At 40.4% G+C, this 101,669-nt stretch overlaps 9 protein-coding genes across 32 annotated transcripts; 5 read left to right on the forward strand and 4 right to left on the reverse strand.

Annotated features, from left to right (window-relative positions):
• Positions 1-1,003: 1,003 nt before the first annotated feature.
• Positions 1,004-27,034, forward strand: c6h22orf23 (chromosome 6 C22orf23 homolog). Of its 14 annotated transcripts, XM_080302343.1 has the most exons (12): positions 1,006-1,130; positions 1,582-1,642; positions 8,703-8,760; positions 8,828-8,938; positions 9,392-9,431; positions 9,538-9,657; positions 9,879-9,979; positions 10,545-10,607; positions 11,331-11,486; positions 11,655-11,792; positions 12,137-12,237; positions 12,305-13,066. In XM_080302343.1, the coding sequence occupies exons 7-12, from the start codon at positions 9,886-9,888 to the stop codon at positions 12,305-12,307; spliced, it is 555 nt and encodes a 184-aa protein (XP_080158469.1). In that variant the 5' UTR covers positions 1,006-1,130; positions 1,582-1,642; positions 8,703-8,760; positions 8,828-8,938; positions 9,392-9,431; positions 9,538-9,657; positions 9,879-9,885; the 3' UTR covers positions 12,308-13,066. The 14 variants fall into 14 exon arrangements, with proteins under 14 accessions (XP_080158465.1, XP_080158466.1, XP_080158467.1 ...); XM_026170019.2 differs by lacking the exon at positions 8,828-8,938 and having other exon boundaries at positions 12,386-13,066; XM_080302335.1 differs by lacking the exon at positions 1,582-1,642 and having other exon boundaries at positions 1,008-1,130; positions 12,386-13,066.
• Positions 3,274-8,490, reverse strand: klf1 (Kruppel like factor 1 (erythroid)). The gene is made up of 3 exons (XM_026170015.2): positions 7,013-8,490; positions 5,007-5,865; positions 3,274-4,916 (listed from the first exon to the last, which is right to left on the reverse strand). Exons 1-3 carry the CDS (start codon positions 7,085-7,087, stop codon positions 4,741-4,743), a joined length of 1,110 nt encoding a protein of 369 aa, XP_026025800.1. The 5' UTR covers positions 7,088-8,490; the 3' UTR covers positions 3,274-4,740.
• Positions 12,590-29,923, reverse strand: micall1a (MICAL-like 1a). 4 transcript variants are annotated; one of them, XM_080302326.1, is made up of 17 exons: positions 29,416-29,922; positions 29,047-29,322; positions 24,704-24,752; positions 22,042-22,183; positions 20,764-20,855; positions 19,479-19,618; positions 18,109-18,698; positions 17,963-18,023; positions 17,359-17,783; positions 15,703-16,091; positions 15,478-15,612; positions 15,227-15,353; positions 14,980-15,070; positions 14,766-14,839; positions 14,186-14,300; positions 14,062-14,108; positions 12,590-13,969 (listed from the first exon to the last, which is right to left on the reverse strand). In XM_080302326.1, the coding sequence occupies exons 2-17, from the start codon at positions 29,190-29,192 to the stop codon at positions 13,836-13,838; spliced, it is 2,757 nt and encodes a 918-aa protein (XP_080158452.1). In that variant the 5' UTR covers positions 29,193-29,322; positions 29,416-29,922; the 3' UTR covers positions 12,590-13,835. The 4 variants fall into 4 exon arrangements, with proteins under 4 accessions (XP_080158452.1, XP_080158453.1, XP_080158454.1 ...); XM_080302327.1 differs by having other exon boundaries at positions 29,047-29,193; positions 29,308-29,922; XM_080302328.1 differs by having other exon boundaries at positions 15,703-16,049; positions 29,047-29,923.
• Positions 29,924-33,224: 3,301 nt separating this feature from the next.
• Positions 33,225-45,952, forward strand: LOC113023714 (ADP-ribosylation factor-binding protein GGA1-like). 3 transcript variants are annotated; one of them, XM_080302329.1, is made up of 17 exons: positions 33,225-33,291; positions 36,051-36,135; positions 37,566-37,641; positions 37,748-37,846; positions 38,143-38,266; positions 39,337-39,437; positions 39,728-39,808; positions 40,291-40,428; positions 40,539-40,620; positions 40,706-40,816; positions 40,938-41,081; positions 42,049-42,092; positions 42,309-42,499; positions 42,603-42,874; positions 42,984-43,153; positions 43,337-43,447; positions 44,203-45,952. In XM_080302329.1, the coding sequence occupies exons 1-17, from the start codon at positions 33,240-33,242 to the stop codon at positions 44,311-44,313; spliced, it is 1,992 nt and encodes a 663-aa protein (XP_080158455.1). In that variant the 5' UTR covers positions 33,225-33,239; the 3' UTR covers positions 44,314-45,952. The 3 variants fall into 3 exon arrangements, with proteins under 3 accessions (XP_080158455.1, XP_080158457.1, XP_026025810.1); XM_080302331.1 differs by lacking the exon at positions 33,225-33,291 and adding an exon at positions 34,339-34,534; XM_026170025.2 differs by lacking the exon at positions 33,225-33,291 and adding an exon at positions 35,297-35,376.
• A 1,042-nt stretch (positions 45,953-46,994) lies between these two features.
• On the reverse strand, positions 46,995-56,469 carry LOC113023715 (putative ATP-dependent RNA helicase DDX17). Its single transcript, XM_026170027.2, has 13 exons — positions 56,163-56,469; positions 55,022-55,181; positions 54,670-54,766; positions 54,261-54,394; positions 53,998-54,063; positions 53,729-53,870; positions 53,402-53,562; positions 53,133-53,305; positions 52,936-53,046; positions 52,760-52,821; positions 52,552-52,611; positions 49,437-49,670; positions 46,995-48,284 (listed from the first exon to the last, which is right to left on the reverse strand). Exons 1-13 carry the CDS (start codon positions 56,213-56,215, stop codon positions 47,779-47,781), a joined length of 1,959 nt encoding a protein of 652 aa, XP_026025812.2. The 5' UTR covers positions 56,216-56,469; the 3' UTR covers positions 46,995-47,778.
• A 153-nt stretch (positions 56,470-56,622) lies between these two features.
• On the forward strand, positions 56,623-61,746 carry ntan1 (N-terminal asparagine amidase). Its single transcript, XM_026170028.2, has 10 exons — positions 56,623-57,009; positions 58,000-58,102; positions 58,917-58,982; positions 59,422-59,530; positions 59,625-59,698; positions 59,781-59,834; positions 59,932-59,985; positions 60,068-60,165; positions 60,484-60,597; positions 60,706-61,746. The coding sequence occupies exons 1-10, from the start codon at positions 56,929-56,931 to the stop codon at positions 60,874-60,876; spliced, it is 924 nt and encodes a 307-aa protein (XP_026025813.1). The 5' UTR covers positions 56,623-56,928; the 3' UTR covers positions 60,877-61,746.
• A 360-nt stretch (positions 61,747-62,106) lies between these two features.
• On the forward strand, positions 62,107-68,496 carry LOC113023717 (mpv17-like protein). Its single transcript, XM_026170030.2, has 4 exons — positions 62,107-62,718; positions 64,811-64,881; positions 65,080-65,109; positions 66,448-68,496. The coding sequence occupies exons 1-4, from the start codon at positions 62,415-62,417 to the stop codon at positions 66,655-66,657; spliced, it is 615 nt and encodes a 204-aa protein (XP_026025815.1). The 5' UTR covers positions 62,107-62,414; the 3' UTR covers positions 66,658-68,496.
• Positions 68,497-69,345: 849 nt separating this feature from the next.
• bmerb1 (bMERB domain containing 1) lies at positions 69,346-82,995 on the forward strand. Its single transcript, XM_026170037.2, has 6 exons — positions 69,346-69,879; positions 73,440-73,560; positions 75,264-75,337; positions 77,317-77,431; positions 80,806-80,888; positions 80,988-82,995. The coding sequence occupies exons 1-6, from the start codon at positions 69,792-69,794 to the stop codon at positions 81,104-81,106; spliced, it is 600 nt and encodes a 199-aa protein (XP_026025822.1). The 5' UTR covers positions 69,346-69,791; the 3' UTR covers positions 81,107-82,995.
• A 40-nt stretch (positions 82,996-83,035) lies between these two features.
• Positions 83,036-100,790, reverse strand: marf1 (meiosis regulator and mRNA stability factor 1). Of its 6 annotated transcripts, none has more exons than XM_026170034.2 (27): positions 100,627-100,790; positions 99,856-100,062; positions 97,500-98,384; positions 97,170-97,332; positions 96,843-97,057; positions 96,435-96,552; positions 96,173-96,345; positions 95,316-95,450; positions 93,806-93,960; positions 93,536-93,697; positions 93,257-93,440; positions 92,944-93,122; positions 92,746-92,826; positions 92,372-92,611; positions 92,158-92,277; positions 91,880-92,058; positions 91,420-91,640; positions 91,172-91,314; positions 90,934-91,067; positions 90,560-90,762; positions 89,989-90,216; positions 89,381-89,620; positions 89,043-89,285; positions 86,652-86,712; positions 86,369-86,470; positions 85,946-86,116; positions 83,036-85,814 (listed from the first exon to the last, which is right to left on the reverse strand). In XM_026170034.2, exons 2-27 carry the CDS (start codon positions 100,006-100,008, stop codon positions 85,636-85,638), a joined length of 5,067 nt encoding a protein of 1,688 aa, XP_026025819.2. In that variant the 5' UTR covers positions 100,009-100,062; positions 100,627-100,790; the 3' UTR covers positions 83,036-85,635. The 6 variants fall into 6 exon arrangements, with proteins under 6 accessions (XP_026025819.2, XP_026025818.2, XP_026025816.2 ...); XM_026170033.2 differs by having other exon boundaries at positions 93,536-93,694; positions 95,316-95,834; XM_026170031.2 differs by having other exon boundaries at positions 95,316-95,834.
• Between the last annotated feature and the right edge of the window lie 879 nt (positions 100,791-101,669).

The following is a 101,669-nucleotide window of genomic DNA, read 5'->3' on the forward strand; positions in this document are numbered from 1 at the left end:
GCGAAATTTCTAGAGTTCACTTAAATTGGTTTGTTTCTTGGTGCACATCTGGATGGAGGCAAGGCCATTCCACAAGCTTCATGTTAGCTTGCATTTTGAGTCCAGCCTGCCTCATTGGTTATGACAGTTTTGATGTGTGTTTGGGATTATTGTCCTGTTAGAAAATCCAACTGTATCCAAGTTTGACTTTCTAGCTGTTGATTTAAGGTAAAGTTGAAGAATTTGGAGGTAGATCTCCTCTTTTATTATTTCATCAACTTTGTGCAATGAACCAGCACAACTGGCAGTAAAATAGCTACAGAGCATGATGATGCCACCACCCAAGCTTGTTAGTTGGTGCATCATTTTTAGGTTTGAAAGCTTGACCTTGATCTTTCTGAAACATACCTAATGTCTTTGTGGACAAATGGTTCAACCTTTGTCTTATTTGTTGTCCATGTGGGCAGCTGCAAATTTCAGTTGAGCTTGAAGGTGTTCATTTTTAACAGGGGCTCCTACTTGGTTGAGACCCTTTCAGTCTCAATCCAGTAAGTGTATATATCTCATTGTATTTCTTCAGGCATAGGAATCTAGAATCGGCTTCCAGTAGTCCAGTTCCTTGGAACTGTTAGTATGCTTGACTATGATCCTGCTTTCCAGTTCCAGTTGCACTTGTGGTTCTTTGAGCTGATTTCAGTTTGTGTGTCTGAGGAGGTAAATAGTGTTTATGGACATTACTTGTATTTTTACTGCACAAAATGATGAGTAAAGTGCAAACTGCATCCAGTACATCAAGCACAACAGTCGCATTATGCTGCTAACATAACTTCACCTCGCTGCGAGCATCTACACCAGTGATGTCCAAACCTCTAAGCTTCGAGGACCGGTGTCCTGCAGGTTTTAGATGTGTCCTTGACTTAAATGGCTAAATTACCTCCTCAACATGTCTTGAAGTTCTCCAGAGGCCTGGTAATGAGCTAATCATTTGATTCAGGTGTATAGACCCAGGGTGAGATCTAAAACTTGCAGGACACTGGCCCTCGAGGCCTGGAGTTGGCCAAGCCTGATCTACACAGACAGCATGCTAACACAAAGCTAGCCAAGAACCCAGCGCAGCCCCGGCACAGGAGTCAGACTCTGAACTTCAACAGGTAACAAACAGATGAGCAGTCAGGCTGCAGCCTCTATTTCTACCTGAAAAATGTTCTGTACAATATATTACCTTTTTTGAGTAATGACCCCAATGGTGATCACAATAAAGAGGGGAAATACCTCCAACATGAACAAACATTTGACCCACAACATGTCATTAATTTGCATGAATGTCTTTGATATGCTGCTTAGCGATGGTGTTTACTATCAAAGTAAAGAGAATAAGAGAATCGATAATGAATCGGAATCACTAAATTCTTATCATTTCGCTTCTGTAGTTCTCATTGGCTCTGCTCATTTCATTTCTGACCTCATTCTGACCAAAATTTCAAATAATGCATTAAGTGTATCTGCAAGTAGTCTCCAAAATGCTCATCTCAAGAACACAGCTCTGGCTGTGTGCACAGAAGCCCCGCCGACCTGCTGTTCAAGCCTTCTGTTTTTTGGAAGGCAAAACAGGTTATGGTAGACCATGATAAACTGGGAGGCCTGCACCAAGACCAAGCACAAGGTAAATAAGGTTTATTTTGAACTGTTGGTCATGCAAAGCTACCCTAATAGAGTCCAAGAACATAGTTATGGAACTGGAAATGAGCATATTAGGTCCCTTTTAAGGACTTTCTAGCTCTTAGATTAAAAGGCATCATTTACTATTAACTTCATGTAGATATTTCAGGCTCTGATTAAGGCATTTATGTGTTGATGCATGTACTAGCTAGTTAACGTCTCTGCTCAACATTCATTATGTTGTCCCCGATTAGCAGGATTAAGAACCCAGTTTTAGCCATGGTAGCACATCAAAGTGGACCTAGCTGCAGCAGCTCAGTCTTAATCGCTAGTACAGATCAAACTCTAATACTAACCCTTGACTTGGTTGGGCTCCTGCAAAACATTTGTATGATTGCATAACTGGTCTCATGAGAGGTAAAGATATAACTGTTCCTGTTCACATACCAGAAAATCCAGAACATGAGGGTTAAATTAACTGTACGTCAGACTTCCATATAATTAAAGAGGAATTTCGTGGATTTTATTGAATCTGTCGAAGAACTTAGTATTTCCATGTAAGTTTATAAAAAGTTACAAACAGGCTTTTGTACAAAATTACATCACTTCAGTATCATGCTCTGGAAATTAAATCCATTTACAGAGTGGAAACTTGCAATTACAATAAATGATTTTAAAATGAATATCTCTCATTTTAAAATATGTTCATGCACCAAACCCTCTCTCTTTTTTGGTTTGTTTTTGTTTTTTGAGGTTTTACCAAAGCCTCAGAATCTCTGTGATCTTTTATGCAACTAAAAATACTGTCAATATTAATGCTTTGTTGTGGATCACATTAGGTCAGCAGTGGTTTTTTATAACTTTGTTTACAAAGCAGTGCAGATTCATTGCTGAATGTGTATGCTTAAGCATGTGTTGTAGATGCTGGTAAGTGTGTGAGGTTGTGAGTCTGTTTGTCTTCCCTGAGGGTATGCAGTACACAACATTCTATATATTTGTTAGATGGAGGGAGAGGAAGCTTCTTAATGTGATGATGAACTCCATCATCTGACATAATCAGGATGAATCAGTGCACCGTGTTACATAAGCAGATCCCCATCCTTACCTCACCCTTACCCAGATTAGAAACACAGCAGACACAGCCGCCTACAGCCTGCTGATACCTGCCTGCAGCCTGGAGGACTGACGTGATAACAGAACACTGACATCTAGAGGTCAAATGCTGATATCAAACATAGTGCTTTCTCTCTCTTGGAAAATGAAAAATGTGTTTTCACTTTCTTTGAAAACCCCAAATGACTTGAAACGGACAATTCTTCCTAATCTTGCTGTAAAGCAAACAATATTTAAGGGCAGGGGTATAAAACATTCAGCCCACTGGAGGGTCCAGTTTGATGTGCTAATGACTGAAAAATGCAGTTTTGCAGTACTGACAAGGACATAAATCGTGGCCTGTTGTGCAAAAAGAGTAGTAAAGTAACTAATAAACCATTAAACAAAAAAATATATATATCATTGCTGACAAATATCATAGTATTTCTCAATAATTTTGAAGTCCCAGCTTTATGGTTTTGTGATTTATTTGTATTTATTTTTTATTTATTTATTTTTAAATCAGGCTCGACTGACCAACAGTTTTACATAATTAAAAGTCTTTATTGTTGGAATTAAAACATCTTAAAAATTCTTAACACAACAATGCTAACAACGCTCTTTTGAAACAAAAATATTTTACAAATAATATAGTATCTTCTGCTGTTGTAAAAGATCGTGACAATAAATATGTTGCTTATTTTTTAATGACAATAGAGAGCTCAGAAAAATACAGATTATTTACAGCTTTAGCAAATGCTTATTTTTAAATAAAAATATGTTTTAAAAAAATAAACCAATATTAGTTTGCTTCACATATAATTTAAGTCATATTTCTATTACCATTTTGGACACACCAGCTCATGGGTATGGGTCAGTGTTTCTCTTTCTGACTGCATGATGTTTAACTGTTGTGTCACATCAGTTTTGTGGTCCTTTTAAACTGTATAGAACCCAGTGTAATAGATTTATAGTTATCAGATACTTTGTAAGGACATAAAATCATACTGCAGTGCAGTATTCTTTCTTTCCCTTGCACAAAAAGGGGGAATTAAAAAAATAAAATAAAATTAAACATTGATATTTGCACTTGGCCAAAATCTGCCAAATATCAGTACTTCATCTTGCTTTGCCTGTAAGGGGAACAGAATTTGAGATGACTATATCATCTCAGTGCTGACATAATTAAGCATGGCTAATAAGCACTCGTGGCTTTCTTCGTAAGCTGTGAGTTCTTGTCATCTTGTAACCAATGCTACAAACACTTTTAGGTCTTTTGTTAGTGTTTAAGTCCACTGTCTGTAAACCCACAGTGTGTACAGTGTTTGTAAAAGCGGCTCTTATAGCTTTAGACATGCTTATTTTACAAAGGTTGTCTTCTTCTGGTTGACATGCTGCCAGGTTAAGTTAGGACTTTGATTTAAGGTATATGGTAACTGTTGTGCTCAGATATGTAGATGTGATGGTTAAAGGGTACCCAATATTATCTGTCTATCTAATATTGTCTGTCAACAATGGTGGATGCTCATGTTAAATAAGGCTAAGGTTTCACGTATTGAGGTCAGTGTACGTGTGAGTAATCCTATCAGCTAAATGTTCAGGTGTCAGACTTTCAGTTTCTACAAGTTCTTTTGTACGATGTCACAGAGGTAGATATCTCTAAAACGGTCATCTTAGCACAAAAGCCCCACACGAGCAGCCAGTCATGGTAAAGCTGGCTTCTTTGAGATAAAATATGTGTAATAGAGAGAGACAAAGGAGATAAACTTGCTACAGTGCCTGCAGCAAGTCCCCTGCTCCATCTTTTTTCTGTGGAGTACTTCTCTAATTACCAGTTCTTCAGTTTTCAATTAGATTTTGAGTTAGACCTATCTCATTTGTTTTGTAAGTATACCAAAAACATCTACACCAGATGACTTTTGAGGTCCTACATTCAGACAAAATTTGTCTACTTTTTAATTAAAATGTCCTATAATGGCAGAGGTGTAGATTGGTGTATATGCGAGAGCGTTAGTTGTGTCTCTTCATGTGCAGAGCCAGGTGGTCTGAGCGAGAGAAGGCTCTCTGACAGAGCATACACTGGTACGGTTTCTGACCCGTGTGCTTGCGGTAGTGACGTGTCAGCTCATCCGAGCGGGCAAATTTCCAGCTGCAGCCCTCCCATGAACAGTGGTAAGGCTTTTCACCTGATAAAAGATAATAAAGCAGATAGCAGTTTTTAAAAAAAGCATCATTTAAACCATGAGTTAAGATCAGTTGTTTCTGTTGTTGGTTACCTGTGTGGGTGCGGAGGTGAGCCTTGAGGTGCGAGCTCTTGGTGTAGGTCTTGCTGCAGCCGGGGTATTCACAGCTGTGGATGGCTGGTCTCTTTTTCCCCGTAGCTCTTCTGCCACGCTTCCCTTCCAACCCACTAGGGGGCACCTGTTGGCCAACCAGCAGAGGCTGCTGGTGCAGGGGCAAATGCCCCTGGCTGTGGTTGTAGTCACAGTAAAGGCTGGCAGTGTGGTTAAAGTGGGGCAAGTAGCGGTAGTGTCGAGGGTCAGGAGTCACAGGCTGAGGTCGGATGAACCTGTTTTCAGGGATGGCCACCACGGGAGGCTGTTGCTGTTGGTGGTGGTGGTGATAGTAGGGGTTGAAGTCCCATGATGCAACCTTACTGAGGCTTCCTCTGCTGTGTCTTTCAACACTTCCTCCTTGGGAGAAGTCAAACTGATTTACATTATGCACATTAGAAAATAAAGTTCGACCTGTTTGATCGTCATTAAAACTACGCTGGTACAGCTCTGGCTGGACTGTGGTGGTTTCAGCAGGGGACATGAGCTCAGCCATGAGGCTGCCGCTGTTCATCTGTAGACTCTCCTGTCCTGATGGGTCCTTAAGCACACTCGTCTCTTGGTATGCAGTGTTTGGGTCAAACTGCGGAAGCAGTTGGTTGCTGTTGTTGAGAGAGGGGCTAGGGTCGGGGGAAGGGCTGCGCCACTCTGACAGCAGAAACTCAATGTCCCATGATGCTTGGCTGTCATCATCCAGGAGCTCCTCTGCCATTTGTTCAGAGACCTGCAGTTGCTCAGAGCTCTTTGGTGACAGTTTAGTGCTTGGGGAGTCCAAAGGGAGAGACCCATCTGACTTACACACCTGTTGGAGAGAATTTTAAGATCATGAAAACCAAGAACATCCTTAAATGTTCACAGAGGGTATTTTCCAAATATACAAACAAACTAGATTACTTATTTTGTTTACCTCAGAATAACCAAATAATAATATAAGCCCATAATAAATTCAGCTGAATTTCATCGAATGAGTAGATTTTCTTAGCATTTGCACCAGTGAGTCAAGCTTCTTGCTTAGGGCCACAAAGCGCCTAATCTGATTTAAAACGGACCACTGCTGCGTAATAACCACTGTGAGATGGTTTGAGAAAACTATGTGCAATTTCAATAATATGTCTCAGTTTTTCTATGTGCAGACAGACTTCTGTTATCACATGTACATTACAATTTGTAGATCACAATGGATCTGCAAAGCCACAAATCCTCAAGTGTAGAGTATTTTTGAACTTCAACAATATTATTTTTAGTTCTGTATAAAAAGAACAGCTTCCGTCTCAACATACTTCTATCTTTATGGACATTTCCACTCTGTTCTGTTACAAATTTGAATTATTAATGACTGTTATTCAATTGTAAAACTTTCAGACTTTGCAAAGTCACTGTTCTTTATTACTGATTTAATTTAGTTTAGTTTCTTTCACATAATAGTAAAAAAAAAATTTCAGATTGCCAGAAATAACAAAAAAAATGCATTAATTTCTGCCCACTGTGGTAATAGATGCTGGTGGCTCTCACACACGTGTATTATTCTAATACAAATCCAAAGCTATCATTAAAGATATTCAATAAATTATTTATTAAGCCAACAGTTTTGCTCCCTGCAGACTTTCTTTACATTGTGATTTCATTGCTTTTTCATATAAAGCAGCACAATCCACAATACAATAAGTGAACTCAATTGGAACAACAGCAAAATTTTACAAAAAGCTACCAAGTGTAAATAAGATTTCATTTAACTTCATCTTGAAACTGTATGCAGTATATTTTTAGAGCCCTTTAGAACAAACAAAAAAACTTACAAGTCATTTTGGTAGCAGTTTAATTTTGAGCATTATTCCGTCACTTTTGTAGTAAAAGCAGACACATAAATATTAAATGGTCACACTACATGAAAGGTGAGTCACTATATTTCGCTAAAAGAATCAAATATTTGAAGTGAACATGCTACTTACTTTCATATTGTCAGTGGAGTGAGAGAGGTTGGAGAAGGAGCTGAAGGAAGGGAGCACAGCCTGGGTAACAGCCATCAAGCAGTCTGATATGGCAACAGGTGTAACAAGAACAGGAAAGTTTCTCTTTTCTTTTGGATACTTCTGTATTTTATTTTTTTTTTACATGCCCACCTCACCCTCAGCTAACAGGAAGTCAGACTCCAGCTCACCAGGCCTCTCATCCCAGTTACAGTCCACTCAGTGCAAACAGGCCACAGAGAACTGCCTCCTTTTCGTCATTGCTTGCCTGCTATCTCTCCCTCCTCTCTCTTGTCTATCTCTGTCAGCTGCAAGTCTAACTTCAAATCTCTCGTTTTCATGTAGGTTTTGACCGTTAGGAGGTGGAGCATACGTGTAAATTACTTCTCTGGTTCCTTTAAGACCGGTCATTTATAAACCCTAAGAAACTCTACTATCTGACCTCAGCACACTGTCTTCCTGTTGTGTGGGATTCAGAGCAATAAAACCTGAAAAAACATTGAGCGTCAGGCTGTCCTCTCACCTTTTACATGTGAGGAAAGACCAAACAACCTTCGCTTTTGCTGCAATTAAAAGCTAAAATTTGATGAATCATTATCAGTGAAATGGTCACTGACGTGAATATGCTCAACAATCATTTTACACTCATGTTTTTAAAATTCTTAAAGTACGTTTTTACAGATGTTTATTTCACAGAGGAAAAAGTTGGGATCAAATAGCAACACACACATTTTTTTAAGGCTTCACAGGGAGTCAAATGATGATGAGGATTAAAGCAATAGTTGTTAACTGTTTACGCATTAAACACGAAAGAAACATTTTTGGTTTGTCACTGGAAACGTTTATTTTGTAAGTAGAATATGTCAAAAAGGGAAAGGGGGAAACTGTTTTACAAAATTAAACAATAAATTAATATAAATTTGCGTATGTGAGTTTTAATTTGTATCATTTGGCATTTGTGTAGCACTGCACGTTTCTGACAGTGTACATCAGGTATTTCAGGGAAACAAAATCATGCTAATGATGTAGAGCTAAAATGTATCAAATATGATACACTAGCCTTAACAGGATTAAACAGCTGCTCCATCAAAACTGAACGAGTAGTTTTAAAATGATACACAAAATAATAAAATCATGATAATTAGATGGTAACAGTCACTGCAAATAGTTGCAAATAAATTAAAAAAAGGGGATAAATAATGCTGAAAACATCTTCTAAGTTTACTGAACTACCATCCATACTTTTGAATGTCTACACAAATGCCTTTAAAGTGCAGTAAAATTAAGCCTGTAGACAAATGGCGCACACTCAGTTATTTTTCATTCACAAGTAAACAGATCATTGGCTGTTATCAGATGAAAGGCCGCTATCTATTTAAGCACGCTTTGGCACAAAGTCCAAACTGTGTGGGCACACATACAGAGACGTTTTATGCACGTTTAATGTTGATAGACATGTTAATTGAAAAAAGAAAGCATACATGATTTGAAAAAGCAGCTTGCATACTTTTAATATGATTGTGTAAATACCTAAAAACAGGTGACTGGCATATAAACATATACTAAAACAAATAATGGCTATGTAGTAATTTTAATTGTTTGACTCTACAGCAGAAAGTGAACCTCTTCTTCTGTTTTTGCTGCTTACAGTTTAACACACTTGTGCACACAGGTTGTGTCTGTATTCCCAGCGAGGACGTGTGACTTCTGAGAAGACCTATGTGTGAAAGGTGATTATATTCGGGCTGCTGTTTATCTGCAGACATTCAGCAAATGCAGGCTGCTGTATTTCCACAGATAATGATGCCCTGACTGCTGCTGACCCCCGATGACTTGCCCGCCACTGATAAAGACTCTCTCTTGAGAGTCTTCCGAGTGACGACTACACATAAGACATTCACTATGCAGGTTGAAAAAATATGCAATGATCGACTGCTTTATAGACACATTGAATCGTACATGTACAATGACAATAAAGGGCCATTCTATTCTATTAAACAAGTTCAATTTAGGCTGTTTATTTGTCACTTTCAAAGGCATTGACTGAAAATGCATTTGTTTGAGTCTCACGATTGGTAATTAGTTTGCGTTACTCTTAATTATTTTTTTGAAATCCCTTGTAGTTTTGATGATATAATGTCAATATCTTAGGGATCCATATGAGTGTTTTGTTCTATAAAAATGGTATTTAGCTATTAATTAGCTAGTAATTCCTGACTTCCTCTCTGTATATATATTTTAACAGAATAAAAAATGTTTAATAGACTCTTGGTGACAAAACTAAAATAAATGAAAATAAAATCAATAACTGATGGAAGCCATTAAAACGGTAATAAAAAATAATAATCTGTCTCCCTCTAGTGGCCATAGTTGACACTGCACCACTGTCTTGAAACCATTGGTAAGCGTAAAATATCTTTTAAAAAAGATTTTAAAAACGTGGAGTCTTATAGTAATAATTTTCTGTCTTTCCCTCTTTTTTTCCTTTTTTTAAAAACATATTTCAGTGAGTTAAAACAGGGCTTTTGTTATTTAGTTGCTATAGCAACATAGTGTTACTGCCGTCTTCCTGAGTTTGAAGTTGGTCTCCTTTTTTAAAGACTGGCCTTTCCTTAAAAAACAACGAGGTAAGCTTTAATAATGTTATTAGTGTTTAATATTAGATTATTAATATAATATTTAGTTACAATATTTGTCTCGTAGATTAACGGGTTTTTTTCCGAAGCTTTAGGTCGTGTTGAAGTCATTCATAGATCACAGCGATGAAGTTCACGTTAAATTCAGGAATAACAGCATCATAAATTGAACTAAAACAATGGTTTTCTGGGTTGTAATTTGTGTGTTTTAGTTTGCAGATGGAAACTTCCTCACAGGCTTCAGCTAGCAGGGGATTGTGGAACAGCCCCAGAGCCACACAGTTCAGCAAGGAGACCCAGGACATGCTGAGATGTAAGCTGTGCTCCAAAAAATCTGAGCTCACTAAAGAAACATTAATAAAAACCTTAAATTTTGCTCTAGCATATTCTAGCATGCATACATGATGATATCAGTGCAGCAGTTTGAACTAGAAATACAGTGTTGACAGGCTGGAATCAGCCCGCCACAGACTGCCCAGCTTTGTTCAACCTTGATGTGTTGATAGTTTTGAATTACTTACTACGTCTTCAAGCAGTTCCTCCAAAGGTTTCAGGCATGTTGGAGTTAAAACCTCAGATAAATTGTCCTGGGTCAGAGGGAAGTTGGGGTTTCCAGATTTGAATATACCCACCAGTGCCTTTCACTCTGAGTGTGAGGCACTTCAGTGTCGTTGTCAGTCCTGTAAACACACCATGTGAGCTTTTCGTGGTCAGAACATTTGTTCTTCATTTTGCATGTCCTCAAATTTTATGAAGATATGAGAGATTTTCAGCATGGTCTCAGAATTTATGATCCCGCTATAGAGCTGTGTCTGTGTTTCATTTACCGTTGCTGAGGCCTGTGCTGTGTACTCTTATTGTTCTGTTTCTGTGCTCAGTGTTGAAGCAGGAATCAAGGGTCACCAGCCTCAAGAGAAAACAGATCAACAATCAGCCAAAGAGTAAGTTTGTTAAAGGTCTGATACTGTCTCATGGAGTATTTTCTTATATTTATACTTAAGATATAGTTGTAAGTTAATAACAATATTCCACTCTGTACATATGACCTGTTGCTAAATACCATCATGATTTTGGCCCTTATGGTGCCATATACTGTTACTATTGGACTTCAGATTGATTTAACACTCGGGCATGATGTGCTGAGAGCAGGTGTACCTGATATGGTTGCCTAAATTATGTGGTTCACGTTGTAACTCCCACCTGCTGTTCAAATCTGTTTGTAAGGAGCAGACACCCAGGGTCTGGATTGGGGGACAGAGATCTAGGCAGAGATGCCCAGATCTGCCTCCTCCCAGCCACCACCTCTTATTCCAAGGCATTCCCTGGCAAGCCAAGTGACACAATGTCCATAGCTTGTCTGTTCCGGGTCTCTTCCCAGACACTACCAAAACACCTCTCCGTCCTATTCAGATGCCCAATCTTCCTCAGCTGACTCCTTCTAGTGTGGAGAAGCTATGTTTATACTCTGTACCCCTGTCAAATGATCGAGAACCTCGGCCTAGCCCAGTTCACTGTTCAGTTTCTTTAAACTGTGAATCATGCAAAGCTTGTCGGGAAGAGTCCCACACTTCAAATATGGGGTTTGAAAAAAAGCATCCACAATTAGCAACGCTTCATTTTTTGTAAACAAAAAACTTTTGCTGCTGTAAAATTTTCTCCTTCAGATGAAACAGCTTTGCCTTTCACCTCTGATCCGGCACAGTCTTCTCCTGGTAAATCTGTCCAGAAACACTGGCCAGTCCACACTCAGAAACGCACCGCCAAGGCATGTCGGTCTGGGAACAGCTACGAGAGAGAAAAGTTTCGTCCTGGTCCAACACGTACGTTCTTGAAACTGACATAAATTTCAGTTTATGTGTATATTGCATGTCATCGATCCCTTCAATTTTCCCCATTTCTTTCCTTTTCTTCTTCATTTATTCCATTTTCTGCACTCTGAGAAAAAGTCAGGCTCTGTTTTTCGGAACTTTTTCTTCATGTCACCCAAGGAGACCTAGAGAAAGAGAAGAGGAAGCTTCAGAACATCTTTGCACATGGGACCGAGCAGCCCGAAGCGGGATCTTCTCAGAAGCCTCCTCAACATCAGAGCTCAGAAATACCAAAGAAGATTGATCGCTATCAGGAAGGTGAGGCTGACTGCAGAGCAAAACAATGAGGTGGAGCGGTTACACCAGCATCATATTTGAATCTTAAAGGGACAGTTTAACCCCCAATTTTTCCTCTTGCCTGTAGCGCTGTTTATCAATCTAAATTCTTTTATTGGGAGTTGTTTTGTAGATTTCAGCTCCAGAAATGTCTGCCTTCTAGATTGTAATAGAAGTGCATGGAACCTTGGGGTGTTTTTAGTGCAACAAAAGATACATTTGAAAAACGGAAATTTGTTTTTGTAGGGAATATTTTCTGAGCCTTATGACAAGATCAATGTGCTCACTGACCCTCAGAGTAAGAACACGTTCTGTTTTTCCTGCAGTTCTGAATGAAATACAGGAAAGACAACAGTTTCTGGAAGACATGGCCTCCCTGGGTCAGGAGAAAGATTATATCAACATCATCAACACTGAGATATCTCAGGTAAACGTGCTTTCAGCCACTATTATGTTCATTTAGTATTGTATTTTAATATATATATATATTTCAGTGACGAGACAGATCAGTAGCAGTTTAAATTGAACTAAGATATGATCAGATTCACTTAAATGTATCCTGGCTCTAATAACAGAAATTACGAGAATTGGAGATAATGGAAAAATCCCACGTTCCCACATCTGATACAAACGCAGAGAGGACAGAAAATGCAGCCAACAAAGAAGACTGACTGTTGTCTTTGACTGGGCGGTCTGCTTCTCTTCAAGCAAGCGACATACCTTCAGTCAGAGCAGAGACACACACGCACGCCAGTGAATACAACACACATCTACCCAACTGTGTGAATTTCTTTTATTCCTCTGCCTCCCAGTGTCAGTATTTCACACAGTCCTGCTGCCGTTTTAGGACAATGTACAAGATGACAAAAATGTGGTGGCACAGAAGCCCTTTGTTTCAGCTGGACAGGAAGTTAGGCACAGAGCAGAAACAGACAACAGACACAGCCACACAAGACAAATACATCATCTAAGAGACGAGAACACGAACAGAATGAGTAAACGCGTTTACATTAGCTCGAACTAACGATGTATGCAATAAAATAAATGGCACTCGATATAAACTAAGGCAAAACACACACGCACAAAAAGGCATAGTAAAATATAAATTAATGATTGCATACCTCAGGTCCATCCTTCGATAGTTAAAACCGTTATAAACTGGGCTTTTGCTACAGTTGATAAAATACTGTATATTTTCTTCTTCTGAAATTCAATATTGCATCTGTTACCTTCCATAATAAAAGGACACCTATCCTGCTTTTCCTTGGAAAATGAATAAGTCCCGTTTAAAACTAACCGGCAGTTTGTTTTTTGTCTGCAGTTCGTTACTCGTCTAATTTTCTCCTCCAGTCTAACCCACTTATAAATACTATATCTATGTTTGTGTAATGCTTTGATGACAAGCACCAACACAATTGTAAAACTACTACTGAAGAAACTAAAATACACACAAACACAAATAAAATATGTGTATATATAGCAGCTAGAAGTCTTTGATTGAGCTTTTCAAGAGTAGATGCTGCAGTTTCAAGCAAGTTTCATCGGGAAAAAAACAACAAAAAAGACAAACTTATTGCTACTAGTACCATGGGCTCAACCCAAACATGATATAAAACCTCAAATACGTGCACCTTTGAAGGAGCAAAGGAGACCACTACTCAAGAGGGTGTAAGTAAAACTAAAAACTCAAGGATATCAGGGATCAACGTAAGCTGATATATCACATCTTTGCTGAAGGCCTATAGAGCAGAGTCACTGTGCAATGCAGGGATGTTAAAGCAAAAAGTAATCAGTGCAGTAATACAGAAACCCACCCAACATGCCACTAGTTTGAATATTCAGAGCCTAAACTTTTTAAAGCACTTGCTGTCAGACACTAAAAGGCAACTGAAAATAGTCACTGAATGAGTCTTGGTGCTTAAAAACTGTTTGAGGAGATGTCATAATCTTCTATCAAAATTCTTTAGTCTTCTTAAAATAGTAGTCCTTCAAATATCCTCTTGAGCTAGACGTGTCCTCTGCTGTTCAGCTCTTCTCCTTACGCGGGCTGGGACTCTTTCCCGGTTCTCCTTTATGGCTCAGACGCTTGAGCACCTTGATGGGTTTAAACTTTGCCCCTTTTTTCTTCTGGTGATCGCTGTCTGGATCCTTCTGAAAGTCTGATGAGGATTAAAATAAGAAATAAAACTGCATTAAAAATTTAAAGGAAGGAAAAGAGTGCCTTCATGAATCTAATGAAACATCATCGCACCTTTTTTCTTCAGCATCTCTTCCATAAGTTTGTCCTCTTCTTCCTCCCTGTGACAGAACCACAGTTAGACTCCTGCCAGTCTCTACACAACACAGATGCACATGAACTGTCTGTACTCGATTACCTCTGCCTGTCCTCGTCCATGCTGTTGACTATTTGGTTGCGCTGTTCAATGATGGTAACCAGCTCAGCCATCAGCTCCTGCTCCCGACTCTTGTCATCCTCGGTCCAGTCTTTCTCTGATGAGAGGAAAGAAGAAATAGAAGAAGCAGAGCATGATTAATAATTTAATCTGTTTTATTTCAGTTACGTACACGTTGTAGGTGTTCACAAGGTTTATAAATTATTGATGCAAAAGCAGAGCAGCATTCACTATAAACTAAATGCACATCCACCATCCTGTCAGGTCAGCAGGGAGTCCTGATTAATAAGTCTTGGAGTGCTGGAGATGCTGACATTTCATTCATTGCACAAACTAACCAAGAGATTCTTAATAATTCAAACTGAAGATTGATTTTTTTTTTTAAGTTCTTTGAGTACTTCAATAATGTAAACAATAATTTTACAGAATATAGTTACTGGGAGCCACTGAAATGAAACTGGATTGGGCATTTAATGGTTTTTACCTTCCTTTACATGTGAGAAAGGCCAGTCTGGATAACGTTCTAACCCAGTTATTATACAGATGGAAATGTCTCAAATACCTGGTTTGTTGAGAAGACACCTCAACTCGTACTCCACATCAGCCTGCCTCTCCTCCAGGTTCTGCTGCTTCGCCCTGCAGAGAGCAACACATTAACCAACAATAAGTTCAAAAATATAACTTCACGCTTACTATTCTGAGCATCTGTCTACAGGGTTTATATGTAAAAATAAAACCAGCCATGACGTTCCAAAACTGTAAAATTTATATCTTACGTGTAGACCAGCTCAGCTTCCCGTCGGACAAGAAGGTGTTTATCATGAATTAGGGTGAACCAGTCCACCAACAAGTGCTCCTCATCTTCATCTAAATGAAGAAAGGGTGAATAACAAATATTAGTACTCCTGTCATTTCTGACAGAGAAGCAGATTTGCTTTTATTACTTAGAAATGACTATTTTAAAAAAACAAAACAGAACAGAAAGCTGGTCTTCACTGGACTTAAAGTGCTGTAATGTGATACCGTTTGGATTGTCTCTGAGCTTCTTCTCCAGCTCCACTCCCCTCTGCTCCAGCTCATCCAGCTGCTTCTCCAGCTGACTCATCTCCCCATGGATGTCCTCAACTGGGATGTATTGATCTGACTGCACCTGGAAGGATGTTTGAATCACATGACTACTACTTCATCTGTTTTACTCTTAAGTGATGATGTCATTTCTGTCGGGTTTATTTCTGTTTTTAATTAGTCCGTTTTTATTTTGGGGGGTTATTTACCTTGCGTTTAATAAGTGGGAAGCCATGACCAGGAGCCGGGGGTCTAGCAGGACGGGGGCCTTTTGGCGGTCTGGTTTTAGAATTGGCAGGAGAGGGCGAAGCTTTTCGGTTGAAGGGGTTCTCTTTACATATCCGCTAAAAAGAGAAAAGATGCAGTTGGATTTTTAGTATGTGCAAAGTGTATTGATATATAAATTGTCTTCTGTTTGGAGGTGGCGCCATTACCTTGTTTTGTGACTGGGTGGCCTCTGAGGCCAGTGGGCTGGGGTTGCTGGGTCGTGGTGGTGGAGGTCGAGGAGCCTTGGTCACTGGGTTGCGACTGGTCTGTGGAGTGGCTGGAGCTGAGCTGGCATTTGCTGGTACTGGAGAAGGGGCGGGGCTTGGAGAAGGCTGACGGAGATGCTCAGTCGAGGAGGAAGAAGGGGAAGGCTTGGAGTCGTTCGGTGAGCAGATGGAAGGCTCGGAGACGCTTTTGGTGAAGTTGTGTTCCTGGTCGCTGCTGCCACCGCCAGCTAAAGGGAGCTGAGAGGAGCTGTAGTCTGAGCCTGAAGACAAACTCTCTGTACTGAGAGCTGGAGAGGGGGAGCAAGAGGAGGACTGAGAATGAGAGAGAGCTGAAGAAGAGAAAAGTTTTTGAAATAATTAAAAAAAAAAAAACAGCAGGGACAGAAGAAATTCAAGAGGAATAAAGTAGTTTGAAATGTTGGAATAAAGCGAGGATAAGGGGAAAGAAAACACAACATTATTTTTAGCATCTATTAGCAACACATCTCTTTTCAACTATTTTTAGTCTGTGACTCTTTAGAATAATTTTTTTTATTATTACTATTTTTATCAGCTGTGTACATAGTTTCCGCTCACCTCTTTTGAAGTGACAACTTGTCTGTTAAATTAGAGGTTGTTTAATTTTACATCAGACAAACTAATCTAGGATTAAAGTGACTAACAACAGCACACACACTTCACACTTCTATACTGCACACATTTTTGAAGATTGGATGCTCAAAGTTGGACAAATGTGCTTTTTATCTATTAAATGGATAAAATGGAAAGTAAGGCACAATATTATAAATCACTGGGTTGTAAACTTCAGTCTTGATCAATGACGATCAGGCTTTGCAACTGAAAATCAAATATGAATTTACTTTTGTCCTGTTACATGTAACTCCATATACCTGGCAGTTTAACTAGAGACATAAATAGAGAGTGAACAAATAAACTGAGGAAATTCTGTTGCACAATAGTGCTTGCACCCCTTGCAGAGCCAATCAACAACAAACACTTTGTCAGTAGTTGCGCATATCTGCCCGAATACATTACCAGGATGGCTCTGAATGGTGACCCTTATGTTACTATGAAAAGTACCATGCACTGCGTGTTCAGTGTCTCTACTATTGTTCAGCATATTTAGACGCATCTGTCTTTTCCAGACACACTAGTTAGCTCATCATCAATCACTTCCTGAGAGCTGTGTTACAAGTTAGAAGCACATTTCCATGGCGAAATGACCTCATTCACGATGAGTCAAGTACTGATAAATTACAAAAATATGGATAAGTGATATAAAGAGTATGCCCCCTGAAAAAGTCAATCCTAGTGCATAATTTTGGGCACAGCCATGTTTCATAAGGGACTCTGCTTTCATTCAGTTTAACTGCACAGTCATATTGGTGTTTTCATCTATAAACTTCAAATTTCTCAGCTGTTTACACTGAGTTTAGAAACCCACTGAATCAGGTGACACTAAAGAAAATGACCTATGTTTCTTTCTGTAATTTCTTTACAAACATTTGATAAAACATCAAATAGTTAAGTTACTGTTTGATACTTGTAAAGCACAAAGGGGATGCTCTTGGTGTTTGTGGTTCTGATAAAACTGACCTTGGTTACCGGTGGGTGGCCGAGGAGCACGAGGTGCAGGCCGTTTCTTGCTCTTGGTGCTTGCAGGACTGACAGAGCGGGATGAACTTCGTTTATTAGTGGGAGTGTCTGCACCCACTGCGTCTGCTGCCTGAGTGATGCTGTACCATGGGTGACTAGACACCACCGTAGCTGGAGGTGCTCCTCCCTCACTCCCTTCTTCCCCATTTCCCTCGTTATTTTCGTCGTCGTCGTCCTCGAACGGGTTGGAGGACTGGGGGGGCGTGCTGGGTCTGGAGCCCTCCCCTTTGAGAGAGGACAAAGAGCCTGTGTTTGGAGGTGTTGCCAGTCCAGCAGGGGGAGGGGGAGGGGCTGGTGCTTTCTTCTTCTTGGGTTCTGACTGAACCAGTGCGAGCCAAGGTGGGTCTTTGGGTTTATGGGTGCCACTGAACAGTGAAACACAGATAGTGATGGAAGGGAGGGTCACACAGAGGAAGACAACAAAGTACATCCACATGGAAGCATGGAGGGTTAAACAATTACAGCACACACTGCAACAACATGACAAACCCTATGGAGGTGTGATTAACGAACGTGAAATGGCATTTAAGATAAATTCAGCTACCTTGCAGGAGACTGTGACCTTCCTCTGGGTTTGGGAGGAAGTGGAAGCTTCTGAGTTTCACCTGTGATATTAGGAAAAGCGTTGAGCATGACTATAAACAAATGATTCTGCTATTTTTAGAAACTTACTGTGCAAAAACTACTTACCGACTGCAGGACCGTCTGCTGTGCGGGAGAGTCGAGCCCGTGGCACAGGGCGAGGTGGAGGGATGGGATCAGAAACCCGGCGGGGTGCAGGCACTGGCCGACCGGTAACCTCAACGTGAGGTGTAGAAGGGAGGTCTCCATTTGCTGTGTGTTTGGCTGGTGTTTGAGTTTCTTCTTCTTCTTTCTCTCCCTCCTCCTCTTCATCGTCGCTCTCATCGAAAGGGTTGGGAGGTGTGGCAGATCGTGGTTTCTCCTCTGCTTCGCTGGTACTGTCTTCATTTGTTTTTTCTAAACCGTCTTTGCTTGTTGTAACGGGAGCGACCGTGACTGAGTCATCGGCTGGAACGTCAGAATCGTTCGTTTCCTGTACTGGAGTCTTTGCCTGGCAGCCATCAGAGGGCGCCGTGTGAGGAACTGTGCTGCGACCGGTCCTAGCAGACTGTCCCGACGCTGGTCTCTTACTAAGATCAGGCTGGCCATTCTGGTTGGATAAAGCATTCCTATTAAGGTGATGTGCACAGACAAGTGCCCCAGAGTTGCTTTCTAATTTGTAGGATCCATGAAGCAGTGTCCTGTGACACTCAGTGCACCTGAGAAAACAAAGAAACAAAAACAGGAAGTGTGACGAAAAATAAACAGTTGTTTTTTGTGACCTGTTTGCAAAAAGGATTCACGCATTATTAATGTATACCAAACACCACCTACAGTAGATATATGAATAGAAAATGTTCAACAGGTGAAACATAAACATTTCTTTCTCACGATGTCACAGGAAACCGGACACACTTGTTCTGACACGATAGCTAATTTTAGCTGTAGTGTGAAGCCTATGTGCAGCTGCTACAACTCAGGGTGAAATATTAACTGTTGTGTCCACCAAAAATATGTGACCAGCTCTTTGAAAAGCTGAACTTCTTGCATCTTCAATCAGAAAAATAGCACCCATATCATAGTAACTATTACTGAAAGTAATCAAAACAAAAAGATTTATAAACAAATAGCTAAGGGGAATTTACTGATATTAAAAGAAATAAAAAATAAAAAGTAATGCAATGGCAAATACAAATAGTAATAACTGTTATAATATGTTATAAATGTGTAATAAGTTGTAATAAATGTTTTCTAATTGACAATTTCTTTTAAAACAAAAAGATAAAGCATCCAGTTCAAGCGTCTTACTCACACACAAATCTGAATCCATCACCCGATAGTGCACAATATCCTCTGTCACAGCTTGACTCAATAATTCGGGTCTTGTCTTATCAAGTTTTTAAATTGTTTGGCGGCCATACCCAGAGGGAGGGAGTAAGCCTTGAGGAGAGGAGGTGAGGACGTACAACACGAGAAATGAGTAGAAAGGGAGCGCTCACTTGAAACAGTTGCGATGGTAGAGCTTGCCGTCCACCAAAAACCTCTGCACCAGGTGGACGTGTTTCTGGCAGGCGGCGCAGGTGCTGCTGAGAGTGCTCCGCTTGACTGCCGCAACCGCTTCGGTGCCTGTCTGCACGGACTGGATCGGCAAGTACATGCGACCGGGGATGTTGTTCGCAGGAAGGGGGACAGGGAGGAGACATCAGGGGAAGGGGGAAGATGGAGAGTAATGGGGGAGGGGGGAGATCATATACGGAGTCAGGATTTGAGGATGTGGATTGTTCATTCTGTTTAGCTAGCTACATCTACTTGGTTATCTTATTTTTGGAGTTCAAGTGAAAACATAATTTGATTGATTAAAAAAGTGTGTTAAAAAAAAAAATCAAAAGAATGAAATGATAAAAAGATGTTTATTAGTAAAAAACAATCCAAACAGCTTTGGTTAGTGGCTCTGGGAGTCACACATTTGGGATACAGTTACTCTTTAGGACTGAGATATTGCATTTTTTTTGTTTGTTTTTTTCTAGGTGTTAAGTAAATATAGGGGTTAGAAGCAGCATATTTCAAAACTTGGCACACAGTGTTAAGAAACTACAACTGTTAGTCTTTTATCCATAGGAGACTGTTAAGAAAGACTGACCTAACAGTTCTCTTTCACCTCCAAGCCCACCCTCCCACCCCCACCCTACTGCCTAGGCTCAGGACCAGAGAGCGGAGGGGGGGTGAGATGTGAGGACGGAGAACAGGAAGAGGAGGGAGTGGAATGAATTTCCATCTGAAGAAGGGAGGAAGGGCAAGTGGGGGAGTGATGAGGAGAAAAGCAGTACATGGGAGTACGGGATGGAGGAAAGGTGTTGAAGGGCATGCGAAAGAAAAGAGAGACAGGATACAGAGGCTATCTTTATAGACTTATTCTACCGCCATTGTTGAGCTTTTTCCCCTGCTGTGCAACACATAGCTCACATAAGGAAGTTGACATAAAAATCCATATTTGGATATTCTACACTTTTGTAGTAAAAATAGCAGATTTACACGATGTAATAACTCCACATAGTACATGCAAAATGATTGTTAAATCTTTCAAGGCTTCAAATGTCATTTCAGTGGGATTATCCACTCCATAACAGGCCATCATAATCAAAGTATTTTGAGTGATCTACAGCTTGCTACCATGCAAACTCTAGTAGACACCATGTCAAGCTCCTAGACGTTAATTAGGCCTAATATTCCCAAACAGATAAAAGAATAAAACGCTTCTCCTGGTGCCAAGTCTTATATACTTACCTCAGTCTTATCTTCCAGAGGAGTTACAGGCCTTTTCTGGGCTGGCTCATTGAGACCAGCAGTACTGAGCCTCTTCATACAAGGAGGGTTTGCTGTGGTAGAGAAACAAGGGGAAGCCAGTTAATGGCTAATTTCTTGTATACATTATTATCACACCCAAAATTTAAGCTGTTGTGCAGTCCAGTTTCTTCTGAGTTATGATGAAATGAGAAATGAAGTGAGACTTTTCATGAATGGCACCACTAAATTAAAGTGACAAATATACCCAGGTACTGGCCCCAACCCTCTAGGTTCATGTCTCCCTATTGGTAAAGTTGACCAAGTTGCATCTGTGGTTTCCCCCCTCTTTATTTTTCATTTATTCAAGTTATCAAACACTGAATGTGTTTGCTCTTTGTTCACTGGCATAGGCAGCAAAGAAAGTGGATGATGATGATGATGATGATATGACCCAATCACAGCACTTAAGAGTTGAAGGTGAAGACAAGAGAGACTAAACCGACATCCAATTAAAAAAAGATTTACTTTTTCCTTTGATGATTGCTACAGTAGTGCATAAAAACAAAACTCTGGAATATTTTTTTAAACCAACCCAACATACATTCTAGTTTGTTTTTTCCTTTACTGTCTTTTGTTTTTTAAACCCGTCAGAGTCCAGCATCTTTGAGTGCAGCTGGGAATAGTAATCTCTGATATGCTCTGACAAGCTGTTTCATGCTGGAGGGAAACCAAAACCTGCTGCAGATAAAGAACTGGTGTATGTGTCACAACACTGAGCTCACCGAGGCTGCAAATAATAATAATAATAATGGATTGGATTTATATAGCGCTTTTCAAGGCACCCAAAGCGCTTTACAATGCCACTATTCATTCACTCTCGCATTCACACACTGGTGGAGGCAAGCTACGGTTGCCACAGCTGCCCTGGGGCAGACTGACAGAAGCGAGGCTGCCATATCGTGCCATCGGCCCCTCTGGCCAACGCCAGTAGGCAGTAGGGTAAAGTGGAACAAGGAGAACAAGGACTACTTTGACAAACTGCAGTTCAAGATCATGGAAAAGGAGTCAATCCAGGGATAAGGAAGATACTGGAGAGACAGCTTTTATATAATCACATTTACCGCAGTTTGTCACAAATGCAAAACATCTCTGCAGGAAACACTCATACCTAAAATATATCACTGAAAAAAAAAGCTTACTGAGTCTGTAATAACATATACATTAACAAGTAAAAGATTATACATGTGTATGTGACAGAATTCACACAGTTGCACGCACCCTGAGACTTGTTGTTGAAGAAGTTGTAATACTGGGACACGTATGTGATGATGCTAAGCCGGTCAGGCACTTTCATAGACACCATGTCTTCTGGGTCCAACAGGGCTGGAATCCCCAGTTCAGTCTCAGCCACTTCAAACGCCTTTCAATGAGGAAAAGAGGATAAGGGGAAAGGAAGTAGAAAGAGCAGGAAACAAAAAGAGATGTTGGCAATGAGACAGGAACCAGTGAGCTTAGATACAAGGCAAAACTTGAGTAAGAGCGAGGTAAACTGACCTCTTTGTTATTAAAGATAAAAACCTTGATAAGCACAAATTTGGTAACAACTCAGCTTGTTCTGTTGTTGAAACCTAATGTGGTATCTTGGTATGACTTCTATCAGTATTTCATTTCTTTATTATTAGGAGTTGTAGTGGAAACTTGTGGGAGTGTGGTCTCTGTATTATTCAGGAGAATGGAAATGATTAGTGGTTAACCTTTCAATGCTTTAAGCACCTACAAAAAAATAAATCCCCTCACTGCACTGAGCCTGCAGGAGAAATCTTATCTCAAGCCGAAATAAATAAAACCAAAACAAGTGGAAAAGCTTGACTGGATGTGTGTGAGAAAGTATGCAGTGAAAAAAACAAAAAAAACAATCCGCCGTTTGCATGATGTTTACATTTATTCCTTTGAGAAAAACCAGCAGTGAGAAAAAAATTCCAGTGAAGAAATGATACTGCAAACAGCATTACATAACAACATACCAGCACGGTTCTGAAACAACAAGGCCTACAAATGCTGCACATCACAATTAAAGTGAAACTAAATCTAAAAATCCCCAAACATGTGGCTTCTAAAAACCAGTCTTAACCTCCCCACACCTACTATTAGATAGTTAAATTGAGAAACCTTATGAACACAAGCACACTCTCTCTCTCTCACTCACACACACACACACACACACACACACACACACACACACACACACACACACACACACACACACACACACACACACACACACACACACACACACACACACACACACACACACACCATCTTGGTCGGCAGCTGCCTCCAAACACGTCATGTATCATTAATACTGTGTGCTGCTCAGTAACATTTAATATCTATTTATTATTATCATCATTATTATTATGCTATTATAGGTATTGATTTTATTGCAGTTATCCACTTCACATGAGTACATGGTGATTCTTTGCAGTGATCCACAGCTAGCAGACTCAGAGTAGTGAGATTTAATGCTGCAGAGGCCTTGAGTCAGATACTATCCAAGTGATGGATCTTTTAACACTTTTCAGCCCAAATCAGGTCAGGAAGACTTTTCTCTTGCATTTTACACTTTGTAAGGCCTAGGATTTTTTATTTTTTGTTATTTTTTTGAGCATGGTGAGCGAGTGAAGTGAAACCAATATAGTTATTTCTGTAGTGGCAACCCAACAACCAAAACAGCTACTTGAGGGAAGCTAAAGTAGTTTCCACCTCGTGCTGAAAAATCTGTGGCTCACCATGACAAATACTCCTAACGTTTTATTTTTGGATTTGAATCTAAAAACAGAGACAAAAACTGGGTGCACTGGATGAATGACAAAAATGAGGTGACACAAAAAGTCTGCAGCTTCCTTCTGGCTCGAATTCTCGTCACCCTGTCATCTATGACTTTCCTAAACAGACCACTCTAAAGTCTGTGACCTAAAGTGTCACCCAAGTGACACATCAACCCTCACCAGGCATCATCAAAAACCTGAAAAAATTGTGTAACACAATAAAAAGAAAAAAAAAAAAAGAAAATGTCTGCAACATTGACATTTGCTACCAATGTAATGTAATCCACAGTGATTCTAAAGGTTAACAATAACTTGAAACCTGCACAGTAGGAGCTCCTAGCTTGAGTCTCCATGTGACAGCAGTAACATCTAAACAGTGATTCAGCATTTAGTGAGTCTATCAGCACCTCCTACATGAAAGGGGACTCAAAAGTCATTCCAGGAGACAATCAACCCCAAATACACTCATGAAACTTACAAATTGATCTTACATGGTCAATCAAACAGAATGCTTTCCACATAATATTCACTCCAGACTAGACGTGACAATTACTTTCTTCCTTTATAAGAATTCTTTATAAGCTTCTCACTTCTCCTAACGCTGCAGGAATTGAAAAACAAAACATTAAAACAACAACAAAGAACTGCCAAAGCTGAGCTCAGACTGAAAGGAGACTTCCATTTCAACCCTCAATGTTCTCCTGGCTTCAAAGCCATGTGGAAAAAAAACAGTCAAGGAAATCAGATTTTTAAAGTTTTAGGCTGTATTTGATGTACTGCTTTACAAAGCTGCAAACTCTGCACTTTTGCACTGAAAAGCTTCACTTCATGGTTTCTCCACAGGCTTATGTCAAGAATTTAGTTTTTTCTGACACAGAGTGCTCTGGCTTCCTCCCTCTGACTCTCTGCCCTTCAGCAGAATTGAGTAAGAGTCTGTCTTCACATCACGCACACACTCCACTTACACCCACAACATCTATGAGGAGTCAAACACATAATATGTTTCTGGCTACACATAAGCTAGGGATTTCCAAATGACTCAGGTTTCAAAATGACATCATTCACCACAGAACAACGTGTGTACAAAACATATAGTTGTAAACGTGACTCACCAGGCGGTTGTTCTCATAGACATTCTCCTTAGTCAGTGAGCCAAAATCTCTGCAATGACAGAAAAAGGTTACAACAACATTTAGGATAAGGCTGAAGATAAGGCAGCCAGCATAGTTCTATAGCAGCCCTGTTTCTACATACAACTTGCTCAACTATTTGCACTCATATTATAGACTATAAGCTATAATCTAAATAGATTATAAGCTATTATTTGCCTGACAGCATAACAAACTGCAGTGGTGAGCAGTTACAGCTCCCACCTACCACTGCTGACAATCTCAAAAACCGGCCTTAAATGATGCCTGATGCCAGAGCAAAAAGAAAGAAGCAGCAGGAGCGATGGGCCGATAATTACAAGGCTCTGCTCTAAAATGCCCAGAGCAGGGATCTAAAGCCAGTTTCTCACCAGTAAACATCCTGCAGTAAAACTGGAAAAAATGTCTGAGGAGCTGTGGGATGAATGTGCATAAGTAAATGTGTGCAGTGGTCTTAGACACAACAGTATGGCAGGGGGAAAAATAAGAAAAACCCACCATGAACCCAATGAGTGCTTGTGGAAACCATGTGGAACTTTCAAGAAGGCAAAATCCTGTGAATGAGCTCCGTGTTGGAGCCACACAAAGTGACCTCTGTTCTCTCTAATCTAATTCCCGTGGCCACAAACGCACCGAGCAGCAACTTTAATATCAGGGCTGTGTCAGCCCGAGTCCCCCGTGTCAGCATAACAGACATTGCCAAAATAAAAAGTGCAGTAACTCAAAAATAACAAAGATTTTACATTTTCATACCTCACAGAAAAAAGAAAAAAAAGAACTGACTGGGACGGTGAAATGCTGTGTGTGATCAGCATGCACATCTAATCCACAATGACTCAGAGTCTCACTCCAAGGTTTATTTTAGGTGAGAGAGCGAGAGAGAGCGAGAGAGAGAGAGCGAGAGAGAGGCGGTAATGACAATCCACATGATCAAAACCTGGCTTGAACCAGTACATCCGCTAAATCTGGTTTAGTCAGTTGGAAAAGCTTTGCAGAATAAGATTGTCTGATGTTATGACAGTGAATAATTAAGCACTAATCAAGGAGCAGGTGAGACATCAAATGAGTTAGAGATTTTAAAAATATAAAACAAAAGCAGCAATAAATTAACAGAATTTTATTTAAATACAAGTTTTAAAAAGACACTTTATGTGCACTTCCATTAACTTTGCCATGAATGACTTCTGGGGCTCCACATCTACTCCATCTCCACTGGTCTGACTGACAGGAGTCGTCATCCAAAGGACGATAAGGCCATCCAAGTCTCATCTGCATCAGTGTGCCATTTTTCAATGAAGCTTCAGTGGCTGCAGAGTAAAGGGCAGCACTTCTACTACAAATGACCTGCACATGCATTAGAGCTAAATCCAGTTCGACAGGCAGAGGTCTCAGCCGCAGATTAGTCTGACGGGCTGTCTGTCTGGATCAGAGGGAGTTCAGCAGGGCCGCTGCAGCTAGAAAGAAAGCTGAACAGCGAGGCATGCTGGGACACAAATTAAAGAGGCAAAGCTTGAAAGCTCCCAGTTTGCAGAGTTTAGGATTTGTCTAATTCCTGTACTTTCAGCATTACTGCTGTGCTGTTTATGCAGATAAAGTCCACTTCACTGTTTAAGTGAAAGTTTGCTCTGCTTCCATTCAGTCCAGTTTGCTCACCTGAGAGATGAACAGCACGAGCCACATGCTTACTGTCCAAAATCATTTATCAGACCACTGGGATGACATGTGGTTAACGGTACATTTTACTGCAGTCTGTGGGAAAATTCTAGCCCTTCATAACAATCTGTTCAGAGCAACAAAGCATCCATAGTTCATTTTTTCCCTGATGTTATAAATCAAGTTCCCTCTTTTCCTGTACATTGGTGTGCCTTTGCCCTACCTCAGGAATTCAAATTCAAGGGTTTCATAGGTGAATCTATGGAAGAACCTGCCTTTGTCTCTGGCTCACTCAGGAACTCTTATGGCGTATGACCATTTCCAGTAACCTGTGACAGTTAGCTCTCAGCTTTCTGATGCTCACAGGTCTCTTGAAGCATGAAAGTCCTTTTTATCACCCCTGTCTGCAGGTAGGGCACTGATGACCACTATGGACTGGCAGTTGCCCTTGAAAGACGGGCTTTATGGTCAGAAATGTCAAACTGGGTAAAGGGTTTATCATCTCTATGATTTGCTTCTTTTGTAAAAACGCTTGCTAATCGCTCATCTGTGGGGCTTCTGCTTTTTTTTGTAGCACCTTCAGTGGTTATACAGCATACCACCAGTGTTGGTAGGTTACCATCCTGACTGATTTTGTGTTTGTCAGACACCAGTGAAGACTTTTCTTATTTTTTAAGCCAATTTTCCCAAAGAATAAACTTTAATAAAATTTAATTGAAGACAGAGTGCTTCTGTGGTTTAATACAGTCATACTCGCATCACATGCCTAGCAAGTTTTCCTGGGTTTTGTTTTTAATAACTTATAGTTGCCACAAAATCTCCAAGAAATCTGGACTTTTCTCAAGGCACACCATTGTATTGTGTGAATTCTGATTGAAGAGAAAAAAATTAAATAAACACATTCACATTTAGTGTACAGCAGCATACGTTAAACAAAAACAGGATAGCTTGTGTGCACTGTAAAGTTTCAGGCTGTCATTTGTACAGGTGGCTAAAGGTGGCTCACTGTCACTCAAGTGAAAAACAAAATTACTGTTTTGAATCTCTACTAAAAAGATGGCGAGTCATCATGTCCTCCTCCCTATACCCAACCCTTGTAAATCACATATACACGCTGTGGTGTTTTGTGGTAACCTCTGTACTCAGTGTGTAGGTGTGAAACACAGAAGGGAAGTGTTGTTACAGGCAGAGCGTCGCTTGTCAGGATGACTTTGACACGCCACATTGGACACTCGCTCACATCGCAGAACTCACAACATTACAGGAGGCTTTTTTTCTTTAAGTGGCTGTGACAAAATATAATTAAAACATAGAGTTGAAAAATGAACCGTGTCTTCCAAGATAACACTGCCATACTTAGGTATGTTAGTATGGTGCTTTTAGATTTTTACTTAAATACAATGAAAACATCTAATTTCACTGCAGTTAAAGCATTAATAACTGGATTTTTGTCTTTAACCTACAACACTACTCCTACTGTAGCAATGCCATCATTACTACATGGGAGCAGTAAATGTGAAAATGTATGGAAAGTTAAAAAGTACAAGTTGTTTGAATCATAAAGGCAAAAAATATTATTCTAGTTTAGTCACAAAACCTTGCCATGTGGTTTTGCATATGACTTTCTGCTGTGAGTTGCACTGGAACATTTTCTGTTGGAGAAGTGGGATGCATGACCGTACTCTAGTGAACCACATTATGTATGCATATGATCTTGTGGTATTTAGTTCTAGCAGTGCTGGTCTACAGGGGCAGTTTACCACATGTCCTGTTTATGGTACAAAACAGGATACCACACAAAGTGTCTGTAAGAATGCTGTCATGATTTACAGAAGCAAAGAAGACAAATATCTAAGATTTCCTGATTTCAAACAGTCTCATAACAATCGTACAGATTCCATTAAAGTAAAAATATCCTGGGCATTCTATTACAGATGAAATGACAGATGATGGAGATAATTATAGAAAATGATGTATGGTGTATGCACAAGCACACGCCCTCTTTTGCAAGTATGGATAGAGTGAACATGTCTCATACTGTACCAGTCTCTGTAACAAAAAAAGTTACACAGACTTCAAGTAGCTTATAATGATACTGTGGGATTACACATGTTCCTTAAGCAATCACAGATCACTAATTACATGACAGAAAAAATGGTTGGTTGGCTTATTTTAAAATGAATGGGGTAAGGATTGTTTTTCCCACTTGGGTTCGTGGTTTCGTCTCCATTTTTAATAGTTTTGAATATGGTCCAGTGTAGTTATTAAGATTATAAAACTTAAGTTATATGTTATTACGTAATGGTTTTACTTGAGATCAAACTGGGCTGTACGTGTATATGGCCTTTGAGTTTAAGGAGTCTGACAGCTCTTCTTTAGAGCACAGATGAGTTCAGATGGCTCTGTCCTGACAGGTTTTGTTCTACATTGGTGTTTTGAATGGATGAGTTACCCTTAGTAATTCTGAACCTCAATTCAGTCACAAAAGAAAACAGTTAGCAGCCTGTCACGCCTCAAAAACCAGTATACCTTTCAACGGAGGCAGCTCCTACACAAAAAAGAACCAGTGTACCACAGATTAACCTTACCGTTAACTTAACCTGCTTCTAACTTCATTTTACAGTAGCGTTTATGTTACACTTGTGGTTACTTACATCAGATCTGGTCTGAAGCGATGAATAATGGCACAAAACGCCAGCCCGTCTCGAAAGGACGTAGACATGTCCTTAATTTGCACATCGTTGTAGTTCTCACACTGTATCCGACACCACTCCTGGAGAGCCTTCAGAGATCCCATCATACTACAGACAAATCCGATGGGGAAGGTGGTGAACTTGGATTGATCGACCTTTATTTGTTGACGGGACAGAGAAAGCGACGACGGCCAGGCAACACCCGAGCTGCCGATACGTTACCTTCATGAGCAGCCACTGAGTCACATTGGAAAAAAACGAGCATTTCTTAGGAGCTAGCTGGACGATGCCCAACTTTACCAACTGCAGCAAGCACCGTGTGAAGTTTACCTCCCGTGTGCGGTTATTCAGACTGCGGTTACTGCGGAATGAGTGAAAAAACACGGCTGATTTCCCGAGCTGATAACGGGAGCTCGCCCTCAAAAGTTCTTGACGTAGCCGAGTTAGCTAACTGGCTGCAGTGGCTTGCTGTTTGGCCCCACTTTGCAGGTTTGCTGTATATGTGTAAACTGTTGTTTCACGCAGTGATGCAGTTTCAGTCGAAGCAGGTGCAGAATTTCCTCTGTGAAGGACCGCAAGACCAGCACTAGGCTTTTGTTTGTAAGTGCAGTGACTACAACGGCTAAAAGACTGGTTTAAAAAAAAGTCTCTTTAGTCCGTTGCCCGCGACGCCATCATTTATGTACCAATACAATTAAAAGTAACCTATGAAAAAATAAAAATCCCGCACAGGAAGTGCAACTCCAGCCGAACAGCGCTGATTAAAACACTGACAGCCTGGCCAAGCTGCCAACCTACAATATCCCGTTTCTCTCCCTGCTCTTATCGCCCAACAGGGGGTGCTACACCCATTCAGGGGCTGCTGTCTTCTTCTTATATTGGAGTCGACGGAGACATGCATCATCCCCGCATTGCTGCCCTCCTCAGGTAACTTGTATAATACAGGGTTGCTGCCTCCTACAGTGGGGGAAATAGCTATTTGAGCCCCTAAATTTGTTGTAAGCGTTCTTATTTACAAAGAAATAAACAGTGTCTATATTCTATTGTAGTTTAATTTCAATGGAAAATTACAGAACATCAACCAAAAATCCAGAAAACACATTTAATCAATGTAATGAATTGAGTGAGTTAGGGATTTGAAACTCCACAGTCCTGCCAGAATTCTGGCTCAAACAGATCAGCTGTGTCCAGTCAACTGGAGATAAACATCTGTCCACGTGGGTCATAATAGAGCACCAAGGCAACAAAAGGATGGTTAAAGAAGAAGCATACTGAGGTGATGGAGTGGCCTAGCCAGTCTGCAGACTACAGTGTTATGGAAAATTTGTAGAAGGAGCTGAAGCTTCAAGTTGCCAATTGAAAGCCAAGAAACCTAAAGGATTTTAAGACAGTCTGTAAATAGGAGTGTGCCAAAATCACTCCTGAGATTTGTGCAAACCTGGTGACTAACTTTAAGAAACGTCTTACTGCTGTGCACCCCAACAAGGGTTTCTCCACCAAATATAAAATCATCTTTTGATCAAATACTTATTTCACTCAATGACATGCAAATCAATTTATAACGTTTTTGTAATGAGGGGTTTGTTGTTGTTGTTTTTTGTTTTTTTGGTTGATATTCCATTTCCCATATACAAGCTTATTTTGCCATTCAAAGCTTTTAAGGTTAAACCAAGAATTTGACTTCGAAATTTGAAAGCTAAAGCCTGGATTATATTCGGTTGCAGACACGGCCAGCTGGAGACCCAATGACCAAGTAGTGATCCCAAGTCAATACCAGACACTGACTTGCATAGATGGATCTTCTCTAAAATCACTGGGATATGTGTCAGTCTCCATCAGCCATTGAGCCCCAATGTACTCAGTCAGTCTAGTTACATCTGTTACTGCCGATGCACTAAATTTGAGCTTTATTGTTACTGAAATGTGGGTACGAATGTAGCATTTTTAAAATATTTCATTAATATTTCACTGATTTTGACTTAATTTTACTTATAGTTGTCAAAGCTTACTAGTATACAGTTCATTTGTGGGGCCGTGTTGACCTCTTTGTACAGGACTAATCCCCTCAGCCCTGTCATTAACACAGACTCTGGTAGAATTTCATCAGAAACGAAGAAAGTATTCATGCATATCAACACTTTATAATGCTACCAGTAATATACCGACGTGTGACCATTCTGATAGCCGTCTGTGTCTGCAGGTGAATGAGTGAAGCTACATAAACAGTTAAATTAGCATAGCTTACCAGCTGTAAACCCGACAACAACACAGTGGGTGAGGGTCGGAGGGGGGGTCGCTTGGCATTCTAACTTCCATTCTAACAAACTAAAGCCATTTCTCAAACACTTTTAGAAGAATTTAAAAGTAATATATTTCCAATAGTGGAGAAAAAATCATCATCTGGCATTACTGTCAGCGATTATGATGATGATGAAGAAGAATGTGTGAGCGCACTCATTGATGCTGTGCTCACACGGGCTGCGAAGAATTCGCACTACAAACCTTCTAAAAAAACTCCACAGGTACCTGTTAAAACACGTGTTGTCTGACAACAGGATCAAAGATCTGCATATACATAAAAAAAAACCTGAAAGATCTGGACAGGGCCATTTACCAAGAGCTACGTCAGAAAACATTCTGTAAAGAAAAACATTTACTGATGTTACTGAACGACGAGGACCCAGTGTTGAGAAAACTGACGGTCGATATCATTAAAAATCACCTGATCGACACTATGCAGAATCCAGCCCTGTGTGAAGCTGAAGAGGCTGAAAATTACAGGTTATCTGTGGAAACCTCTATCAAGAAGGTGGTGACACGTGTTATTAACAATGCCAGTTCACCTTGCTGTACTGAAAAAGTTGATGCCATCACCCAACGGCTATTCATAAAACTCTGGCCTAGACTTAAAAAAAAATCAAAATCGACAATGTGATGTTCCTCAGTGATATGGTTTACAGCTCTTTAATAGAGAAATGGAAAGAGCCAGATGTCATACTGACATTCATGGAATTAGGCCACAAACATACAGATGATGTAATTGTAAAGGTTTTCAAGGAGCATGCCATCACTGTATTGGAAAGTGAACATTTCATCACAAGCTTCTTTCTCTCTGCGGGTCATGCTGTATGGATCGCAGGCAGAAAATACTTGGTTAGTGTTTTGTAAATCCCTAAAAGTAGATTTTGTTCATCTGGACGTAGCATTTTCAGTTTCAATTTATTTAACATCTAATCGAGTCATTTTAAAAACCCTTGACCGGTCGAGGCAGATGGCCGTTCCTCACTGAGCCTGGTTCTGCTGGAGTTTTCTCCCTGTTAAAAGGAAGTTTTTACTCCCCACCGTCGCCTAGTGCTTGCTCAGAGGCAATTGTCAAATTATTGGGGTTTTGTTTTGTGCCATCTAATACACAACTTATCGTATTGGGCACTCTAAATGTATTTTTAATCAATAAAAAGATCCAAAAAAGATTATATTGTGAATTCTGCGTGTTTTCATTGTCACACAAATGTATACATTTTCAGCTTAGACTGAACGTGTTTGTTTGTCATTCTTTTCAAAAATCAAAGATTTTAGTAGCAACTATTGTATTAAAACATTGCACAGACGTTTTACTCTGATTACACAAACCTTATGTAGGAGTAGGTCACAGATAAGAGGTATTCATTTGTAAATTTGACCTCTGACCTCACAGAGATCAAATGTGACAGGATATTTGTACTGTAATTTTCAGACTATAAGGATATTTGTATGTAAACTATAATTTCATATTAAGAATCCACATCAACACGTTCTCACTCTCAAAGTGTAAAATGTTACACTAGGTGACAAATCGTCAGTATGTTACGCTTTTGGCCACCCAACATGTCCCTATGTTACTTGTTCGGAAAAATGAGGAAACATGAGAACCATTTCGAATCAATCTACACGTGTATGTTTATTTTACTGTAATTGCTTTGGAAAACACTATCTAACACGATTAGGTTATGATACGGGTTAGGATTAAGGTTAGGGTTATGGCTGGAATACACAGCTGGAATGTGTATTACACCGGGAGCGTCATTCTATTGGATATCATCCACAATCCGGCGCGTATCAAATGGATGCGGAAGGTTACCTTTCACGTGTCTGTGGGACACCTTGGAGCGCGACTAATGGTCGGTATGTTACACGTCGGGAATGAGAACGGGCTGTCCACATATATTGGTAAGATAAGATAAGATAAAACTTTATTAATCCCTCGGGTGGGTTCCTCTGGGAAATTCGGTTTCCAAAAAAGCACAGCACCGACAGAAGTTACAGAGTTACAGAATATTATATATATATATATATTTGGGAGAAGCAACCTGTCACTGAACAGACTCTTCTGGTTGTTAATGGCCGTGTGCAGAGGATGCCCAGCATTGTCCATAATATCCAGCAGTTTCTTTAGTGTCCTTTTCTCTGCCACTGTCACCAGAGTGTCCAGCTTCATGCCGACCACAGAGCCAGCCTTCCTGATCAGTTTCTCCAGCCTGGATGAGTCCTTCTTTGCTGTGCTGCTCCCCCAGCACACCACAGCATAGAAAAGTACTCCAGCAACCACCGACTGGTAAAACATCCTCAGGAGCTTCCTGCAGATGTTAAAAGACCTCAGCCTCCTGAGGAAGTACAGTCGGCTTTGGGCTTTTTTATACAGGTGCTCTGTGTTACATGACCAGTCTAGTTTGTTGTCCACCCACAGCCCGAGGTACTTGTACTTGTTGACCACCTCCACCTGTAATCTACTAAATTTTGCCAATACAAACAATGGCAGTAATGAATTCATTCATCAATATAATAATTAATATATATAAATATAAAAACACATTTACAAAAAAAATTTATTCACTGTCTACTTTAGCAGAAGGTTTTTAGCTGAAGATAGTTTAACCAGCTGTTTTGCCAACACCTTCATTTTTATCATTTAGCATCATTTTAGAATATAATACATTACTGTAGATCAGGGGTCCCCAATCCCAGTCCGCGAGGGCCGGTGTCCCTGCAGGTTTTAGATCTCACCCTGGGTCAACACACCTGAATCACATGATTAGTTCGTTACCAGGCCTCTGGAGAACTTCAAGACGTGTTGAGAAGGTAATTTATCCATTTAAATCAGCTGTGGTGCATCAAGGACACATCTAAAACCTGCAGGAAACCAGCCCTCTTGGACTGGGATTGGGGACCCCTGCTGTAGCTCAAACAGCATATGAAGCATTTAAATTCAGACCAACCTTATAAGCGTATAACACCGATGGGGAACAATGTGTTCTGCAGAATACTCTTGATACTTTAAGAGCAATTTGCCAATAATACAGATTCATGTGTAGTAAGGTGGTTTCATTGCTACTTTTATTAAAGGAGTGCTTCTAAAAATTGAGGTGGTCATCTCCGCTTGCATTTCTGTAAAAGCCACAGCATGCCACCTTGGGTAAGAATATGTATTCTTAACATTTTGCTGTCACAGTTTAGCTGTTTTCATTTCCACTGACACATCAGCTCCTAAGACCACAATACTACTACCAAAGTACTACAAGGATCCGGAGAAAAGGACAGAGGGGGAATATAAAATATACCAAATGTTTCTTGAATTGTTAGCACAAGTGTATATGTGTATGTATCTAGTCGGGTTTATATGCAGTAGTGCTCACTTGTTTTCTTTCATTTTATTACTTAACTGTATTTCATGTAAGTCATTGATATTAAATATTGATTTTACAGAGGGGTGGTAAGAGTTTGGTTTGAGATTTTCCTGTTAATATTTGGATATACTCCTTCCCTCTAATACAAATATTTCATTTCTAACTCTGAGTGTAAGTGCATAATTTAATAATAAGTGTTTCTGCTCACAAATGTCCACGAGCACAGACATGCACGCAAAAACTGCGTGACTCCTCGCTGGCTGTAACTCACCGCGCGTGTTCACCTGGAACGTCCTCGAACCTGTGTAGGGAAAAGAATGTGAAAATATGAAATTGTTATCACAGTCAATTAGATAAATGGATTTGTGTTTGGCACATGTTTTTTCACCACCAGAATCCGAAAACTTTATTAATCGCCAATAATAAAATTAGTTGTTAATGATCTGAGTTCAGCTGAGCTGTAGTATCTTTCCCACCGCTGTTTGATGAGATCTTCTCAAAGCCCTTGAAATGTTTCGCTATTCGCGCGATATGTTACAAAAGTCTCGCGATAGCTTGCTTCTTGTTTAGAATTCTTGAAAGATGGCGGCGGCGGCGCCTCCAGATGAGGCCAGTCTGCAGTCTCGCATCAGTAAGTTAGCAATTTATTACAATACTCGATTAGGTTTTGAACGTGGATAGATAACCGAAATGCCCCTGAGGTACATCGACATATTTAGTCATTGTGAATTTTTCGCTGACGCTTATAGCTTCCTCCCCCGGGAGCAGAGAGGAGTCAGCGAAAGCCATTAAATTAAAAAGTGCAGCTGGCGATGAGGAACAAACTCCAACAGTTATATACGGTTTCATAGTTGCTTCATTATGAGTTTAAAGGTAGTTTACTGTTGTCCGCTTTAGCTCAGTGATACTACAGAAAGGTGACATTTAAATTTAAAGGTGTCAGTAACGCTCAGCTGAAGGCTAAAAATCAAGCAACTAGTTAGCTTCTGGTTGTTTCCTTGAGGACCAAGTTTAGCAGGAAACCTGTCACACCTGGGCTATAATCTGACACACGTCTCCAAAAGCGAGCCACCCTCTTCATCTGCTCCAAGCAAGAGAGCTGATTTACATATTGCACACGCTCACAGGCCACAGCTGCTGCACAGAGTCAGGTGTAAAGCGACAGGTTTGACTGCCTTCACAGATCTACAAATAACAATCCGATTTAAAGTGGTTCTGTCCCAGTTTTCAGGTCTGAAATTCAAAAACACGCCAAGCATTTAAAGCAAGTTGAGGATATGTTTGTTTGTTTTCAATTTTACACAGATAAGGCCACCAATCCTCTGAATAAGGAAATTGACTGGGACTCAATAAAGGGATTCTGTGATCAGCTCGAAAATGAACCGGAAGGGTGAGTCGATGATGATTCATTTGTTTCACAATTTCACACTGAAATGGAGACTAACGTGGTGTACCAGCGGTTGACATTATCATCCTGACAACTTGTGTCCCTTTGCTTTCAGTTTTTTAGAGTAGTATTGATTTAAAGGATTGTAATGCATTTTTTAACAGTTTGCTTGTATGTGACATTTTTAATTAATTTTAGGGATGCAGGGATTTAATGGTGAAATGTCTATATTGGCTTTAAATAATTTTACTTGGAGCACTTCGGAAGTCTTGAGCCACCCCTAATTTCTTTATATTTGGCAGGAAAATGGGAAGCGGGTGTAGGGAGTTATTAAAATATGCAGAAATAAATGGAAATGCAATATACAAGAGAAAAAAAAAAACAAAGTTCGTAGAATTCCAACGTGGTTGAAAGTGACCACCTTTATTCTTCTATACACGCTTGATGACTAAAGAAGAGAGATACTGTTGCTCTTCTTTAGTTATCAGGAACAGCTCTCCATGCTTTTTGAAGAACATTCAATGCCTCTTCTTTGGATGTTCCCTGTAAAGATAATCCCACGTTGCATCAATAATGTTGAGGTCTGGCATCTGGGCAGACTATTCCATGATAGTTTTCCATAGTATGTGTGTTTTTTGGGTTTGTTTTTTCTCTTGTTATCCAGGAAGGCTTTTACTGCATTAGCAGTGTGTTGGGATTATTGGCATACTGTTGATCAGATGCTTTCTAAATTGTACTGTGTGTTGGATAAAAATCTGACAATAGTTTTCTGTGTTCATAATTACAAGATCTATAAATGCAGCCCCAAACCATGACAAAGCCTCCACTGCGTATTATAGATCCCTGTAAACACTCACTGTTGTACTGCTGTCCTGACCTTCTATGTATTGATTTGAACCAAAACTTTTACATTTGGATTCATTGCTCTCTGTTGTCACAGGCTTTTCAGTCCAGTTCTTGTGTGATTTGGCATACCTCAGCCTTTTCTACTTGTTTCCTTTCCTTAAGAATGGCTTATTCCCTGAGTCGGGTGCCTTTTTAATGCATGAATTCATAAATCAGTATAAAGTGACAAAAAACATCCCTGAAAATGTTCAGGTATGAGGACTGAACTGAAAATGAATGAAAAAGCAGCCGAATGTCCAAAGAAAGACCTTTAGAAAGCCTGAAGAAGAACTGCTCAAGATCACTTTTTTAAAAAATGACACTGAAATCTTCCTCCTTGGAAGGAAAGTGTAAAGACACGAGGTGGCTCAAGAGATTTCCACAGTACTGTAAATTTGCTGATGCCAGTGGCAGATGTTGGTTCAAAAAATTGGTAGTGTTTAAAACCAGAATTTTATACTTAGTATATCACTAAAAATTTAAATTAAGGTGTTGTACAACCTCCTAAGTCTGTCACTGTAGTGAAACCTTTTTGTTTGTTTTCTCAGGCCTCAGCTTGCAACCAGACTTCTGGCACATAAAATTCAGTCTCCTCAGGAGTGGGAGGCGATGCAAGCGCTAACGGTAAGATCGTCCTGCACACAGCATCAACAAGTGCAAAGGTCTGTAGGATGTCATGTTAAACTCTGCATGTCTGTGCAAATGTAAAACCAACAACCTTTGAACACAGGTTCTTGAGACGTGCATGAAGAACTGTGGAAAGCGATTTCATAGTGAAGTGGGGAAGTTTCGCTTTCTCAATGAGCTAATCAAAGTGGTTTCACCAAAGGTAACGACTGTTGTTCTATGTTTTGCCTCACCAGTTTGGCTGTAACCAAAGATCCATGTGAAGGTTTTTATAGTTTAGTATAACTACTGAAAATGACAGCTATTTGATGAATCTCACAAAAGATTGAGCTGTATTTAGTTTACAGTTTGTTTGAAAACACAGCCTGGATAAGGTTTTAATATTAAATCTTGTACCAAATAAGTACTTTCTTCTGACCCAATTTCATTTTCATTTGTGAAAGAATAAGTCTGTTTTTCTTTAGCAGTAGTTAATACCCATTCCCCCTCTCTTTGTAGTATTTAGGAGCCCGAGCTCCAGAGGCAGTGAAGAAGAAGGTCTTAGAGATGATTTACAGCTGGACGGTGAGACTCCCAGATGAGACCAAGATATTGGAAGCATATCAGATGCTGAAAAAACAGGGTGAGCTCTCCTGATGTTTTAGAGTTTTATGTGTAACCATCAAGACAAATGACTTCTACAAAGTTTAAAATAATGAACTTATGTGAAAGCTCAGATTCAACCGTATTTTTCTTGTCTTGATGCTGTATGATGTTGGTGACACAGATGTCTTTAATAATGGTTGTCACAGCAGCCCTTCCTGTCTGCTGTTCAGGCCTTTTGTTTGTGAGAGGCAGCCAGTCAGGAAAAAGGTGCAGTGTTTCTCAAACTGCAGATTGCAAAGAGTAAAATTAGGCTGAATTAAAGATCCTTTTCTTGAGAACAAATAAGTGTTTTCTTATGATTCTGACTGTTATTTGACTTTAATTCTAGTTTTAATCATGTTTAAAAAAAATGTGGCTTGTGGGTCGATGGATTCTTTTGGTTTCTGACGTGTGGAATACCAGAAAAAGTTTGAAGGGAAGGTGGGCCTAAAGGTAGAGGACATAGGGCTGTATTGAGGTCCAGCATAACATAAAATGTCATTATTTTGAACTGTTAATCATGCAAAGCTACTCCACCTGTTTGAAGAATGAAAAATAATAGGCCCCCTTTAACAGTCTATTGTTCTCCGTGGTTGCACATTAGTTCATCGTACATGTTTTATGGATGTTTTTAGTTCCCCCCTTTTTTAGTGTTAATGTATTTTTTGGTTCCCCATTCTTTTTGATTAGTAGGGAGAATGTGTCAGTTCTCCTTTCTAGCACAAGCATGAGACCGATGTCCTTAGTCATGGTCATCTGAACCCAGTCTGATTGCAGAAACAGACTTTCCCCTCCAACAGCTGTCATAAATTCCTGGATTATATTAGTATTAAACTTGTTTTTTGTAGGGTTTTTTTTTTTATATATTTGAAGACTCATTTAAAATTATTTAATGGGTGTAGAGTATTAAAGCAGTAGTATCACAGGCATCGTAGTTGAAACAGAGGTCAAGGTGACCGCGATTCTTTATCTGTGATTTATAAATAGAACCGATATTTAAAACGCAGGTGGCCCTCTCAATAGATGTTGTATTTTTCAAAGGTTAATGAGTGTTCTTGTTTTTTCCAGGCATTGTCAAGCAGGATCCTGTGCTTCCCGTTGACAAGCCCCTCCCACCCCCTCCACCCAGAGCCAAAAGTGCCATCTTTGAAGATGAGGAGAAATCCAAGGTGTATATATTACACAAGTAATCAGGACGCACCAATCACATTCGATAGACTTGTGAAATCATGGATGTGTATTCCTGCACCAACGAGTTGACATTTCAGGATTTAGAAACAAATCCGTCATTCATTTTCTGTCCTAGGATGGGCTTTGTTCCAACAGAATCATCACGAGTTTGTTTCCCATCAAATGATGTAAAGTTGAACTCCTGGGAAAAACTGGGGGAGCAGCAGTTTAAAGAATTCTCTTCCTCTTTCCTTTCCTCTCCTGCTTCTGTCTCATCCTGTTTTTATAGACGCTGTCCCGCTTGTTGAATAGCACTCACCCTGAAGATTTAAGAGCAGCAAACAAGCTCATTAAGGAAATGGTCCAAGAGGTGAGTCATCGGCTTTGTTTGCTGCGTGAGGTTTACAACATGTGCTCTCACATACATGTCCCTTTGTTTGACTCGGTCTTCTTCAGCTTTTATGGAGATGGTGTATTCATTTAATATTTATGGCTTTAGTGAAATGATCAAACATCAAGGCTTAAATGTTTTAATAAATTATTGAGAATGACTGTGCAGAGTAATAAAAAACTAATACTGATCAAGATTAATGACAGTCAATCAGATGCCATGCATGAATTTTGGTGAAATAAAACTTAAATTCATTATTAAATGACTTAATTATAGGGTTTTAAAATGTGCACTTGCTTTACTTTCATATTTTGTGGCATTAAATATTAGTCGTGAGGTATAAGATGTTATTTATTATCATTAAATCTGTCCTTCATGGCCTGATTGAGTGAAAAAATTAAGGTCCGCAAAAGTTTCTTTTGATCTTGGGCACTGTGTGATCTCACCGAACGTTTCGTTAGGACCAAAAACGAGTGGAGAAAGTGTCGAAGCGAGTGAATGCCATCCAGGAGGTGAAGGAGAGCGTCAGCCTGCTGAGCCAGCTGCTGGAGGGCTACAATAAGGAGAGCTGTTCCCAGAGCAACCAGGAGCTCATTAAGGTTTGTAGGACGCAGCACATTAAAAAGAGCTGCTGCAGGTCTCGTGCTCCCACTGGTACTGCTCAGCGGGTGTGTGATTTTAGGGTTTCATGATGTATTTTTTATTGCAGGATCTCTACAATCGCTGTGAGAAGATGAGGCCTACCCTATTCCGATTAGCGAGTGACACTGAGGATAATGATGAAGCTTTAGGTAAGATTGTTACCTATACAAACAGATAAAAATTAGGCCTCAAAGGGTAAAATTTTTGTCTTACTGATTAGTTTTCTGCTTACAGCGGATATCTTGCAGGCCAATGACAGTTTGACGCAGGTCATTAATCAGTACCGACAGCTCGTAAAGGGAGAGGATGTGTCTAAAGATGTCATAAACTCGTCTTTACAACCAGGTGGGTGCCTTCAAAGTCACAGCTGAAGATTGCAATAAAGTCTTATTTACCATCTATTTGAGTTTACCCTAATTCTCCCTCAGTTTCTGAGTCACAAATGAGTATTTTCTTTCCAAATCAGGCAACAGTAGCTCAGCACTTGTGGATCTGACAGGCCTTAACATATCAGCCAACACCGCACCGTCTAACACAGACTCCTCCAGCCTGCAACTTCTGACTCAGAATATGGGCTTGAGCCTCTTGGATGATGAGCTCATGTCACTTGGTAAGCAGGAAAAATCATGTGGTTTGTGAACAAAAAGTTAGAAAGCCAGGAAGCACATCCCAGTCTGCTCAGCACAATTCTGCCTTATTTTCCACTGATTCAAGCGCAGCATCCTGCAGAGACAGACCTCCTCTGTGATCCTGACCTCATTTTCCAGAGACACCTGTGTATAGACATAATTAAGGAAAATACGAAAGAGTGAAACATAAAGTTTTTAGATTTTTGTTAGCGCTCATTTAGTTTTTAGGCAGCACAATTGGAACTTTTTTCATTATTTGAGTCAAGTTTTTCTGCATTTAACGTGAATAATGGCTACAGCTAATGTTAGAAAGTCACGTCAGTTGACATGCCAAGTGCTGCAGAGCAGAGGTCATTGGGCTGTTTTCAAGTAGACTTTTTAAAAAAAATAAGAATCATGCATTTCTGCTCCTTTCTCCTTTATAAGGAGGACAATCCTACAGTTTCATTTAAGATTACAAAAACAGATGAGAAAAGTCACCTGTGATAAAATGCAATGTTCTGTAATAAATTTTGAACAAAATTATACACTTTAATGTGATCTAATACCTAGCGGAAAAGAAATGTGTTGCTGGCCAGATCACAAGTCTAGTCTCTTTCCCTTAGTGCAGTATAAGACTGTAGTGTATGTAAAAGATTGATTTCGCCATTTTCGATTCATAAAATTCATAAATGTTCAACAGGGCGTGACTCTAGTTAGAGCACATTATATGTAATCTGACTTCTTTCTGCACCAAGTCTCTTACTTAGTATATTATATTACACGTAACACAAAAAGGATGATAAAGCAGGGTAGTGTGGACATACCTTGTGTGTGTGTCTTCAGTTGCAGTGACTGTGTCTGTATACAGTGTGTGCTCTTTGTTTTTCCTTTAAAAAGGCTTCAGTGATTCCAAAAAAAATTACCTTAAATTGGATGTAATCTAACTTTTGTTGTCTGTTCTCTCAGGACTGAATGTAACTGAAAACGGTGACTCTCAGAACACTTTTCAGGTGCGAAGTAAGATGATACTTAATATGCTCACAGTAAAATTGTGTGACATGTTTATTAAAATCTTAAACTTACTTTACTGTTACCCAGCTGTGGTTCTAAATAAATCATAGCATGTAAAGATCTTACACAGTGGATTCCTGCCACTGGTTTAATTTTCTGTTTTATGCCATCTTCATCTCCTTTTACACTAAAATAACTCAGTTTTTCTCTCTCAGTCATCAGATATAACAGAGGTATCTACTCAATCTGCACCAGCTTCAGTGTTGCTACCAGCTGTAGTTCAGAAACCACGGGCTCCACCAGTAGAGGGGGCTACTGCTCCTCCTAAAGCCATGGAAGAGCTGGATCTGTTGGGAAAGGCACTGCTGCAGCAGTCTCTGCCTCCAGAGAGCCAGCAGGTCAAATGGTAAGTGCTTTTGTCATCACCTTTGTAGTGTAACGTGCTGTTGTTGGAATTTGACATGCGCAGAGCTGCCATATAACATGTGTCCTTGTTCTTTTTCATGTAGGGATAAGCTGCAGCCTCAATCAAGAGTCCCTTTACGAGATCTCCAGGCTAAATCCAGCTCAAAGCCCACACCTGCTGCGACTTCCACCTCCACCTCTAGTTCTGCTACTGCTCCTGGGGCCAGTTCCGTCATCCATTCAGAGCAGTCTGATGCTGTGCTGCTCTCCAATCTTACACTCACAGTTACTGACAAAGCCTCATTACCTACTGCTGACACTTACGACAGCATCTCTCTAGCTGATGTTACTGTGCCTCTGGAAATCATCAAACCTAGTAAGCACTGGAACAAAAAGTTAGCCTTAGTCATGAAAGGTTTTGTGAGCTAATATGGAGGTAACATAAATTGAAATCCTTTCTTTTGATTTCTTTCAATCTATTTCAGGCACCTTGTTACCAGTCACTGTATTTGATAAGCACAGTCTCCGGGTTTTGTTCACCTTTGCCCGCGACTGCCCTCCATCACGACCTGACGTGCTGGTGGTGATCATCTCCATGCTGTCTTCAGCTCCTATTCCTGTTACCAACATCCGCTTCCAGGCAGCTGTGCCCAGAGTAGGTTCCTGTTTCCTGAAATTCGTACTGATGGTAGCAATGGCCATGTCTCATGCTTTTGATCCAGAAATTCTTCTTTGTTGAGATTAAGTCAATCTCTGTTATTAATTTGAGAGCTTTTGTTGTTTTAGCCAGCTGGAAAGCATGTAGGTTTTAATGTGTCAATGGGTGTACATTATCTAGGTGATGAAAGTCAAGCTTCAGCCTCCCTCCAGTACTGAGCTGCCCGCCTTCAATCCCATCTTGTCTCCAGCTGCCATCACACAGATTTTACTGCTAGCGAACCCTCACAAGGTAATCTACGTCTTCAACCGCATTGTTTATACACTGCACTTTGCTTGAGATCGCCTCTGGTCAGAATATGCATTTTATTCATTTTATACATTTACCAGTTACTCGTCAGTGTTTTATCTACAGTAGATCAGTCAGCATGCCCCTCCACAGTTCGAGGTAGCAGGCAGGACTACTGTCACAGAAGCAAAGCTTGTGTTGTTTCTTTCTGTGTACTGAGAATATTTTTCACTGCTTTAATTTGCTATAATTTCATTTAATTTGATAGCTTTCATTTGCAACACGACACTAAAGCGGTTATTTGCTCTAAAGGCAGACTCTTTTGGCAAAAAATGTACATTTATCTCAGAGCACGGGTTACTGTTTAACGTTTTAAAACACAAGTCGCAAACAAACCGATGAATGCAGCAATTGCCACGTTCTCTCAGGTAAAATTACTGTTATTAAAGGAGGCTGGTGGCTTTAAAGAGAACTTCCCTGTGCTTAATTGGTGTTTGTCTGAAGCTGTGAAAATACTGTAAATAAAACTGGAACACTTTAATTGACATTGTGTTTAGGTGGCTAAAATATATTTCTTTTTTACCTTCCTTGCAGCAGTATATTGCTCACCTTCTGTATCTGATCAAAATAAACTATGCCTTTTTAAGGAGAAATGTTGATGATTGTATACTAAAAGTGCAAATGCAGCAAAGAACAGTGATAGGAGTGAAACTGCATATCACTGATGAGTTAACCTGTTTGCTTTTGTGTCGTCACAGGAGAAAGTCCGTTTGCGGTACAAACTAACTTTCAACCTGGGGGACAAATCTCACGATGAATCTGGTGACGTCGACCAGTTCCCACCTCCAAACACTTGGGGAAACCTTTAGTGTGAAGGACCAGTATCCTGTCATGTGATCTGCTGCTTCCTTTACATTTAGGTTGAAGCTTTCCCTCAATGCTGACTGAGGCCCGGAGACCTTTACGCTTCTGTGGTTTCAAACTCTGGAAGCAGTTGCGGGAACCAGCTTCCACCGCGTGCCTTGGTTCACAGCCTTTTTGTCCTTTTTTGATCATATCCATGTTCCCGAGCGTTGTTGCTGATCGCTTTTCTTTTCCTGTCCAACAATCAGTCCAGCGCAGCGACATAAAGCCGACATGATTCAGTGCAGCGGCTCTTGGTAAAACATGTTTTAAAAATTGAATGTGTGCATTTGTCCAGTATACATACTGCAAAGTGTTAACATGTAATAACAGCTCATATCTGACATTTATGTTAAAGGAGATGTTCGATCGGAGACTGCATTTCAGCAGATGTTTGAGCGTTCATGGCAGATCTGTCACTTCATACTCACTTAGGTCAGCTGAATGTTTCAAGTGAGGTTTTTAAACAATCTTACCAAAAGCCAGAAAACATTTTGGGATTTAGAATATTCTTTGTTTTCTTATTCATTTCTTATCAAATGATGGAATTTAGCACAGCTTTGGTGCAACGCGTTAGCAAACCGCCTCCAGTTTAAATGAAAACTTGAAGAGGAAAATAAGACAAACGTTCATCTCCCACTTATGACACCACCGAAGACGTTTTCCATTTGAGCCAAGGGGTAGAGCTGTTTAGCGTATGAAGGTAACGATCTGTAATGATGCAGTAACTAATTCAATGATGAATTGGAATGTGATTTATTTTTTTCCTTTTCAAGAATAGTCTGAGTTTTAATGTATTTGGAGGTATTACATATGGTTGGTGTGGGTGTCAAAGCTGTGAGAATGCGCCTGTTTTCACAGCAGCCGTGTTAGCGGGTCATAGTAGGAAAAGCACAGGTGTGACTGAAAACTCGAAGGAAAGCTTTGCTTTGTTCGGCTGGACCAATAAGTTTGGATTTGTGAGCCAGCATGGAGAATACCAGGACCCTGAAACTGAACTGACTATTGTTTACTTTTTTGCTTTTTAAGATTATTTACAGCGGTGCTTTTTCTCCTGTTGCGTCAAAAGGCCCACAAATGAAATCGCTGCCTCTAAAAATATCTGCACTTTTGTGTTATTAAAAGATTGGGACACTTTATCACCTTATGTTACACTCAGGATTTTGAGTTAATCTTACATGCACTTATTGTGTCTAAATTTGGCAAATGAAATCATTCCCGTGTACACTACATGGTCCTTTCGTTTTTTTTTTTTTTTATCCCTTTATACGGTTGATTGACCCAAAGATTGCCCCGGTCTTGAGGTGACGTCACTGGCATCTGGTTTGATTCTGCCATGTGCCTGAGATGAAACCTTTTCTTTTTCCTTTTGTACATATATGTATACAAATGGCTGATCTGATCTTTGTTTTCATTTGTTCATATACTTACCGGGAAAGACTTTGTGAAACAAATGACACACAAAAGTGAATTCATGGGATTATTCTGATAACCACGGCTGTTGAGTTGATTGGAGCACAGTCTGTTAAGAGGCAATTTAAGAAATCACTCACTGTGTAATATTGATTCCGCTGTACATGTATTAAATTTAATTTGATAAATTGACCCATGTTAAACTGTGCAATTTTCCCTTTTTAAGATGGTTCTATGTTATAAATCTGATGTTTTAATTTATCTACAGGCAGTTTTACTGCTAACATCTGGGATTAAACGGAAGAAAGCAATAATAAAGATAAACACTCCAGGTTTTGATGCTCTAGCAGTTTGTCAATAAGGTAGATTTCATCAATTATGGGTAGTTGGTGTGAAAAACGCTGAAACGGATTTGATTCCATTCAGATTTGCATTATAAAAATACAAAGGACAAGCAGGACTGCCATAACGGTATCAAACATAGTTTTTTTTTTTTGATAATTTTTTGTCTTTACCAGTGAAGGCAGATAGGAAAGTGGGGCCAAAGAGAAGAAGACTTGAACACAGGCTGCTGCACTCTGGTTATGCAGCATATGGCTGGCTGCTGACCCACTGAGCTAAACTGGCACCCTTCTGCTACTACTACTGACATGTAGGTGTGGAGGAGGCTTTCCACTCGAAACAAATTTAATAAATTAAGTCGATATTATACTTTTTGTGGCACACTCTTTAAAAACTAGAGTTCACAACTGTAAGTCTTATTAGGCTCATCCATGCTCCACATGCTGTGGCTTTGTCCGACTTTTGAGAACTGCTAGGTTTGGGTATTAATAGGCCAGCTAAGATTTGTTATTATTGCCACAGCTAATTGCACGTTTTTAACAAAAAGGAATAAGTAAATGCTAAAACCGAGAGAGCAATTTGTGGTATGGTTATAAGTAGATCAGAGTGGATTCCCCCTTTACCAAACCTGTTTCAGATATAAATACTAAGCTGAAGTTTCTAGAAACCATTTTCTACAAAAAAAACTGCATGTAGCACATTCCTTGTAACCCATGTCCATGTTAGTCATAATTTTGTGCACCAACTGTAAACAGAAGTCAACTTCCATCCCCACCAATATGCATTTACTGATCAAAAAAAAGAAAAGAAAACGTGCATAATCCTGAGAATGTACTACAATAATATAGTGAAGGTCATCTTAACAGGGAAGTAACCAGGTGTACACGCTTGATTAATCATTTGAAAAGTAGGAAACACTTTATTGGTTTGATTTATTTAGGAAAATGCAATAAAAAGAACACGTTGAGGGGGAAAAGGGAAACGAGCAACAATCTGCAGTTTAGTCAACAATGTGCTTAGTAATGCTACAGGACAGCAGAAAGGAAAAGCATGCGTGACAAAATCTGAGTCTAGTACAACGATCACACTACAAACTCAATGATTGACTGGTATGACAACTATTGGAGAGAAGAGACAAACTTCAATGTTGCTTCAGAGAATAAAGCTATAATGTAAAGAATAAATAAAATGTAATGCTAGCCAAAATGTCTCAAACTGAACAAGTGTAGACTAATATAGCGCTCAAGAATGATATGAGCCTGGAATGTGACTATTAATGAATTTATAGTAGACCGGCCCAATGATCCACATAATACTGAGGCTTCAGTCTAACGTCGCTTTCATTTTAATCAAATCCTTTAAGTAGATCACATCCTCTGAGGCATTTGTTTGGAATAGAAACACAATACTTATGGTTCATGGTGCAGGTACAGTGGCAGTCTACTTTAGAAAACCCTTGGTAAATTTTGAAGATTTCCTTTTCTATCAGACAATTTAAATTCCACATTTTGGGTGTATTAAAAAGTACAAAACAAATAGAAAATATAAGCCATTACCTCCTTACACATATGCCTTTGAAACCCCTGCCTCTACATGATTTCAAGAGTTTTTAAAAAGCCCACAAAGGTAACCTGTGGATGCACAAGTAGCACAAAGGAACTCGGTGCTTGTTCAGTTTACTTCCTGGGAGGTGGCAGGCCTGGGGGAGGAGGGGGAGGCGAAGGAAACGGGTACGGCGGTTGACCCATGAAGCCCATGAGTGGGGGCTGTGGTGGAGCAAACTGCTGAGCCATTAGGGGCTGCAGGCCCCCTGATAGTGGAGGAGGAGCCTGGCCAAACTGACCCTGCGGTTGGCTCGTCTGATCCTGACCTCCGACGCTCCCGGCCTGGCTTCCACTGCGAGAGTTGTAGCTGCCGCCACTTCCGCCGCCACCTCCCCCACTGTTGTAGCTCTGGTACTGATCCGAGCCTGAGTTGTAGTTGTTTCGGTGATCCCGGCTTCGGTCCCTGTAGGAGGAAGAAGAGGAGCGGTCTCCGTCACGGTTGTTGCGGTTGTCACGGTTGAAGCCGCTGCGGTTGTCTTTGCCCCCGCCGCCGCTGGAGCGCATACGACGATCACACTCTTCCTGGTACATCAGGTTCGGGTTGTTGGAGTTGCTGCCACGGTAACGCATTCTTCCACCTGAAAAACAGCAATTCAACAATTTTCAGGTAAGAACATACTTAGATACATTAACACACACAATATACTGGAAAATTCTTGTTTTTTATCCACCAAATCAAAAAAAAAGGTGAAATAAAGTAAGTCAATGAAATAGAATATAATAAAGTAAAAAAAAAATACAGAGTAATAACTTTGTAAATATAATTAAGCGAAAGAATAGAAGGCCAACCTGTGGTGGCCAATCCATGTGTGAGAATAATGTCGCCTGAAGCACACTTTCAGCCTGATAAATCCAGGCATTATCATGTTAAGAGTACACAAATAGGAAAATATCCATTGTTAGGAAAAACAGGTAATCTGACATATTTAGGTAGTCAACTGACCTCATTTTTAGGAACTTAATATTGCTGAACCTAAATTTGACCACCACAGGAACCCCAGATCGAAACACTAACCCTACAAGCTTATATGAAGACACTAATCATTATGGGGGCATCGTTTCATGAGGGATGCCTTCTTTCCAGTTAGCATCACTGACGAGTGGTTTTCTTAAGGCCACACAGGTGTTTCACCCCAATCTTATGAGTTTACTGTGAGTTCTACTGATAATATTTAACAATCTGAAACGTTTAAGTTATCACTGATGGTCATCATTCAAGATTGTTTTTTTATTTCTTCCTCAAACACCGTGGTTCACCATTGCTTCCATGTGAAACATATTAATCACTGCAGTAGTTATTCAATAGAACATTCTTAACTGTTTGCTTATTTAAATCTAGGCAGTGACTTTCCTTGACTAAGCTGTGTGTGAAGTTTTTCAGTAGTGTTTCCTGCACTACAATCAGGCTAGTCAACTGTCACTGACCATACTGAACAGGTACCTGTGTGCTCTATTGCCTTTCATATTAAAACTTAAACAGCAGCCTAGAACCAAAGGTGTATAAATATGTAAAGCACAATCAGGACAAACAGATTCACAGGTAACAAATACGTTTTAAGACTGATTTCAGTACTAGGAGTCTAAAACAGAGTAACAAAACTCATTAATCATCATTAAATGATAAAAAATAGCACCTTCTGTTGTATGATAAATATTTATGGATAGCCTTTTCACACACAAAATTTGTGTGATTTGACTGAGGTTTAAGAGCGTGACAGAGTCCTTCTTACCGCCTCCTCCTCCACGGCCCGAGTCCACAAGCTGAAGTAATTTAGGATTGATGGCCTGGTGTGCCTCCTCCAGCACCCGGACAAGGTCTCGTGCTTGTCGCAGGTTTCCTGGGGTGAAGAAGGTGTAAGCAGTGCCCTTGTTGGTACTGCGAGCTGTACGTCCAATACGATGGACATAATCCTCAGAGGAGCTTGGATAGTCATAGTTGATGACGAACTTGACATCCTCCACATCTTTTGAATTAAAACCAATATTAGAGGAAGGGAGAAAGTAAATACATGAGAATCTCAAGATCAGGACTTCTGGAGAAAAAAGGTAATTTTATTTTAGCCCAAATATATAATTACAACTAAATATTTTCCAAATGCATTATTAGGAGAATTTCTAAACGAATAACTTACCTGCTTATTTAGACATCGTGCAAAAATCCAAACGACATTCAAAAATAACTGAAAAGTAGCTTTTTGTGCTCAGCAGATATAAAGTGAGCATGGCATTCAGCTGAAATCATGATTTGGATTTGTAATCTTCACATTAATGTGACTGCTGCTCAGAATGTGCGAGGACAACGAGTCTGTTTCTCATTACAGAAGATGTGGGGCTCTGACAGCACTGCTGATCAATAAGTCTCCCTTCTCCCCTCCATCGTGACAGAGGGAAGCCACTTAATCAACCATTACCTACTACATAGGAATAATAATGTACCGTGATTGAATGCTACTGATTTTAATGAGCACTAAGGCAGCACCTGAATGTATGGTGAGCTCGTGGAGGAGTTAGGACAAAGGGGTGGTGAGGTACTTACCCCCTTCATGTTGTGTTTACAAAGGTAGTCAGTCCCCCCTGATCAGTCCTGGTTCACAAGGAGGGGCTGAGGGAGAGGGAGACAGGATTCCTCCCTCACCTTCTGCTCACACCAGCAACGTCAGACGGGAGCAGAACCGTTAAATCTCCAGAGACACACCCACCCACGCAAACACACACACGTATACACAAACACACACACACAACGGGTGGTTCTGTTGCTCTCTCGCCGCATTGCAGGGCCCTCCTCAGACCCTGGCCAGGACTGGATCCAGACGAGCCCGTCTAACTCTCTCTCTCCTGTCTGTCTGCTTTTTGGGACGGACCGATGGGCAGACATACAGGAACCTCAGGCTGCTCCCAAGGAAGGCTCGTTGGATTTACAAACTCTGACAATACTGGGCAGGGGGGATCTTTTTTAGTCGAATAAGAGGGGCTGTAATCCCTCTAAAACTAGCGAAGCTTCTATTTTAACGTGAATGAGGGGGCAGTGACAGCAGCGCAGATTGTTACAGCTGCCATGTGCTGCCAAACCCTGAGAGGAGAAGAGGGGAAAAGAGAACAAGGATTCGGTCATGGGGATTTTGGAAAAATTAAGACACTTTCACTTATCCCCCCTTCTCAAGATTATCCTGTCAACAAGTGGACCTGAGAAAATTCATCTGTCTTTATTCTACACATATGCATCTGCAAAACATAGCAAACTTTAACATTTTTGCAGAATAAAGGGACAACTACACATTTATCTTTTAACGCTTAGATTTTTTTAAAAAAGTGCAATATGTGCAACATCCTTAGTAAATTTGTACTGACACCACAAAGGAGACATAAGAAAAGGTGCACAGGAGCATCTGTCCCACACACCCCTCCTTTCAGGCAGCGTGCCAAAGAGCCCCGTTTGAAGGAAGCCTTTAAACTGCAGTAACAAGAAACAGACTATAAACCCAGTGGACCAGAGGGCCTGCAGCCTCCATACTGGACAAAATGGTCCGTTAGACTGTCACATTATTACAGTAAGGGCGGGCGCTTTAATATAAAGCACTGATTTGTTTCATTGTTTATCACTAAATTCATTCCTGTTATTCCTTTCAGTTTATTTTCACACTTGTGGTTAATTGCAATAGTACATGTACACACTGTATAATACAATTACTGGTGTATTAATCTATGTAAAAGCTCCTGTAACGAATGTGCTAATGTCCTGTTTAACCGAGAGACCACATTAATAGGTTAAAACCAGAACCAGAAGTGTTATTAGTTTTGTATTTAACTTTTTTTTTTAGATTTTAGTATGGACTTACTCATTGCCGGTTTTTTTGATAACTTTTAGTTAATTTTTAATATACAAGTTTTACAAGTTTACAAGTTTTTTTTAAGTATTATAATATGGAGTGTAATTTTCAGGAAGAAGAAGAAGCTTAGAATATATTTCACAATAAGGACACTGGTACACAGTGACATAAGTATGACATAAATACCCCCATATCTCAATAAAGATCTGTACCAATACCGGCTGTATTGGTAAATTTCAGCCAACCTGAGAAATACTAAAACTAAGGACATTTCTTGGATATTTTTATTTTGTTTTGTTTATGTGCAAAATATAGTTTCAGTTAACCTTTTTCAAGAGTTTTATTTCAGTTAACTACACTTTAGCTTTTATTTTATTCATTTACTATAATGACACTGACTCATAATAGAAACATAATTAAAATGAATTTTTAAAAATCTATTAACTTTAATTTTTTAAATGCAAAAATGTTAACAGATCAAATGACATACTTGTGATCTTCCACTAGAATTAAGTACATGTACTGAAAGGCAAACAATGAGTTTTTGCAAAATATTGGAGCCTTTTTTTAAATTTTTATAGCAGATGTGTACTTAGTGTATTTAAGTGTTATTTTGTAATTATTGTTGACCCAAATTAATACATTCCTAATAACAAAAAACTGACATAAACAACCTGAGTGTAATTGTTGGAGGACAGTTCTGCAAGAAAATGTATATTTTGTGTTTTGATTTATATCTGCCAATTGCAAGAAAGGTTGTTCTCCAGCTGTCCACTTACAGACAATCTACTGGCCTACTTGTAAAGATATTTAGCAGAACAGAGGTCACTTTAATAGGAACCCACCAACTATAACTGTGTTATTCTTTTATGTATATATTATTTAAAAGTTATTTCTGAAAAAAAAAATAGATTAAAAAAAACCGAATCACAATGACACAGTGAATACAGAATTACATGAGATATTATGAATTATTAAGATAGTGAGATATTATGAACTATTGTGTGGTGAGACATACCCAGACCACGAGAGGCAACATCAGTGGCAATCAGAATGGGGGCTTTGCCACTCCGAAATTCTGTGGAATACAATCAAACACTTTACAACAGAAGAACAAAATGAAACTGAAGAAGAGGATCATTTTGTAAAATACTGGTAACAGATGAATGGGAGGAAAATAACCCACAACAAAGACAGGACAGAAGGTGGCACCACTTTATCCTCACCTGTAAGTACCCAGTCTCTTTCAGGCTGGCTCTTGTCTCCGTGAATGCACATGGCCGGCCACCTAGAAAACAAAACCACATTAAAGTAGCAAGATTACTCCACCTTCAGTATTTTAATGTTCAATATTTCTCCTAGAAATACTTTGTAATTATCACAAGAGAGAGTAACTCCTCACCCATCACGCCTCATCCTCCGTGTAAGATCATCACAGCGTTTCTTAGTCTCCACAAAGATGATGGTTTTGTTCTCTTTTTCAGCCATTATCTCCTCCATCAGCTGAATGAGTCTTCCAACAAAGAAAGAGCTCAAATTAGACCTATAATGAAAGATTGCAACATGCTATTTTACTCTAGTCATATTTTTGTTTCTTACTTGTCGTCCTTTTCAGTCTCCATGCAGACATCGACTATTTGCAGGATGTTGTGGTTGGCGCTGAGCTCCAGAGCTCCGATATTGATCTGGATGTAGTCCCTCAGGAAGTCCTCAGCCAGCTGCCGAACCTCTTTTGGCCACGTTGCACTCCACATCAGAGTCTGTCTGTCAGGCTACGAGACGGAGAAGGAAATAGATTTTAACTGAAAAACACTTCTACGATAGGGTTTTATCCAGAATCTTAATAGTAAACCAGCCCTCAGCCTTACCCGAATTTGTTCTACTATCTTGCGAATCTGCGGTTCAAAGCCCATGTCCAACATGCGGTCAGCCTCATCCAGCACTAAGTAGGTGCAGCGGCGCAGATTGGTCTTCCCTGCCTCCAAGAAATCAATGAGGCGACCAGGTGTGGCAATGCAAATCTCAACCCCTAGAGTCAAGAAGACCAGAAAAAGCAATACACATCTTGAAAGGTGCTCAGGCAAAGTGACAATCGTTCTTGTGGGATATAGTGAACAGAACATTTCATAGATTTCTTGGATTTTATAACAGTTTTCAATAATCCACTGCATGTCCTTATCTACACCCAACCATACCTCGTTCAAGGTCTCGAATCTGTGGTCCTTTTGGAGCTCCACCGTAGACACAGGTGCTTTTGATACGGGAAGACTTCCCATAGTCATAAGCGACCTGTTGTACCTGCTGAGCCAACTCTCTGGTTGGGGCAAGTACCAAACACTACGACGAGATGAGGATAATAAATAAGGAAGGTTACAGAATGACAGAAGACCTGCACTAAGATCATGATTTAAATAAAATCTGTATTATATTATGGTATTATATTACACATTAAGTTTAAACTTACAATTGGACCATCTCCCCTCTCCAGATAGGGTTGGTGGTTGATGTGTACAATAGCTGGAAGAAGGTACTGCAGGAAAAAATGCAAAAAAATTAGTAAAACCAACTAATGCCCATTTGAAAATCTTTTGGTATAAGCATAAAAATGATTTTCTTCCTACTTCTGCAGTTAACCTAGCAACATGTGCTACATACAGAAATTACTATTGACTTTTAAATAAAGCATTAAAAATTCTGTCATGGTCCCAAATGATGAAGAATTCTCACAGCCAGTGTCTTTCCCGATCCAGTCTGTGCAATCCCCACCATGTCCCTGCCACTCAAGGCCGCAGGAAAACCCTGGGACTGGATTGCTGTGGGCTCCTTGAAGTTCTGCTGCATCAGCACATCCATCACGTACTCTGTCAGGAAAATGAGGGAGACAATCAACAAAAAGCTGTGCAGATGTTTTGATCTTCTTTGTTTCCTTTCATCAGAAGAATTGTTTGTTTAAATATACCTGCAGTACGTGTAAGAAACATTTTGATAATGGCTTTAAAACAAATTTATGAGATTTTATAGTCACTGGATGTTTGAGTTTGTGAAAGAAAAAATTACTAAAACTAATGCTTTGCTAATGTTTTATAGAAATGATCTGTGCCAGCATCATAGTTTATGCAGTGTATTTTTTACTGACGAGGAAACTGCGCGTGGTGAAAAGCGGTGACAGGCTTTGGACAGCCGGACCCTCTGATTGTGATCTCCTTTCTTTTGCAGAAGTCTTCCACTTCATACTGTACATAACAAGAAAAGAAGGGGGAAAACATACATGAGGGGATGGTGTGTAAATTGGTCACATTTTTCAGAGTATGTTCTAAAGTTTTACCAAAGAATTACAATTTTTGCTGCTTTTATTGTATGTTTCCACTTTTTCTCACACAAGCAAAAGCACTATTTGAAACAGAACTTATTACCAAAAATACCCTCCAAAAATTAGGTCAATCACGTTTTCATATTACTGATGTAGAAGAAAAACAGTAAACATTTACCTGATTCACGCGTTGCACCTCAAGATGTTCAGTGTAGAAGTTCTTCTCAAATTTTGGCAGCTCATCCAGATTCCACCGCTTCTTTCGAAGACGCTCCCCTGGATTCCCAAACTTCATTGGTGGAGGTCCACCGCGACCGCTCATGGGCCCAAACCGTGGCCTGAGAAATAAGAGCAATGAGATAAAGAGCACTGAAGACTCAGAACCGCAAGCTGCAGCAAAGGATTGACTGTTGAGCTAATGCTGCAATTATGATCATGACCAAAATATGTATGGCTTACTGAAAATGCATGTAACAACACTGTAATTTTATTATAATCATCAAGTCTACAGTGCCAATCCTATATTAGTCCACAAAAACTGTAGGACTTTAACTCCTCTACACCAGTCAATAAATGCTCTGTTGTGCTTTGTTTATATAACCTAAAGCTTTAGGGTTATTTTAAGATAGTTATAATACCTTTAATCCTTTACAGAAATTATGTAATGACTGCAGCAGATATAAACCTAGGGTTACAATATTCAGTTAAGTTCAGATGTGCAAACACCACCGAAGGTGTGCTAGTAAGTGTAGTGTGATGACACAACGATTATGTATGTACACCGGTAGAAGTAACAAACCCCAACACTTTACCTTTACAATTTCCTAAGTAATAAAATGTAATGTTAAAAATACCAGGTAGCCCTAAGTTGTAGTTCCTACTGATATTTAAACAGCAGATACTGGCGACCTGAACTTTATCATAATTTATCATGAAATTATCATAATTTCCCTCGGGATTAATAAAGTATTCTGATTCTGATCCTGGCATCAATTCAACACCATTTTTAAGCAACTGTTGCATTTGTACTGCTGCAAATGTACTATAACCCTCGACTGTGAATTATAATAATAATAATAACAATTATTATTATTATTAATAATAATAATAATAATAATAATGATGATGATGATGATGATAATAATAATGGAGTAACAATAAAATTAAGAAAATATTGAGGAAGTCTAGGCTTTATCGGTTGTGGGTTTAATAAAAACAAAACAAAACAGGGCCTCAGGTCGAACTTCCTCCCAAGTCCAGGTCTGTAAAGCTAATTGTGTGTAAAATATGTTGCTTTCACATATAAACTAAAAACTCACCTGTCTCGTCCACGGTCCCTGTCTCTGTCTCCATAAGATGAACCCCCTCTCATTTTCCCGTTCTGTTGTGTTTGTTATGCTAGCTTTGACGTCGGAAAGCGGTTTGTTTTCGTTTCGCTCGGCGATTGACGGAAAAATAAGCGCAATTTACGAGAACAACGACAAGAACGTCGCAACCTTCCGTTATTTTTCTATTAGACGATAATTACGCGTAAATGTCGGGATTATTACACAATTATTGTGTACGTCACGTAGCTAAACGGCTAGCTCGCTCCTTTCCTCCCTGCCCTCTTTCCCGACGTGACTTCAGCTAGTAAGTTTACGTAGCCTCGTCTAAAACGAACCTTTACTACGTACGCATATTCACTAGCCGCAATGGTGAATATGATAAGTGTAAACAATGCGCTTTTTATCGCTGTGTGGCGTCAAAACCTTGGGCCCTATTTCACGGTGAAAAGGCAAAGTGAGATGGAGGGACCTTAAAATGATCTCCACAAAGTAGTTAAAAAAGCTCTGTGTTGACACAAATCTCATACTTTTAACGAAGAACATAAGGAATCTCTAACTCAGCAGTAGGAGGCGCTAATGCTTCACCTGGTGCATCCGACTGTGAAGCGACGAAGAAAAGTCTTCCAGGAAGTTCAAGTAGATGGGTGCAACCAATGACTGTACTGAGTAATGAATTCAGTATGTGGTATTTATAGATAGTAATATGAAGTTTTTGCTCTTCGTGACAACCACTGTAAAGTTCACATAGCCTGAAGAAATGCCTTTGTTCATTCAAAATAAACCGCTTGACCGCATAAGATCGACAGCGGACCTGTTCGACAAAAATCCACATTTACAGGTTTGTTTTTGCAAAAGTGTGGCTGCTCATCCTTTTCATTTAATAGGAATTGTCTGTATATCGTTATGCTAACAAAATCGCTGTTGATAATTTACTAACATAACAGATTTAACTGTCTCTAAAGTAACCAAGTAAGTGTCAGTGGTTGTAAATCTGTGCATGAAGCAAAAAACCAAACCTAATAAGTTACACAGGAATGATTTATAGAACTGCACTACGACTACGTTTCAGGTACCTTAAATATAGATTCCGTTTATAGCTATAGATATCCAGTATGGACTAATAACGAACATGAAAAAGATTCAAACCCTCAATAACAGTAACATCCACATAAACAAATACTTTACACATAAATGTCGCTTTGCCAAATCTCAATTCCATCACAAATCCTCGAGATCGGTAGGATACCTGTGCTTAGCTCAGAATAAGATTCATTCTAGCCTTCTAGCTTTGTTCCTTTATTTTGGTAATCTAGTCTTCAAATCTTCTTTAACTGTATGTCATTAGTTAGTTGTTTTTTGTTTTTGTTTTTTGGTAAGGGGAAGTTGAAAGATAAATAAAATAACAAGATAAATGAAAAATAATAATTAAAAAATTATTCACTTCGTTTATTGCACTGGTCTCATTTCAGCTCAGTGAGAGAGTCTTCACTGCACCTTGCTTTTGTTTATGGTCACACTATTGTGTCTCTCAGTCATACTGTGAGAGTGGAGCAGACAGTGAGAGGAAAAGTGAAATAATATTAAGTTGCTGAAAATTGCAAATTGTTGCAGGAAGTGCAATAAAACTACCCAACTAAAGTTTCACCAAACATAACTCCTAGTAACCCCCTGTAAACCTGCTGGCCCGCATCCCATCGTCCCCAATAATTGATCCAGCTTTACGAGTCAGGATCAGAAAAAATATCCGAGTCAACTACTAAATCAGTTTGTGTTGTTTTCTTTGTTTTATCACTTTGAACCATTTAACTATTTTGCTTTCATGTCACAGGAAAAGGCAAAAGCATTTCGGTCTAAGCCGCTTGTTGATGTTGATCCAAAGTGCCTCCTGTATGTCCATCAGAGGGAGTTTGCTGCAACAACACCAGCAGACAGTGAGTAAAACAAAATACTGGAACCAGATGACCTCATCGCAAGGCTGTATACACACTGATACATAAGACTTTTATTATGTCTACACCTTACTCTCACACAGCTTTGATCTTTTAGGGCCCACATAACAGAGATGGGTGGAGATGCTGTTGAACCAATTTTAGCTTGAAAACTCAAGGGTTATGTTTTGGCAGGCAGAAACAGAGGCTACTGAAAAAGAAGACATAGACATTTTCACTTACCAGTTTTGTCATATCAGTTACAAAAATGAAGCCGAAGACTTGCAGCTAAGCTCTCACACATTTTGTAATTTTACTCCGCTTGTGTCTGCACTTTACTTTAATTGCCAAAGCGTTAAAGTGATGGATGGATAACGTGCCTGGTACCCACTCTAATATGTAGCAGTATATGGAATAAATCCCAGTCTATGTTTTCTGCCTTATATTCATGAATTACTTTCAGTGACAGTTCCACCTCATCATCAAGCTAGGTAAAGAAATCGTTGGGGTTACTTTTTGCCATTGCTGCTCAACCTCAAGTGTGAAAACTCTTGGCTCCATCATGTTGATTGGTTGCTTGTTGTTAAAACTTGTTGTTCTACAAGGCATTCAGCCAACAACAGAAACCTTAATAGTGTGTGATGAAGTCTGACCACTGAATAGCTTTTGGATCAAGAATTATTCTAAGCGTCACTCTGCTTTTATTTATTTATGGACTATTTGGTATAAAATTCAGCACTTCAGCATGTTTACTTGGTCTTCCAGATCATGTACTGCACTATAACAGTAACATGCTTTGTTGTCTTATTTTTAACAGAATGCGTTTCAGTCATTGGATCTGATGATGCCACAACCTGCCATTTGGTTGTGCTGCGGCACACTGGTGAGAAATCCTTTACCATATTTGGGGCGATCGTGGCTCAAGAGTTGGGCGTTCGTCTTGTAATCGGAAGGTTGCCGGTTCGAGCCCCGGCTCCAACAGTCTCGGTTGTTGTGTCCTTGGGCAAGACACTTCACCCGTTGCCTACTGGTGGTGGTCAGAGGGCCCGGTGGCGCCAGTGTCGCCAGTGTCTGGCAGTGTCCGGCAGCCTCGCCTCTGTCAGTGCGCCTCAGGGCAGCTGTGGCTACAATGTAGCTTGCCATCACCAGTGTGTGTGAATGGGTGGATGACTGAATGTGTAAAGCGCTTTGGGGTCCTTAGGGACTAGTAAAGCGCTATACAAATACAGGCCATTTACCATTTTACCATTTGTGCTAAGGCATTATAAAAGGAAACTGTATATTGAATTTGTGGTTAACAATTACGTTTCATTATTTCTTAGGAAGTGGAGCAGTTTGCCTAGGTCATTGTGACGGTTCCAGCACTTGGTCTGAAGTACCACTCCTCGTGAAAGCGGTGACATCACTGAGTGATGCTTGTAAGGAGGGCAGGTATGACAGACACATAAAAAAAGCAGTAAAATTCCAGATTATTCAACTAATTAATTAATTAATTTACATTTCTCCTCTCCTTGCCAATATGCAGACTTGAGCTCCATCTTGTCGGCGGATTCAATGACGACTCAACAACATCCCATAACCTCAGCCTTGATATACTGGGTATAACCTTACAAACTTACTTCATGTTGGACTGCAGTGTAATGCAGCAGCATAACTTAAATGGCTTTTTATCACTTCACAGCAGCATTCCAGGTACAGAAGGAGGATATTCATCTGGAAACATGCTGCATCACAGGTAACTTTAATGTTTGTTTTAACTGTTGAAGACTGTTTAGATACACCTGTCAAAACAAAACCTTTGCTCTAATCGTGCCTTCGATTCGCTGTTGTAGAAATGAACGATGTGGTTGTTAATGGAACTCACAGACCTGTAGTATATGGAATTGGTAAGTGATACCGTTACAGAACAGGATCCAGTGCTTTCGTGGTATTCAGCCTTTAATATGTTGTGACTTTGTTTCTGAACAGGTGTAGATGTTAAAACAGGGGATGTTTACCCTGCCTCCTTCCCTCATAAAGGCCCTGCAGAGGAGCTGCGATCAGCACGGACCTTCACGGGAGGAGAGGTGCTCTGCAAACATGACATGATGAGATTTTTTTTGAGAGAAAAATGCATGTTTGGCTATACACAATTTTCAGTTGTCTACCTCATATTTAATCAGTCTGTTAATTTTGAAAGAGATCCTCAGATTACATCATCACTGATTTTTTTTTTTTTCTGACTTCCAGTACTTACTGAAGTGACTTAAAAATGTTTTCACAAGTCTGTGTTTTAATGGATAACGGATCTGGGATCTTGAAATTGTTGTTATTTTTATGTTTAGTTTTTGTTTTTTGCTGGCAAAAAACTGAAACATACCAATTAAAATAATCATCCCTTGCAGATGGTTAACATATATGACTCGAGTCGGGGACTTTTTCAAATCGGCCCGTGCACATGGTCTCAGAATCTGGATATTGCCTTCTGGTTGTCACAGAATGACGACACAATTTTAAAGGTAACGTTATTGGAAGTTATTGTCTTTGGTTGTTAACCAATGACAAGAAGCTTTTTTTGTGAGTATTTAAAACAGACTATGACTTTGGTATTTCGTCCTCTTATTTAGTACCTGTCCACCTCTCCGAGGGCTGAGCCACCGCACTTTGTCCAGCATATGAAGTCCACTATTCAATTCCTTTTAGACCACCCCAACTCTGAAAGCCTGTTTCCAGGGGGTCAACCACAGTTCTACCACAGGACGGAGACTGGGGACTGGGAGAGGGTTGTCCAGTCATAGAGTCCAACTCTTTTCTTGCTGAACCTTAACCCAGTAGCTGACCTTTTTTGTCTCTCAGCTCAGTGGGATGCATTGTGACCCTCTCACCTGATTTCTGTTCTGTGTTTATTGTGTCTTAAAATGGAGTTTACTTTACTTGAACATGTATCTGTTGAATTGCTTTCCTGACTCATCTGGCTGGTCCAGTGGAATGAGTAGAGGCAGTCTCTTTGTTCGTGCCTCTAATAGTTTTTCTCACTTTCAGGACTTCATACGAAGTGTGCTTTTCTGCAGCAAGTTCAGGATAAGGTCCTACTGCTTTTCTGTTTTCCCTTTTTAAAGGAAATCATTTACAGTGTTTCACCAGGTGTCCAAGTGCTGACCTTTTCCACATCATGGGTCCAGTATTAGTCAAGTGTTAGAATCAGTTTCAGATGTGACACAGCTCTGATTGATTACCTCCTCTCCCAAAGCCAGAAGACAGTAGACATATAAAAGTTAAGAAATCGATGTGCAGCAACAATTTCTATCATGTATTTTGATGAACAATTAAATTCTTCATTGTGTAATAGTTAAAGTTTATTTTTTGACTAAAAACACATCTACCATGTAAAAGATATTTTATCATAAACTATATTCTTTTGCAGACCTGGCTAAGAATATGTTTGTTTTACAAACTGCATGTGTACATGTGTATGGTATTCTGCAGTGTGGATGTTATGGATTGTTTTTTAATTAAAGAAAATGCGGTTTTACTAGTTTTGCCTGATTAAAAATTTCATGCATGGCCTTTTCATCAGTTGTGTTTTAAGGTGCTTGATAAATTCAGTGTAAATTGTTGGAACTTGTGAACATGCTGTATTTGTTGAGAAATAAATGTGAATGAGGAAATCTGTTTTGAATGCTCGCATTGTTCAGATCGAAAAATACATTTTTGGTTGATAATTTGCAACAGTTTGCTCAAATGCCATTTGTAAAAAGTGTCAATGTGTTTTATTAGATAAAATGTGTGTGTCTGTGCTCTAGATGCAAATCAGTACATTCCATTATCATTTTCAAACCTAGAAATCCCCACATGACCAGGTTCCTGCTCCTACAAATCTTCTTGTTGTTCAGTTTCTGATGGCACAGATTTCTGCCCATATAAAAGCGTCACTTGAGGTAAGATCCTCGCGGTGAAGCGGACATATTCCTCTGGACGTTCCAGCCCCGCCCCTTCAACGCTGCTTCTGTTTTTCACGTAAAAAAGGGGGCGTAGTAAATTTAAGCAGAAGGAAGCTACCTTTGCGCCGGCTGTCAGTCCAGTGCCGGTTACAGCTGTATGGTGTTTGCCAAGCAAGTATCTTAGCTATGATTTTGTGTTTTTATAGCGTAAATTACACGAGAAACGTAAAGACTCGGTGGTAGGTGAATACTGTGATGTGGAGAGAGTGAAGACCCGTGTGTGACTGTTAAAGTATACGCGTTTAGCTAGCACATCACAGTCAGTCGTTTTGTGGTTAAAAGGACTTGAAATAGGTTTTTATTTTCACTTCACGGGGTAACGGCAGCTAAAAATAATGCTAAAGCTGTTTTTAAGACATGCCCGTCGCTTTCCGTGGGTTACCAACGTGACACTGTACGGCTGCCTGTTCGCCGGGGGGGACTTCGTCCACCAGTGGTTCTCCGGGAGGGAGACCATCGAGTGGAGACAAACACGGAACGTCGCGGTGGTCGCGTTTAGTTTCCATGGCAACTTCAATTTCTTCTGGATGCGTTTCCTGGAGAGGAGATTTCCCGGGAACTCTATCGGGATGGTGATGAGGAAGCTGTTCCTGGACCAGACGACGGCTGCGCCCCTCGCCACCAGTGTCTTCTACACAGGTCGGTGGGCTGTGGGAGGCACAGGCTGGAGGATTTCTGACGGCGGTTAATGGTTAATCTCACAGCTGATCGCCTCTCTGTCCATTTGTAATCAGACCCATGCCCTCTCTGTGCTCCTTTCATGTGGCTTAATATCACCGCTTGTTCCTTGTCTCGTGACACAGACGAGCAGAGGTCAAGTGAAAGACATGAAGGAGTGGATTATTACCACTAACTGGGCGGACTACGACTGATACTGCCAGCAGATATTGCTTCATTACAGTGGTTTACTTTAGATGGGAAGTGATAAAATTCCTCCCTATCAGAACCCGGATCACAAAGGGACCTCAATCCTAGCAAGTTTTTAATAATAAATCCACAGAGGGGAAAAAAAAAATCAAAGAACACATGCTTATTTAAACATTTGACATATCTGCTGTCAAAGCTTATGATTACAGCTTTGAGAGTCGAGTCAAAGACTTAAATAACATTTAATTAAAATAATCGGATGAACAAAGACTTAGAAAGCAAGCAGAAAAGGAGAGCCAAGTCAGATTAAATGGAAAACAAATACTGAAAATAATACAAATGTGAAAAATGAAATCAGAATTGCATACTTTTTTGCTAGATTTAATTAGATTTTTATTATTCATCCAGAGCTCAAAAGAAATCCTCCAGAATGTACAAATAAGATTATAAGCGGGTTGTAATTTTCCTTGCAAAATACATTTTTGTTCATCAAATGACTAAAAATAACAGGAAACTGATTAGAATTTTCTTTAACATGCAGACCATTTGAGTTCTTGTATGTAGTCACTCCCCTAGAATGGCTCATTACAAACCAAAAAACCCCCCTGATTTTGTTCCCCAGTATGTGCTGATGTCGAGACATAATGCAGGGGGAAAAGATTTTTTGGGGGGTACCGTAGAAATGGTTTTATTCAGCAGAGCAGAGCAGCTCAGTTGTTTTACAGTATTCATTACTGCTGAGCAAAAGTTGTTGTGGACTCGGGCAGTATTTTCACAATAAGTTATTGTGTAGCTTGTGCTTTCATGAGGTCCAGAAGTGTCAGTAAGGCTCCAATCCACTCAGATACAATCATAACAATATACAGCAATATTGCTGGTATAAATTTATCAGAACTTGTTATTGCAGTCTGTCACAAAACCTTTCTTTTGTAACTTCTTCTCTAAAATTGCTTCTGCTCAAAAAAAACTACAGATTTTATAACTATAACCTTAAATGTTGAAAGTGCAATAATCGCTTTTGGACATAAACTATTGAAAGTTAAATTAAAAATTAACTAGAATCAAGATAGTATAGTAAAATTAATATTTTCCCTTTTTTGTTAGGGAATAATAACCAATACATGCGAGACAGATTAAAGAATTTATTCAGAAATGGAGATGGATGGATTTTTTAAAGCCAGACCAGCACGTTTAGTTAAACACTTAAACGACCTAACATGGACCTATTTGACTCACTTCAAATGTGGAAACAGTTGAATCCTTAAAAATTGAGATACAGAAATTAATGTATTTGGGGATTAGACTCAGATGACCCATCATGCCAGAATGAAATCCCAGCGGAGATATGATTTAGGACAGCATGCCCCGGAGTCTAAACGCTGCTGGTGGTGAAAATGAATACAGAAGCTTTAATAGAGTTCTGGCTGAGGGGTTTAAACAAGATGGGGTAGAGGTGGGGTCTGTGGGAACAGAGATTTAAAACATGCAAAGCAGAGGCTGATTGGCAAAAAGAAGGCGGGTGAGAAAATGATTGGACTAGAGTAATGACGTCAGTATTGAGATTGACAGTACAGGGAAGCGGTAGCCGTGTAGAAAACAGAAAAGCAGCTGAACACTCACGGAGGCAGGCAGATAAGTGATTACAGATCCTTATTGAACTTACACATACGCTTCATAAACTCCATAATGATAGTGGAAAACAGTGTACACTGGGTTATTGTACTAATTTTTGTTTCAAATGTGGCTATATGTTTATCAAGATCTTCAAAAAACATGACATGATTATTTAATATGTTTATACTGTACAAACTGCATTGATCTTCCTGCACTGCCTATAAATCAGTCAAATCTCATGTGCCTCCAGGTGTCAGTTTCTTGGAGGGCAAAGAAGACATCTTGGAAGACTGGAGAGAAAAATTCCTGAATACTTATAAGGTGAGTCACAGACACAGGCTGTTGTTTTCTAAAGTCGTGACAGTTAACAGTATCTGTTTCAAAGCAGAAGAGTCCAATGTGTTGAGTGCTCAAATCCCAAACATCCGCAGTTTTATTGGTACAAACCGTTTATTAGGTGCTCTTCTGATTATGTTTTCTAGTTCTTATTTTGTGCTTTGTTTGTATCTCTCTTCTCAGACAGGGCTAATGTTCTGGCCATTCATGCAGGTAAATATCAGCATCATCATTATCAGCTTATGTCCATTAATATAATTGGGTGAAGCTATGTAGAGTAATTGTGCAATAAAGTTCAGGGATGAAGGGTATTGAGAGGGGATTTCTTAAAATCAGCCTGCAATTCTTCAGCTGAGACACTTGAGTTAGAAAACACAAACACTGCACTTGTCTTTACTCGCAATGACAAGTGACAGAGCGCTCCTACACGTAAGAGACACTCACGGACTTGTGCTCTGTCACCGTCTGCTTTCTTTATTTATACAACAGGAATTAATACATTCGTTCAGTGACGTGTGTGCGTGTGCGTGTGCGTGTGTGTGCAGCTCGCTTGGAGCAACTGTGACCACATATTTTTCTCTGGGAAACAGTATTCTGACTCTGATTCAATGATCTGCTTTGCTACATTTCAACTATTTTCATCAAGCAAAGACCAAAAACAGATACCATCAGAAATCAAAGTCCATACAGTGAGATCAGCAGAGCAAGTGGCACATGGAGGTTCAGGTTTAGACATAACAAAAAAATAAGGACAATGCCAAGGTAGGAAGTAACACATGAAGAAAAACCAAGCTTAAGAAATAACCAAAAGACAAAATGGTAAATGTGGAGAAATGAAGGCTCACACTAAACACGAAGACAGAGACGAGGGAACTTGGAGGACAAATGCATTAGCATTAAAGGATGAGGCAAAGGAGAGAACTGAGAGGGGAATCACTGACACTTAGCACAAGTAATAAACTCAAAGTAGAAACTGAAACTTAAACAGAAACCCAGCTAAATGGGCATCCAAAAAACTCCATGAAAACCAGAGAAGAAACCTAAGTCAAATACCACAATAAAGTTACAGTTCATTGTACTGCATTAGCAGAAACATGAATCAAAACACAGGATTGTAAAATGATAGTTTATTACTATGAAACTATGAAGTAAAAGCAGAAATAAAATATCCTGTAGTATCACAAAAATCAATCTCACCTTCAAAAACAGCGGTGGGCTCAGTGGGTGAGCAAGCGACGATATGCCGTATGACCAGAGAGCAGTAGGACCGGGTTTGAATCAAACCCTTAGCCCTTAGCTACATGTCTTCCCCTCTCTCTCCCCGCTTTACTGTCTATCTACACCCTCTCTATCCAATAAAGGCTAAAAAAAAAAAAAGGCTAAATACGTATCTGGGGAAGTGTTTTTCTGTGTTTCTTACGTACTGCATTGGGTCATTGTCCACACCTTTTACCCTCCAGTTGCTATCCATAACACTGTGTTAAATAGCAATCAGTAGACATTTATGACATAATAGTGATGACGATATGCTGTTATCTCAATTTCTCTCAGTTTCTGAACTTTGCCTTGGTGCCCCTGTATGTGCGGACCACCTTCACTGGCTGCTGTGCCTTCATCTGGGCCACTTTCTTGTGCTTCTCACGTCAGACCGGTGATGGCACAGCTGGTGCTGCGCTGGCGTGGATGTTCCCTCATAAAGACGATGATGCCGAATACACTAAAGAGAAAGACAAGGTGGATGCCCCCAGCAAAGGGGCATGACTATGTAAACCCACACAGTAGCAGAGTCAGTCGTTTTTATGGAAGGTGACAAAACGTCAGCTGGACTAGTGGACTGCGGTCTAACTCAGCTGATGTTACACTAACACTGCCAAGGTCACAGGTCAAAGACTCTGTGAGATAAGAGTGAAAGTGCTGAAAAAAACTCCAGCATCTTGAATGTATATGCGGAATATTTTTATTATTTATGCAGTATATTAGCTCTGTGGGAAAACATTAAGATCTATCCTTCCATACCACAGTGACTATGACCATCGGCTCTTTTGTTCATTTTTATTAATGCCATCTTGTGTTTGTTCCACAAGTAAGGTCCTTTTTTAAAAAAAAAATTTAACTTGATTTGCTTGATTTGCATCAAAGTGAAAAACGGAATAGTGTACAAATGATTTCCACCATGTGGACACTGGCAGCTAATTTATTAGCTTAGAATTTTAATTAATGATGATTTGAGTCACATTTTAAACATTTAAATCTCAGCTTAACCTTTCATCTTTGGCTGAAAGAGTGCCTGATCGCTAAGAAATATCCCAGATGTTTCCAGTTTACATTTTAGTATATGATGTATCGAATACAGACATACCCAGGTACCAGTTAGGATTGTCACAATGTACGATTTTTACCTCAAATGATTTTCATGGTCAAAATAATTCACTGATATTATTACAAAATCCATAAAAAAAATCAACAAAAAGAAAGTCTGTAGGAATAGCTGTACAGACATGAAAGTAATAACAACTACAAAATTATCATAATTTCAGTTTTAAATATCACTGTTATTATGAATAACATCTATCCTGACACCTCTAGTACCAACAATATGTGATATTGTTTTATATGTTTGTATTATCAATTTATAGGTGGATCATTTTTACATAAGAACGCTAATGAACTGAGTGCACAGTATGAATCCATTCAAGCACAAGAAAAATGTAAGCAGATCTGAAAACACAGTTTTGATTTGCACATTTTCAGTCACCGTCATTTCACTATTTAATATGCAGTACTGAGAAAGTTAAAGGTTATGCCGTGTTGGTCTAATAAAAACTGGAAAAGCTTGTCTCAAACATCCATTTACTTGAAAGGAAGAAATGTTGCCTGCCTGTTTTTGTAACCTTTGTTAATATTATACCATCGCATGGGCTCAACCATCTGTATAAATATTACTTTATAGATACTTTATAGAACTTGCCTGCATAAAAAAATGTTAAATCAGATGCCTCTGGCTTTTATAAATTGAGTGCAGCTAGAGTACAGCAGTTTGTTATGTTATATATAGACTTTAATGGCATACTTCTCTTTTCTGTTTCACACAGATAATTAACTTTTCTTTCTGTTTCCATGTACTACTGGGATTTATGGAGAGCTTTTTTGGTACGTTTGAGCCTAAAATATAGTTTGCGATTACATACTCATTCTGAGTGTGTGTGGCTATAACATTTCATCTGTCTCACAAGACGAAATTAGTGCTGTTAATAACATATTAATATATGAAGCACTGCTGGATCTGAGGTAAAGAAAAACATTTTAATCACTACTGTATCTTTTATCAGAGATTGGAGTGTATGTTTCTTAATAATAACTTCCGATTTCCTGACTGTATGTGTGCTGATACCCTGGAGCTGAAATGTCCAAGAAATGAATATTCCTTTTGTTTCTATGCTATTTTTCCAAAGTCAAAACCTTCTGTTTTTACTGGTTTTGTTGTCACAGAGCACAAATGGCTGCTGTTGACTGTGAAAACTCATCTAATTACTTCTGCACTAACCGCTGGAAATATAGTAATAATATTTATTGTTGAATAAATCGAGAAAATGTCATTCATTTATTGTTGGATTTTTTTCTTTTTACTGAGCACAGTGAGAACACCATTGTAGCTACACAAATGAAATGGACATTAATGAGCTTGTTCTTGTACCTACAACAGAACAATGGTCAATAGCCTCACAGTTTTTTTCACAAAAGGTGCCTTTTGTTTGTTTTGGCTTGAGTTCAAGAGGAAAATCCCTCCTATGGATTACTTGCCATTTAGATGGACTACAGGTATTTTGAGAATCAAAGCTTGTATATAAAGCACTTCCCACTCATTGAACTGTATAGCCTTTGTACGCAGTTTTACAAGGTAGTAAACTTAAACAATGAAGCTTCCTTTTTTCCATTAAAGTGGTTTCTAAATTTGTAACAGATTGTTCAAAAAGATGTTTGCCTGATTTTCCATAAAGCAAACTGACCAACTGTGTGAAAACACCTGCTTCTTAACCTTTGTCAGTTTTATATGCATGTGAGTCAAAGAAAAGCCTAAGGAGACAAACTGTTGAAGCGCTCTCACCAGAGACAGTATATAATATTAAACTACTAACTTGCAATACACTGAATACAATCATCAAAAACATTAATGTGTACTATGAAAATTAGTAGGCCTATTGTTTTCAGATAACGTTTCCTTACTTATCCCTTAAGTTGGGAAACGGGTTTATTACAACAGTTCACTAAGTTCATCATAACGAGTAACAAAATAGCTAAAAAAGCAAAATAATAAAAATATTTCAATAAAATGACAGCGTTGTTTATATATGTATGTATGTATGTATGTATGTATGTGTATATATATATATATATATATATATATATATATATATATATATCTCCTAGTGTGTATGCGCGCGCACTTCTATTCAGCGGAAAGCCTGCATTTGCGAAAGACGGATAAGTGGAAGTGAATGGATGGATGGATAAGTGGAAGAGGAAACATAAAGAAATTTGTATATATGATTATGTATATATGAAATTTCAATTACTAAATAAAACATAGGTAAATATTTAGATTAGGTTGTGTGTGTGTGTGTTTTTTTTTCCCCCTCTTCTCTCAATGCGTTCTCGGTGATAGTGGGTGTCTCCCAGCCTTTACATTCCTGGCCGCACTGCGCATGCTCTCTACATCCTCTCCATCCACACGTCGAAGGACTTGAAACCTCGAATAAAGATGCTCAACGTCTCGGGTCCCTGGAGCCTTGTCACCGGGTGAAATTTGACTTATCTGAAAGGTCGCACAGACTCAGAGACGAGACGCAGAAGGACGACATCGTTTCTCGGTTTCGGCGCGCGTGCACTCCACCGACATGGAACTGAAGAAATCTATATCGGACACCGAGCGCGCGCTCAGGAGCTACGGAGCTGTGTCGGAAACGGCGTGGACAACGGACAAAGGTGAGCGTCGTCAACGAAAAACAATAAAATAAAAGGGAATAAAGACAAAAACGGGAAGTGTGTGGCGGGAAACGTGCAGCTGTGGTCTCAGCTTTTCTTCAGTGTGTGTTTCGCTGTCAGGATGCCCAGTCAGCACTTAGAGTTTAAATGGTTAAAGCGTGACTCACAAAAGGTTTGGGATGGGATCAATAGCGCTGCCTTGGTACTAAAAAGCGTATTACGTCCCTTATGTGCAAACCGTGGGTAGCATATTGCGCCCTTTGTTAATGAATTTTAACCACTAAAGGTCTCGGACGCAGCGCATTTGCAAACTTGTGGATATTTAATTGTGAGCTGATAAGATGCAGCAGGAGCACTAGCTCTGAGTGAACACCCTGCTCCTCTGCTCTAATCAGTGTACGTATATCTATATGAAAGGGCTCAAGAGGCAGCTTTAAAAAATGTTATTAACTCTATTCCCCACTTTCAGTGATTATTCATGGGATTCATTTTGCGTAGCTGTGTTGGCGAGACTCACAAGTACCAATAATAAATATAACAACAACAAATTAAGGCTAATTTGTTGTTGTGATAATAGAGCATAAGCTGCAAAAACGCCAAACAAGACATTAAATTCAACATCACACGATCCTGTCTTATTTGTTCTATTCAAGGCTGCATATAAAATGCACACTCTCTCATTTATTAAGTAGTGTCTGAAGTAGCTCAGAGCTCTGTCTCCTCTTCAGAGAGCTTTTTTTTCTTCAGCAACTGATGAAAATCTATTCAAATTAAAGTGATATGAAAAAAAGAGGAAAATCCTCCCCATGGAAAGCCAGAATCAATAAAATATTTGCTTGGCATTCATGGTTGTTAGATGATTGATTAATCTATTTTTATGTCACATGCCTAATGGATTTCATCTTTAGTCAATACCACGCATGTTAGATGATAAAATGAAATGGTTGTTTAGTTTTAATGCTGATTTGGATTTGTGCCTGTGGCAATATTAATGCACAGTCATGATCAAATGAAATCATTCAAACGCAAAGCTTCGGGATGGGCATAAAGCAGCAAAAACAGAGTTTGTTTACATCGTCTTAGATGTTTCTGTTATTTTCTCCTGTTCTCGTGTGATAAAAAGTGTTTTAGTGACGTAGCTGAATGACGAAGCTAGAGAAATAGAAGAGACTTCAGAAGTGTCCCTCCTGATTCCAGTCATCATCATCACAGGGGAGTAGTGTGTGAAGAAACTTCCAGATTAAGTCTGAGAAGAAAATGCAGAGGATATTTTTAGAAACAGATCCAGCCATTGCTCTCTCGCGCTCTCGTTTTCTTTCTGCTACAAAGACAAACATACAGGCAGAAAACAACACAGAGGTACAACAAAGGCAGCTCCCTGCAGGTTTGTGTCCATCTATTAGGCAAATAGCACACGTGTTTGCCTTGCACTTTCTATTTTGTCCCCACCATCTGTTTTTTTTTCTTCTTTTTTTCCCACTGGAGGGGGTGTGGTCCGGCAGCAGTGTGTACAGTGTGACTGCAGCATGTGTCAGGGGGTGTCTGCATTCGATGTCATACAGGCACTGACATTTCCCTGTTGTTAAACCCCATGTGGCTGCTGCAGTACACACGATCCTGACTCTCAGGGTTGTTTTAGCCTCATTAAGTCGTAATCCTGAAGTACACCAATGAGCCAGTTAGTTTTAGTGAAACTGGGGTAGTTCAGGTGTGGTTTACATTGGCTGGATTTTGTTGTCAACCATACCTGTCTCTGAGGAAAGCGCCACTTTTAATTATATTAGCATTTAATTACTTATAGTGTTTTTAGTGCTCAGTAGGTGTTAGCGGCATGTCGGGTTCAGAGAGAGCTGTTAAGACATTATTGAGCTGGCACTTTGCCACTTTTAATGGTCTGGTCAGGACCTAATGCAGCTTGGTGTTATTGATGATGAACACGTGGCTGTAAGCGAGGCAGAGGAACGTGCGAGGAAAAAGCAAGAAACAGTAAAATAAAAAAAGAGGAGATAGAGGAAACGCGTGTAAAACTTTAGTTCGTATCTCGCTGATACAAACTTTCGCAACTGCGTCTTTTGTCAGCAGACGTGTCAGATGGTGATTCAACATCAGCAAGGCACAAACAAAGTGCGCCCTCCTGTGCAGACTTCTGTCTGCTGTGGTGAGTCAGCTCCATCCTCAGCAAGCATCCATGAAAAGTATCACAAACGCACACTGCAGTTAGTGTTGCTGCAGGAGGACGGAGGACTGATCCCAACCCTCTAATATTACCGTACATACTTTGAATAAATCATGCGTCAGAGTGTGTTATAGACGCAAATAACTGTTTAATCAGGTGTATTGTGACGTGGCATCTGTAGACTGGATATTATGTCCTGTTGTCCTGGCATCACTTCACAGCCTGAGTGGGAAGAAGGAATGACAGACACTTAGAATCCTTGTAATTTCTATATGGAGAAGTGAGTATTCATATGAGAAGATCAAGTAAGGTACACTATATAACTGTCTTTTGAGACACTTTTACGCAATAGTATTTTTATCATAACAATACTTTTATGTAATTTCCAGTTTAGTATGTTTATTCATTCATTCTACTAGAGTAGCTTTGCATAATTAGCAGTAAAAAGATACCTTTGTTTACTTGACACCGAGCTCCCCTTCAGCCAGGTACAACACTTCCCATAATGCAACTTTGTAAAGTTCTTCATTGGTCCCTTTGTCAAAGCCTTGGTGAACCAGGCTTTCTCTTCTGAGGAGGGAATCAGCACACCACAGTGCTAAACACTTTCACACACAGAGAACATAGATAGGTTTTCCATATTGGCTCGATTTATGCTGTTGTCCGTATGCTGAGCCGCTTCATCAGGTGTTGCGGCATTTTTGTGGTCGGTGCATTGACGAGTGCATTAAGTGGTTTGTCTGTATAGTAGCTGCAATGTTTCTGCATGTTACTGGCAGAGATGGAGTGTGAGGTCAGTTCCAGCTTGGGAAGAAATCAACGAGAAGCCACATCTGGTCATCGGTCCGTGCTGAAAGTGCTTTTTCTGTCTCTTTGGAAAATACTTGTGATATATTCCTGGTTAATTCCTTTCTTATGGGCGATTGGAAGCTTTCAGAAAAAAAATCTGTAATTTATGGCTGAAGCACTGCTTTGATTTTAAACTTCAGATCACTTAACTCAATTATCCACACCTCTTTCTCACCAAATATCATGCTCTTGGGTGCAGTGATATGACATGTCACACAGAGAGGAGGTGAGAAGTGAGTTTGCCAAGAAGCTGACGGTATGAGAAAGTTTTCAACGATGAAACGAAAGGAGTGAACTTTCCAATGCACATGTGACATCAAATCAAAGGAATGAGGACTTTACATTTTAGAGCTTTAATTAGATGCGGCCAATGGAAGTAAGCCATGTGTAGTACTTGTTCTCTGTAATTTAAACCAAGCAGGCTTGGTTGAACTGTAAAGGAGTGTCCAGAGTGAATAAAACTATGGTTCAAGAATGTCTTGTAGGTCTGTCTTCTTTTATTGCATTGTTTTTCCTCTGTTTGTCTTCCTCTCAGGTCACTCAGATGTGTCAATGGCAGAGAGCACGATGTCTCCAGAGGAGATCGAGGTGGAGATGGCTCGTATCCAACGCCTGCGGGAAGTCCTGGTGCGCAGAGAGTCAGAGCTGCGCTTCATGTGAGTGTCTGTGTTTTTTCTGAGACCAGAGGTTCGCCTTTTTTTGAGGTTTTTTTTTTTTAACCAAGACACAGTTGATACTCTTAATACAACACAAAGGCATGCGTGTTACTTCCTTCACACATACATTAAGCTTGGTGCTCAATATTTAGGGAAGCTGTCAATTTGTCCATTGATTATTCCGAGGGCTGGACATGCATGTAGCAGCTGAATGAGTCATCACTGATGGACTCACTGGCCGCTAAGCTTAAAGGATTATAGATCACTGCTGAAAAAGAAGTTTTAACAGCATTATATACCCGCTCAGTGTATCGTTTTAAAACTAAAAATGGAAATACAAGGCTTTGTTTATTTTTGTGCAAAACTATTTCCAAATTTCTCACCAATGAACCATGTATTTTGGGGGGTAACTGCATGTTTAGTATCTGCCCAGTGATGGTCGAAGTATCAGATGAAGCTGATAAAGATTTAAAAAATCCCACAGTGTTGCACTGTAATAAAAAGCCTACTTGCAGGGCTTAATTAGGCCACCATGCTGCTTATTGTTATCTCTCTGCTGTCCGTCCTCACGTGCAGGCACAGACACACCAAGTAGCAGATGGCGTGCCAAAGGTTGCTGGAATCTACTAATACCGATGAGAGAGTAAAACACAAGGCAGAGGAGGGAGATATACGGAGCGAGGGATCTAGGAGGGGAGAAAGGAGAAGGAGGGAGGTGTAAAACACAGCAACTGGGATACATGCAGGGAGGAGGAGGAAGGAGGCAGGAGGCTGTGGATGAGTCATCGTCCTGATCTATCACAAGGAGAATTAAATCTGCTCCACACACACACACACACACACACACACACCCACACCCACACACACACACACACACACACACACAGACAGGGATTTAGGTAATAAAAAGGGAAAATGCCGAGGCCCCAAGGGTGAGACATGAGGGCTACAGGAAGCACAGAGAGCATGCAGGATTGATTTTTTTTGTCGTTGTGTGTTTTCCGTCTCGACACACTTAACACACTCACTCCTGATGTGTGAGCTCGAGGCTATGAAATCTTAATGACAAGAACAAGAGCGGAGTTTATTCAACAACATCCAGCTAATGGTGATTATTTAGAGATTAACACTGAAACTGTTTGCTAATGAATTAATAAGTTCAGTGACAGAAATGAATTGAATGTGGGTAATTTATTCTGAATAATAAAAACCATTCAGAGTGCTTTGGTGGGCTCGCTTTTTAAAATGTTTGTTAACTGAATGTGTTTTGAATGGCTTTTTATATCAAGAGAAGTGATGTGAAGACTCTGTGTTGTACTGTGTGTTGTGCTCGAGGAAATTGTGGCAATCGTTTTTGTGTAGCAAAACTGATAAAATGGCAGGTTCGGAAATTGGCAGCTTTAGAGATAAAGTCAGAAAATTAGTTGCAGAAAGCTAAATTCTTCACCTCATAAAGACTTAATATAAAAAAAGCTCCGCTTGTTAGATTAGAAAATCCTTCAAACTAATTATCCAGCTCCTCTACATCAGATTATTGTTTATTTTCTTCAAGATTCCTTATTATACAGTGTAGGTCTGCCTGACGTCATGTCAATCAGATAAATATGTCAGAAATGGAAGTGGAAGCAGCTAATCATATCAGTTTGTCTGTAATCTGATGGAAGCCAGTGCTTTACTTTTATTTCTCCCTTTTATCTTTTCAGGATGGATGACATTCAGCTCTGCAAAGACATCATGAGTTTAAAGCAGGAGCTAAGGCAGATTGTCGCAGTACCAGGTACAATTAACAGTCACTCATGGAAATTCTGCATCAAAATCAGGCGATAAAGAACTCACAGTTGTTCCTCTGCATGCAGAACTGTCCACACTCTCTGTTTAGACTTGACCAAAAATAGATCTTTTGATAGAAAGTGCAGCTCACAGGAGGCCTATCGCCTCTGCGAGTATCACACTGATTTATAGGACGTGTCGTAACAATAAACGACGCAGGATTGATTGTAAGTCCCAGGGACACAGTGAAGTTATGAGGGAGAGATAAGCATACACACACTCACAAACACATAAACATCCATGCATCATCACTTTGAAGGAAACACAAGCTGAGGGAGGTTTTCCAGGCAAAGAGTCTAAAATGAATTTCAGTAAACACTCATTTACTGCCTGCATGTTTTCATTGTGCAAAAACGGAATCAAATATTAGCCTACAGTCACTTCCAGCGTTGCCTGTATCAGAAATGCAGCGAGAATGTGCTGAAGTGGCTGACTGACGTCAGCTGCATCGCACATAGCAACCCAAATGCGTATATGAGGCTATGCATAGAGAGAACCTGGCAACAGCAGGAAAACACGCCTCCTCCGAGCGCATGTACATCATGTGTCAGTGTGTGTGTGCAGGAGGGGCTGGTGTCGTGTTCAAGGATGCACACATGAGGATCAGGACTGACCTGTCAAACGCTGCCTGGATTTTATTTTACCACTTTGACAACCCAGCAGCATATACGAAATAACAGAAACACCCTGACAATACAGTAACACATCCAGCATGAGTAGTTCTAATTTAGCCTGTGTGAAGGCTAAATTTTCCCCGCAGCTTGAATGAAGTAAATCCCTGAAGGGAATCTGGTTCTCGACTAGTTTGATGTGTTTTTTTTTAAAGAATTTTCTCATTTAAATTCCTTGTGTATTTGTGGAAAATTTATAAGGAATCTTCAATTTTGAGATCCAGATAGACTTAAAAAAGAATCCCTTTTAATGGGCTCGGACTCACCTCTGACAGAATTACTTCTTTGGGAATGCGGCTAAGAAACAAGAAACCAAATCAGTCAAATAGCCCCCTTTGGAAGAATTGAAAAAGTACAGCACAAACGTAAATCAGATTAAGAGTAGTATATAACTAGTTTTGCCAACATTGATCAACATAGAAGGCTGCGCGAGAAAAACAGAAGTGTCTTGAGTTGAGGTGTGTTTTATTTTTTTCTAGCTTTAATTCATAGGAGAGAAGATATGTTACTTTCTTATCACATAAATTATTAATAGGATCGCATTATAACATAGTGTTCCTTTTATTTTGTCCACTTGCCACCTAGTCTGCACTGCCCTGTAGAATCTCACTGACATTCCCTTGTGCCAAAAGTGTTGTGTATGCTGTTAAGGGGGTTCTGGTATCCCATTACTCCACTCCAGGACAAAAGGAGTCATGTGACAGACCCAGCTACCTCTCCTGCACCTGCTCCTCTGACTTTGGATTATGTGTCTAACCCGTGCATCCTTCAGGCTGTCCTGCCCCCTGGGAGCTTCGCTCTGTAGCTGCACTGCTCCATGTTAGAAAAAGCTGGTTTTAACAGTCATTTTTCATCCGCTTTTTCTCAAATAGCCTAGATATCAGCATTGCCAGACAGCCTACCTCTGCAGCCATGTGTCGATGTGTCCTTTTCTGTTTTTACATACATCTGATTTGGTCTGTTAGTGTATATTCTGTGCTTTGGAGTGTGAAGGTTAGCTCTTTGAGGCAGGACAATTCTGATGCTTGCAGATGCTTAATCCTTCAGCCAGCAAAACCAAAAAGAAGGCTCACAAACATTTGCATAATTGAGTGAGTGCCTTATTTGTTATAAATTATGCGTGAGTCAGAATTAAGGATCTGTTTTGTGACGTGACTCAGTGTTAAAGAGAATCTGACATTCCTGTAGGGTCGGTCTGTAGACATCAGATGGGTTGCTGCTGTCCGTCTTATTTTCTTCCTTGTTTTCCCCCCAGAGAAAGAAAAAACCAAGAAGCACAGGCAGCGAGAAGAGGAACTGATCCTGAAGATCCATAAACTGGTGCAGAAGAGGGATTTTCTGGTCGACGATGCCGAGGTGGAGAGATTAAGGTACGGCCCTCCTAAGCTCTGAGCACAGCTCATATCTGGGATGACGTCTCTGTGTGCTGACTGTCTGTTTACTCAGATACCGCTGGCTGTTTATTTCTTCATTTGATCCTCATAGAAGAGTTGAGAAACAGCAGGAAGGAGACTCATTAGAGTAAATGTGTAGCGCGAATGTGAACTTGACTGAAGACGGCGAACAGGGGTCACTTCATCATCACAGCAGTGTTTAGCTGTGTGTGTGGGAGGGAGGCTGACTGATGACTGTGGCTCTGCATTGTCTGCTCCCCCAGATAACCCACAGAGTGTGACACAGATAACGTTCAGATAGGCAAGATAATGGGTTTAAATCACAGCGTGAACAAATGTCTGTGGGACTCAAAAGATTAATTTTGAAACTGTGCCTTCAGATTGTTCTGGGTTATTTCGGTGTCATTATAATCATTTTTTGTGACAGTACTGAGTCACAACCAAAGAGTCTTAAAAGTGATTATCTTCTATCAAAATCAATGCCACATGTAGCATTAGATTACGTCCAATCGTGTGTTCTCTTTAATTTCAGGTAACAGAGCTGCAAAGAGAAATCTTTAATTTTACAGTCTACTGGGTCTACTGGGAGTTTTCCCCCACAGACATCTCTAGAGTTTATTGAGAAGATATCCAAAATGCCTTGCTGAAGCCCGAGGTCAATAGCCAGACTGCTTTAGGCTCATAGGAAGGCGAAAGTAATTCAAATAATAACTTGTTACAACACTATGCTGAAGAACATGTCTGAACATACAACATATTGAACCTTGAAGCAGATGAGCTGCAGCAGCAGAAGACCACACCAGGTGCCACTACTGTCACCTAAGAGCAGGAATCTGAGGCTACAGATTGTCAGTTGGGCTGCTGCTGGTTATGTAATGATGTGAGGGATATTTTTATGATACTTCGGGGCCATTAGTACTAATTAAGCATGGTTTAAAATGCCACGTCACCCGAGTATTGTTGCTTACCGTGATTTCCTGAACTTTACTCAAATTGTCTCTGCAGTCACCCGATCTCAGTCCAAAAAAACACCCCTGGGATGTGATAGCATCATGAATGTGTGATGCCATCATGTCAATATGGACCAAAATCTCTGAGCATCATGTTGACAAGCTGTTTGTTGTGCTACAAGAATTAAAACAGTTGTTAAGGCAAAAGAGGTTCCATAATGTTACTAGTAAGGTGTCAATAATGGCGTGGCTGGCGAGTGTATGTTTCTATATTTCCTATAAATTTGTTCAGAGGAAGCATATTGAAACAAAAATTCTCATTTAGGTCAGCAGATGTCATTTTGTTGAGTGTTTGAAGTCCTGTACAAAACTAAATGGTAGCCAACAAGGGTGCAGAGCAAGCTCCTTCCTAATATAATTTAGTGAGATACATGATTAAGTGTCTGAAAGACAGAGCAGATACAGAACCTAATAATAATCTTAATTTGTACTTCAAATCGTGGCTCAAGAGTTGGGAGTTCGCCTTGTAATCGGAAGGTTGCCGGTTCGAGCCCCGGCTTGGACAGTCTCGGTCGTTGTGTCCTTGGGCAAGACACTTCACCCGTTGCCTACTGGTGGTGGTCAGAGGGCCCGGTGGCGCCAGTGTCCGGCAGCCTCGCCTCTGTCAGTGCGCCCCAGGGTGGCTGTGGCTACAATGTAGCTTGCCATCACCAATGTGTGTGTGAATGGGTGGATGACTGGATATGTAAAGCGCTTTGGGGTCCTTAGGGACTAGTAAAGCGCTATATAAATACAGGCCATTTACCAATAAGGATGAAAGCACATTTATAGATCCTGATGACCAAAACGTCAAAATGTAGACCAGAGAAGGACAGAAAAACATTTTTATTATGCCTCTCTGGCTTCTGTATTCCAGCCAAGAATCGGTTTTCTTTTTTCGCCTCTTTTTGTCTTTAAATATATTTAAAACTGACCTCCGCCTCAAAGTGAAATTAACAGAAAAAATGGATTATTTGTTGATTTCTTCATCTTCATATTTTATTGCAGTTTGAAGGTTACAAGAGCTCATGACTGCTTTGAAAACAGAAATATTAGATATATAAAATGTGCTCAGTAGAGCTTACATTTTATTACTAAACTAATTATAGTTAATTCAGGACCACTGTAGTCCAAGGATTATTATTTCACTGAGCAGTAATTCATGTTTAGCAGCGTAGCTCTGTTCTGGAAGAGGCGCTCAAAATATTCTCAGCTTAGCTGTCAGCTGATCGGGTCTGGACTGTATTTGACAGATTTCTTTTGGACTAGTGTGAGTCCAGATACTGGTGGAGTTGATGTAGTTGGGCGACCGTAGCTCAGGGGGTTGGGAAGCGCATCTGTAACCGGAAGGTCGCCGGTTCAATCCCCGGCCTCTCTGTCCTGGTCGTTGTGTCCTTTACCCTACTGGTGTTGGCCAGAGGGGTCGATGGCACGATATGGCAGCCTCGCTTCTGTCAGCCTGCCCCAGGGCAGCTGTGGCTACAACAGTAGCTTGCCTCCACCAGTGTGTGAATGCGAGAGTGAATGGGTGCTATATAAATCCAATCCATTATTATTAGTAAAGTCATGGAAACTTTGGCATCTAGGAGGATGAAGTGATGATTGAGGAGGTTAAACGTTGGTAGGTCTGAAAAGGAAGATTGACAGAAGGAGCAGAGAGTGATTGACCTGAAGAGTGTGAGCAGAAAGATAACATGACAAGTACAGTGACGTCAAAAGAGTGAAAGAAGCGATTTTGACAGAGTGGGAAAAAGAGGCAAGAAGGAGAAAGCGACAAATAGAAAGAGACAGAAAGTGTTCATACATACTCGGATAAAGACAGGAAGGAGCTGAACTGACTCCAAAGCTTCAAAACAAGTATGTATGTTCCACTAGTGTATGTAGGCAGTGAGAGTGGATAACCCTGATATGATTCTGACTGACCACGTGGCAGCCAGTTAGATCAAAGTCTGCACAAAGGAAGGGGAAAGGTAACAGAGATGAAGCCTGTTTTTATGAAAGATAAGTCTGTAGTTGCTCAAAGTAATAAAAAAAAAACCCTGGTTGTTTCAGACAGTAGGCTTCACCAAGGCCCACTATAAGATGAGGATTGTCTTGAACTGTAAAGCATGTGTGCTCACTTTAATAGAGATTAAGAAGAAAAATGCAGAGCTTGAAATGAACAGACGAAGGAATTTTAAAAGTTGGTAGTCTCTTAAAACAAAACACCCCCCCAGATGTTTAGCTTTGAAAATACCAAAAACTGTGGCGCAGCCATGCTGTCCTGTCAGTCAGTCAGTCCAGTAGTGCTGCTTCAGTCAGATAAAAGCAGACATTTTCTGAATTTCATTCAGACTAAGATGTGGATGTTTTGTACCTCAGGGAGAAGGAGGAGGACAAAGAGATGGCGGAGTTCCTCAGGCTGAAGCTGATGCCTCTGGAACAGAAGCTCAAAGTCACACAGAGTGAGTGAGAGGTTAAAAATAACTCATGCACACCATCTTAAAGAGACAAGAGCATTGTATGTGATTATGTCTCTTTTTTCCCTCTCCCTTTACGACAAGATCCTCCAAAGCCCAAGAGACAAATCCCTGAGCCGCCTCCCAACAAGCCATCCATCACCAAGTCAGGAGCGGCCATCATTAAGGACTGCTGCGGAGCCACCCAGTGTGCTGTAATGTAACTGACCCAAACCTGCTTATGGCCCCGACCCTGTGTCAGACACCGCACTCACATCACACGACATGACGTACATCACTTCCTGTTACTCGGAGAGTCACAGTCAACCACGAAACTGTTCAGGTATCAGATTCGTAGCTTAGTTTGCAAGAGGTTGGGAGCTGATCCCCGGTCGGTATTTAAGGGAAACTTTTATAGTAAGGAGCTTTTAACCAAGACCATGAAATAAAGGGAAAGGAAGCTGTGAAGAGAACTGTAAATAAAAACTATGTTGAAAGTGTTGATTTATTTATTCAGTCAGTTTTCAGATTGGTTAATTCCATCATGACAGGTTCAATGAGGATGGATCTCATCTGCAGAGCTACAAGCACAATGTCCATAAAGTGAACTGAATGCTGGGGTTCTCTGACAGGAAGAGAAAAGCTGATGTCTGACGACGGGTATTCATTCATTTAGTGCTTAAAATCCAACCAGTGAATCTCTCAGTTGCTACATTTTATCATTTTCCCCAGGTGGGACAAACACAAGTGGCTCTGAAAAACAATATGGCTCCCTGCCAAGGGACTTATGCAAACTGATTTATATATGCTAATGAGGAGAGGGAGCCAGTGGATGATTTTTTCTACAAGTGCTGAGCAATATTATCAAACAGCAGTTTAATTCTTAAGGCATTTACAAATTAAACAAAGACTTAATGCTGAACAAACTAAGTTGCCTCTTTTCCACTGACGTGCTGCCAGTGCCCGTGTTGAACTGGTTCTGTATGACAGAGACTGAAGTCAGTGCCAAAAATCTGATACAATACTGTTGCCAAGCCGGAAGTTGAAACCACTAACATCAGGGTGGAGATACAAGAAATATAGAGATTATTCACCTGCAGATTCTGTCCACAGTACCCCCCACCCCACTGAAATTACTCCAACCTTTGCTATATAGCATCCGGTTCATTCTCAAACCTGTGGAAATGTCAGCTGGTTCGCAAAGGCTCTATGCAGCACGGCATCAGTGGAAACCAGATTAAAAATGAGCTTATATTGGGCTCAGTGCTAGTTAGCAATGTGCGTCCTATAGGAGAGGTCCAATTATGTTTCTAGAAGTCTTCAAAAGGACAGTTTTCTCTATCCAATCTGGAGTGAGATCACAGAGAATCATCAAAAGAAAACTCTTGTATATCAGAACAACATTTAAATGAAAATATGATGGGAGAAAAGTTTACAATTCATTTTGAGATAAAAAAAAAAAATCCATTTACATCTTGAGGTGTTCTGGGGAGTCCTCTAAATCAAAGGTTATAGATTGTAGTAGAATAAAACTGGAACAAAAATGCATCTAAACTTTTTCCAACACAATTTATAGAGAGTGCCAACTAGCATCCAGCCTAATGACTCACCTTTATAGTTTTCAGGAACCCCTTTCATGATGACTTTAATGCCTGTATATGCCAACACTTGATCTTCCATCATCACATTTACCCTCCTCCCCAAATCAGCACATCAGAGGCCATATTAAAATCTGCATCATCAGCTGCCAGGAAGTGTTCACTGTGGTAGTGAGACATCATTCATCATCATTCTGGATATTGCAGAGAAACAACATGCATCCTTTGAACTTAAGTCTTGCGTTTTTAAAATGATAAACTCCAGGAAATGAATGCAACTCTGCTGTAAATGCCTCCAATAGATGGTGTGTGTTTGAGTGTATTTAGGACTTTAGTGTGACTCATGTCAAGCAAAGTGTTGCTCTCTGTCACTTTACCTTTGTTCTGATAACTTAGCATTCTGTAGTTGTAGTGGATTTATGAAGGTCCTAATGTCAAAGTATTGAACAAATATGCAGAAAATAAGCTGAAACTACCTGTACATATATGTTTAAATAAAGAGCATCTTTCAGGAACTCACCGTGTGTATGTTTGAATAATGAGAAGAGGCAGAAATGATGCTTGTGAAATTTATTAACGCAAATCTTTTTTGGTCCCTTCAACAATGTGACTGTTACAGCAACTTTAGGTGCAGCACAGTGGTAAAACAGTGCAGTACAAGGAAGGGGAGGGGGAAATTAGTTGGGCAGTTTAAAAAGAAAAAAAAGGTTAAAGGACACTGCTGAATAAATCAGAGAAGAAGAACAAATGTGCAATATTAAAGTTCAAAGTAAGACAACGTGAGATACACAGGCAACGAAGAAACTTGTTTAAACCACCATGCAAACGCCTCGCATTCATTAAACCAAAACTATGCATAAGTGCATATGTTGACTGGTATAAGAGCCTTTCATTGATGTAACTGAATCAAAGTGAAAACGAAATAAAATCAGAGGTAGTTGTCACTGCAGTACACCGAGGAGCTGCTAGGGTTTGCTCAAATTCACTAAAAAGTAATGTCTTCATTTCTCGTACGCATTTTAAGCTCGTTTCTATCATTACCACTTCTAAATAATGATTTTGAACCAATGAGTCTTTAATCAAAGTGGCTTCCAGACAGTCAACAAAACCCTGCAGGAGAGATAAACAATAACAGCTATAATTAAAATCATTTTGATTTGTATGTCAGACATTTTGGTGAGTTGTTAGGGGAAATCTTTCAATTCATGTCTGACAGAAAGACTCATGTTATGCTTCGAACACTGACTAAACAGGCAGAGAACGCAAACAAACTGATTAAATGGGCTGCTGCCCATTCTCTAAACTTTTCACTGAACAAAAACAGCTTCAACCCTCTGACTTCAGTGGCACCCTGGTCGTGCTCGACGTCACAGGCAGTCAACATTGTTTGGTGGCAATTCAGTAGCCAGCAGCCTGGTAAATGCTCAAGACAAACGAAATTTGAGAAAACTAACCCACAACAGTAAGTTAAAACTGCTATTAAAGTGGGTGGGGAGGTAAAGATGGTGAGTCCTTTCAGCACCGGGGCAGATACAAACCATTGTAAAAGCCCGGCAGATTCCAGAGAGCCTCAGTGGGGCCTCTGTGTGCACATCAATCTGTTCAGGAGGCTTCCCAGAGCCCCCTATGCTGTTCCTCAAACCCATCACCGATCACCTTCTTTCCCTAAAAACTCAACTATTCAGTCTCATTAAAAATCATAAGCTCAGGAGTGCTCACCGCTCCCCTCAAGATCTCAGACCGAGTGGATCACCAGTGATACAGCGGCGACCAGCTCCAAGGTTAAAGCAACAAACCTTGAGCACTTACAGTATACAGCAGCTGCATGGGGTGATGCCAACTCTGGGATCTAAACATCACGGTGGAAATAAAGACTGGTCTTAAAAAACGTCTTTACAATCCTTCTGTTTGCCTCTGCTTCTCCTGGAATTACACCATGCATAAACTCAGTTATGCACATTTCACACCACCTACTCCAGTGTAAACCACACACACACACACAGACAAAATACTAAAACAAAACACACACACCCCGGCTGCTGACTAAAGACAAAGCTTAAGTCAGTTTCTGCTGACTAAGCATGCTCATGGCTGAAATACTGAAGTGCCTTTTTTTTCTTCTTTTTAATAACTTTTGAGGCCTTCGTTAGAGGCCCTGAAGACACAAGCCAAAGTCTTTGCTATAAATTAAGTGAACATACAACAATAAAAGTTCCGGAGAGCAGCAACTGTTGCAAAACCAAAACTGTTCAAAGACCGACAGCTTCCACAACACAGTCTTAACAGTTAAGACCTGGCTTCTCTTTAGTCCCAGCATTTAATTGCCACTCAATCCGCTACACATTTAAGCCAAACTCTTCTACCGGTGACCAAATACTCTACACAGTACAAAAAGGAACTGAACACTATGCTGAGGCTACTTCCTTACACAGACAAAATACAGAAGAATATCTGATTAAAAAGCAATTTCTTTAGAAACCTGAAAGAAACAGGTGGATGCTTCAGCTGCTAGTTTGGGTCAACATATCTGGGGTTAGCTACAAAGAAAGTTCTAAATGAAATTTTATATCTTGGAGATAAAGCAAGGAAGTATTTATGAAGGTTTCTCAATGTGGTTCATTAACAAAAATCTCTTTAAAAACCTTCGTGTATTTTTGTAAACAGTGAATACCTACACTTCTTTGATGTAATACAGAAAACCTAGTTACTCATCCCTAGCATTTCTCCCATTGTTTTCTACCACTTTGTTCACAGTGACAACAAACTCAGCTCATTCACTGAAAGTCTTCAACACAATATGGCTCTAAACTGAAAATGCACATTCATGGATATTAATTGCCCTTGGGAGGAAACTAAACACACGTTAGAGCAGATGACATTTGGCAAATCAGAATTGCAGAAAGTCTGCAAGAAGCAAATCAGTTTGGTGAACTTAGAAGACTGAACTGAAAAAACAAACCAAAAACTAACTAAAATGGCACAAATGTGATGACGAAGAATGCAGAATGCAACAGCCTGTTAGGACATAAAGGGTCAAGACCAATGCTCTTCTGTGTTATGTGTTTAGTGTAGCCGTTCAACTCTTTTATTTAGAGTTACACTGTATGTAAACTTGTATTGCTGTATGTGAGACTGTATGTGTATATATGAGAGGATCAGAGGCCTGCCGTGAATGAGAAGTTGGCTGCTAATTTGATTCTACTACGTGAAGCTCTTCTGCTGGGACTGTCCATGGACAGGAGGGTCTTTGTGTCAGGTGGTGGTGGTGGTTCTCTGGGGTCTGCAGAGTCATCTGTGCTGCCATCACGCTTTGCAGGTAGATCAGCTGTGACGTCTGCCAGTGCCACCACATGTTCAAACAATACAAACAAACAAGCTCACACTTAACTACAGATGGAAAAGGTGCAAATAAGACTGATCCTTTTAATTTTATACCACAAAAACAGTATAAATCAGATGGACCACCTGTTGGTAGTGGAGGAGTTCTCTCCTCAAAGTAAATCAGATCCGCCTGCTGGACGACAACGGGGTCGGGGTGAAGCTGAGGCGACGGTAGGCAGGATGGAACAGGGCCACACAGCAGGTCCACTGGAGACGACAGACACAGCAGCTCTGACTCTGCAGCTGCATCAGCACCTGGAAGGTAAAACAAAATAAAATCAATTAAAAAGGCTGGCCAACACTTGAGGTCTCGACAATAGCCAATTAAGAGGAGGAGAGAATGATGCAACATAAAAAACTGAAAACTGAAAAAAAGGCATTGAGCTTTTTTTCACCATGATTTTTTTTGTAAAGCTAAGAAAAAGCTTATTTCAGAACTCCTGATTTTCTTCAGTATATCTTTAAAGACTACAAAAACCTTGAGCAGTCATGTATGACTTCCATTACCTGGACTCTGAGCTCCAGATGTTGCACTGCTAATCGGGCTGTCTCTCGGGCTCTCAGTGTTCTCCAGCTGGGGGCTGTTGGAGACTGAACAGCTTGGTTTTGCTACAACACACAGACAAAGCACTTTAATTACAATTTTCTTACAATGCACAGCCGCCATCTCATGAAATCACAACCCAAAAATCACCTTTTAGTTTGATCACTTCAGTCAGCACAGTGGAGCATGTCAGTAACCTAAAGTTCAATCTGAACTTTCAATAAGAAAGACTCCCAACACCTTTACCTTTCATATCGTTCTTCAAAACGATAATCCTCTTGTGACCATGCCCTTTGATCCAGATCACCTGATGAGAACAAATCAGAAACTGAATGGTGAGAACTGATAGAAATAAACAATTATCACAAAAGTTCAGGACATTAACAAAAGCGATCAATAGAGAAAAGGTTTAAGAGTTTATTTAGATCAGTGTTGCCCACACAAAGATTACTTGGGCTGGTTGCCCATGTCTATTATCAGCCACCAAAATATATAAGGTTAAAAATATTTTGTACTATGAACACAACCATGTGCCATCCCTTTACTAGTGAACTGCTCTTCCTGTCTTGCATTTTTCCCCACCACTATCTAGCGTTCTTGTCCGGTTGCCATACGGTGATATTTAATATTTATAACCTTCCCTAAAATGGATTTTTGACTCAAGCTCCACCATCTTAGACGGTGCTGGTGGCATTAGTCCGTCTCCTACAAACTGGAGGTCCAATCTCACCAGAACCTGCAGCAGGTGGAGAACTACTTCATATATGCCCTGAACTCACTAAGCCGAGTTCAGAACTCTGACTACTATCATCAGTAGGTGAAGCTGAATTCATCCACATAAGGAGATTCTTGAGAGGGAGCTGAGTTTTTGAAGGAGAGAAACAAGTAAATACAAGCTGTTTGGGAGTCCACACTCATATGCACACATACAGTGGGGCAAAAAAGTATTTAGTCAGCCACCGATTGTGCAAGTTCCCCCACTTAAAATGATGACAGAGGTCAGTAATTTGCACCAGAGGTACACTTCAACTGTGAGAGACAGAATGTGAAAGAAAAATCCATGAATTCACATGGTAGGATTTGTAAAGAATTTATTCGTAAATCAGGGTGGAAAATAAGTATTTGGTCACCTCAAACATGGAAAATCTCTGGCTCTCACAGACCTGTAACGTCTTCTGTAAGAAGCTTTTCTGTCCCCCACTCGTTACCTGTATGAATGGCACCTGTTTGAACTCATCATCTGTATAAAAGACACCTGTCCACAGCCTCAAACAGTCAGACTCCAAACTCCGCCATGGCCAAGACCAAAGAGCTTTCGAAGGACACCAGGAAAAGTATTGTAGACCTGCACCAGACTGGGAAGAGTGAATCTACGATAGGCAAGCAGCTTGGTGTGAAAAAATCAACTGTGGGAGCAATCATCAGAAAATGGAAGACATACAAGACCACTGATAATCTCCCTCGATCTGGGGCTCCACGCAAGATCTCATCCCGTGGGGTCAAAATGATCATGAGAACGGTGAGCAAAGATCCCAGAACCACACGGGGGGACCTGGTGAATGACCTGCAGAGAGCTGGGACCAAAGTAACAAAGGTCACTATCAGTAACACACTACAACGGCAGGGAATCAAATCCCGCAGTGCCAGACGTGTTCTGCTGCTGAAGCCAGTGCATGTCCAGGCCCGTCTGAAGTTTGCCAGAGAGCACATGGATGATACAGCAGAGGATTGGGAGAATGTCATGTGGTCAGATGAAACCAAAGTAGAACTTTTTGGTATAAACTCAACTCGTCGTGTTTGGAGGAAGAAGAATACTGAGTTGCATCCCAAGAACACCATACCTACTGTGAAGCATGGGGGTGGAAACATCATGCTATGGGGCTGTTTTTCTGCCAAGGGGACAGGACGACTGATCCGTGTTAAGGACAGAATGAATGGGGCCATGTATCGTGAGATTTTGAGCCAAAACCTCCTTCCATCAGTGAGAACTTTGAAGATGAAACGAGGCTGGGTCTTCCAACATGACAATGATCCAAAACACACCGCCCGGGCAACAAAGGAGTGGCTCCGTAAGAAGCATTTGAAAGTCCTGGAGTGGCCTAGCCAGTCTCCAGACCTCAACCCCATAGAAAATCTGTGGCGGGAGTTGAAAGTCCGTGTTGCTCGGCGACAGCCCCAAAACATCACTGCTCTCGAGAAGATCTGCATGGAGGAATGGGCCAAAATACCAGCTACTGTGTGTGCAAACCTGGTAAAGACCTATAGTAAACATTTGACCTCTGTTATTGCCAACAAAGGTTATGTTACAAAGTATTGAGTTGTATTTTTGTTATTGACCAAATATTTATTTTCCACCCTGATTTACGAATAAATTCTTTACAAATCCTACCATGTGGATTCATGGATTTTTTTTTTCACATTCTGTCTCTCACAGTTGAAGTGTACCTCTGGTGCAAATTACTGACCTCTGTCATCATTTTAGGTGGGGGAACTTGCACAATCGGTGGCTGACTAAATACTTTTTTGCCCCACTGTAAGTCCATGTCACATATAAGGTGCAAATCTGAATGAAAGCCTGTTCATGTTTTAGAATGATTCCTTATAGAGGAGCTCCAGTCTCTACTGCAGTAACTATACCTGTGGAATCGCACTGAGCAGCTCATCAACGCTGGTGTACCCACAGAAACGTGGATCAAGGCTGCAGCCTGTGAATTTGTTGTATGCTCCGTGGAACTCAGTCAGGAAGATCTGGTTGTAATGGTAGGTGTGGAGCAGCGCGCGTACATTACGAGCAAACTGGTAAAGCCTGGTTAGCCTCACAAATTCTTCCCAATGACTGCTGGCAGCTTGAGTGGTATCATCAGTTTCTTCGTGGTACAGCTGTGAAAAGATGATGATTATGGATCAAGCACAGTAAAAGTATTGGGGGGGGGAAAAAAAAAAAAAAAACCCCCAAAGAAAACTCTCGTACTCACCTCGACCAGGTATGGAAGGCTCTTCAGTAACTCGCTGAGAGAAAGGAACCCATATTCACATGGGTTTAGCGCAACTCCGTGAACGCTTAGGTAATACTGGCTCAGCTCCTCCACCTTCAAACCTTTGGTGATGTTCTCATCTTCTTGGGACATGAGCAGTGCCAGTAGCTGTGAGGTCAGAGAGCGCAGAGACTTCCTGTTGATCAGCTGCACTTCCCGACCATCCGTGCCATCCACCACCTTTCAGAAATGCACAAAGTGGGTAGTTAAGAATATCTGAAAATGCCAAGTTATATGAAATGAGACTTTTTACCGTTTACTGTGATTTTAAAAACTTTATAACCTCCAGGATGACTGACAGGACTTTTGTGCGAGACTTCATTTTGTGCATTTAATAAACTGGCTAATTTATAATGAAGACAAAACCCCTGAGACAACAAATCTATTAATTTTATTTTTAGCAGACATGACCACATGCTTCTGCCTTTACAAAAAACATCTGACTGTCAAGTGAAGCTCTATTTTTATTATTTTATTAAACTAAGCAACAGCGAGCTTCTCAGCAGATAGATTTACACAGCTTCCCCTGGGGATGTTTTCTTCTTTACCTTGACAACATGGCAGAGTTTGGTCAGCAGAGCAGGCAGGGAGCTTGCGTCGAAGTCTTGCAGGCGTAGCCCGTAACCAAAGGTTTTGCTGTACTCTGTGAGCAGCTGACTCACAGGCAGACTGGAGTTTTTCTGAGCCCGCAGCAGCTTGACCAGCTGAGCTGCCAGAGCTTTGATACGTTCAACCTCAGTGAGAGACAGCACTTTCTCCTCACCGCACTCCAGCACCTGATGAAGGACGAGGGCATTAAATGGTAAGTTTGTTTTTCATGAAGACCAAGAGTCCCAGACATCATAATTATATTTACAAAGACAGTTCTATCCAAGCAGGGAGATGCAGGAAAAAGAAACCTGGCCTGATCCACTGACTGAAATCAAAAGGCATGGCAAATCCTCTTAAGTGAAAAATAACCCCATGCCATTCGTTCCCAGAAGTCTCATCACCAAAGCAGCATCAGTTCACTGTGACTGATGCTGGCAAAACTTCTTATGCTGTGTACATACTGGAAGTGATTCGATCGTCGTGCATCGCCTTGGCCAAAAGCAAAAACCTACTGCACGCCACACTCACCATCAGGACATCAGGGATTGCCTCAAAGAGCTCAATGAGCTTGGTGAACCCATAGTGGCTGAGCTTACACTGGCGACCAAAGTGGTGGTGGTAAGTTGGTATAAACTTGCTGAAGGGCATTCGACAGTGAGGCTGGTGGCGAAGCAGGTCCACCACCTCCTTCCCAAACTGCTTGGTACGCTCCAGTTCTTCCATAGTACGCTCTAGTAAAGAAAGAAAACGACTTTAGTGATAGGCAACCAAAAAGAAATGCATCATTAAAATAAAATAAGGTTTCTATGGTTAACAGTTTCTGCAGGTAAGTAGATCCTTTTTTAAACTCAAGTCTAATGCGCTTTTAAATTCTACTTCCAAATTGACAGTTATGCACTCACCCCTCTTAGGAACTGAGATGACTGTGTCGGTGGGCTGTTGTGTGATGGTGATGGTGGTGTCAGGGATCTCAGTCAACAGATCCATCAAGTCACATATCCCATAGTCAGTTACTCTCCAGTCTCTGGAGAAGCACCTGATTCACAAAAGAATGCATCACAGCACCCACACCACTAATAATTCAAACAGTTTTTCCGCTCCTATGAAACTAACACACGTGTCCTATTTATGTTTAATTACCAATGGTATGCCTGCATGAAGTCCTTGATTGCCACTTGTTTGCTGGCTTGAAACTTAAGCAGTTTAAGCAGGTCTTGGGTGAAGCGTTTAACTTGAGCTCGGTGAGTTAGAGTCAGTAAACGCTTTGTACCCATACCCAAGATCTGTTGGTTAGAAAAATGAAAAACGTATAAAATAAACAAAGACAACATGAACAAATACATTGTTCAATCGGAAGATCATCACTGGGTGGTCCTCATTAAAAATACCTGCAGAACATGTGGCACAGCCTCGAGGAGCTCCAGCAGCTTAGAGAAGCCATAGTCGGAGACGCGGCACTGCTTGGCAAAGTGATGATGATATGAGGGAATGAATTTGCTGATTGGCATTATGCATGACGGCTGACTTTTTAAGAGGTCAATAATCTCTCGGCTAAACTGGATGAGCTGTGGATTGCCAACTGGACTCTTGCAGCGTTGAATCCATGGCTCTGTGTGACAATTAAAAAAATAATAATAATAAATTGTTAAGGTGAAATGGGCTGCCTGAGCTAAACGCAAACTGCCTGATAACTTTACAAGAACTCATATCAGATGGTTAAAGAGTTTAAAACAAAAAACCAACAAAAAAAAAAAAAACCCAAAACACACCCAAGATGAGAGGTCTGAACAGCACTATGAAAAATGAAAATGAAACTCCAATAAAAACCAGATTTGTAAATATACCTACCAGAGTTTGGCACCGGAGGTTTATTGTTGATCCACTTGATGACTTTGAAACCATTTTGAGCTGTGACTACTGTGATACTGGGAACACAGGTGACGAGGTGCTCCAGAGGAACACCACCTTCCAGTGACTCATTGCCAAGCTGAAGTGGTCTGAATTTTGCTGCATAACAGTCTGGAAAACTAAATGGAAATTAAACTTTTTAATAACTTTATAACGACAGAAAATATATTCTAACATTAAAAATGCGTACACGTAACAGGTAATAAACCAGTTCTTACCTGAGGAGTGGAAGTGTGCCCTGATGTGACTGCAACAGACTGTGGACCTCTGAGGCTAGTGTGCTCAGAGACATTACAACAAATGGGATTTTATAGGAATCAGGGTCAAAGTCGGCCTCACTGCAAAAAAAAAAAAAAAAAAAAAAGAACAACAGTCAGTGATGGAAAAAGGTCAACTTACGCTACAATATAAAGGTTTCGAACTGTTGTATACCTGAAGTCCTGCAGTGAATAGTGCTGTCTGCAGACAGGTTCATGGTACTCCAACTCCTCAAACACAACAGGACTCCCACTTGCTGAGGAGGAGCCCTCCTGGGATTGGGAAGATCCCAGTGGACTCTGGCGTATTTGGCTGTTGGACAGAAGGCACACAAACCTTGAGCCTCCCTGCTCCCGCACTGCAACCAGCTCTGGGAGCCGATACAGATCGCCAACCACGAGCTTACGGGAATATCTGGAGAGAGCAGGGCAGAGTTGGAGTATATACTTTTACTACATTTTTTTGCCATCTCATTTTTTGAATGCTATACTCAAACACCAAATGTGTATGCAAAAATTAGACAATAACGAGTTTAGAAAGATACTGACTTTTTCTCATAAATCTCAGTGAACTTGAAAAGAGGAAGGCAACTGGCAGGAGCATCTTGAAGAATGGAGATTATCTCTGGGCTATAAAATAACAACCACAAATGTCACCACGATAGACCAAACAACAATTTAAATTTTAAAATTTCACAATGTAACCAACATATTAAAGCTCCAAACTAAAATATATATAAACTGTACCCGAGCATGGCAAGAGATTTGTTGCTGCCACCGGTGATCAGAGACACCTGAATGCGTTTGCCTCCGATCTTGTAACGGTGTAGGCCGCTGACTGCACTAATGGCCTGCTGCAGGGACATCATCTGAATTGTGGCCTTCAGCTGGTAGTCAGTGTGGGGGCTAAGCTCCACACTTTTTACCTAAACAAAACAAGTTATACCACAAAGTGATTTTGAGAGGAAAGGGTAGGTAAAACATATACAAACTACTTAGATGTGAGCAGAACACAGATATGCATTGCATGAAATATTGGCATAATTTGACTACGCTTTACCCTTCCGTATCGGGAGAAGGTGTCATTTAAAGTTTGCTGCAGATCCTTGCGAGACATTCTGTAGTCCAGGTTGGCAACCTGGATCTCTGCTCCCTCTGAGAAAGGCTCAGAAGCTTCAGAACAAGGGCTACGAGGGGCAGCAATCAGAGGTGAGGAACGGCTGGATAGGCAAGGGGATGCACTCCTTATGTTAGAGAATGGAGAGATGCAATAAAAACATAATTAAAATTACATTTATCATTACGCATGGTTTATAATTTGCATGCAGCAGTAGGTAACCTGGAAGACCAGGAGCCCTGAGATAAGACGAGGGGGCTGAAGCTTCTGTGTAGGTTCAACTTGCTGAAGGCGGAGGGTGTGCTAATCTGGAACTCCCCTGAGTTCCTGTCCACTTGGTCAACAGGGGATTCAGTTGCACTTTGAGGGCTGGAGTCCTCTCTGCTATACAGAAAGATGAACAACAGGCACATGCAGATAAACAACATGACGCAAACATGACAAACATTTTATTTTCAGTTGAAAATTTATTCCCGCCATCTCTGTGTGTACCTCTGGCTGTAGATGGATTCTACAGTGAGACCAGGCTTAGTTAGTTGCTCCAGTGCTCCAGCCTCACCATTATTCTGGGTCGAAGACGAGGCAGCACATCCCTTTTCCAAGTGCTGAAAGTTCATTCTGGCCTTCCCCTCCAAACTGCCCAGCTCCTGGATCAAGCAGGGAAGGCAGAAGTTAAGTTGTAGATATTGACCTGCTAGATAATGGTCGTATCCATCCTGTCCATGTGTGGAACAGGATGGTCAAGCGATTAGTTCAAGTAGTTACAAAATACGAATACAAGCAGAACAGAGAAACTCAGAAAAGACCATGGACTGCTGTTTAACTAGGGATGTACATTCAAAATGCCAAAAAAAGGAAAAACTGCTTTACCGTAGAGCTCATTTTCAGGGAATTTCTTACATATTAAAAGCAATAATAATAATTTATAATTAACAAAAAGGTTTTATATTGGCACCAAAGAAAATCTCCAGGACTATGATCAAATATTTTAGACATTTTTTATTATTTTTCTCCAGATTACAATATATTTTTGTTTATCAAACAGAAATTTCATAGACGTCAGTTAAGTAACGTAACTACGTAACTGTGCTTGCTTATGTTCTAAACTCACGAAGGGCCCATACTGAGCCAAGGACAACTTGTATTTTTTTTAATTAACTTGACTGCATTAAAGGGTGTAACACTGTAAATTGCTCTGATATAAAAGGAATACTGAGACAGTTCAAACTTTTCTGCTACTTGCCCTCGCAGCAATGAGAACAGCACACTGAAAATACTGTGGTAGTCCCATTGCGTTTGTTTTATTGTGAGCCTCAAATATAAAAACCTCTAAGGCTTTATATTAAAAAAACTAACAACAAAACAACAACAAAAAACCTAGGCTTTAATGTCTTCATTCAATTTTGGTGCTTAAAGAGAAATCTTAAATTACATTTTCTCCTTACTGTTTAACTACAAAGAGACTTAAATGTCCATCCCAGTTAATTTATGGGTCAGCTCCCCCCCCATTTGTCACACTGGTTACAAACAAACCAGAAAAAGACAAACCGAATCAGCCACTAGAGGTCATTTTTAATCATAGTAGAAATCAGCACTGTCCAAATTTCTCCAAAAGTAAATTCATTAATTTGAAAAATAGAAAAGAAAAGAAAGCGCTTATAGCAGCACATAAAGCAGAACCTGGACAAAACACACAAAATGGTAGCTCACAAACTACATCAGCACTGATATACTGAGCAAAACCACAGACACAAAGCTATATGGCGTTCATGCAATAACACGATGACTGACGAGCAGGAGAGGAGTGGATTAATGAAGGACAAGCAACACATATTACATGCGCAGGCAAAAGGCAGGAGCTAACAGTTACAAGCTGTTAGTCAAAGCAGCAATTAGAAGGTCACTGGGGGGAGGAGAAGCTACAGTGATTTACAAAGCAGCCCAGACAAAGAGAGATGGCAATGGAGGCTGAGGGGAAGCAGGCACAGATGAGTCTGCTGACCTGATGGGGCTTGGCTGGAGCACCACCGGGAGGCCCACTGCAACCCCTCCTGGGGCTATAGGGCCTTTCAGCCACCGGACCAGGGGTGTGGCAGGGGCGGGTTGCTCGCCGTGGCCTTCTGGGTGACCTGGGTGTCTCCAGGGGCAGAAAAGAGAAGGAGGCTATGGATGGGGGAGGGCCGAACATTGAATCCTGGGTTTGAGAGGTCCGGGCCAGAGTCTGAGGCAAGTGATGGGGCTGAGAACGAAGCTCAGACTCAGGACTTGCATCGTCTCTGGGCCGCGGGGAGAAGGAGAGGCTGATTCTGTGGCCAAACACATCCTCATTTTCCATTCGCTTGCGGGCACGTGTAGCTGCCTCAGGGCTGCCAAAGCGGAGGACTGCTGTGCCCTGGGACACACCAAGTACTCTGCCGCCACAGTTGTCTGACAGCCGGCGGAGCCTGAGCTTCACAGCGTTCCGCATGTTCTTGTCACAGTTGAGAGGGAGGTTGTGCACATAGAGGTGGTTGAAACTGGGCTGAAGGAGGGGAGGAAAAGACACCGCGGCTGCCTGGTTTGTATTATTTACACTCAGAAAATAAAACGTTTATTTATTTTTACTTGGGAAAAACAAGTGGGAATGGCCGACAATATTAACGATTAGCAACAATTAATGATTTCCAATTCCCACTATTAGATTAGTAACTCAATCGTGTGTGAAATTCACATTCCAGCTGCATCGCTCTTCACATTTGGCAAGTTTACATTAAAACGAGATTTTGTCCTTCGTTAATTTTGTTAGCGTATACTTACCTTAATAAAAGGACAGTTTAAAAAGTACTCTTAAAATCTTAATGAAGCATTTATGAGGCCTACCTGCGCTTTGACAAGCATGCGTGGTGGCAGATCTGCTGTTATCTCCTGAAAGGGCACATGGCTGTTGGCATGCTGCAGTAGAGCTGAAGATGTATGGCTGCCATGAACCAGGATTACATGGAAACCATGGCGATGACGCAGGTCACTCAACTCGCTTGCAAAATTCACATCAGCTGTTAATAAAAAGGTGACCTGTGTTATCACAAATGTATGTGTGGTAACATGGCTGTAGTTCATTACAAGTAATCAGAGGTGAACTTACAGGATACCAGTACAACAGTTGCAGGTGCAGTGTGCGTCTCAGCAAAGCGCCGTAGGCTCTGACGAAGTTTGTCATCTGCAGCATTCTTGGCTGTGGCATTAATATGTGCAACAGTAACCTGTAAAAGTACAATTATTAAGCGTCTGAATTATTCCTCCTTTTAGGCAGTGACTGAATACACACTCAAACTGTATGGATATTTTAAAAGTGTGTGATGTGTTAAGACAAAAATCACAAGCTGATCAGTCAAGCTAAAAATACTGAACGCACAACTTTTTTTTAACCTCTTCAGGACAAGCTATACTTAATGTTATAGAACCAATTACCAGCATGAAGAGAACTCAGTATTTGTATTGTCATAATTAGGGTAATTTCAGACTGCTTTTATTGCTTGAATATTACTGATACCTGGCAGTTGTTGAGCTCTTGGATGACAGCTTTACTCTCCTTGCTAATATCACAAACGCAAATGAATTCTGCCTCACGATGACCCTGGAAGAAGCGGTTGCGAATTCGTTGGACCACAGCTCCAGCAGAGCGTCCACTGGGGACACTGCAGTTCTCAATGTCCCAAAAGACCCCGACTGGAGGGATGTTCTCGGGACCAGTACCCTCTGGTGATCCTAGCAAAGCGATCATTTTAAAGCACACTCAGGTTTCTTGGAAGCTTATAGTTAATAAAATCAGTTCAGTTTTGTTGCCGATTTGTACTGCTGCATTACTGACTCCACTAACCATATTTCTGTCCAGTCTTGCCAAGACTGGTTGATGGCATGAGCATTTTGCCATCGGAGAAGGTGCCACAGCCATTACAAATAGGAATAGGAATAGGAGCAGTCTGAGGAATAGGAACACTTGGGTGCACCTTGTCGGACTCTGCCATCAGACCATTCATAGGCTGCAAAAGGGTACAAATTCAAGACGCTCAAACACACAAAAAAGCAATAACAAGAAATATGAAAAGCGATAAAAGCTTAAACACACATGATTCAGCTCAACATTTTGTAAAAAAAAAATACCTGCATCTTTAGGCCACACAAATTTAATGAAGAGAGATCGACCAACCTTAAATAAGCACTCCTGACAGTAGTGTGCCCCCTTCACACAAACAGTGCGTTCAACATTTAGGTGCATAGGATTAGAGAAGAAGTGTGCTGAAGTGGCTGTAGTAGTGATGGTGCTGGTGCTTGGGTGACCACCGAGTATACTTCCTTGGGATCTTCTGGCTGATGCGCTGCAGTCCACACCACATGTGTAAAAGCCAGAAGAGGTCAGGCAAGAGCCATGCAAGCTAGCAGGTAGAGAGGAAACAGAGGGGAGAGAGGATGCCATCGGTGCTGAAGAGGGAAAGAGGCTGGCTTGACTGAAAGAAAGAGGTACAGCTGGGTAGGTGTGGAGAAGCCCTGAGCAGCAGGGGAGGTAGGGGTGTGATGAAATAGGTTGAGAGGTAGCAACAGAAGAGGACAGCTGAGGTTTGCAACTAAGACTGAATAAAGGATCAAAAGCTTCACCTCCAGTGCCACAGCTAAATTTATGTTTATACTGATGAACAGATGAGGCTACAGAACAAGGCCCAGACCTACTAGTACTGATCGGTGCTCCCAGAGACCCTGGGGCCATATAAAGCGAAACAACTCCTGCAGCATTGCTGCCGCTACCAACAACACCTCTGCCACCCAACAACCCAAAGCCATCTGTGTTGTTGTGGTCACAGTGCTCGCAAATGCTTACTTTGGGGCTAGCCCCCTCTTGTTGCTGATGAGGTGGTGGCGGTTGTTGGAAGGAGTCTTGTGCAAGCTGAGGGGGAGGTGGCGGCAAGCAGGGAGGAGGCAATGGGAGAGAGGACAGAGAGAAGGGCTGGGATAACTGGGAAGAGGAAGTATGGTGCAGTGGTGGAGGAGGCACATCTTTCAGATCCAGTACAGCCTTTCTGTTGTCCATGTGATTGCTCTGAATAAGAAAAGAAGAAAAAAAAAATCACTTCACATTAGTTCTGTAAATTTCTTGTGACTTCTCAAAGCCATAATAAAGACATATCTATATGAATTAAAAAATATAAATAAAAGATTACGATATTTAAAAAAAACATCTAAAAAAGATCAACAAGCAAATGTTATTATTGGAAAAAGACAAGATGAACTTTTTAAATGATTATTTTTATTCAGAGAAAAAAAAAAAGTTATCTAACACTACCAGGCCCTATGTGAAAAGGCAACTGTCCCCCCCCCCCCTTCTTAAATTAACTGATTAACCACATATTTTGGAAAGCTGAATTCAGTTTCACTAGCCAGAGTCATGCCTGATTATTCTCAGGTCAGATGAATTGGCAATTTCTTCAAATAGAGCATGTCCGACAAAGCGAAGTAAGAAACTAGATCTCAAAAAGCAACATTATGCCACAGTCTAAAAATACTCGAGAACAGATGAGAAAAAGTAACTGACATCTATCAGTGTGTAAAGGATTACAAAGCCATTTATAAGGGTTTGGAACTCCAGTAACCCATGACAAAATCCATGAAGTGCAAATGGAGAAAACTTGGAACAGTGGTGAAACTTCCCAGGAGTGGCAAGCCTCCCAAAATTATGTCTTCACCCAGCATGTATAAAATAAAATTAAAAAAAACCAAAAAAAAAAAAACCTGTAGGCCTCACTTGTATCAGTTAAAGTTACAGCACACATAAAACTATCAGCATTTTATAAAAAAGGATCATATCAAAGGTGTGATGGCCCGGGGCTTCTTTGCTGTTTCAGGACATGAATGACTAGATGTAACTGACAGAAAGTCCTGAATGAGAATGTCCCCCAATCAGTTTGTGCTCTGAAGTTCAAGTTTACTTGTTTTATGCAACAGGACAACGGTCCAGAACACAGTAGTGAATCCACCTCTAAATGGCTCAAAGGTTTTGGAGTGGGCTATACAAAGCCTATATTTAAATTAAATTTAGATTTTTTTGGCATGACCTTAAACAGCCACCAATGGTTGAATTAAAACAATTCTGCTACAGAAGAGTGGGACAAAATTTCTCCACAGTGATGCATATCATTCCCAGTAAAGTGTTATCCACAAACACTTTACTGCTGCTCTTGCTGGCAAGGGCGGCACATAGGTCCTGGTAGGTTAGCTACCTCTTCCCTCACTTAATAAATTAACTCCTCATTTTAAACATTGCATTTTGTATTTACTGTTATCTTTATCCAATATTAAAATTTGATAGATCTGAAACATTTAAGTGTGACAACTATTTTTTCTAGTACTCAGTAAGGGGGTAAATAACACTGCGCAGCAAAATAAAATAAAAAAAATTAGTTTACATTAATGGTTTGATAACATACCTGAAATATTTTCATTTTAATCTCTCATTTAGAAAACAGTTCAGTTTCTTCATTAAGCTCCATATGTCTGTACTGATAAATACATACTTTGTCTGTCTGATGAGGGGAGCTTGTTTCATGTGCGGAGAAGCAGTCCTTGAGCTTCCATAGCAGGGTTGAAGCCTCTGTTTCGGTGTGAGCGAGCCATGGGAAGGATCTAGCGCCACATGTTGATCTCTCCTTTCCCAGTCCTTCCATCATACGAACCACAGGAGTCTTTCACCATACTTGCATCTATCTCTCTTCTCTCTCATGCTTTCCCAAAGAAACGAAAGTTAAAAGAAGTTTACTACAGTCATGCTGAATAATTCCCATATGCGACGTTGACACCGTGGTTAAAGTTCGTACCAACTCATTTATGATGACACAGATCGCAGGTGACTAACCGTGAGCCCGACAGCACAGCTTCAAAACATTACAGATAAATAAAAGGGTCATCTCCAACCCCAAACCTTCACAAATTCGACGGTTTTAACAGTTCCTCTTAGGCTAATGTCAGAAGCGAAGCAGTACGTAAACTAACCGATAAGATGATAACTTAGCTCGAGCTAGCTAACGTTACTTTCATTTAATTTACTCATTGGCTACGTCGGAACTGGCCTGCTAAGCCAACTAGTCTCACTACCTAAATCTAGCCATTAAAATAGAAACTTAATGGCTTGTCTTTAGCTATTTAAGCTAACAACTGGGTATTAATGTTTAGCTTGTTTGAACGCACTTGCACATACTTGCTCCCACAAGCTATCCTTCGAGATCCTTACGAGAGAATTGATACTATTCGGTAACAGCGAGGTAATGCCAAACAAGCTGATTATTTACCTGAGAAACTCGCGTCTTCTACATCTTCCTCAAAGGACCATTCCCTATCTATCTCCCTAGAAACGCGCACCTTTTTGTAACCTACTTCTGCCGGAAAGCAATTACTGCTGTCGTAAAATGTGTTCCTATTGTCCGAATCTGGCTGTTTCTCAATACTCAAGTACGCAAGTCCGTACTCGCGTTCTTGCTAGTCCGTACTTCGTAAGTTCACGCGGGAATCTGGACTTCCCGAGAACGTCCTTGATCATCTCAGCGCCAGTTTTTACTGCCATCCCCTCTTAATTTAACTGCGATTAATATTTGCAATGGAAATTAGACATAGTATAAAAAGGTAAACATGATGTAGTAGATTTCAGATAGTATAGAAAGATAATTAAAAAAAAGAAGTATTTTAAGCACTTTGGCAAAATTCACTTTTACATATGATTTGTTTCATAATGTCTAATAAGGCACGATGGTAACAAACAGGTCTCATGTTAGAATGCTTTTATTATTATTTTAGTAGACACTCAAAACTTACAATAGGCTAATGGGGTTTGGAAGACAATTGAACAAATATTTAAAACATAATTTGATTATCTCTGGAGCTGCCTTCAGGATCATCACATATTAATATGCTGTTTCCACTCCCAGTGAAAATGTTTCCTCCTCAATTAAAAATATTTTTAATGTTTAATTCAGAGTCTGCAAAGTAAGAACGGCACATTTTCCATCAGGGGATATGACAGGTGAAATATTCAGTTCAAAATATAAACTGTAAGCTTTTCAAGTAAGACTTAAAGATTAAATAAAACATCCAGTTATGAAGCTTAACTTTCATTTCAGCCAAACCAGTTTGCTCAGGAGCAAATAAAGCACAGAAATAAACCAAACATTAAGATTTAGAAATGATCTAAGTGGGAGATGAGTGGATGATGGGGTGGGTGCAGTTTTTCTCTGTGGTTGGGTCAGGTGGGCTGCCCCGGGCTATGTGGGTCCGGGCAGCGCTGCTGAACTGGGCCCCGGTCCAGATGGGCCTGGGTCCCCTTGCCTTGGTGGGTTCC

Source organism: Astatotilapia calliptera, chromosome 6 (genome assembly GCF_964374335.1).
Source record: "Astatotilapia calliptera chromosome 6, fAstCal68.1, whole genome shotgun sequence".
Lineage (NCBI taxonomy): Eukaryota > Metazoa > Chordata > Actinopteri > Cichliformes > Cichlidae > Astatotilapia > Astatotilapia calliptera.

Coding starts and splice junctions, on each gene's coding strand:
- klf1 (XM_026170015.2), bottom strand. CDS start 7,087: ATGGCTGTTACCCAGGCTGTGCTCCCTTCCTTCAGCTCCTTCTCCAAC. Junction 5,866..7,012: donor ACTCCACTGACAATATGAAA/GTAAGTAGCATG, acceptor TCTCTCCAACAG/GTGTGTAAGTCAGATGGGTC. Junction 4,917..5,006: donor TCACCTCCGCACCCACACAG/GTAACCAACAAC, acceptor ATCTTTTATCAG/GTGAAAAGCCTTACCACTGT.
- c6h22orf23 (XM_026170016.2), top strand. Junction 10,608..11,330: donor GATCAACAATCAGCCAAAGA/GTAAGTTTGTTA, acceptor TTTCTCCTTCAG/ATGAAACAGCTTTGCCTTTC. Junction 11,487..11,654: donor GTTTCGTCCTGGTCCAACAC/GTACGTTCTTGA, acceptor ATGTCACCCAAG/GAGACCTAGAGAAAGAGAAG.
- micall1a (XM_080302326.1), bottom strand. CDS start 29,192: ATGATGGGATCTCTGAAGGCTCTCCAGGAGTGGTGTCGGATACAGTGT. Junction 19,619..20,763: donor CTCTGGAAGATAAGACTGAG/GTAAGTATATAA, acceptor TTGCCGATCCAG/TCCGTGCAGACAGGCACCGA. Junction 14,109..14,185: donor ATGGACGAGGACAGGCAGAG/GTAATCGAGTAC, acceptor GTTCTGTCACAG/GGAGGAAGAAGAGGACAAAC.
- LOC113023714 (XM_080302329.1), top strand. CDS start 33,240: ATGGTCGGTATGTTACACGTCGGGAATGAGAACGGGCTGTCCACATAT. Junction 39,809..40,290: donor TTAAGGAAATGGTCCAAGAG/GTGAGTCATCGG, acceptor ACGTTTCGTTAG/GACCAAAAACGAGTGGAGAA. Junction 43,448..44,202: donor TGCTAGCGAACCCTCACAAG/GTAATCTACGTC, acceptor GTGTCGTCACAG/GAGAAAGTCCGTTTGCGGTA.
- LOC113023715 (XM_026170027.2), bottom strand. CDS start 56,215: ATGAGAGGGGGTTCATCTTATGGAGACAGAGACAGGGACCGTGGACGA. Junction 53,306..53,401: donor AGATAGTAGAACAAATTCGG/GTAAGGCTGAGG, acceptor TCCGTCTCGTAG/CCTGACAGACAGACTCTGAT. Junction 52,822..52,935: donor CGGAGGATGAGGCGTGATGG/GTGAGGAGTTAC, acceptor TTTGTTTTCTAG/GTGGCCGGCCATGTGCATTC.
- ntan1 (XM_026170028.2), top strand. CDS start 56,929: ATGCCTTTGTTCATTCAAAATAAACCGCTTGACCGCATAAGATCGACA. Junction 59,835..59,931: donor GGAAACATGCTGCATCACAG/GTAACTTTAATG, acceptor TCGCTGTTGTAG/AAATGAACGATGTGGTTGTT. Junction 60,598..60,705: donor ATGACGACACAATTTTAAAG/GTAACGTTATTG, acceptor CCTCTTATTTAG/TACCTGTCCACCTCTCCGAG.
- LOC113023717 (XM_026170030.2), top strand. CDS start 62,415: ATGCTAAAGCTGTTTTTAAGACATGCCCGTCGCTTTCCGTGGGTTACC. Junction 62,719..64,810: donor CACCAGTGTCTTCTACACAG/GTCGGTGGGCTG, acceptor ATGTGCCTCCAG/GTGTCAGTTTCTTGGAGGGC. Junction 65,110..66,447: donor TGTTCTGGCCATTCATGCAG/GTAAATATCAGC, acceptor AATTTCTCTCAG/TTTCTGAACTTTGCCTTGGT.
- bmerb1 (XM_026170037.2), top strand. CDS start 69,792: ATGGAACTGAAGAAATCTATATCGGACACCGAGCGCGCGCTCAGGAGC. Junction 69,880..73,439: donor GGCGTGGACAACGGACAAAG/GTGAGCGTCGTC, acceptor TCTTCCTCTCAG/GTCACTCAGATGTGTCAATG. Junction 77,432..80,805: donor GCCGAGGTGGAGAGATTAAG/GTACGGCCCTCC, acceptor TTTGTACCTCAG/GGAGAAGGAGGAGGACAAAG.
- marf1 (XM_026170031.2), bottom strand. CDS start 100,008: ATGATGGAAGGACTGGGAAAGGAGAGATCAACATGTGGCGCTAGATCC. Junction 95,835..96,172: donor GCATGCTTGTCAAAGCGCAG/GTAGGCCTCATA, acceptor CCCCTCCTTCAG/CCCAGTTTCAACCACCTCTA. Junction 93,441..93,535: donor CAGGGCTCCTGGTCTTCCAG/GTTACCTACTGC, acceptor CTCTAACATAAG/GAGTGCATCCCCTTGCCTAT.